Source organism: Melanerpes formicivorus, unplaced genomic scaffold, assembly GCF_026170545.1.
Source record: "Melanerpes formicivorus ecotype bairdi unplaced genomic scaffold, bMelFor1.0.p_v2 SCAF_228, whole genome shotgun sequence".
NCBI classification, from domain to species: Eukaryota; Metazoa; Chordata; class Aves; order Piciformes; family Picidae; genus Melanerpes; species Melanerpes formicivorus.
In genome coordinates, this window is record NW_027142580.1 from 1 (window position 1) to 130,447 (window position 130,447).

Here is a 130,447-nt window from a genome sequence, read left to right on the forward strand (position 1 = left end):
CCCAAACCTTCCCTTCCCAAACCTTCCCCTCTATTCTACTTCTATTCTGATCTTATTCTATTCTATTCTATTCTATTCTATTCTATTCTATTCTATTCTATTCTATCCTATCCTATCCTATCCTATTCTATTCCTATTCTATTCTAAAACAGTCTTCGCTCTTCTTATCTCTTCTCTGTTCACTTCCTTGCTCTGAAGGGCAACAAAGCTGGGGAGGGGTCTGGAGCACAGCCCTGTGAGGAGAGGCTGAGGGAGCTGGGGTTGCTTAGCCTGGAGAAGAGGAGGCTCAGGGGAGACCTCATTGCTCTCTACAACTCCCTGAGGGAAGTTGTAGCCAGGAAGGGGTTGGTCTCTTCTCCCAGGCAGCCAGCACCAGAACAAGAGGACACAGTCTCAGGCGGTGCCAGGGGAGGTTTAGGCTGGAGGTTAGGAGGAAGTTCTACACACAGAGAGTGATTGCCCATTGGAATGTGCTGCCCAAGGAGTTGGTGGAGTCACCATCACTGGAGGTGTTCAGGAGGAGACTTGATAGGGTGCTTGGTGCCATGGGTTAGTTGATTAGGTGGTGTTGGATGATAGGTTGGACTCGATGATCTTGAAGGTCTGGTCCATTCCATTCCTTTGAAGTTTCTTGAGGCTGGATTTGGCCAGTGGTCATTCTCATAAACAACTGGCAGGAAGCAACAACTCTTGTAAGCAACAGGAAGCATGAAGCTAGAGTTGTGCCCATACTTCTTATTAGCACAAGCATCTCATGAGATGGGTGTGTGCAATTGTTTGTGCCACCTGGCTAATGCTTTGGCCTTTGTTCCCCTCAGGAAAGGAGGGGGATGTGTCCACACATGCTGAGACAAGGGGAAAGAGAAGGAAGTAAAGCTACCAAAAACTAATCTGGAGTTGGTTTGGAAGTAGGAGAAGTAAATTCTTTTTAACAATATATGTATGGATAGTATTAACAGGGAGGGTTTACAAGGGTGAGGAATAAGGATGAGTAGGAAAATATATAGAACCGAATTTGGATGGCTTTGTATCTCCCTCAGTGTATGTGGATTTCAGTCCCTTAGAGAAGTGTGGATGCGGCAGGGAGAAGGCCAGGGCCTGGCCCTGTGGCGGCACCAGGAGGCCAGGCAGTGGCTGTTGGTCCTTCAGAACAAGCGAGGCAGGAGCAAAGAGGGAAAATGGCAGCAGTGTCCTCCTGTTTGTAGGCTTCCTGGACAGGAAGGGGGAGGGGAATAGACCACCTTTGGTCTAAGCTCATCACCCTGATAGTCTCCTTTATTGGGAGGACAAGAACTCCTACACAACCCTGCCTGAACCAGTGAGCAGGTGCTGGGTAGGGTGCTTTGCACCCCAGGGGAGTGCCCATGCAGTGGCTGTAGTGGCTTTTGTCCTTTGGAAGTGACCTGTAACCTACAGATGGGGAAAATTGAGGCAGGGGGGTGGTGTGGGGGATCTGTCTCCAAGTGGGACTGGTCCACCCTCCACTTTCCCCTTGCCCTAGGCTTCCCCAGGAAGTAAATGTGCAGACCATCAGTGCTGAGGTAATGTGGAACCTTCTTTGTTCAGGATATGCAATGGAGGGTGAGTGCTCCTGTGACACCCCAAGCCAGGCTGGAGAACCAGGCAGGAGCCATACTCTACTCTGCCCTGCCCTCACCTCACCTGTTCCCTGGCCAAACCCATTTCACCCCCTCACTAACACAACACCTGGCATAAATCCCCACCCAAGAAGCTTTTCAATCTTCACCCCATTTCCCTGGCATCCCAGGAGCTGCCCTTGAAGCAGCTTCCCTGCAGGGCTGGGGCTCAAGGCAAAGCCTGGGCACACTCCCCTCGTGCAGAGGCAGGACAAGCACTGCCTGTGCAAGAACACAGACTCCATGCAGCTGCACTCCAAGGTGCAGTGACTCTACAACGAGTACGGCACCGAGCTGCCTGCCTGCAAGAGACGAGGGCCCGAGCACCTGCGGGAGTGCAGCCCTCAGGGGGTGGGGGGCAGTGCTTGTGCCCCAGGGGCTGGCTGGGCTGGGCCCTCTCTTCCAGATGGTTCAAGCCCTTTGTCTTCCAGTGGCTGGATGAGAATGAAGAGGTGTCCTGGGATATCCTGCATGGAGCACTGGAGCAGGACAAGGAGAATGGGGTATGCACAGGACTGCTGGTACAGGACCTGCTGCTGGGGGCTGGGCAGGGGGCTTGTCCCCAACAGGGCTAAAATCCTCCAGTTCCAGCTCGGTGGTGGATGTCTTCTCCCAGCTTTAACCAGAGCTAGAGCTCGAGATCATCAAGAAGCTTGAGTGCTCTGCCCCCCTGATTGTTGGGTATCACATAAGAAAGTTTGCCAAGGTGAGCAGCTACCAGGGTGGGGCCATTGGGCCAGCATCACTCTTGGCACTCTTGACTCAGCTCTGGCCCAGGGCTCCTGCACTCTCTGTCACTTCCTGTCCAGCTGCAGGCAATGACATAGGGCACAGACTGCACCACCTCTAGCATGTTCAAGCAAGCATGCCACAGCACCTGTGGCTCTCCCAGCTTTGATAGCAGAGGAGATTAGCTCAATAATGAGATAATTGGTCAATGAATCTAGATAAGTTACATGCTGGTGGCTCGTTGCATTGTGGGAGATTTGTGCAGCCTTGCTGGCTGATGCTCAGAGCTGTGAGGGTGATGGAGCTGCTTACTGAGACCAAGCGTGCTGGGTCTGGCTTCCAGAGGCTGTGCTTCTGGCACATCTATAGGGCCAGAGGGTCTAGGAGCCCCAGCTCTTACCCAGGTTGTTTCCCTGCTGTGGGACTCAAGGTCTTCTCTCTCTGCTTTGCTGCTGTCTGGGTGTCTTTGCTGCTGCCATCCTGTGGCTGCAGACCAGCAATGTGCTGCTCCAGTACGCTGAGATCATCTCCAAGGATTTTGCCTCGTACTGTGTCTGCATCCTGCCTACTCTCCTTCTCCAAGGAGAAAGTGGTGATGGTGTCTTCCTTCTGCTTGCCACCTGTCTGGTTCTGCCAGGCAGAATTGTTCCCACATGGTGGCCCAGCCCCTCACCTCAGCTCCAAGGCTGGCTCCTGTGATGAAGGTTCTGCCCTCATCTCTGCCCCGTGGCAGTTTCTGAAATGCTGCAGGCAGGGCTCTCTGCCATGACTGTTCTCACGTCCAGGAGTACATGCTGGGAGGGAGCTGGGGCAGCAGAGAGCTGTTCCAGCTACTTTTGTTGGTGCTGACTCCACTTTCCATCCTTTCCCCTCAGCCCTGCATTCTGATGAACAACATCCAGCAGCTCCCTGTCCAGCTCGAGAAGATGTTTGAAGCCATGAGTGGGAAGGAGGTGCATATTAGGTGTCCAGGAGGGAGCCATGTGGGGGAGCTGAACCAGTGTCCTCTACCCAGAGGAAGTCCCTTCCCTGGCTCCACAGCACTGGCTGCAGACCCCAGTTCCTCACCCCTGTATGGGACCATGCTCTCCCATTCCATAGCACCCTGCTCTTCCACCATGTCAGATGATGGACGGGCTTCACCCTGCCCAGGGATGCATTTGGCATGCAGAAAGTCCCCCGGGGCTGGACCAGGAACCCTGATGGCTTCTCCAATCTGTCCCTCCTCCAGCTGGAGCCAGAAGCCAGAGATAGCCTCTAGGAACTGCAGGTGAAACTCAACAATGATCTGGATGAGCTGAGCTGAATCCTTGCCAGCAGGTACACCTGGCTGAGAGGAGGTGGGTTTGGGGGTCAAGGAACTGCAGCTGGGGCCTGGCTGGGGCCTCTGCTTGGCCAAGCAGGTCCTGGGCATGGCTGTGGGAGATGCTGAGCTGACTGAGCACTGTGCTCCCCGGTTTCCAGCCACGCCTGGAGGAGTGCTGAAGCAGCTGGGTGACATCCTGGGCCAGCTGAAGGAAGGGCACTGGCAGTGTCCCTGCCAGCACCTGCAGCAGTGCTGCACAGCATGCTGACAGTGTCCTGCAGCCCACCATGGGCCTCCTGGGCAGCAAGGGAGTGTGGGGCCAAGAGGAACACAGACATCTCTCAGCGCCCCTGACCCCCCCGGGAGTGTGGGGGACCTGCAGGCTCTGTAGTTCCTTTGAGCAGTTTGACAGAGTCAGGTTGCTGCTGAAACAAAGCAGACCTTTAGCTGCCAGGGGCAATGCTGCCTGAGCAGGGGCTCTGGGAGCCACTCTGGGCTATGCATCCTGCAGTGCTCTTCCCTCTCTGAGGTGAGTGAAAAGCAAGACTGCTTTGTAGGGTGAGTTGTGTTTGAAACAGCATAGAAGGGCTGAGGTTGGAAGGGGCCTCAGAGATCAACCTTCCCAGCCTGGGCAGGGACAGCTCTCAACTGGACTCAGCTGCTGGAGGCCTCATCCGACCTGGCCTTGGACACCCCCAGGGAAGAGGCAGCCACAGCCTCCCTGGGAAGCCTGGGAGCAGCCTGCAGCCTCAGGGTGCCGGTGGGTGAGGAACTGGACCTGAGCCAGCAAGGGGCACTTGCAGCACAGGAGGCCAGTGGCAGCCTGGGCTCAGCCAGGGCAGCATGGCCAGAGGGGCAGGCAGCTGGTTTGAGTCTCCTGGGGCAGCAGGAGCTGTGTGGGGGCTCCCCGCAGGAGCAGCTTGGCAGCCCTGGCTCCTGGGGGGCTTTCTGGGCCTGCCCTGGGGGAGCTGGAGCAGGGGGGCACAGGCAGCTCCCCTGTAGGCTCTGGGCAGCCCTGTGCCCGCTGGCTGCCATCTGGTGCCAGCGCTGGGCACTCCCCTCTTTGTCCCCGCGGTTGCCAGGGTGCCGCTGGGTGGCCTCAGGCTCTGTCGCTGTGGCAACCAGGCACAGCCCAGCCGCGACTGTGTGGCAGTGGGATCGCTGGTGGATGCTGGTGGATGCTGGTGGATCCTGGTGGATCCCATTGGAGACTGGTGCCGGCCCCGGGCCGAGGTGACGATGGCTGTGTCCCCTCCCCAGCCAAGCCCCGGGAGGGGCTTTGGCTGCCTCAGGAGGGAGGGCTGGGAGCAGGGCTGAGCAGGGAGGGTGGAAGCCTGAGCGCCGCTGTCCCACCCAGCAGTGCTGAGGCCATTGCCGGCACCCAGCTGCTGCTCGGGGCAGGATTTGAGGGAGGAGGCTGCCCCTTAGCCAAGGGGAGGTTCTTGTGCTGGGGGACAGGCCCCTGGAGCTGCAGCACTTGCCATGCTGGGCACCCCCGGAGGAGCTGGAGCCCCTTCTCCCTGCCCCCACAGCTGGACAAACTGCTCCCTGAAACACAAAATCCCTCTGGGTCTTCTTTGTTGCCATGGGATGCTGCTGTGTCTGCCTCCAGGCTGGGACTAAACGTGGAGGGGAGAGAGGCTGCCTGTCTCCCTGCTGCCAGTCTGATCCTCCTTCCCTTGCACTTGGGCTTTGGGATGTTTTTGCCTTCAGTTTTCACCTCTGCTGCCCCATCTGCAAGTGAGGGGGGAGAGGATTTCTCCTCTGCCTAGCAAACGCTGTGCAGGCTGAGGATGAAAGATGCAGCAGCTGCCTAGGTAGCAGAGACTGCAAAGCTCCCCCAGCCCAACTCTCCTTTCCTTGCATTTTAAAACCCTAGGGGATTTCCTGAGAAGCAGCAATTCCTGCATCTCTCTCTTGAAAATCCAGAGGCTGGACTGCTTCAGGAGGCTGCAGGTAACTCAGGACAGGTTGTCCAGCCTTGCCTCTGAACTGAGGGATGGGAAACAGCTCCGTGAAGTCCAAGCTTCACCAGCACGGGGTCCCAGGCAGTGCTGCAGCAGGGCAGCCGCTGGTAATGTTCCCTGTCCTGGCAGCCAGCAGTGCCTGTGTGTGCTGGGGAGCCGGCACCAGGCTGAGCCTGCCAAGGTCAGGCTGGAGGCTGCATTCCTGCTGCTGCTTTTGGTCACTTCCCCTTCTGCAGCTGGATGTCTCTGAGCTGAGTGTTTCTGTTCTTCCAGAGGCTGGGCCCCAGTGTGGGGGTGGGGCAGGCACACTGAGAATTAGTTGCCCAAGAAGGTTTGGAGGATTGAGATGAAAGCAGCTTGGTTGGGACTGAGGGTTACCGAGCATTTCAGAGCTCTCAGGGAGGCTCCAGGAAGGCAGCTGCTCAGGATGTGACCATCAACAGCCTCTGCTGGACACTGGGAAGTGCTGCTGCAGGATCTGCAGATGGTTCAGCAAGGGGGAGAGGCTGTTTTCCAGGGCTGCTGGCAGTGCCTCTTGTGCCAGCTTGGCTGTGGATCGCTGGTGCCCCTCAGCAGAGTGGAGCTCACTGTTGATAGCTTTGTGTCGATGAGGAGAGGTGGTGGCCATGCTGCTGAGTGGAAGAAGTTAACCTGGACCTGGTTCACTCAGGGGGACCTGTTAAGCCATGCTACTTGTAGGCTAAGGAGGCTGGAGAGCCTCTGCTGCTGTTAGGATGAAGCCTTAAGTGGCCCTGCTCTCACCCCTGCAGCATTTCTTGCTGAGCTTCTCCCTTGAGTGGTTTCCTGCTTTTCTTTCTGCTGCTGCAGCCTCTGGAGTGCCTGTGGGGAGCCTTGAGTTTGGGTGTCAGGGAGTGAAGAGCAGGGCCCTCATTCTCCATGGAGAAATGCTGGTGGGCACTGTGGTAATTGTGTGTCTGGAAGGAGTCATCTTTGCTGGCTCATTTCTGTCCCTGAAGCCAAGCAGAGCAGCCCTGAGCAACTCTGCTGAGCAGCTCTGCTTCTTGCCCAGGGAATGGAGCCCTGTGCTCCCCGAGGCAGAAACAGCAGCAGGGCAGCCCAGGTGCTCTCCCCTGGGGAAGGATGCCCCAGCCTGGAGACACTGTGGAGCCTTTGGCTTTGCTGGGAGTGGGCTTCTGGCTTTTCAAAGGTCTGCTGCTGCTCCTTGCAGGTGAGCTGAGCCATGGCCACTGAGCAGAACCAGCGCTCCAGGAGGCCCTCCAAAATGCCTGAGGGGCTCCAGGGCACAGTGGCAGCACCTGGTCACCTGAAGCCAGCCAGAGAGGCAAAGCAGCCTGGAACTGTAAGTAGCTGCTGTGGTCAAGGAGGAGCCTTGGAGCAGGCTGCCCAGAGAGGTTGTGGAGTCTCCTTCTCTGGAGAGATTCCAAACCCACCTAGATGTGATCCTGGGCAAGCTGCTCTGGGTTTCTGCAAGAGGGTTGGACTGGCTGATCCCCAGAGGTGCCTTCCAACCCCCACCCTGCTGGGATAGCCTCCATGGAGCACAGAGCCACCCCTCTGGAGCCAGGGCAATTCTTCCTTCCTCTCCATAACTGTCCCCTTTGCTGACTGCAGCTCACCTGACTGGAGATGCCCTGGTGCTGATGGTCTCTCAAGGAGATGTCTCTGTAGGCTTCTGAGGAGGGCTCTGTGAGGCCAGGACAGAGAGAAAAGTGCTAATGAAGGAGAACTCAGACTTGGAGACACTCCTCTGCACCTCAGTCCTGGCACAGGGCTGCTTTTCTGCTCTCCTCTGCCTCCCCCAGCAGTGCCATCTCCCCAGGGCAGGCTGGGGAGCCTGGGGCAAGGGCAGAGCTGGGGCAGTTCTGAGCACTCTTGCCCTGCTCTCTTCAGAGCTCCCTGGCTCTATCCAGCAGCACTACAGAGGGAACAAATGCCCAGAGAGCAGCAATCCCCAGGAGTGCCCCAGCAAAGCAGGCAGCAGCTCATGGGACAGAGCCCCTTGGTTAGAGCTTGTCCCTTCTGCTCTGGCTCAGGAATGCTCTGATCTGAAACACTGCAGCAGGTCCCTCAGGAGGCTTCCAGGACTGGCCTGGTAGCTCTGACCACAAATTACTCCTCAGTGGCACTCGGACAAGAGGAGCAGAGGGGTTGCTGTGGCTTGTGCTGGTGGTGTGTGTTTCAGCTGACTCCCTCCTCCTTCCTGCAGGAGATGCCTGAGCTCATGGAGCAGAGCCTGGGTGGCACTCAGGAGGGGAGCCTGCCCCAGATCATCCAGAGGGGTGGCAAGGCTGAGGAGAGGAGGCTGCCCCGGCTCAAGCAGAGGCTGGGCAGCATTCAGGAGATGTGGCTGCCCCCAGTCTCCACCCAGAGGGGCAGCAGCCTGGAGGGGAAGCTGCCCCCAATCTGCACCCAGAGGGGCAGCAGCCTGGAGGGGAAGCTGCCCCCAATCCCCACCCAGAGGGGCAGCAGCCTGGAGGGGAAGCTGCCCCCAATCCCCACCCAGAGGGGCAGCAGCCTGGAGGGGAAGCTGCCCCCAATCTCCACCCAGAGGGGCAGCAGCCTGGAGGGGAAGCTGCCCCCTGTTACCAGGAGGGGCAAGCCTGAGGCCAGGACCCTGCCCCTGATTGCCCAGCTTGCAGACTCCAGTGAGGCCTCCTGCCCAAAGGTAAGCTTTTCCTGCCCTTTCCTTGCTGTTTGGGGAGGCATTTGGAGAGGAGCCTGCTCGTGGCAGGCCTGCCTCCAGCTTAGCTCTAACTGGCTGGCCAGGTCCTGTTGTGCTGTGCAGCTGCTGGCAGTGCTGAGTTCCTCCTGCCAGGAGAAAGCTCAGACCTTGCTCCCTGCTGAGCTGTTCAAGTCCTGAGCTGTGCTGCAGAAGCTCTGCTGCAGCTGGGGGGGGTTCCTGGAGCTGAGCCCCTGGCACTCAAGCCCCATGCAGGGGGCAGGCTGGGGCAGGACACAAGGGCAGGAGCTTGCCATTTGCCATCCTCCTGCTGCCACAGGCAGCTGCTGCTTGGGGTGGTCGCTGCCAAGTGCCTGGGGCTGGGACTCCTTCGCTGCTGGCAGCCTTGGCCTTGGGGGGCTGAAGGCCTGCAGGAGTTGCTCAGCACTGAGCACACTCAGCTGCAGTGGTGCTTTGGGGTGGAGCAGCAGGTTGGGGCCCTCCCAGGGGGCTGGGTTTGCAGGCTGCAGGCTCCTGCCAGCTGCAGAGGGGCCTCAGCCCCTGGCTGTGCCTTGTCTGGCTCAGTGTTTGCTGCAGCTGTGCCTCAAGCTGCTTTGCTGCAGAGCTGCTGGCCAGAGCACACAGCCCCGAGGGCAGAGCAGGGAGGGAGGCTGCTGAGCAGCAATTGCCAGCAGCAGACCTGTGACATACTGGTTGTGGGTTGCCCTGGCCAGCCCAGGAGGTTGGGAAGCCCTCAGCTGGGCACACAGAGAACTGGCAGCATGCTGCAGCTGCTGGCTTCAGCCTGGCCATGGCTTGTGTGGAGCAGCAGGAGAGCTGCCTGGGTCTGGTGAGTGGGAGCAGCACAGCTGGGAGAGGGGAGGCAAAGCAGGGAGGAACTTTCTCCTAGCAGTGCCTCTGCTCTGCCAGCATTTGCTGCTTGTGTGCATTGCCAGGCTGCTGCTGCAGTGGAGTGGAACAAAAGCAGCAGCACCAGAGCAGGACCAAAGAGCCACTGAAAGCTCCTGGCAGAAGGAGCTGCCAAGTCCAGTCCTCCTCCAGCTGCCCAGTGCTGCAGAGAAAGGAGCTGAACCTCGCCAGCACTCAGCTCTCCTTGTCCTGCCTTCCCTCCCCTGCTGCTGTTCTCTCCGTAGCAGCTCCCAGGCTTTACACTGGCAAAGCTCTTTGGGGCTGTGTGGGCCTCGGCCTCCCTGCCTCAGAGCAAAGATCATCCCCAGAGTGTTTCCCCTGGAGCCTCCTGTCCATTGCTGGCCCTCAGCTGCTCCATGAGTGCTGCCAGCACTGTCAGGGAGTGCTCTGGTGCTGTGTGACCACAGCAGCACAGGGCTTTGCCCTGTGTTTGGGAGAGGGAACCTGGAGAGACAGCCCAAGAGCTGCTTAGCCTGAGCCTGCTCAGCACAGCCCAGCTCCTCTTGAGCCACCCAGGAGCCAGGTGGGAGAGCTTCTGCTTGCCCAGGCTGAGCTGGGCAGAGGGACTCGCCAGGAGACTGGGCTGGACTGGAGAGCAGTGTAGGGTTGTCACTCATGAGTCCTGCTGCCAGCAGCTGAACCTCTCCCTGCTCTCTGTGCACCCCCAGCTGCCAGCTGCCCTGCAGCAGAGCTGCTTTGAGCCTCTCCCAGCAGAGGTGGTCTTCCAGAACTACCTCCCCCACCAGGTCTACGAAGCGACGCTGGTTCTGCGCAACAAGGGCAGGGTAAGTGCTGGGGGGTGGGAGGAACCTGCCCTCTCTGGGCATGCTGTCTCTGACACTGCCATGTGCTGCTGGGAGCTAGCCCAGAGGAGCTTGCCTAGAGAGCAGCCTTGCCTCTGAAAGCCCTGGCTTGCTGAGAATGTTGAGGGCTCTGCAGCTGTTCTCTCGTCTCACGCTCTGCCTCAGGTGTGCAGCGCATCCTGATGGCTCCTTGGTTACTCTTGCCTTTGGGGAGGGCCTCTCTGCCTCTCACAGCCTGCTTAGCTGCTTCAATCCCCTGACAAAGCTCAGGGGTCGTCTTCTCTGCTTGAGGCTGGAATAAGTCCTAGGGAGTGGCACTGAAACTCCAGGAGAGGTGTTTGGAAAGAGCAGTGGAACAGACTGATGGAGCAGCAGCAAGGGGAGGCCTTTAGGCACGACCTGGGGGTCCTGCTACGCTTCATTCAGCCCTGCTGGGGCTTTCCTGGAGCTCTGCTTTCCCTTTGGAACACCACAGCACATCCAGAGCCATCTCCTCCTGAAGGTCTCCACCTGTGCTTGGAAAGAATTGGTGGTGCTGAGGAGATGCCCCAAAGAAGTGGAGCAGGGAAATGCTGCCAAATGCCAGCAGTTTTGTTCCTGTGGAAAGAGGAAGATTTGAGACCCTTTGAATTTGAGCTGGGGAAACATTTGCTGGAGTGAGGCAGGTGCCCAGAGCAAGCTGGTGAGAAGAGACAGGAGGGAGGAGTGGGGCTGGGTTCAAAGGTGCTCCAGGAGAGAAGCCTGTGCACACAGGGGCTTCTCTTGCCAGGCAGCAGGCAGTGTGCTGGAGGCAGAGAAGGGTCAGCAAAGGAAGTGTCCTGGAAGCTGCTGCTCTGCAGTGGGGAGCAAGATGTGAAGGGGAGAGGAGAGCAGCTGGGAAGGCAGAAGCAGCCTGCATGAGAGCAGGGGAAGGAGCTCCCCCCCACACACCTCCCTCCTGGGGGAAACAAGGGGACAACAAAAGCTGTGGGGGAAGAGCAAGAGCAGTCCAAGTGTGTCCTGAGAGAAGAGGCTTTGCCAGGGCTGTGGCTGGAAAGAGAAGGCCCTTTGGCAAGGAAGGCTGCAAAGTGTGGTCCCTCTCAGTTCCTGCTGGGGAGAACAGAGCCATTCCTGCTCTGGTGCCTGGCTTGGGAGTGTTGGCAAGAGGCCCCTGGGACATTGGTGTGCTCCACACTGACCCCAGACACTGTGCTGCTCTTTCCCCTTTCCTCATTAAAATGGGCCTCAGTTTCTCCTTTCCTCTGGCTCTGCTTCACAGCAGGGCTTGGGCCTGCAGCCCATGTCCCAGAGCTCCTTTGCCCAGGCAGCAGGAACTTGGCTCCAGCCTTGTCCTCTGTGCTGGAAGTGCCTTGGGAAGGAAGGATGGCAGCTGGCCATGGCCAGGTTTCTTCTCACAGTGCCACAGGTGGCAAAATCCCAGTTGTGTCTTCCCTGCAGGTTCCTCAGTGGGTGAAGGTCATCCTGGAGACCTCTCCTTACTTCAAGTTGGTTGGCCCCAAGGATGTGTGCCAGAAGGTAGCACCTGGCATGGCTTCTACTTACTGCATCCTCTTCACCCCTGAGGAGAACAAGGTGAGGCTGCAGGTCTCAAGAGGTTGCTGCCTGCAGTGGTAGGAGGAGCCAGGGAATTCCAGGCCTGTCAGCCTGACCTGAGTGCCAGGCAAGGTTATGGAACAGGTCATCTTGAGTGCAATCACACAGCCCTTACAGGATGGCCAAGGGCTCAGGCCCAGCCAGCATGGATTTAGGAAGGGCAGGTCCTGCCTGACCAGCCTGATCTCCTTCCATGCCCAGGTGACTGCCTGGTGGCTGTGGGGAGCTGGGAGCCACTGCTGATGGTGATGTGGCAAAGGCCTTTGGGCAATGTGCCTGAGCATCCCTGCCAAGCTTCCAGGAGGTGCCTGCATTGCTGGGACTGCACTTGGCACCGTGGCACAGCTGGGTGCCTTTCCCAGGCTTCAGTGGCTCTGGGGGGCTGGCACCCCTGAGGTGGAGTCACTCTGGGCTGCCTCAGCATCCAAGCATCAGAGAATCTGCTTTGGTGCTGCTGGCCTGCTGAGAGAGCAGGTGGGGCAGAGGGGCTGGCTCAGCTCTGATCCTTCCCAGCCCTGTGCCAGTTGTGCTGCAGGAGAGAAGGGTGCCCAGGGGCTGCTGCATCTCTGCCTGCAGCTGGCAGTGAGACAAAGCCCAGCAGCTTCCCTTCTGCCCTGGGGCTGGCACTGCCTGCAGCCTGCTGAGGCTGTTCCTTTCCCTGCAGGATTACTGTCACCAGCTGCTCTGTGTCACCCAGAGGGAGGAGTTCACTGTGCCCATCCGGGCTGTAGGTGCCCAGGCTGTGCTGGACTTCCCCCAGCAGCTAAACTTCTCCATCTGCCCAGTCAAGTACAGCACCCAGAGGACTCTGCTGCTCCGCAACGTGGGCGAGCGGGAGGCTCACTACAGCCTCAGCACTCAGAGGTGAGGAGCTCAGCATCCTGCTCTGCTCTTCAGGCCAGGCTTTGCTTGTCCCTGGCTCTGCTTTCTAGGCTGGGATCTCCTGGGCCAGGAGTTGCCTTGCCATTTGCAGCTCTTGAGGTGAGGTTTCTGGGTGGCAGGGAGCCAGGGGGAAGCTCTGAGTGCCAGCAGCCCTTCCAGCCCTGTGCTCTCCAGCAGCCCTTCCAGCCCTGTGCTCTCCAGCAGCCCTTCCAGCCCTGTGCTCTCCAGCAGCCCTTCCAGCCCTGTGCTCTCCAGCAGCCCTTCCAGCCCTGTGCTCTCCAGCAGCCCTTCCAGCCCTGTGCTCTCCAGCAGCCCTTCCAGCCCTGTGCTCTGCAGCAGCCCTTCCAGCCCTGTGCTCTCCAGCAGCCCTTCCAGCCCTGTGCTCTCCAGCAGCCCTTCCAGCCCTGTGCTCTCCAGCAGCCCTTCCAGCCCTGTGCTCTCCAGCAGCCCTTCCAGCCCTGTGCTCTCCAGCAGCCCTTCCAGCCCTGTGCTCTCCAGCAGCCCTTCCAGCCCTGTGCTCTCCAGCAGCCCTTCCAGCCCTGTGCTCTCCAGCAGCCCTGCTCTGGTGGCATTGCCAGCAGCTGGGCTCTGCAGCCTCACTGCAGGGAGCTGGATGCAGTGTATGGGGCACCTGCTGTCCTTCTCTACTCTAGGCCCTTCTGAGGGCTGAATCTCCTCAGCACTGAGCCAGGAGCTCTCTTTCTGATCCCCTGGGGGGTTGGTTTTCCTTCTGCTGTCTGCAGTGAGTGGAGCTAACTCCACTTGGTGTCTGGTCCCCAGTGGTGGTCCCCAGGGCTCAGTGCTGGGGCCAGCTCTCCTGAACACTTGCTCAATGCCCTGGGTGAGGACATTGAGGCTGCCTCAGTCAGTTTGCAGACAGGCCCAACTGGGCAGCAGTGCTGAGCTGCCTGTTAACCTACAGAGGCACCTGGCCAGGCTGGATCAAAGGCCAAGCCAATGGCATGAGGTTGATCAAGGCCAAGTGGCAGGGCCAGTACCTGGGTCACAGCAACCCCCTGCAGCACTGCAGGCTGGGGGAAGAGTGGCTGGAAAGATGCCCAGCAAAGACCTGGGGTGCTGCTCAACAGAGGCTGCAGATGAGCCAGCCGGTGGCCAGGTGGCTGAGCAGGCCAACAGCATCCTGGCCTGGGTCAGCCATGGTGTGGCCAACAGGAGCAGGGCAGTGTAGCCTGCACTGGGCACTGGATGCACAGCCTGAGTACTGCATTGACTTTTGGCCCCCTCACTGCAGGGAGCACACTGAGGTGCTGGGGTGGCTCCAGGAGGGACTACAAAGCTGGTGAAGGGTCTAGAGCAAAAGTCTTGTGAGGAGAGGCTGAGGGCACTGGGGATGTTTAGCCTGGAGGAGGCTGAGGGCAGATCTTCTGTCTCTCTTCAGCTCCCTGACAGGAGGCTGGAGCCAGGCAGGGCTTGGTCTCTGCTCCCAAGGAACAAGTGCTAGGCCACGAGGAAATGCCCTCAGTTGTGTGTGGCTTGGGACATGAGGAACAATTTCTTGCCCTTGAGGGTTGTCAAGGCCTGGTCCAGGTGGCCTGGGGCAGTGGTGGAGTCCCCATCCCTGGGGGGTTGGTGTGGTGCTGAGGGCCATGGTTTGGGGGTGCCCTAGCAATGGGAGCATGGTTGGACTGGAGCTGAAAGATCTCTTCCAGCCAAAAAGGTTCTCTGCTTCTGCTGCTTGGGGCTGCTTTGCTCCTTGCTTGCAGAAGGCAGCTGCAGAGCAGTGGCCTGCAGCAGGGCTGTGGTGCCCAGGTCTCTGCAGCAGCCCTGCTGTGTCTCTCTCTTGCAGCCCATTCTCTGCTGAGCCCTGTGTGGGAGCTCTGGGGGTCGGTGCTGCTGTGCAGGTGGCTGTGGAGTTCCTGCCGCTGCGGACCGGGGAGCACCGCGGGGTCCTGAGCCTGCACTGGGACTCAGGTCAGTGCTGGGCACTGCCTGCCTGCACTCTGTGTCCCTGGCTGCCCACTGCAGAGCCTGAGCTTTGGTTCCCAGCCAGTGCTGGGCCTGAGGGCTGACAGGAGGAGGGCAGGGCTCTGTCAGACGCTGTGGTGCCCAGGGCCTCTGGCACTCCTCTGTCCCCTGCTCTGCTTCTCCCTTGCCTTGCCTCAGAGCCTTTTGCTGCACTCTCCTCCATCCATCTCCATCCCACACCTCCCAGCTTCAGGACTAAAAGGCTCTTGGGCTCGGGCAGGAAGTGCTCACTGCCTCCTTGGAGAGGTGTCAAACTCCTCCTGGGGTGGGAGAAGCCAAGAGCAGGCCCCAGGAGAAGTGTCAGCCTCAGCAGGCCCTTGAGGAGTAAGTGGGGAGCGGAGCTGGGACCTCCAAATGCTGCCCACAGGCTTGGCTCAGCAGAGCTGATGCTGAAGCAGAGCCTTGCTCACAGGTGCCCTCGGGGTGTGTTTCCTCTGCCTGCAGCAGAGCTTTGCTTTGTCCCTGTTGCTGCCCCTGGCTCCTGGGCAGCCTGATGTGCTCCCTGGGTGCTGCTGTGGTGCTGCAGCCCTGCAGTGAGCACTGGAGCTCTCTGGGGCTGGCAGAAAGGATCCAAATGCTGCTGTAGCTTGCAAGTGAGATGAGCAAGACTCCCCTCTGCTTTCCTGCAGGAGAAGATATTCACAGCAGCCTCAGTGGCACAGCTGTGGATGTGAACATCAGGCTGGACAGGAGCTCCTTGAGCATGGAGCAGACCTACCTGTCGCTGAGCAGCCGCAGCACCCTGCTCATCCACAACAGCAGCAGTGTGAGAGCTCACTTCCAGTGGAAGGCTGCTGCTAGTCAGGAGGAGGAGGAGCAGCAGCAGAGGTGGGTTGGAAAGCTGCACTGCAGGCAGATCCCTCTCCAAGGGTGACACTCAAGTGTGGCCTCCAGGGCTCTGGGTGCTTTGCAGTGGTGGAGGCCAGGAAAGCCCCCACAGCACCAAGGCCTGGATCCCTGGGCTTTGGGCTACTGGAGCTCAGCACTTCCCTTCCCAGCTGCATCCACACTCCAGCTGAGGATGGTGTCTTGGGGAGGAACTGCAGGGCCTGGATTTCCTCAGAGAGCAAACTGACTTGTGGGGGCCACAAAGCACTGAGGCCCAGAGATCTCTGGGCTCCAGAGGGACCATGAGGCTGAGGCAAGTCTCAGTGCTGGGCTGCACTGAGTAGCAGCACTGAGCACAGCTGCATGCAGCACAACTCTGCTGCTACTCGCTGCAGCTTCTCCTGCTGCAGCTGGCACAAGCTGGCAGGCTCCTTTCCCAGCCCTGTGCAGGGCAGAATGCTTCAGGGGCCCAGAAGGTTGAGGCTATCCTGCTGCAGGCTGTTAACTGCCTGCTGGTGTCCCAGTTTCCAGCACCAGGAGCTATTTCCACCCTGCCTTGGAGGCTGAGCAGAGCTGGGAGGTGGAGGGTTCTGCAGGGAGGGTGGAGCAAGGCAGGACTTAGAAGTCCAGTTGAGTTTCAGCACCTGTGTCTTTGTGGTGGTGGGAGATGGGGCAGGCTCTCCAAAGGCTGCCTGTGGTGAAGCTTGGAAATTGCCACCTCAGGCAGCAGAGGAAGAGCTGGAGCCCAGGGGCTGAGCTGGAAAGCACACTGCAAAGCCTGGGGGATCCCGGGAAGCCTTGGGTGACTTTCCAGCCCCAGGTGCATGGAGGGATCTGGAGTTAGTCTGAAGCCACAGCTGGGGAGGAAAGTGCCTTCAGCTGGAGTGCTCTTCAGGGGCTTCTGAGCAAGTCAAGTTCAGTGTGGTTGGGCCAGGCAGGCCCTAGAGGCCAGCCCCAGGTTCCCCTCGCTCAGTGCTTTTCCTTGCCCAGTGTGTGGCTGCTGTGCAAGCTCAGGCTGTGCAAAGAGCAGCCCTGAGCAGCTCCAGGGGAGGAAGAGCCACTCGAGGCTGTTGTTGGAGCCTCCATCAGCTGTGGCAGTGGCTGTGAAGCAGGAAGGCTCCCGGGGGGCTGCTGCCTTTCACAAAGCTCTTCCGAGCTTGCAAGCAGGGAGTGCGAGTGGCCAGGGAAGAGGCAGGGATCGTGGGCTGGGAGCCGGGGGCTCGGGGGCAGCCCCTTGCTGTGCCGCTGCTGTGCCTCCCCGAGCGCTTCTGCCAGAGCCTCTGCAGAGCTGCTGGTGATGCCCTTGTCTGCTGGGCTTTGTCTCTGGGCTGCAGGCTGTGGGGGCAGTTCAAGCCGCGTCCCCCCCTGGAGCCCAGGAAGCAGCCTGCGCCCCAGGGACGCCGTTCCCGGCTCCCCCGCATCTTCCAGCAGCAGAGGGCGAAGGCGCAAGGAGAGTCCCTGCTGTGCCGCTCTGAGGAGATCTTCACCATCGAGCCGCTGGTGAGCCGCAGCTGAGAGCCCTCCTTCCTCCTCCTCCTCCTCCTCCTCCTCCTCCCTGGGGAGGTCCCTTGGCAGATCCTGCCCCCAGCTCCCGCAGAGGGAGTGGAGCTGGCAGGGCTTGGTGCACAAAGCCTTGGTGAGCTGCAGGGCCCTGGCAGGCAGCGAGAGCCTGCTGGCAGCTGAGCAAAAGAAGGGCACTGCCTCGGTGTCCTTCCAGCCCTCAGAGGGCTCTGCGGTGTTAGCTGCAAGGACATCCCCTCCGTGTGGCTCGGGGGCTGCCCAGAGGCTGTTAGAGCACTGCAGGTCCCAAACCACCTGAAGAAGGGAAGGAGAGGAGGCAAAGGGCAGCTGAGTTATGGCAATAGCAATCCCCTCCTGGAAGCCGGGCTTCCACCAGCTCTGAGTCTCCCTGCCAGTGTCACCTGTGAGCCTGGGCCCCAGGCTGGCAGGTTGAAAGGGGCTCTGGGAGTTGTGGTGCCCCTAGGTACAGAGAAGGGCTTGCTGCTGGTTCTGGGAGCCCAAGGCCACATCCTGCCACCAACCAGAGCCCTGACTCGGAGGGAGAGCATGGTCTGAGCTGGAGAATGCTGCTGTCTGAGCAGCATCTCATCTGGGAGTAAAGCCTGCAGGAATCCCAACCTCTTCTTTCTATGCAGAGAGGTGAAATGAGTGTGAAGGAAGGGCTCAGCTGCTCTTGCTGCTTCCTCCTGGAGCCCATGGAAGGCTGAGAGCCAGCAGCAGCAGCACCACTGCGCTGTCCCAGCACAGCAGCTGGCAGCAGCAGGATGGGAGCAGGAGGTTGTTGCAGAGCAGTAGGGATGTTGGAGGCAGTGGGAGGTGAGCAGCATCCTGTGGTGTGTCAGGGCTGCTTTGGGAGTGTGTTGGGGGCTCCTGCTTGGTGACAGCTGCACTGTGTCTCCACAAGCAGCTGAACCTGCTCTCCAGCTTGTGAGGGGCAGCAGTCTGGCTGCCCACAGCACTGAGTCCTGGTGCTCCTGGTAATGATGGAGGGACACCAAGTGCAGCCTGGCCTCAAGCCTTGGGAGTGGAAACCTTTCCTCACTGGCTCTGGGGATGTGCCACACTGTGCTCTAGGAGTGACTTAGAAGTGGGCTGCTCCATGGCTCTCTGCCCTTCTGCCCTGTCCAGCCTTCTCAGTCTCTTGGTTTCCCAGGCTTCCCTCCCCTCTGGAGCAGGTTCCCTTGCAGAGCTCTGCCTGTGCCTGTCTCTCCTCCCCCAGCCCAGCACATGTGGTGCTTGCTCCTCGCTCTCCCTTGGTGCTCTGAAGAAGGGCTGCAGGGCTGTGGCTGCAAACATGAGCTGGAAGCTTTGGTGATCAATGGTTTGCTGCCATCCTCTCTTCTAGGAGGGAGAGGTGTGGCCAAACTCCTCAGCTGAGATCCAGGTGACCTTTAAGCCCCAGGCAGCCAGAGTCTATGAAGCCAAGTTCTACTGTGACATCTCAGGTACAGCTCCATTCTGCTGCTCTCTGCCCCAGGCTGCAGGCCAGGCACAAGCAACCTTCCAGCCCCCTGGCTCCTGCTCGAGTTGCTAGGAAGGGTCAGTGGCCAACAGGACCCGTGCCTGCTGTCCCTGTGGCTCCCAGCTGCTCTGCTGTCCAAGGCCAGGGCTCAGGACACTGCCTCTGGACCACTGAGTCCAGAACATGTGAGGCAGGGAAGGGCTGAGGTTTCCTGCCATGGGTTTGCCAGCCTTTGCTCTGCTGGGAGGTGTCTGTGAAGGCCAAGGAGCTACAGAACACAGCAGCCCCTAAGCCCCTCTAGCCTGTTTCCCTCCAAGAGGAGTCCTCATAGCCTGGAGGCATCCTGGGGCTCCTGAGGTGGTAGGAGCTGAGTTCCAGAGTGCTGCCAGCCCCTGGATCTCCTCCCACTGGTCAGCTACTGCCAGCGCTTAGGTGGGGAACCCTGCTGAATGCAGGGTGCCCTCCAAAGGAGCATCTCTGGCCAGCAGGTGCTTCTCCCTGCCTGGGAAGTGTCTCCTGGCAGCTCTGAGGCTGTGCTTCCCCTGGGTGGCGTTGCTCAGGGCTTGCTCTGCTCAGCAGGAGGTCTCTCCCTGGCAAGCTGAGCCCCAGCAGCCTGCTGGATGAGCTCTGTGCCGCTGCTGTCTCCCTGCAGGGTGCTCAGGCTGTTGGTGGCAGCAGCCAGCACTGCCCCCTGAGTGACACCAGCTCTGCCCTTCCAGAGGTGGTGGCTGTGCTGTGCTAGCCCAGGGCAGGGAGTGCTTGTAGCCAGGTTCAGGCTTCCTTGTCCTTCCTCTCCATCTCTGCAGGGTGCTGCTCAGGCTGTGTCTCAAGGGTGGGAGCTCGCTGCCAGGCTTTCTCCACGGAATCTGATGGGTGTCCTCACCTCCAGAGCTCATGGAGGTCCAGCAGCCCAGCTCCCACTCTTGGAGGGTGCTGAAAGCACCAACCCTGCTCTGCTGCTCTGTTGATTTCCTTCCTGCCCCAAGCCAAGGGACACAGATGGCAGGGAACAGCTTTTGACTTGCCCAGGAATTGGGCCTGGTTCCCTTGGCCAGTGCCACCTCCAGTGTGAGCCCAGGCCTTGTGTTCCCAAAATGTCTTCCTGCCCCAGCTGCACTTGTCAGAGCTGGGCAAGGCAATTCTTGCTTCACAAAGTTGCCAGTGCTGAGCTGCTGGCTCTGGGCTTTCTGCTCTGCTGAGGGAGATGTCCATCCCTCTACAGCAGGGGTGGATCTCCAGGGCTTGTGCCAGGAGAGGTTTTGCATTGCAGAGCAATAAGAGAGCTACTTGCACACAGCCCTTGAGCTGCTCTGGGGCTCCAGGAGGCAGAGCTGAGCAAATGCTCTGTCTTGGGAGAGAGAAGCCTGCTCTTGACAGACCCTGCTGGGCCTTCAGGAGAGCTTCACTTCTTGCAGCCATTCTGTGGCAGATGAGCATTCCAAAGCAGCGGGTCCCCTGTGCTGCCAGGGTGGAAACTGTCCCAGAATCAAGGTCCCTGTGAGTTGAAAGAAACCAAGGAGTCAATTAATTTTGCTCCTTGATTCCTCCAAGCCCCTTGGCTGACCTCCTCAGACCTTGAGCATGTTTGACACTGAGGGTGGTGAGAGCCTGGCCCCAGTTGCCCAGGGAGGGGTAGGTGCCCCACTGCTGGAACCCCTTCAGGTCAGGTTGCTTGGGGCTCAGAGCCAGCTGCTGTGCCTGCAGCTGTTCTGCTGAGTGCTGCTGCTTGGGCTGGCTGCCCTTGGAAGGTCCCTTCCCACCTCAGGGCCTCAAGGAGTCATCCAATGGAACTCTCTCCCCAGGCCGTGAGGCCAGGCTGCCTCTGCACATCCAAGGGGAAGGCCGAGGGCCCTGGCTCTGCTTCAGCCTTGAGCAGCTGGACCTTGGGCAGGTGTTGGTTGGATCCAGCAGCAAGTCTGAGGTGAGCAGCAGGGGCTGGCAGGGCTTGGGGGGAAGTCCTACTATGGAGACAGGCTGTGGGAGCTGGGGCTGTTCAGGCTGGGGAAGAGAAGGCTCCAGGGAGAGCTCAGAGCAGCCTTCCAGGAGCTGAAGTAGCTCCAGGAGAGCTGGGGAGGGACTTTGGCCAAGGGCTGGGGGAGAGGAGGAGAGGGAATGGGGTGAAGCTTGGGGAGGGCAGCTTGAGACTGGAAACTAGGAAGATTCTTTAGAGTGAGAGGAGGGAGAGCCTGGCACAGGCTGCCCAGGGAGGCTGTGGCTGCCCCCTCCCTGGAAGTGTTCAGGAGCAGGCTGGATGAGGCCTGGAGCAGCCTGGGCTGGTGGGAGGGGTCTCTGCCTATGGGGGGGGTTGGAACTGGATGAGCTGGAAGGTCCCTTCCAACCAAGCCATTCCAGGATCCATTCTATGAAGTCCTGGCTGCTTGGCATCAAAGCCCCAAAGGCTGAACTTCCCTTTGGCTTCTGCCAAGCAGCAGCAGGCAGCATCCTCTGCCTTTGCCAGCTGTCAGCTTGTGCTGCTCTGGGCTGGACCTGCAGGCCAAAAGCCCAAATGGAAACCGATTGAGATTCCCTCCCCCTTTCCCTTTCCCTTTCCTGGTAAGGTAAAGCAAATCAGGCAGGAGAAAGGAGAGGTAAGATCAGGGAAAAAATGGTCTGGAATCTGTTTGGGAGTGAAAAAAGGTAATTTTATCTATCTCTATGTATCAGTAACAGGGCAGGTTCCAAAGGGATAGGGTGAAGGGCAGGGGCAAAGCATCCAAAGGCAGCCCCAGCTGGCACTGGATTCCCTTGGTGCCAGTGGCTGCAGCTCTTCAGGAGGTGTGGATGCAGCAGGGAGCAGCAGGGGGGGGGATGCAGCAGCCCTGGGGAGCCTTCTGTGCAGCAGTGGCTGTGCAGGGGAAAGAGAGAGCAGGAGCAGAGCTCTGCCCTGCCTAGCAAGGCTTGCTGGGCAGGGAGGGGCAGTGGCATAGAGCCCCTTGGAGCCAGGGGACCCCTCCTCCTGGGAGGGGGAAAGCCAAGTCTCTCTCTGCCCAGCCAGAGCAGCTGGGGCTGGGCTCTTTTCAGCCCCCATCAAGGGGGGTGTAACCCTGCAGGGAGGTGCTTGGGCAGGACACAAATCAGCCTCCTGGAAGGAAAGAAAGTTCCTTAGGGGTTTCCATTGGCTGTCTTGCAGGTGATCCTGCACAACAAAGGAGCCATCCATGCCTCCTTCAGCTTGGTCCCTCCAACTACAGCTCTGGGCCCCTGCTTCAGCTTCTCCCCCTGTCAGGGCCTTCTCTTGCCAGATGAGTTCCAAGTCATCCAGGTCTGCTTCTGTCCCCCTGTCCTGGGGCACTTCACAGAGGAATTCAGGTTCAGTGTGGAAGGATCCCCTGAGCCTGTGACCTTGACTGTCAGGTGAGAGGCTGAGTGCAGCCCCCTGTGCTGTGAGAGCAGCTTTGCAGCCTGCCAGCAGCAGTGCAAGCTGCAGGCTCTGCAGTGCTCTGCAGCCAAGCCAAGGCCTCCTCTGCTGTGTCCCCCCAGGGGCTGTGTCTCTGCACCCCCTCTGCGCTTCGATGTCCCTTGCCTGCGCTTCGGGGACGTCTCCTATGGTGAGTGTGGCCTGGCCTTGGAGCACAGCCCGAGGGCTCTGCAGCCCCAGAGTGCAGCCTCAGAGCCTCCAGCACTGGTGGCCCTCCAGAGCAGCCTGCAGGAGGTTCAAGCAGGGCTGCAGGCTGCCTGGGCAGGGCTTTGCCGTCCTGAGGGCACAGAGGCCCAAAGGACTGGCAGAGCAGGGTCTTGTGGGGTCCCTGATGGTCTGATCAGCCCCAGGCTGCCAGTCCTTGGCAGCAGGATGGCTGTGAGAGCCCCAGCAGGGCCCAGGGGCTGGGACTGCAGGAGCAGGGAGTTGAAGCTCTGGCCCAGCCCATAGCTGCTGTGGGTCAATGTTGCCAGGCTTGGAGACCATTTCCCCCCTGAGCTGCAGGGTGAGATGTTGCTTGGTGCTGGGAGGGCCACTGGTTGTCAGTGCCAGGGAATGTGGCCAAGAAAGAGCTCTGCCTCAGGCCCTGGTGTGCTCAGAGCCCTGGGCTCCTTCTCCTTGCCCAGCAGAGGCCCAGCTCTGCTGCCTGAGCACTGAGCTGCAGGTTCTGCTGCTTCAGCTCAGGCTCCCAGAAGGCTTTTCCCTGAGGGGCTCTCAGCTCTGCCTGGGAAGCCAGTTCTGGGCTGACTGAAGAGCTGTGCTCAGCCTGGCCAGGATGCCTCTCTGTTTTCCTCCTGCTGAGGGACTTGGCTAAGAGAAGTGCTGGCCCTTGCTGAGCTGCAGCCTCCCCTCCCTCCATCCCTGCCCTGTCTCTTGGCTTCCTTGTGAGCAGACAAAGCCAGAGGGCTGCCAGCAGGCAGCAGCCTGGGATCCAAGAGGAGAAGAGTCCTCTCCAGCTGCTGGCCTGGAGAAGGCCTTTGCAGCTGCAGGCTCCTGGTGCTTGCTGTGCCCTGCTGGCCACCCTCTGCTGAGAGCAGCCTTGGCCTTCTTGGCCAGGAGGGCCCCTGGCTGCCCGATGGGGAACTTGTTGTCCCCCAGCAGTGCCAGCACAGAGCTGCTTGGCTTCCGCGGCAGCTGCAGCTCAGAGGGAAGAGAGCCAGAGGCCAAGGGCAGCCTGAGCATGTCAGGAGATTGCCTGCAGGAGGCAGAGGAGCTGTGTGCAGAGGTGCAGAGCTGTGTCCTTTCTCCTAGGCTTCCCTCACAGCCTGTTCTGTCGCCTGACCAACACCTCCCTGGTGCCTGTGGCCTTCACCCTCCGTGTGCCCGGGGACGGTGTGGCAGAGCCCAGCGTGCCCAGCACTGCCCAGGTGCTGGACAACTCTCTGCCCTCCTGGAAGAAGAGAGCCAGGAGGTGCCTCAGGCCCTGTGAGTTCACCATCAGCCCTGGCAGAGGCACCATCCCTGCCCTGAGCTTCCAGGACATCCAGGTAGGGAGCAGTGGGGCCAGAGGGGCTTCAGCAGCTGGGGCTGAGGCTGCCCTGCTCTGGGAGAGGGCTTCAGTGCTGCTGGCTGGGAGGGGGAGGCCAGGCAGAGCCCTGCAGCAGGGCTGGGCTGTTGGGAGCTGTGCTGCTCTGGGACTTGCCTTTGGAGCAGCCTTTGGAGCCTGCAGGCAGAAGCTGCAGCTCCTGCCCCCCAGGCTCCAGGCCAGAAGCCACTGCTGAGGCTTTCAGAGCTGCTTAGGCTGATTCCTTGGCCTGCAGCTGGGCAGAGGAAGGCTGAGGGCAGCAGGAGGCTGTTGCAGGGAGAGATGTGGCTGGAGGAAGCAGTTAGCTTCTCTGCCTGCTCTTCTTCCTCCTGTGCTGTGGGCAGGATGAGTTGGATTCCCTGCAGTGCTCTGCAGGGGGACTGCAGAAGCTGTGGTGGCTGTGAGCTGAGCAGGTTCTGCTGGGCCAAGCTTCTGCAGCAGCTTCCCCCTGCACAGCTGCAGTGGTTCTGCTGGAGGCAGCAGCTCTGCCCTGCACTGCTGCTGTTCCCTGGCCATGCAGTGCTGAGTGGCAGCCTGCTGGGGCCTGCATTCCTCTCACCCATGGCCTGGGAGCTGCCACAGGCACTTCTGCAAGCAGCTCTTGCCAGCAGCCTTGTGGTGCTGCCAGGGCCTGTGCTCTGCAGATGGAGCAGCACCAGGGCCAAGGCCTCCCTTGCTTCCCATGGCCTGGGAATGGAAAGGCAGCAGCTGTGGGGGTGCTGAAGTGTTTGGGGCTTTGCTCTCCCCCCAGGTCACCCTGTGCTCCAACACCCAGGGCTTGTATGAGCTGGCTCTGGTGGTGGATGTGGATGGTGTGGGCCAGGAGCTGCTGTCCCTGCCCCTCACAGCCAGGTACCAGCACTTTCCTTGCAGGGTCTCTTGGTGCATCCAGCCCCTTGCATGTGGTTTGCTGGCTCCAGCTCCACAGGAGGAGCCTTGCATCATGAGCTGGTTCTGCCCAGGCAGAGCTGGGAGCAGCAGGGCTTGCAGGCAGCCCCCTGGAGGAGCATCATCCCAGAATGGCCAGGCCTGGCCCTGAGCCTTTTCCTAAAGGACACAGCAATTCTGTGGCTGCTTGGCACTGCCCCTCCCCTGGCACAGCCTGGGGCCATTTCTCTTGTGCTGTCACTCGTTCCTGGGGAGCAGAGCCCAAGCCCCAGCTGGCTCCAGCCTCCTTTCAGGGACATGTGGAGAGCCAGGAGGGCTCTGCTCTGCCTCCTTTGCTGCAGGCTAAACGCCGCCAGTTGCTCCCAGCAGCTCTGCTCCTGTCCAGCCCTGTTCTCCAGACCCTTCCCCAGCTGTGTTGCCCTTCTCTGGACCCGCTCCAGCCCCTCAAGGCCCTTCTTGGAGGGGCCCTAAACTGCTGCCAGGATGTGAGGGGTGGCCTCAGCAGTGCTGAGCCCAGGGGGCCGATCCCTGCCCTGCTCCTGCTGGCCACGGGGTTGCTGATCCAGGCCAGGCTGCTGGTGGCAATTTGCAGCCACTCTGCTCTAGGCAGCTGTGTCCTGCTCCCTTCCATGCCACATGAGGGGTCAAGCAGCCTCTCCTCTGCCAGTGTCTCCATTGCCTCTGGCCCTCTCTCTGCCCAGGTGTGTGGTTCCTGCTCTGCGAGTGCCCAAGCCCGTGGTGACCTTCGGCCGCTGCTACCTGCAGCTCCCTGCCCAGCAGCTGCTGCCCCTGGTGAACGACAGCGACCTGCCAGGCTGCTATGCACTGCTGCCTCAGGTTGGCATCACCCCCACCCACCTCCTGCCCCCAGGGCTCAGCCAGGCTGTGCTGGGGAGAAAAGGCCTTTGGGAGAGAGAGACCTTGATGCTTTCCAGTCCATCCTACAGGTTTGCTGGGAACAGGAACCCACTGTCTTGGTCTGGAGAGGGAAAGAGCCTCAGTTCTTGTGAATATTCCTGTGTTAGGAAATTAGAGGCACAGAGGAGGCCAAAATAGCAACAGCTAGGCTATGTAGTACACAAATAAAGTGGATGGATCAGAAGGGGAGAGAGAGAGAAAATAGGGAGAGAGAGAAGAGGAATTCTATTGGCACCCCCCTCACCCCCCAAGACAGTTTGGGTCTGTGGAGGAAGGGTGCTGCAGCTTTGGCTGTAGAGGAGAGGTCATTGCTGTCCTCTGAGCAGCCTCTTCAGCTCCATGAGTTGTAGCAGGCACAACTTAGGACATGGAGAGAGGGTTCCTTTTGGTCTGCTTCTTCCAGGGTCTCTGTCATTTTCCCTCTCCTGGTATGCTCTCCGTTTTCCTTCAGAGCAGCATTGTCCTGCCTGCTGCCTTGGCCTCCTCCTGCCTTGGCCTCCTCCTGCCTTGGCCTCCTCCTGCCTTGGCCTCCTCCTGCCTTGGCCTTCTCCTGTCTTTCCCTCCTCCTGCCTTGGCCTTCTCCTGAGCCAGTAGTTGCTCAGATCTGTTGCACAGCTTTTCAGAGGTGTGTGTTCCAGAGAGCAGGGATAGCAGTGGCCTCTGCCCGTTTCCAGGACAGCTGCAGTCTGCTTATCTCTGCACCTTCCTGAGAGGCATCCCAGTGGCTGCTCCCAATACACATCAGCTATTGCCTGGGCAAGCAGCAAAGGTGATTTTACCTTTGTTGAGTCCCATCAAGAGAGCCAAGATTCAGTCTCTCTCAGCTGCCCAAATGTAAGCTCAGGAAGCAGGGAAATGGGAACCTTCCTGAGGATCAACTTTAGGCAGCAATTGAGACAAGTGTAGGCAGCTCTTTGGGAAGCAGTTTGCGCTCTGGCTCTGGGGTGCTGTCCTGCAGGAGAACTCAGAGGGTGGTGAGAAGCTGCTCTGCCAGCCCAAGCAGGGAGAGTTGTGAGTGCAGCAGCTTTGGGACCCCCTGAGGATGCTGAGGCCATCCAAGTCTTGCCTTTCATTCTGTGCCTTCCTGCCAGGGATTTCAAACTCTTTGTGAGTTGCTGCTGTGGACACCTTAAGGGTTGACATTTTTCTACAAGTTCCCTCTGCAGTAACCTTTGATTGCCAGGATCAACCCAGGCTGGAGAGCAGCCCTATGGAGAAGCCCCTGAGGATACTGAGGGCTGCCAAGCTGCTCCTGGGCTGGCATTGTGCAGTACCAGCCCAGAGCCAGCTGTGCCCTGGGCTGGTCCCCAGCAGTGGGCAGCAGGGGCAGGGAGGAGGTTCTGCCCCTCTGCTGAGACCCCCCCCTGCAGTGCTGGGGCAGCTCTGGAGTCCTCAGCACATTCAGGGACTGGCTGGAGGAGGCCACAGCAATGCTGGGAGGCCTGGAAGCCCTCTGCTGTGAGGCCAGGCTGGGAGAGTTGGGGCTGTTGAGCCTGGAGAGGAGAAGGCTCCAGGGAGAGCTTCTGGTGGCTTTTCAGAGCCTGTTGGGAGAGGGGATGGCTTGAACTAAGAGAGGGAGATGTAGACTGGATAAGAGGAAGACATTTTTTCACTCTGAAGGGGGTGAGAGCCTGCCCAGGGTGCCCAGGGAGGTGAGAGATGCCCCTCCCTGGAACCTTTCCAGGCCAGGCTGTCAGGGGTGCTGAGCAGTCTGCTCCAGTTGCAGCTGTCCCTGCTCAGTGCAGGGGGCTTGGACTGGAGGAGCTTGAAAGATCCCTTTCAGCCCAGCCCCTTCTGTGCCCCTGCCCCTTCCAGAAGCACCAGGAGGATGCTGCTGTGCTGTACTCCAGCCCCGTGCCCTGTGGGATCATTCAGCCTCACAGCTCCGTGGAGGTGCCACTGAGCCTGGAGGCCCAGGTGCCAGGAGAGCAGCACACTCCTGCCCGTGTGGCCGTCTTTGGGCGTGCAGGACACCCCCTGGTGAGTGCTGGAGGGGCCTGCTCCGTGCCACAGGGCTTGCTGGAGCCTGAGGTGTACAGGGCTTCTTGCAGGGCAAAGGGGGCTTGTACCACAGGGATCCCTGGCACTGGGTGAGGGGGAGAGGAGAGGCAGCGTGGTGCCCTCTGGGAGGGTGATCAGAGTGTGTGCCACAGCAGTGCCCTGGGGACAGGGCAGATGGGGGAAGGAGCCAGCACTGTCCCTGCCTCTCCTCCTCTGCTCTTAGGAGAGGAGCAGCAACTGCTGCTGCCTTGGGGGTCTTGGGGAGGAGCAGCCAGGGACAGCCCAGAGTGCTGCTGAAGCAAAGGCTGGCTCTGGAATGAGTGAGAAGGTGCTGCAGCAAAGGCATCCAGGTGCCACCTCCAGTGCTCTTTGCTGCTTCTGCAAGAACACTGCTTTGGCTCAAGAGACCAAAAGGCTGCTGGAGTGCTGCCATCAGCTCTGTTCCTCAGGTGGTGCCAGGATTACCCCAGAGCACAAAGCAGAGCAGCAGCTTCCATGATCTCTCCTCTGCAGAGCCAGCTTGGTGCCAGCTAGGGCTGCTGGTCAAGGGGTAGCTTTGGGAGTGTTCCAAAAGCTGCTGCCCAAGCCTGGCTGTGCAGCAGCAGAAGCCAGGGAGAGTGGTTTGGGGCAAGGCTGAGCAGCAGCAGGGCTGGGAGCAGGCACAGGGCAGAGGAAGGAGAGCTGCTGGAGAGACTGCAGCCTGGGCAGGCTGCTTTCTTTCCCCCTGACAACAGCAGCTTGTGGCTTTCAGCTGGGGTCCCTCCAGAGCCCACCCTTGCTGCAGGCCTCCTGCTTCAGGCTTCCAACACTGCCAACTTCCAGCAGGCAGAGCTCTCCCCCATCCAGGAGCAGCCTCAGAGCTGTCTGACCCTTGCCAGCTTTCCCCATGGTGTTTTTCCTCTCTCCTCCCTGGAGCAGAAGGTCTCTTTGGTGAGCACTGGAGAGGGCCCAGTTGTCTCTGTGCAGCCCAGCCAGCTCGATTTTGGCAGCATCCAAGTTCTGCAGGAGGCCTCCCGGTGTCTGCAGCTCTGCAATCAGAGCCCCATCCCTGCAGCCTTCCAGGCAGAGGTGGTGAGTATCTGGAGAGGCTTCCAGTGGCAATGGCTGCTCTGTGGCCACCCGGGGCTCAGTTCTCCTCTGGAGCCTTTCCAGCTGGCTGCCTGAGAGAGCAAGCAAGATCTTCCACCCCCAGGTGGCCAGAGGAGCCTGGCTGTGGGGGCAGGTTCAGCTGGGGCAGCCCTCAGGAGCCCAGAGCTTGAGGAGATGTTTGAGCAGCAGTGAGCCTGGAGCCTGTTGCCAAGCTCTCCCTTTCCTTTGTGGAAGGTCTCTGGCTGTGAGAGTCATGGGTTTGGAGCTCTGGGATCACAGAATGCCTTGGGTTGGAAAAGACCTTTCAGATCCTCCAGGCCAAGCCTCAGCCCAGCACTGCCAGCTCAGCACTGAACCGTGGCCCTCAGCACCACAGCTCCAAGGCTTTGAAACCCCTCCAGGGATGGGGACTCTACCCCTGCCTAGGGCAGCCTGGGCCAGGCCTTGGCAGCCCTCAAGGGAAGGAATTGTTGCTCATGGCCACCCTCAACCTGCCCTGGTGCAACTGGAGGCCATTGCCTCTTGTCCTGTCGCTTGTACCTGGGAGGAGAGACTGAACCCCACCTGGCTCCAGCCTCCTTTCAGGGAGGTGTAGAGAGCCAGAAGGTCTCCCCTCAGCCTCCTTTTCTCCAGGCTGAGCAATGCCAGGTCCTTCAGCTTTGAACTGAGGACAGGGCTTTGAGCAAGCTGCTTTAGTTGAAGCTGTCCCTGCCCAGGTCAGGGGCTTGGAACTAGTTGAAGGTCCCTTCCATGCCAAAGCATTCTGTGACTCTCTGATCTTCTCCCTGGGATTTGCTGGAGGAAAGTCAACTTCTTGCAGCTTGTCAGTACTTCAAGAGGCCTCTAAGAAAGCTGGGGACAGACTTTTGACTAGGACTTGTAGTGAGAGGCCAAGAGGGCTAGTTGGAAACTCCAAGAGGGAGATTTCTAGCAGCTGTCCTGTGAGAGCTCAGTGCTGCCAGGCTGGAAACTCCAGCTGCCTTCCCCTGGCTCCTGCCCAATGCAATGTGCTTGGCTCGTGCCCAGCCTGCCAGCACATTGCTGCCTCCTGTTCCAAAGGGCAAAACCTCTCCAGGGATGCTGCAGGGTTTGGGCTGAGCAGGGCCTGTTGTCCCAAGCACAGCCCTGAAATGTGGAGCATGTCCCACTGCCCCCACGCTGGAGCCTTGGGAGCTGCAGATCTGCATGCCAGTGCATGTCCTGCTGGCCAGGGAGCACTCCCTGCAAGGAGGCTGGAGGAGGAAACAACCTTCTCTTGAGGCCGAGTGTCTCTGGGGCTGGTGAGGTGGTGGCTAATGAGGGGAGTCTGTGAGAGGAGGGTGGCACAGGGGGGGTGTCAGCTCCTGCAGAGGTGCTGCTTGCAGCCCCCCTAGCTCAGCTGCAGGCAAAGGAAGCCCTTCTGGTTTGTTGCCCTCACATCCTTGCTCCTCCAGCCCACAAGGGACCGAGGGCTGTGGCTCCTGGCCTCAGCTGGGCTCTGCCTTGTCTTGCAGTCTGGCAGAGGCTGGTGCTGGAGGGTTGAGCCCAGCCGAGGAGTGATCCCCGCCGAGGGCCAGGTGTCTGTGTCTGTCACAGCCCAGCTGGACGACACGGGGCAGTTCCAGGCCGAGGTGCAGCTGCTGGTGGAGCACAGCCGTGGCTACGGCATCCCCGTGCGGGCGCTCGGCGTCGGCAGCACCATCGTCCTCGACAGGCCCTTGGCTCCGCAGCTCAGCCTGGGCACTCGCTTCAGGTAGGTGTCCCTCAGCTCCTGCTGCTGCCGGGGGCTCAGCCAGGAGAAGCTCCTGGCTCTTCCAGGGCAGCCCCAGGGCTTCTTCAGGCTGAAGCCCAGCAGGAGCAGGGCAGGGCTTGTGCCCTGTGCTGGGCACCGCTGAGGATACAGTCGGAGCCCTGGGCTCAGGTTTGGGCTCCTCGCTCCAGGAAGGGCAGTGAGGGGCTGGAGCGTGTCCAGGGCAGGGCAAGAAAGCTGGGGAAGGCTCTGGAGAACAGGGCTGGGGAGGAGCAGCTGAGGGAACTGGGGGTGAAGAGGAGGCTGAGGGGAGACCTCAGTGCTGTCTACAAGAGCCTGGAAGGAGGCTGGAGCCAGGTGGGGGTTGGGCTCTTCTCCCAAGGAACAAGGGATAGGAGGAGAGAAGATGGCCTCAGGGTGCTCCAGGGGAGGTTTAGGTTGGACATGAGGAACAAATTCTTCCCCTAAGGGACAAGGCCTGGCCCAGGCTGCCCAGGGCAGTGCTGGAGTCCCCATCCCTGGAGGGGTTTCCTGGAGCAAAGGGTGGCCATGTCTGCCCAGCTGCACTTGGGCTTTCTTTCCAGGAAGGAACTTCCATTCCCATGGGACATTCCCTTGGGTTTCTGTCTGGCTCTGGTTGTTCATCTCTGGCTGTGGCTCTGTTTCCTCAGCAGCCAGAGCTGGGCTGGCTGCCCTGCTCCTCTCAGCCACACTCCTGCTGATCCATGTTCTTAGGCTCAGTGCTCTGTCTCAAACACAAGCCCAGCTGCTCTGGTCAGCAGAGGCTGATGAGGGTTGGATGCTTCCTAAAGGATGGAGGCATGAAAGGGATGCCAGGGCCCCCCACCAGCGAAGCCAGTGGTGCCCTGACCACCAGATAGGATCCTAGAATGGTTTGGTTTGGAAGGGATCATCTGGTTCCAACCCTCCTGCCACGGGCGGGCCCTGAGGAGTCCACACCCTGCAGCTCCCCGCTGGCATCTGCAGAGGAAGCCAACTGAGGCAGCAGCTGCCCAGGGGAAGCTGCAGTGGCCTGGAGCTGTTCCTCCATCTGCTTAGTATCACAGGATCAGTCAGGGTTGGAAAGGACCACAAGGATCAGCCAGTTCCAACCCCCTGCCATGGGCAGGGACACCCCACACTAGATCAGCCTGGCCAGAGCCTCAGCCAGCCTGGCCTTAAACACCTCCAGGGACAGGGCCCCAACCACCTCCCTGCACAACCCATTCCAGGGCTTCACCACTCTCATGGGGAAGAACTTCCTCCTCCCCTCCAGCCTGAATCTCCCCACCTCCAGCTTCATTCCATTCCCCCTAGTCCTAGCACTGCCTGAGATCCTGAGCAGTCCCTCCCCAGCCTTCCTGTAGCCCCTTTCAGATCCTGGAAGGCCACAATGAGGTCACCTGGGAGCCTTCTCTTCTGCAGACTGAACAGCCCCAACTCCTTCAGTCTGTCCCCATAGGAGAGGTGCTCCAGCCCTCTGCTCATCCTCGTGGCCCTTCCCTGGACACCTTCCAGCACCTCCAGATCCCTCTTGTCATAGGGGCTTGCAGCCAGGTCAGGCCAGCTCAGGGTCTGATCCAGCCTGACCCTCAGGCAGCCCTTTGCTAAAACTCTGCTGAGTGTGAAGCAGCAGGGGCTGGTGCTGCTCTGCCCACAGCAGCTGAGAGGATGTGCTTCAGGAAGCTTTCCCTGGCTGGGCACAACCAGAGCTGCTGCTGGGTGGGGAGAAGCTCAGGGGTAGGCAAGGGCTGGCTCCCGCTGAAGGTTTGAGCTAGGTCAGCAGTTCAGAGGTGGTTCCATTGCCAGCTGTGTGGTCAGACAGCAGCAGCAGCAGCTGGGTGAGTGCTGGGCAGTAGCAGCTCTCCTGATCTTTTCCATCTCTGCTCCTCTTGCAGCCTGGCTCCCTGCTGTTACAGCTTCAGGGTCACCAACCGAGGCCGCCGCACCCAGCGGCTCCGCTGGACCGTGGGAGGTTGCTCCCCGCCTGGCCAGCGCCGTTGGCTGCCTTCCCTCAGCAGCACCAAGGGCAAAGCTTCCTCCCAGGGCCCCCCTGCTGCCTGCCCTGTGTTTCAGCTTCGGCCCAAGAGGATGGAGCTGAGGCCAGGCCAAACGATGGAGGTGATGCTGGAAGGCTTCTCCAGCACTCCCCAGGTGAGGTCCCTCACAAGGGCTGAGCCTTCCCCATCAGATCACCTCCCCTGGGACTTGTCCTGCAGCCCCCTGGCACTGGCCTGAGAATGTGAGCAAGAGAGTGTTTGAAGGCCACAGGTTCCCCCTGGCAGAGTCCTCTGCTTTCCTTGCTGGCCACCATCAGTGGCTGGGGCTGCTCTGTGTTCCATCCTGCAGCACTTGCTGCTACCAAAGCAGGGGCTGAAGGCAGCTGCTGCTGTGGCAGGTGCCAAGGTGCCAGGTGCTGAGGCAGGAGGGAAGGGCAGAGAGAAGAAGTGACTCACAGCCTGGGAGCAGAGGCAGAAAGGAAGGCAGGAGGGCAGGTTTCCTGTGTCTGGGGGAAGCCAGCAGGGCAGGCAGTGGCTGGAGCTGCAGCATTTCTCCTCTGCAGACAAAGATGGGCAGAGGCCTTGTCTGGCACCAAGTGCTGGAGGAGAGGAAGGAGCCCAGTGCCAGCTCTGCTGATCAGGGATGTTCATCCCCATGGCACCACTGCAACTGGCAGCTTAACTTGCTTTCCTGGGAACAGTGACACTTGCCCCAGGCTCCCAGCCAGCCCTGCTGTGCCAAGGGCAGCCAGGTCTTGCCAGCACCCTTGGATGGGTCGCTGGGCCTCCTCCTGCCTGGAGCCTTCTGCCAGGGGAATGCAGCTCTGCAGAGGAGCTGCAGCCTGATGTGCACTGCTGAGCTCCAGCAGCACAGAGGTTGAAGTGGAGAGGGCTTGGACTGGATGACCTTGAATGGTCCCTGCCAAGCCAAGGCAAGCCATGAGATGATTCTCTGTGGAACAGCTCTAGAGGAAGCTCCTGCTGATGTTCATGTTTTGAAGGGTGTTCTAAAGGCTTGCCTCAAGAGTGGCTTGAAGAAGACTTCGTTGCTCACCTGGGTGGCTGTATTGGGGCTGTCCCCATGCAGTTCTGAGCCCAAAGGTTTTGCTGAGGAGGAGCAAAAGGCACCAAGCTGTTGAGTGCAGTGGTGAGAATGTCTCCCTGGAAAGCTGGCAGGGGCTCTGTGCAGCCAGCTGTGCCTGCCTGGCCCTGCAGTCAGAGCCAAGAGCTCTGGGAGGAGTTGGGTTGTGGTGCTGTAGCAGAGGAAAGAGCGAGCAGTGGAGAAGTGATCCCAGGAGCTGTCCAGAGCAAGGCTTGGCTGTGAGCCCATCCAGCTTGAGAGAGGACTTTGCTGGGACATGCAAGGCAGCTCTGTCCTGGGGAGGTCTCTTTTCAAAGCAGCTCTGGGAAGGAGGGCAGGAGGCATCCTAGTGGGGAGTGATCCCTCCTTGACCTGAAGGCATCTGCCTGTGGGGGGGTTCCTGTGGGTCACAGAATCCCAGCATGGGGGAGGTTGGAAGGGACCTCTGGGGATCAGCCAGCCCAATCCCCCTGCTACAGCAGGGGCACCCACAGCAGGTTGGCCAGGTTGCCAGTGTCCAGGGGGTGTTTGGAGTCTCTGCAGAGAAGGAGACTCCACAACCTCTCTGGGCAGGCTGCTCCAGGCCTCAGAACCCTCGCTGAGAAGACTTTTCTCTTCCTGCTCAGATGGAGCTTCCTGGCTTCCAGTTTGTGCCCCTTGTCCTGTCACAGGCTCCATCCTCTTGCCCCTCACCCTTTAGCTCTTGCTGAGCATGAAGAAGATCTGCTCTGGGGCTGCTCTTCTTTTTGAGGGGGTTGGACTAGAAGACCTTTGGAGGTCCCTTCCAGCTCAGAGCCTTCTGTGCTTCTGTGTGATTCTGTGATGCTCCAGGCTCAGCAGCTCCAGCTCTCAGCCTTTCCTCCTCAGAGAGGTGCTCCAGGCTCCTCAGCATCTTTGTAGTCTTCACTGGGCTCTCTTCAGTAGTTCCCTGACTACTTTGAACTGGGCAGCCCCAAACTGGACCCAGCTGTGGCCTCAGCAGGGCAGGATGGAGGGGGAGGAGAGCCTGCTGGCCACAGTCTCCTTCAGGAATCCTCTTGGCCTTCTTGGACACAAGGGCAGCTTGCTGGCTCGTGGGCAACTTGCTCTCCAGCAGCACTCCCAGGTCCCTGTCTGCAGAGCTGCAAGCTCCCAGCAGGCCAAGGCCTCAGCTGTGCTGGGGCAGGGGTTGTTCCTCCTCAGGAATCATTTCCACTGAGCTTCCAAGGCAGAGCTGACTGCCCTTGGCCTTTCTGTCTCCTGTTTTTCTGCCCAGTTCCATCTCCATCTTCATTCCATCAGCTCCTCCAGCTTTCTGTAGCACTGTGCTCAGCACTGGGGCACATCAAAGGAAGAACCCTTTGGGGCAGGGATTGTCCCTGGCAGCACAAGCCTCCCCAGAGCTGTTTGTGGCTGTTGGCTGCAGCCTGATGGCCACTGGAGTGCAGGAGAAAGGGGATGCAGCACAAGCTGTGGAGGGCAAGGGGAAACCAGCAGTGAGGGGGGCAGTGGCAGGGCCGTGGCTGGTGGCTGGCAGAGGCAGGCTGTCCTCTGGCCACCCTGCTGGCAGCCCCCATGTGCCCTGTGGCTTCTCCTGCAGGCGGTGAGGGAGCAGCTGCTGTGCCAGGCCGCGGTGGGCAGCGAGCCCAGGAGCACCCAGATCCTGCAGGTGGAGCTCAGCTGCCAATTCATTGCTCCTGCCCTGCAGATGTCCTCCACAGCAATCACTTTCCAGGTGGAGAAGGTGAGTGTCTGGCTGGCATCCTGGCCCTGGACCTGCTGGCTGGAAGCTGTGGCTGTGCTTGGCTTCAAAGGAGGAGGGAAGAGAGCTGCTCTGAGTCCCCAGGGCTTTGGCTGTTGACTGCAGCAGGACCAAGCTTTTGCTGTTAGCACTGAGCTCATTCTTTGCTGCCCTGGGGCTGGCAACAGCCTCAGCAGCACTGCTTTGCTCTTGTTGGTGTGGCACCACTGAGGAGAGTGGCCCCAAGCTCTTGTCCCCCACCCTTTAGCTCTTGCTGAGCACTGAGCAGATCCCCTCTGGGGCTGCTCTTCTCCAGGATCAAGAGCCCCAGGGCTCTCAGCTCCTCCCAGAGCTGCTCCAGGCCCCTGAGCATCTTGGCACTGTAGCAGGGGCAGCAGGAGCCTGGAGGTTGCTGGCTGGCTGTGCATACTCAAAGCCAGCCTTAGGCTCCTGCAGGCTCTCTGCTGCATCCTGCTTGCTTGTCTCCTCTGCCCAGCACCCCTGGCCTTAGGAGGCTCCTAGAGGCATGAGTGTAGGTGACTGGAACTCCTCTTGTGCTGCTGTCCCCAGGAGAGGACAGGCCACTGCAATCAGATGGGCTGGATCTCTTAGCAGCAGCTGCCTCCTCTCAGGGGCCTGTTCCCTGCACATTCCTGAGGCTGTTCCCCCTGGGCAATGCTGTGGTTTGCAGCCAGCAGCAGCATCTGCTGTGCTTGGAGAAAGCCCTTCCAGAAGGGGAGAAACCTATCCAAAGAGTCCAGAGGAGCTGTTGGGAGCTCTGGGGGCTGAAGGCTTTGGAAAGGCAGCGGGTGGGGAAGGAGGGCCCTGGGCACTTGGGGGTGAGTGATGCTTCTCTCCTGTGCTTGCAGCAAGCAGGGGATGTCCTAACTCCTCTGGCCCAGCCTCTGTCTCTGAAGAACATCTGCCCCCTGCCCCTCAGCATGGTCCTGGCCTTAGGGCAGCCCTTCTCTCTCTGTGATGTGGAGCAGCAGCCCCTGCCTGCAGATGCTCAGGTGAGCAGCCCTGGGCCTTGCTGCTGCTGGAGTGTGAAGAGGGAGCAGTGTGGTGGTGTGCTCCTGCTGGGAGGGCCTCCAGGAGAGAAGCTTCTGCAGAGCCAGCAGTGAGCCTGAGCTGAACCAGGGTGGAAATGAGTTTGCTGGAGGAAACAAGGCATCATCTGGCTGGGGAAGAGAGCCATGGGATGGTTTGGGCTGGAAGAGACCTTTCAGATCATCAAGGCCAACTGTGAGCTTCTCACTGCCAGCTCACTGCTAGATCATGGCCCTCAGCAGCAGATCTCCATGCCTTTGCACTCCCTCCAGGGATGGGGACTCCCCACTGCCCTGGGCAGGCCTGGGCTAGGCCTTGACAGCCCTTGTGAGGAAGAAATTGTTCCTCGTGTCCAACCTAAACCTCCCCAGGGGCAGCTTGAGGCCCTTTCCTCTTGCCCTGTGGCTTGTTCCTTGCTTGCTCCTTGCTCCAACCTCCTTCAGAGTCCTGGCTCTAGGAGATGAAGAGAAGGGATCAAACAACTTGTGGGCAAGCCATCTAGTGAAGCTGTCTGCTGGAAGCCATCCCAGCAGCCCTCCTCAGCTGTCTGTCTGCTCCTCAGGAGCAGCTTGCTGCCTTCAAGGGCAGCCCTGCCTTTGAGAAGGCTGAGGGTGCTCCTCCAGCCACTGCCTGCCCCCTGTGCCAGCGGCAGGTGCTGGGCACAGGCTCTGCCAGGCACGTGGTGATGTGGGCATGGGCACCACTCCTGTGCAGCCCTGGCAGGGGGGTTGGACTGATGACCTTTTGAGGCCCCTTCCAAGTCCTAACCTTCTGTGCTTCTGTGCCGGTGCTCAGCCCTGCCAGGCCCAGGCTGCAGTGCTGGGAGGAGCAGAGAGTGCAAACGGCCTTGGCCTGCCAGGGTGCTGCTCTGGGGGGGGCTTTGGTGCCTCTGCAGAAGCCTGAGCTGGGCTGGGCCAGCAGTGGGGTGGGGCTGGCACAGGCAGGCCCTGCTGGAGCCACACTTGGGGCACTGCCATGGTTGTGAGCCCTGGGGATGGCCTCCCACGGGTGCTGGATGCTCTTCCTCTCCTTGCAGCCCATGAAGCTGGAGGCAGGGCAGGAACTTCCCCTCTGCATCAGCTTTAACCCTGCTCATGAAGAGGGTTTGCACTCCTGGCAAGTGGAGCAGGCTCTGAGGATCCAGTTCCTGGAGCACCCTCATGAGGAGCAGGTCCTGCTGCGGGGAGAAGTCTGCTGCCCCAGCCTGCACTTCCAGAGCATGGCTGTGGACTTTGGCTGCATCCTGAATGACACTGGAGCTGTGCAGAGCCTGGAGATGACCAACTGCAGCCAGCTGCCTGTCTCCTACTGCTGGCAGCTGCTGCCAGCCAGCCAGGGCAGCCAGCTGAGGTATGGCCACCTCTGCCCTCTCCTTGCAGCTCTTCTGCTTCCTGCTGTCCTGCTTGTGCTTTGCAGAGACCAAGGTGGTTTCCCTGGGCTCTGGCCAACTGCTTTCCCCTTGGCCTGGCAGGAACAAGCCCTCCAGCTGTGGCCAGGCTGGGTGCTCAGGTGTCCTCCAGCACTCTGGGGATGGGCAGGGGACTGTTCTGCAGCCCAGCCAAGACTAGAAGACATTGCCAACACTTTTCCTGCAGCCCATGACCTCGGAGTCCTGCTTTGTCCCTGGAGCTCCAAAGCCCTGCTTGGGCCCTGGGACAAGCAGATACAAGTTGGGAGCTCTCTGCCTTCCCTGCCAGCCCCAGTTGTTGTCAGTTCAGTACTAAGAACCTCCACTGCCCCCACAACAGTGTGTCCAGTGCTGGCTCCCCAGCTCAGGAGAGCCAGGGACCTACTGCAGAGAGTCCCAGGGAGGCTCCAAAGATGCTGGAGGGGGCCTGGAGCAGCTCTCTGAGGAGGAAAGGCTGAGAGCCCTGGGGCTGAGAGCCTGGAGAAGAGCAGCCCCAGAGGATCTGATCAATGCTCAGCAAGAGATACAAGGTTGGGGGCAAGAGGATGGGGCAAGAGGATGGTGCTGGGCTCTGAGTAGTGGTGTCCAGTGACAGGACAAGGGCCTGCTGAAGCCTGGAGCTTCCATCTGAGCTGGAGGAGAAACTTCCTTGATGGGAAGGTGCTGGATTGGCACCTCAGAGGTGAAGCCTGCCTGGCAGCCAGCCCCTGCTCCAAGAGCCTCCCCCTTCAGGCAAGCAGAGGCCACTCCTCTGTCCCCCCAAGCACAGCTGCTCTGCTGCTGCCAAAGCACAGGTGTCCTCTTGCCCCCCAGCCTTTAGCTCTGGCTGAGTGTTGAGCAGATCCCCTCTGGGGCTGCCCTGCCCCAGGCTCCACAGCCCCAGGGCTCTCAGCCCCTGCTCTCACCTTGCCTCTTTAGAGACAAAGCCCCAGCTCCCAGGGCTGCTGCAGGGACAGGTTGAGGGCTCAGGCAGTTCCTGATTGCAAGCTGCCTGGTAGCTTCTTTTTGTTCCACCTTCACCTGCCCTGGAGTGGTGCCAGGGATGGGGCATCTGCCCCCTCCTCAGGCAGCCTGGGCCAGTGGCTCACTGTTCTCAGCACCACAAATGTCTTCCTTCCATCTGCTCTGACTCTCTCTCTTTGAGTTCTGCTGCTGGGGCAGAGCCCTTGCTGAGCTCAGAGCAGCAGAGCCCAGGGGGGAGCTGCTGGGGCAGTCTCCCCTGCCTGCCCCTGCAGTCCCTGCTCACAGGGCTGTTCTGTTCCAGGTGCAGCCTCCCAGCCCAGGCAGTGCAGGAGGAGGGAGCCTGCTGGCAGCCTCGGGCCTCTGCAGGGAGCAGCTCCAGGGCTGGGGGTGTGGAGGAGCCAGCCCAGGCCCTGGGAGCAGCTGGGGATCCTGCCCAGGAGCCAGCAGATGCCAAGGACTCCCTGGAGGCAGAGGTAGATTTTCTGGGACACCTGCTGCTCCTCCTGCCTCCCAGTTTGCCAGCAGAGCCCTGCTGCTGCCACCCTCCCTTCTCACAGCCCTGCAGCCACTGCCCTGAGAGCAGGAGGGGCAGCAGCTGGCAGCTGGACACAGGGCTCCTGCCTTTGGGCTGCTCTGCAGGGTGGAATGAGGCTTGCTGCTGGGAAGGCTTTGAGCTTCCTTCTGTGCCAAGCCAAGCCCTCAGCCCCATGGGCCAGCTGCTCAGCCCCACTCCTTTGCCCCTCCCAGCCTCAGCCAAGGGCTGGGATTGCAGAGCCAGCCAGGGAGCTGGCAGGGGGCAGGAGGGGCACTGACACAGAAGACTCAGCCCTGCCTGGTGCTTCATCTCTCAGGGAGATGGAGCTCTGCTTAGGCCCAAGGATGTCCCAGCACCATTCCTGCAGAGCCTGCTGGTGGCCAGGCCCCAGCACCAAGCACTGCAGCTGCCTGAAGCAGCAGAGCCTCTGGAGCTGGAGGAGCAATCCCAGAAGCCTCTCTCAGAAACAGGCCTCAGAAGGCCAGAGCCAAGGCTCCTCTGGCAAGGTGGCACCTCTGAGGTTACAGATGAGCTCCCAACTGCTGCCAGGCAGGAAAGCATCTCAGCTGCCTTCTTCAGGAAGGTGTCCTGGGAATAATGGCCTGGGGGAGATCCTCAGCTCTCCAGCAGCCATGAGTGCACAGGATGAAACCAAAGCACCACTGGAGAGCTGGGCCAAGCACTCCCTCAGTTGTCCTTTGCCTGTTTGGGAGTCTGACTGGCAGCTCTGTTCCTGGTTTGCTCCTGGAGACCCTAAGCTGTCCAGGCAGGAGGCTCTCAACATGTTCTTTGGGCAGGAGGGAGCAGAGCTGGACTGGCAGAAGGGTGCAAAATGCCCCCTCAAAGTTTCTGCCAGGCCTCTCAGCTTGCTCCTGCAGGCTTGGGTGTAGGAAGTGAAGCTGGAGCCCAGGCCTCATCTGTGGCTGGGCTTGGAGCCACACTCAGCAGATGCCATGGGCACAGCCAGACTTGATTTGCTCCCAGCTCCCATCTCAGCTGCCCCTGGCTTGATGAGGTGCTGGAGCCTGCAGCAGAGTGCTCTCCCCCAGAGCAGCCACTTGCTCACTGCAGCCCTTGGGGCTTGCTTTGCAGCTGCTGCTGCTGTCCAGTGCTGTGGAGCTGGGAGGTGCTGTGGAAGCTCTCCCTTTGCCCCAGGCCAGGGCTGCTCTCCTGCCTCCCTCTCCCTGCTCAGCCTCTCCACCTCTCCTCCCTCCCCAGGTGTTCGATGTGCTGCCGCTGCATGGGCTGCTGCAGCCGGGCCAGAGCCAGCAGGTCACCTTCAGCTTCTTTGGCCACCCTAACACTGTGGCCTGTGCCAGGGCTCTCTGCAGGGTGCAGGGAGGCCCCAGCTACGAGCTCAGGCTGCGTGGGGAGGCCTCACTCATCAGCTACCTCCTGGACACCACGGAGCTGGACGTGGGGCTGCAGGTAGCGCAGGCTTCTCCTTGCCTGCAGCCCTGGCTGCTGGGGGCTGCCTGCCTGGGGCTAGGGCCAGCTGCTGTGCTGGCTCCAGGGCTTGGCAGCACCACCTTGGAGTGCTGCCTCCTGCTGCCAAGCTCCACCCCCACCTCAGCTGGGAAGTCCTCCTCTCCAAGGCACCTGGAGGTGCCTCCTGGGGTGGGCAGGAGGCCAGCGCTGCCCTCCAGAGGGCTGTGTTCTCCAGACAGCAGCTGCTGAGCTGCTGCTCAAGCCTGAGCTGCAGGAAGAGGCTGCTGTAATGCTCTTGGCTCATCAGCAACAGAAAGCCAAGAGGAAGCCCTCTTGGGCTTGCCAGTCCCCATCCTGGGGGGAATGTCCCAGAGTCAGCCCCACTGCCCTTTTCAGTTCCCCCCCAGCTGTTTCCAGCTGTTGGCCCTGTGCTTGGTGCTCTGTCTGCCCTGTGTCCCTGCCAGCTCTGCAGGTGCCTTTGCCTCTGCCATGTGTTGATGCCAGCTGCTTTGCTGCAGCCAAGGCTTTGAGGCCCCCTCCAGGTGCAGAGAGCTCAGCTCCTCTCTGCTTCCATGCCTGATCTCTGGGTGCTTGGTGCTGTGCCTCTGCAGGGTGCCCCAAAGCTCAGCTGCTGTGCAGGGCCAAGAGGTCCCTTGGGGCTGGGGGTGCCCAGGTGAAGCTGGGAGCCAAGTGTCCAGCTCTGCTCTGCTGCTCTGCTGCACTGCCTCCCTTGGCTCCTTCCCCAGTGCCAGCTGCAGGAGATGCCCAGTGCCAGGCCTGTCTCTAACTGCCCACTCCTCTCTCCTCTCTGCAGCTGTGGGACGTGGTCACAGAGGTGGAGCTGACCCTGCAGAACTGTGGGAAGCTGCCCTTCCCCTTCGTGGTGCTGAGCCCTGGCACGGGCACTGCCCGCAGCCCCCTGCCCGCTGTGCCCCTGGTGGTGCCCAGCACGGTGAGGATGGGGGCAGCACAAGGGCCTGACCCTGGCCCTGTGCCAGCCTGCCCTGGCTGGGCTTGGAGGGGAAAACCGGGGAGAAAGAGAAGAGCAGGAGGGAACTGTCCCAGCAGCAGGCAGGGCTGGGAGCTGTCTCTGCTGAGGGGATGCAATCACAGGATCCTTGGGCTTGGAAGAGCCCTTTCAGATCCTCAAGGCCAGCTGGGAGCTCAGCACTGCCAGGCCAGCCCCAAACCCTGGCCCTTGGCACCACATCTCCACAGCTTTTCAGTGTCTCCGGGGCTGGGGACTGCCTGCTGCCCTGGGCAGCCTGGGCCAGGCCTTCACAGCCCTTGTGGGGAAGAAATTGTGCCTGATGCCCAACCTCCCCCTCCCCTGGCACAGCCTGAGAGCATTTGCTCTTGTCCTGGGTCACCTCCTGTGGGAGCAGACAGGAACTGCCCTGCCTGCCCCTGCCAGGGCTGCCCAGGAGACTGCCTGGCTCTTGCCTGGCCATGAAGCTCCTGTGCCAGGAGCTGGAGCAGCCCTTCCCTGCTCCTTCACCCCTCCAGCTCTGCTCCTCTGCAGCAGCTGGGGGGGGCAGTGAGGGGGCCAGGGCTGAGCAGGGCTGGAGCAGTGCAGAGAGGAGTTTGCAGCATCCCAGCAGCCTGCCCTAGCTGCAGCTGTCCCTGCTCACTGCAGGCCTGAAGGAGCTGCTGGCACAGAGGCTGGCTGGAGCTTCTGTAGTGAGTGGTGGTCCCCAGGGGGCAGGAGCTGGTCAGGACCTGAGGGAGCTGCTTGAGAGGGTCCAGCCAAGGGCTCTGAGGGGACTGGAACATCTGTCTGGTGAAGAAAGGCTGAGGGGCTTGGGGCTTTGTAGCCTGGAGAAGACAAGACAGAGGGCAGATCCCCTCAGTGCTTCTGAAGCCTTCAAGGGGACCCAGGGGGCTCTGGCCAAGGCTTTGTCAGTGGTGCCCAGGGAGAGGACAAGGGGCAATGGGCACACACTGCAACAGCCAAGTTCCATCTGACAGCAGGAGGAGCTTCTGTGTGTTGAGGGCAGTGGGGCACTGGGGCAGGCTGCCCAGAGAGGCTGTGGAGTCTCCTCTGGAGCCATTCCAAAGCCTCCTGGCTGCACTCCTGTGCAAGCTGCTCTAGGTGACCCTGCTCTGACAGGGGGGTTGGACTGGATGATCTCCAGAGGTCCCTTCCAAGCCCTGTGATTCTGTGACCTTGAAAGGTCCCTTCCCAGCCAAAGCCTTCCAGGATTCTGTGACCTCAGCTCCTGAGCCTTGGGTGGATGTCTCTGGGCTGGAGCAGCATTCCTCTCTCAGGCCCTTGGTGCCATGGGCAAAGGAAGCCAAATGGCTTCCATCTTTCCTCCTGCCTGCCTCCTGCAAGAGGTGCCAGGCTCATGCCCTCTTCCTGCCAGCTTCTGAAGGCACAGCTCTGCTTGGTGCTGCTGTGGCAGCGTGGATGGTGCTGGCAGTGGGGCTGGGCTGGCTCTGGCTGTGTCCTGTGCTGGAGTGGGGGCTCAGGGGGCAGGTCCTGGCCCGCTCCTCAGCTCCTCCCTGCAGCCTGAAGGGGAGCAGGGACCTGCAAGTGCAGCCCTGTGTGCAGTGGGCAGCTGAGGAAGGCTGCAGATGTGTCCTGTCACCCAGAGCCAGGTGCCTCTGGATCTGCTTCCTTTTGCTCTGGCCTGGGACAGCTCTTCTGGAAGCCAGAGACACTTCTGGAAGCCCCAGTGACACTTTCTGTTCTAGATCTTGTCCTAGGCTCTGCTGCTGTGTGGCCAGAGATGTGTTTGCAGCTCACAGAATCACAGGATTGTCAGGCTTGGGAGGGAGCTCAAGGCTCAGCCAGTTCCAACCCCCCTGCCATGGGCAGGGACACCTCACACCACAGCAGGTTGCTCACAGCCACCTCCAGCCTGGCTGCAAACACCTCCAGGCAGGAGGCTGCCACCACCTCCCTGGGCAGCCTGTGCCAGGCTCTCACCACCCTCCTGGGGAAGAACTTCTTCCTAACACCCAACCTGAATCTCCCCCTGTCTAGTTTTGCTCCACCCCCCCAGTCCTGTCCCTCCCTGACACCCTCCAAAGTCCCTCCCCAGCTTTCTTGGAGCTGCCTGCAGAGACCTGAAGGCCACCAGAAGGTCTCCTGGGAGCCTTCTCCTCTCCAGCCTGCACAAGCCCAACTCTCTCAGTCTGTCCTCAGAGCAGAGCAGCTCCAGCCCTCTGCTCCTCCTTGTGGCCTTTCTCTGGAGCTCAGCATGAGCCAGGGCAGGCTCCTGCACCCTGAGTTGAACTGCACAGGCAGGAGGTTTGGTGGGAGTCCCAGGTGGGGCTCAGAGCCCTGGACACCCACCTGCACTCCCAGGATCCCAGGAGGGGGGGTGGTTTGCAAGGGGCCTCTGGGGGTCATCCAGCCCAACCTCCTCCTTCCAGCAGGGCACCCCCAGCAGCGTGCCCAGGGGGGTTGGAATCTCTCCATAGGAGACTCCACAACTTCTCTGGGCAGCCTGCTCCAGGCCTCCAGCACCCTCACAGCAGAGAATTTTCTCCTCCTGGTCAGCTGGAACTCCCTGGGTTCCAGCTGATGCCCCTTGCCTCTTGTCCTGTCAGTGGGCACCACTGACAAGAGTCCAGCCCCATCCTCTTGTCCCCCACAAGCCCTTTAGCTCTTGCTGAGCTTTGAGCAGAGGCCCTCTCTGGGGCTGCTCTTCTCCAGGCTCAACAGCCCCAGGAGTCTCAGCCTCTGAGCCTCACAAAGATGCTGCAGGCCCTCAGCATGTGTGTAGTCTCCCTTGGACTCTTTCCAGTAGGTCCCTGTCCCTTTTGAGCTGAGGAGCCTAGTGGCCACCACTGAGGTGCTGTGACAGGAGCTGCTGGCCCTGCAGAGGGCAGGGGCACTTCCCTTGCCTTGCCCAGCACTGCTGCTGGAGCTTTGCTTGGTCAGGCCTGGCTCCTGCTGGCTGAAGGCAAAGCCTGGGAGCAGCAGAGCTGTGCTGGTGCTGAGCAAAGGCCAGGCTGTGCTGAGGGAAGGCCTCCTCCTGCTCTGGAGGGATTCCAGCTCCCCCTGGCCATGCTGCTCTTGGGCAAGCTGCTGGGGGTGCCCTGCTTTAGCAGGGCAGTTGGAGTGATGACCTCCAGAGGTCCTTTCCAGCTCTCCCCACGCTGGCACTCTGGAGGGGACCTGGCAGCCTGGGGCAGGAGACAAGCTCTTGGAAAGCAGACAGCTAGAAGGTGCTGCTGTCTGCTGTCTTCTAGAGGAGAACCTGGCTGAGCATCACCCCCTCCATCAAAGCCTCTTTGGTGCATTCCCTCCCTGCAGGGTAGCCTTGGAGCCGGCCAGCAGCAGGTGCTGAAAGTCTCTTACCTGCCAGAAGCGCCTGGGGCCTTCTGCAAGGCTTTCCAGCTCCAAGTGGGTCACCTGGAGCCGCAAGAAGTCTGCCTGAAAGGAGAGGGAAGCTTTCCCAGGCTCTGCCTGCACCTGCCCAGGAACATCCAAGGTGAGCACTGCCTGGCTGCTCCTCAGGATGCTCCCCTGGGCTTTCCCCCAGGGCCTACCCCCAAGGCTGTCAGAGCAGCACTGGTGGCTTCCCCAGGCTCTGCAAGTCCCTGTGGGCTCTGTCCCAGGAGCCACCCTGCAGAGCTGGGTTTGCACCAGCTGGCTGGGGCTGAGCTGCTCCTCTGGGGGAGGAAGCTGGGCAGGGCTGAAGCTCAGCATGCAGGCAGGAGGAGCAGCTCCCACTGCCCAGAGCTGCTGGAAGAGTGTTTCTGGGAGAGGTGGTGTGGGGAGGGGGCTGCCCAGCTCAGATGCCCACACTGCACTCTGGGGGGTTTCTGCCTTCAGGAAATGAGAAATATGAGAAGGCCTTCAGGAAGGTGAAAGAAAAGATGGCCAAGGACAGTGAGAGAGATGGAGAAGTTGTCCTGGGGGAGGCTGCAGCCACAGAACCAACCCCAGATGACTTGGCTGCCACGGTGAGAACAGCTGCTGCCCTGTGTGGCAGGAGCCAGCCTCTCCCCCTTGTGTCACTGCATCCCCTTGTACCCCACAACAGGCTTCTTGGGGCCCTGCTAGCAGGTGGGACCTCCCTGCCCACACTCAGCCATGACTCTCATCAGCTGAGTGCTGCCCCAGGGGCTGTCCAGCCCTGGAGGTTGTCCCTGCTGGAGCTGGAGGAGCTTCCTGGCAGCTGGCTGAGATCCTGCAGGCCATGCTCATGGGGGTGAATTGATGGGGCCCCATCCCTGGGCTGTTTGTTCCTCCCAGGCCAAGCCCTGCCAGGTTTGCAGAGCTTGAGAGCAGCAGCCTGGGCTGGCCCTGGGACTGTGCTCAGCTCTCATCTGCAAGAGGCAGCAGCTCTCTCCTGGTCTCCTGCTCCAGAGGGCTTTTGTCCAGCTTGCTTCGGCACTCCCTGTGGGCAGGCAAATCCCTGGAGCTCTGAGAAGTTCCTGGCTTGTCCATCTGTGGCTGGCATAGCTTTGAAGGCAGTGTCTGGGCAGGTGAGGGTGCTGGAGCTGGTAGCTCTGGAGAGAAGGTGCTGCCCAAGAGAGCTGGAGGTGTCCCAGGCACTGAGCAGTGAGACAAGAGGACTCCATCACCCCCTCGAGAAGAGCAGGATGGGATCCTCTTTCAGAGCCAAGCCCATGCCCTGGGAAGGACCTTGGCTAAGCAGCCCCTGTCTTTCCCTGCCTCAGCTGGACACTGGGCTGCAGATGCAGCTGGAGGACATCCTGCTCAAGGAGCACATCCTGGAGCAGCAGGAAGCTGTGGCCTGCAGTGCCCCAGAGGAAGCTGCCTTTAGGCTGCAGGCTCGCCGCAGGCTTCTCAAGTGAGTAGAGACCTCCACAGCCACCTGCAGGTGCTCTGGGGGTGACAGCCAGCAGTGCAGCCCTGCTGCTGAGAGCTGCTGGGCTCTGCAGAGCTGGGCACAGCTGTGGGCAGCACAAAGGCTTTGCTCCTGAGAGCTGTGCCGTGCTGCCTGGGAGCAGCTGAGTGTCCTCACTTCCCTGAGCTTTGGGGGTGCTCAGCTGCCCACAGATGCTGGGCTCTCTTCATGGAGCCAGTGCAGAGCATCAGGCCCTTCCAGACAGCACAGACAGCATTCCTGCTGAGCAGCTCTGAAAGAAGCAGCTCAGAACTGGCCTCCTTTTTTTCCCACCAGACCACACTTGGCCCCAGAGCAGCTTGGCAAAGTCTCAGCTGGGGGCTTGGCTGCTGGGGGGACTGCAGGGCTCTCCTAGGTCGCTTGGTCCTTCCTTCTGCTGCTTCATGCTGAGGAGCAGCTGCAGCAGGCTCCAGCCCAGGCAGAAGATGCTCTGCAGAACAGTGGGATGGCTCTGGACAGGACCTGCCCATGGGTCTTGCAGGTGTTGGTGGCTGTGGTCCCTGGGGCTCTGGGGACAGAGCTGGGTGAAGGTTTCCTGGGGCTCAAATCTGACAAGGCCCTGAAGCAGTTCCAGGCTTGGGCTGCAGGCCAGGCTCAGCAGTTGCACTGAGAGCAGTGGAGCTGCAGGGGGCTTCTCTGCAGTGGCACAGGAGCTGTGGGCAGTGTCCCTTGGGAACCAGCTGTGTTTGAAGGTGCCCCTGGGAGCTGCTGGAACCTGGGCCCTGCCTCCCCTGGCACCGGCCAGAGTCTTGTCCCCGGCTGCTCAGGTGTTGGGTGTCAGCAGCTTGAGCTGAGTTTTCCCAGTGGATTTGCACCTCCCATCCTGTGGCAACGTGGCCAGGCTGTGGGTTCAGGAGTGCCCTCCCTCCTCCCTGCAGAGCTGAGCTGCCTGAGCACATCCTGGACTTTGGCTGCGTGGCTCTGGGTGGCATCCACAGGCGCAGCGTGAAGGTCACCAACCCGGGGCACTTCCCTGTGTCCTTCCAAGTCTGTGGGCAGCTCCTGCGTGGCACAGGTAGGCAGTGCTGGGGACCCTTCCTGTGGCCTGCCTGGGACAGCTCAGCCTGAGCCCCTGGCCATGGGGAGTTCTCTTGGAGCACTTGTTTGTAAAGCTTTGTCCTCCTTGGGACCTGCTGCTTTAGAGCCTGAGCTCTCCTGGCCAGCAGTGCCCAGAGGCCTGGCCTGCCTGTGGCTGCCCTAAGTCTGCCCTGCAGGGGCTGGGTGGGTGAGCACCTTGGGCACCTCTCAGCACCTTCTGCACTTGGCTGCCAGCAGCAGCAGCTGAGCTTCTCTGTGCACTCTCTGGCCTTGTGTTGCAAGGAGCTGGAGCCTTGGTGGTGCTGAGCTGCTTGGTGTGAGGCTCACGAGGTCCTGGGGCTTGTGTTCAGCCTCCCCTGGGGGTATCCCAACAGCTTCTGGCATCAGCCCTGAGGCAAGGCTGCAGCACCACCAATCGCTGCCTTGCTGTGCAGAAAGGGTGCTCAGAGGTCTCCTCCCAGCTGCTTGTAGGGAGCACCATGGCATGGGAGTTCTTTGAAGAGCTCTGAGTGTCCTTCCCTGCACTTGCTGGAGCTCCTCAGCTGCAATGTTTTCCTTTCCCCTGTGGCTCCTGGGCTCTGGCTGTGCAAAGCTTTTGCCAAGGGAGAAGGAGCAGCAGCTTTTCTGGAGGTGCAAAAGATCCTTCCCAGAGCTGCTAGCCAGGACACTTAAGGTGCTTGTGAGCCATCTCATGTCCCCTGTGCCTCAGCTGCTTCCTTTCCATCTGTTGAAGGCTTCAGCGTGGACCTGGGGCTCGTGAAGCAGCTGCCCTGCTCCCAGAGCAGAACCTTCACTGTGTGCTTGGAGCCCCAAAGTGCCACCCTGCCGCAGGGCGAGGTGGAGGCACTGCTGCCCATCAAGGTGCCCTCTGCTTCCCCCCCTCCCTGTGCCCACACTGCCTTTTGGGGCAGCTGGCAGGCTGGGATCTCACCTGGATGCTCTGTCCCTCACTAGGTTGCAGGAGGACCCACATGTCGTGTCCTCCTCCGTGCCAAGGTGGCTGTGCCCTCCCTCAGCCTCTCCAGGGCCAGGCTGGAGTTCTCTGCTGTCCAGTGTGGGCAGTGCCAGGAAGAGACCATCCGGCTCTACAATCAGCTCCCACTGCCCTGTCAGTGGTTCCTCAGCAGGGAGGAGCCTGCTCAGAAGGTAAAGCACAGACAGGGTGTGACTTGGAGCCTCTTGGCTGCCTTTCTTTCTCCTCTCTTGTCCTCTCTGCTCCTCTGGCTGCTCGAACGCTTGGGCTCCAGCTGGGCTGAGGAGGCTTTGGAGGGTGCAGAGCAAAGCTGCAGCCCCTGGGCCTGTTCACCAGCTGGTGCTTCACTTTCTGCCATCTTCACCCCTTGCTCCTCTTCTGAGGAGCACCCTCCCCAGCTGCCTCTCCTGCCTCCACATTTTGCCACCAGTTCTAGGCCAGTGCTGGCCACATCTGGTTTGGATGTGTGCTCCTACCCCACGAGTGCCAGCACTGCAGGCAGCCAGCTGTGTCCTGCCAGAGCAAGGAGACCTCACCCCCCTGGTTTTGTGCTCAGGTGGACAAAGCTTTGCCAGCCAGCAGGCGTCAGAAGCTGCTGCAGGAGCTGAAGGCCAAGGCCTCTGTCTTTGAGGTGCTTCCCTCAGCTGGAGTCCTGGACCCTGGGCAGTGGTGCAACCTGCAAGTTAGATTTTCCCCCGTGGAAGAGGTGAGCTGGGTGGATGTCAGCCCCAGGAGGTCTGGCAGGGCAGTGTGGGAAGGAGAGCCCAGGCAGGGAGCAGGAACTGAGCTCTTCCTCGACATGCAGCTTTCTGCAAGCTCAGCTTCCCCTGCTGGAGCCTCTGCAGAGGGGGCTTGGAGAGCCAAACACTGAGCAGAGGACACTCCCCTCCCTCCTGTCTGCCTCCTCTGCCCCTCTTCTTTGGCTGCTCTTTGCCCAACACAGCAGTGCCAGGGCACTGGGCAGGATAACCCTGTGGATCTTTCTGCTAAGCACTGCACTGTCCCAGGGAGGGCTCCAGGGATGGGCATCTCCCACCTCTTTGGGCAGCCTGGGCCAGAGGCTCAGCATTCAGCTTCCAAAACATCTCCTTTCCTTGGGGTCTGCATCTCCCTTTTTCAGTTCCAAACCATCCCTCCTTGTCCTCTTTTCTGTTCTCCATTCCCCTCAGAGGTGCTGCTACCATCCCTGGCCTTGGGGCATGGGGTGAATTTGAGGCCCTGCCACCTGGCACTTCATGGAGGAGCTTCTGCACTTTTCTCTTTTCAGAAGCCCTACCTGAGCCACCTGAAGATCAACATTTGCCAGAGCAGCCAGCACCTCCAGCTGCTGGTCTCGGGCAGTGGGCTGGAGCCACGCCTGGAGTTCCAGCCTGAAGTGCTGGAGCTGGGGCCAGTGCTGCCATCCAGCCCCGGGGAACAGGGCACAGTGGTGGTGAAGAACCCTTGTGAGTTCCCCATCGAGTTTTACTCCTTGGAGTTTGACCAGCAGTACCTTGCTGAGGAGCAGGTAAGAGACAAAGTCTGGTCCCCAAGGCCACGTTCCTGGAGCTTCAGGGCACTGCAGCATTCCCAGCCTCGTGCCAGGGAGCTGGAGACAGAAGCCAGGGCAAAGCCTGGTGGTGTTGCAGGGTTAGCTCCTCTGCTGGCAGGCTGTGGAGGGGCTTGGCTAGTCCCTGGTGTTGGGAGGGAGGCCCGAGGGAGAAGATGGCTTGGCTGGGGAGCTGCTCCTGTGCTGGAGCTCCTGTGCTGGAGCTCCAGCAGTGCCTCCCACGAGTGGTTTCCCTTTCCCATGCACAGATCCTGCGGCAGCTGCAAGACTACGACTGCCGCAGGACCTTGCTGCTGCCTCCACGTGCCCCAGGGGAGCAGCTGCCTCCAGAGCTGCTAGAGGGCTGTCAGGGCCAGAAGAGGCTGCAGGATGAGCAGGCCAGGTCCAGTCCTCAAGACCCAACAGCCCAGGACAAGGCTGAAGGTTTGACGTTGGTTGTCTCGAGTGGAGGCTCAGCAGGGAGCCCAGCCCCCTTCCCCTGAGCTCTCCTCACTCCCTAGCTTGGTGGAGCAGGTCCAGGGTGACACTTGTGACAGCCATGAGAGCAAGCAAAGCAAGCTTCTGTCTGCCCTGTCTGGGGAAGAACTCAAAATGTCCCCTTGCAGGAGGGCCAGGGCCAAGGCAGAGGTCTGGGAGTTTTCCTCAGCTTCCCCAAAGGAACATCTTTGCCCCGGGAGCTGCTGGGGTCAGGCTGATGGTGAAGCTGTCCTGGGCAGCTCAGCGCCTTTGCTCTCCTCCCTGGCACTGCAAGCTGAGGTGCTCTGGGTGACCTCCTAAGGGCTGTTCTGGTGAATTCAGAGCCAAGCCACATCTACTGCAGTGACATTTCTAAAGCACCCAGGTGGAGCCTCTCCCTTGGGGCTCTGTCAGATGCCCCTTTCTGCCTGTGCCCTCCTTACTCAGCAGGACCTGGGACCAAGCTCCCATGAGGACCATGTAGACAGTTGATGGAAGGAGATTTCTCTCAGTCCTTTTAGGTGTTGCTGCATGCTCTGCTTTCCTCTTGCTGCCACCCCATTTACTTATGGGCATGTTCAGCGGCATCAAGGGCAGAGCCTGATCTGCACAAGCTGAAAGGAAGTCCATGGATGTGACATTGGTTTGAGCAGAGTCTCCTCTGCCAGGATCTGAGGGGCTGGAGGGGATGGTGAGGATCACAGGTAGGCAGGAGGCTGACTCCTCTACCCATTTCTGCACAGCTGAGCATCAGCCAAGCTCCACCAGCATCAAGGAGGCCACAGAAGAACTGGAGGCCAGCCCAGTCCGTAGGGCCCTCGCCCGGTACCTCAGCGTCGCTGAAGGAGCCCCACAGCGCAAAGGGATCGTGCTCATCATCCATGGGGCACCCTTGGCAGGTACCTGAGCTGGAGCTCTTGGCTGTGAGGAGGGGGGAAGCAGGAGAGGCATGTCCTGGTGGAGCACGGTGCTGGGTTGAGCAGTTGAAGCGCTGCAGGGGGAGGCACAGCTCTGCTGGGGTGGTCCCAGGCCCTCAGCAGCTGGTGCCAGTGGTGTGGCTCATCTGGTGTCCATGCAGCTGGGCTCTGGTTCCCCCCAGGAGGGTGACCATGTGCCCCTTGCTGCATGGCAGCACGGTGCCTGGTGTCCCTGTTGCCTGTGGAGCAGTGCCGAGCCCGGCCCGAGCCCTAAACTGTGCCCAGCTGCTGCCTGAGGCAACGCCAAGCGGCACAGGCCAGGGGATGGTCTGAGTGGTGGTGGCACAGGGCTCAGAGCAGCGCCCCAGGCCCAGGCTTGAAGTGGCTCCCTAAGGGAGGGATGAAGTCCTCCTCTGTTTGGGGAGCTCGCAGAGCCTGTCCCCGGCAAGCCCTGCGGCCGCAGGGGTCCCCAAGCAGCCTCCCTCTCTCTGCAGGCAAGACGTCGGCAGCGGCCGCCCTGGCCAAGCACTACGGCGCCGCCTGCCTGTCCCTGGACGCTGTGGTGAGCGAGGCCGTGGCGGCCGGGAGCAGCGCGGCAGGGCGGCGAGCCCGGGAGCTGTGCAGCGCCGCCGGCAGCCAGCAGAGCCTCCAGCAGGCACAGGATGGCCGTAAGGAGACAGGCTGGGCCCGGAGCAGCGCTGCTGCAGCCCCCGGGGCTTCCTGCTTCTGCTGGCTCCAGAGCAGTGGCACAGCCCCGGGGGCTCTTGAGGAGCAGGGGTGCAGCACAGAGCAGGGCAGAGCCCTTGCAGAGAGCAGTCCTGGGGACTCAGACGCCAGCCGAAGGGCTCATGCAAGGGCACTCTGCCTGCCCTGCCCTGCCCTTCTCTGCACAGCTTCCTTTGCTAGGGGTGGGGAAGCCCCCAGCATCTTTCTCAGAGCTTTTCCCTTGCCTGCGTGCAATCTCCACCCTGTCCCTCATGGCCATCAGGCAGAACTTCTGCCTGCTTTCAGCAGGCACAGCCCTCTGAAGTGGCTCCTTAGGCATGAGGTGACTGACTTTGTGGCTTCACAAGGCCAAGAGGAAGGGCAGGAGCTCCCAGAGGAGTCTGAGATGAGAGCCATGCTGTAGCTGAGCTCTTTTCTCCCGCGGTTTCCCTGGGGGTGCTGTCAGCTCCTGCAGCTCCTGCACACTGAGTTGTTTTCCACCTGAGTCCAAGCTCTTGGCGGAGCCTTTATGGGGCAGTGGGTAGCCCAGGCTCTGCTGGCTGAGGCCACAGCTTGGCTCTGCTTGGGCTACCTTGGCATTGCTCAGCTTTGAACCTGCCTGGGTTGAAAGCTGGTGGAAGGAAGAAGGGTCTGGGTCCCTGGCAGGGTTGTCTCCCGTGGAGATGGACAGTGGAGGTGGGGCAAGGCATCCAAACCTCTCTGGCTTGTAACTGCAGTGCCAGGTTGGTCTGTCCTGCCACAGGAAGAGGAGAGCAGGGAAGGAGCTGCTCCTGGAGAACAGCGAGTGCAGTGTCCCTGCCAGGGTGCCCACTGGGGTGGAAGGTGCTGGTGTGCTCCTCCCAGCAGCCCCCTGAGCCTTCTGGGCCCTCCGCAGGTGTGAGGGCAGCTGCTGCCCTCTGGCGGCGGCGCAGCACCAAGGCCAGGCCCCAGAGCTCTGTGGACAACGGCAGGCAGCAGCCCCTCAGCTCCCGAGGCCAGCCCAGAGCTGCGGCCGGCAAGGGGCAGGCTTCTGCTGAGAGACAGCTTCCGACGGAGTCCTCAGGCTCCCAGGTGAGGCATGGCCTGCCCTGGCTGATGCCAGGGAACTTTCTGTGACCTTTGAGCTGTTTTGGTCGGGATAGGACTCCAAGATGATCAAATCCAGCTGCTGACCCAGCACTGCCAGGTCACCACTACACCGTGTCCCTCAGCACCACATCTTTCTGGCTTTTCAGTCCCTCGGGGATGGGGACACCCCCCTGGCCCTGGGCAGCTGAAGATCAGGCTAGTCCAGGAGGCCTGGTCAGCTGCTTGTCCTTCCTGTGCTGTGTGCTGGTGCCAGCGCTGGGGGCTGCTGCTCCAGGGCTGTGCTCTGCAGGGTTGTCCCCCGGAGCCGCTGGCCTGCGCTTTCCTTTCAGTCCCTTGCTAGGGAGAGAGCTCAGCTCCAAGGCCAGCAGCTGGGATTGCCCAGGGGGTGCCAAGGGGGTTTATGTTGTGGTGATGTTCAGTGTGGTGCTGTTCAACACTGCAGGGCTCCTCCGGCTCTCCTCTCATCTCTGCCCCTCCTGCGCAGCCCTGGCTGAGCCCCAGCGGCAGCACGGTGGCAGAGCTGGGCCCGGTGAGCTGCGTGCTGCCCGAAGAGCTGCTGGTGGCCATCCTCTCTGAAAGGCTGCAGGTGCGTGGCCAGGGGGCAAAGGACACCTTCCTGCTGGAGAGGCACAACTGGGAGAGCAGGAGGAGTCCTGCTGTTGGAGGGGTCCTGGGCTCCTTGGGGGAAGCTGCAGATGCCAGCAGCTGGCAGGGCCGTGGGGACAGCTCAGAGCTTGGCACAGCTGCTTGGTGACCTTTGTCACTGAGTGGCCCAGAGCTGCAGCATGGCACAGCTGATTTTCTCTTGGCCTTTCTTCACAGCTGAGGGACTGCTCCCAGGGAGTGGTGTTTGATGGCCTGCAGAGCCTCTTTGCAGGCAGCACAGTGTCTGCTCTCCTCTGCCTGCTCAAAGCTGTTGGAAACCAACCTCGCATCTATTTTGTCAACCTGCTGCAGGATTTTGCCTCTTGGCAAGCCAGGCAGGCAGCTGCAGAGGAGCAGGAAGGTGAGAATCCTCATCTCCCTGCCTCCCAAGGCTTCTCTCCAGAGCCCTCAGCCCTGTCCACATGTGTCTGGTTCACCAGCAGAGCTGGTGAGAGATAGTTTCAGGAAGCCTTCGACTTCCTGCCTTGGTGCAGCTCACTGTTGCTTAGAACACAGCAGAGCTGAGGCTGGGAGACTTCTCTCAGTCTCCAGCACTGAAGCTTGGGCCCAGGTGCAAGCTGCTGGGGCTCAATGTCTGAGCAGCAGCCGGCTATGCACCATGCCTTTGTGCCAGACTGGTGCTGGTTTGGGGGTTCTTTGGAGCTGGGAGCAGGGCTGTGAGCTCCCTGCTGGCTCCTGGCAGGGCTGGGCCAGAGCTGTGGCTCCTCGCAGCTCCCCCAGCACAGCTCTGCTCTGTCTCTCCTCTGGTGCCTGCTGAAGGCCGGCAGCGGGAAGAAGCGGCCAGGAGGGAGGAAGCAGAGCTCTGGGAGCTGGGGGAGGAGGAGTTTGATGCCCTCACGGAAGAGCAGAAAGCTCAGCTGGAGAGCAGGATCCGACAGCTCCAGAGGGAGAGGAGGCAGAGGTCTGTAAGCCTTCTGTGGGGAGCTGCCCAGCACAGTGTCCCTGCAAGGTGTCCCTGCTCTGGGGCCCTTGGTTGGGCTTGGGGAGGTTCCAGAGAAGAGGCCAAAAGTGTCCCTGCCGAGCGGCACAGGGATGCTGCCTTCCCCCTGCCTGGCTGCCAGCAGAGGAGAGACCTTCCTGCAGGGAGCTGAGAACATCTCCTCCTGCTGCTAGTGCTGAGGCCTCGGGCTCAGAGCCTGCTGCAGGCAGCTGGGCTCTGTGCTGGCCTTGCCCTTATGCTTCTGAGGGTCTCTAATTTCATGATGTTAATTCCCATCCCCTTCAGCCCTTCCTCACCTCAGCAGAGGGGCTGTGGTGTGGGTCTGTGTGAGGCACATCTCCCAGGGCAGACAGCACAGGTTTCCCACAGTCCCAGCTGGCTTCCAGCAGGAATCCTGTTTGTTCAGAGCCTGTTTTGCAGGAGGGGAGCTGCTGCAGCCTTTGTTTTCTGACTGCTGTGGCTGTCCTCCATAAGGAGCAGGCCATGCCCATGGAGAAGGGCTGGACAAGCTGAGCAGAGTTGGCATCAGTGAGCATCTTGGGTGGGATCAGCAATAGTGTGGTCAGCAGGAGCAGGGAAGGGATTGTCCCCCTGTCCTGGGCACTGGGGAGGCCATAGCTCCAAGCCTAGATTCAGTTTTGGAAAGACACTGAAGGGCTGGAGTGTGTCCAGAGAAGGGCAATGAAGGTGGGGAAGGCTCTGGAGAACAGGGCTGGTGAGGAGCAGCTTAGGGAGCTGGCATTGCTTAGCCTGGAGAAGAGGAGGCTGAGGGGAGACCTGCTGGCTCTCTACAGCTCCCTGAAAAGAGGTTGGAGCCAGGGGCAGGGTTTGGTCTCTTCTCCCAAGGACCAAGCGATAGGACAAGAGGAAATGGCCTCAAGCTGCATTGGGGAGGTTTAGGTTGGACATGAGGAAGAGTTTCTTCACCACAAAAGGGTTATCAAGGCCTGGCCAGGCTGCTCAGGGCAGTAGTGGAGTCCCCTGGAGAGACTGCCAAACCCCTGTGGGGGTGGTGCTGAGGAGCATGGGTTAGTGGGCAGCTGGCAGTGCTGGGCTCCTGGTTGGACTTGATGATCTGAAAGATTTCTTCCATCCAAAGGGATTCTGTGAGTCTCTGATTCTGAGCACTGGTGCAGGGAGAACTAGGGGTAAGTGCTTGGTCAGCTGCTTTACTCGGGGAAATCAAGAGAGAGCTTCAGGCATCAGTGTGGAGTGATGGTGGAGCAGCCTTTGGCCGGTGCCTGGGGGGACCTTACTGGAGCAGCAGCAGGATTTAGCCCTTCCAACAGCAAAGCCTCACTGGGGCTGGCCTTGCAGACCCCCTCCCCCCTTTCCTCCCTTGGAATGTTCCCAGCCTCCCCAGCTTGAGGGAGATCCCTGGAGAGGTTGTAAGGGCTCTGCATGGGCTCAGGGTCAGTGGCTGAAGTGCAGGAGCCCAGGGCTCTGGTGGGGACTCTCAGAGCTGTTTTCCTTTTGCCTTGCTGCAGGGCGCTGCAGCGGCTGGCTGAAGAGCTTGGGGAGCAGCAGCAGGAGCTGCAGCACTGGAAGGAGGCAGAGGAGCTGAGGAAGTTGAAGCAGAGCAAGAAAGAGCAGAAAAGGCAGCCTCTGGTCAGGGAGGTGGGTGGCTGTGTGAGCAAGAGCCCTGGGGATCTTCCCGCTGAGCTGCAGCCCTGTTGAGAATGCAGCAGCCCCAGGCCGTGCTGGGCAGCCTGCTCCTGGCTGGGGCTGTGCTGGGAAACAACAGCTGGTGCCTGATGGTGCTGCTGCTTCACCAGGGGCTTTGCCACAGCTCTGGGGGTGAGCTGCTCTTTTGGGATCAGGCTGCCTTGGAGTCCTGGCTCCACACAACGCCAGACATGCCCTGGGAAGTCCTGGGTGGCTTTGGTCCAGCATTCCTCCCCACCCTGCTTGTGCCCTGCAGCTCTGAGCCAGGGCCTGCCTGGGAAGTGGGGTCTGCTCCTGCCTGCCTGGCAGGAGAGAGCAGCAGGACCCAGGTGTTTGTGAGCAGCCAGGCTTCCTAAAGAGTCAGGGGTACTCAGCATCCCCAGAAACGAGCCCCAAGGAGTGCTCAGGAGGAAGGAGGGCTCTGGAGTTTCCTGCTGGGCTTGGGGCAGCTCCTATGTTGCTGACTGCTTGTGGGTCTGGCCCTGAGGGCTTTGGTTTCAGTTGAGCTCCCCTGGGTACCAGCTGTGTTCTGGCCTGGGACTTGTAGAGCACCTGGCACAGATGATGCCTGGGCTGCTGTTGTAAAGATCATCAGTGTCCTGCAGCATTTGAGTCCTGCTTTGAAATGCTGATGGCTTTCTCCTGCTCCTCCTGCCCAGAGCATCAACACATCCAGCAGCAGCACCAAGCAGCTGAGTGTCAGTGAGCAGGCAGGCAAGAAGGGCTCTGCCAAGGAGGGCCCAGACTCTGCTGCAGCTGGCAAGGAAGATGAGAAGAAGCAGAGCAAGCTTGCCCCGGCAGACACCTGCTCAGAGCTAGAAGCCCAAGAGCAAGGCCAGGCTGACAGCAAGAACTTGGCCCTGAGCTTTAAGGCCTATGAGGCATCACAGAAAGATGTGGCACGTGTTTTGTCATGCTGGGACAGGGTGCAGGGTGTCCTGCTGTCCCCTTCAAAGCAGGAAGCTCAGCAGCAAGCAGAAGATCAGCAGCAGCATTTATCCAGGCCCAGAAGGCAGAAGGCTAAAAAGAAGGAGCGTCAGGAGAGGCAGGAGAAAGAGCTCCTGGAGAAACTGAAGCCTCCTGAGGCCCCCAAGTTGTCTCAGCTGGAAGGGGGAGGTGCAGCAGGGTCAGCCAGTGGCCAAGAAGTCGGCGTGCCCTGCTTGGACATCGAGGTGCTGAGCTCTGCAGATGTGCTGAGCACCATCCTGGAGAGCAGGAAGCTGCCAGGGGCAGAGCAGGTAGGGCCCCACAATGCTCAGGTGCTGAGCCTGCCCCGTGGGGGCCCTGGGGCCTTGTGTCCCAGCGGGTGCCAAGGGCACAGAGCCTTCTCCAGGCTGCTGCTGCTGTCCCTCAGCAGCCTTGTGCTTTGGCTGGGGGCAGAGGGAGTGCTCTCTGTGCAGGCCTCCTGCCTGTCAGCTGCTCTGCCAGTCTGGGGAGAAAGGGGGTGCCAGGGCAGCCCCTGGGCTTTGCTCCCTTCAGCTGAGTCACTTGGGGCAGAGATTCCTCTGCAGGTGCCACCTGTAGTCCTGGCCCTGCTCTGGAGCCTGCTCCCCACCCTGGGCAGAGCAAGGGCTGTGCTCCACCTCAGTCAATCAGAGCTCCCTAACAGCTCAGTGTCTTTCAGGAGGTGTGAGGATAGAGGCCACAGGAGCATGACCAAGGTTTGCTCTTCTGCTTTAGGTGCTGGATGAGCTGGGCCTGGGTCCCTCAGGGCCCCCCATTCCTCCCCCTGCTGTCTACTCTGTGGTTCACTGCCCAGCCAAGCGGGAGGTGCCTGCAGAAGTCCTCCAGCACTTTGTGCTCCTGCCAGCAGCTGCCACAGGGCCAGAAGAGGAGGAGGCTCCTGAAAGTGTTGTGGATGTCCCCACTGTGCCCATGGTGAAGGTGCCAGGACAGGGACCAGGCTGGATGGGGGCAAAGGGGCAGGTGGGATGGAAAAGGGTGAGAGTGGCAGGGCAGTGAAGATGTGACAGGGCCCAAGCCTGCAGAGATCCCTTCTGGCTGTCCAGAAGAAAGAGCTCTGCTTGAAACACAGGGCCAGTCTGAGAGGAGAGGCAAAGCCTCAGCAGCAAAGCCTGCTCTGCCCCTCAAACCTTCAGCTGGGAGGTGCAAAGATGGAGAGGAGCTGGCACTGAGTGCTGAAAGCCCTATCCTGGGCTGATCCCCAGCAATGTGGGCAGCAGGTCAAAGGAGAGGCTTTTGCCCCTGTGCTGTGCTCTGCTCTGCTGAGAGCTCCCCTGCAGTGCTGGCTCTCAGGGCAGGTCTCAGCTGTCTTTCCCTTTGCTCTCTCCCTTTGGGGTGAAGACCTCAGAGGAGCAGGGCACCCCAGCCAGAGGCCATTGGAGAAGGGAGAAAGGCAGCAGCAGCCAGGAGGCTGTGAGGGGAAAGCAGAGCTCTGGCTGTGGCAGGAGAGATCTCCAGGGACCAGCCACAGGACCCCCCAGCCGTTCCTCTGAGGGGGACCAAAGGCACGTGGACACCCTGCCCCCCCCAGAGAGCTGTGCCAGGTGAGCTGTGAGGGAGGAGGGATCCCTCTGCTTCAGGGCCAGCTTGCCAAGGAGGTTTCCCACCCCAGCTCCACCATGGCTCCTCCTGCTCTCCTTTGCTCCTCAGCAGTGCCTGAAGGTTCCTCTTTCCCTGCCAGGCTCAGCAGCTACCGCTGGGTAGTGCCTGCCCAGGGCCAGGTGGTGCTGCAGGTCCACTTCAGCTCCGCGCTGCTGGGCAGCTTTGAGCAGAGGCTGCACTTCGAGCTGCTGGGCACCAAGCGCCCCTACCAGCTGCACTGCAGGGGCACCTGCCTGTACCCCAGCATCAGCCAGGAGCCACGGTAAGGCTGGCCCCTGGGGCCGTCCCGCTCTGCTGCCCCTGAGCTCAGAGCTGAGACTCTGCCCCTTGTGCCCCTGGGACCTGCCTGAGCCCCCCAGCATCTCTTGCCGTGCTTGGAGCTGGGCAGCGGTGCTGTGCCTCAGCCAGCACTAAGAGTTCAGCCTTTGGGAGCAGGTTTTGTGCTCAGAGAATCTCCCAACTCTTCCTTCTCTCTGTGCCAGGGAGGTGTTTCCTCGCTGCAGGCAGAGCAAGGCAGCTGATGCCATCATCTCCAAGCAGTATGTCCTGAGCACGGGGATGTTCCACTTCGGGCCGCTGCTGTGTGCCAAGGCAAGAGACAGGTAGGTGCTGCCCAGCCCCCAGCTGTGCTGCTTGCAGGACCTTGTGCTTCCAGGAACATGCACCCAGGGGCACGATTCAGGGCAGGCCCGGGCAGAGAGCTGGGAGTTTGGTGGCTTGGAAGGAGCACAGCTGTGGCAACTTGAGCACCTAGCAGGCACAGGAGTGCTGGGGGGGATGGAGCTGATCTTCCTGCCCCCTGGGGGCTTTGGTGGCCAGAGCCAGGTGCTGCTTGCGGCCTGAAAGCAGCTTGGGGTCACTTGTCAGCCCCCATCTCAGCTTCAGCAGCTTTGTGCTGTTTGTTTCAAGTGCTGGGAGCTCTGTGGGTCAGCCTGAAGGAGCAAAGGAAGTTTTTCTGCTGAGGGACTGGAAACCCTCCGTGAAATCTGCAGTGTCAGCAAGACTTGATGGTTGGAGCTGCTGTTGGGGGACAAGCACCTGCAGGGCAGGGCAAATGGGATTTCCATTTTCCTGATCCTCACTGCTGGATAGAGTCTGGCCTTAAAATAATGTCCCTGTAGCTGCTGGCATCTTTCTGTTTTTCACTTCCCTCTTCTTTCAGCATTAGAAATGGAGGTTTGTCTGCAGGGGAGCTCTGGAGAGCTGGTGGCATTCTGACACCCCAGGGAGGTTAAATCAAAAGAGTTTAAAAACCAAAAGAGGATTTGGCCAGGCTGAGGCATTGCCTTTTTTTGACCTTTTCCCACCAACCTCTGTCCCACACCTGAACCAGGAGGTGTTTGTTAACTCTGGGATTCCTCTTGGGAAGGAATCCTTTTGCTTTCCCGCCCTCAGCCTCAGGCTCACCCAGGAGCTGGGCCCAGGCAGTCTCCTGGCTGCTTTGGAAGAGAGAAGCTGAGCTCTTGCCACACTTTCCTGGGAAGCCTGCAGGGAGGGAAAGCCAGCAGAGGAGGGGAGGAATCCAGGTGCCTGCTGTGCTTCTGTTTTGCCAGGCACCTTTGAGGTCCTGGTTTGTAGAAGGCCTCTTGAAGTGGCCTGTGCACACCTCTGGGATGGAGACACCAAGTGTGGGCTGGGCATCCAAGGAAGCAGGGAATGAACACAGGCAGCATGCAAGGTGTCCCACATGAGCCTTTCTCTCAGGCTGCTTGACAGAGCTCCCCTGCAGCCTTTGCCCTTTCTGTGGCCAGGTCCAAGGCTGTGCTGCAGGATGACAACTGCGAGCAGCTCTCCATCTGCAATGTCAGCCCCTGGGAGGCAGAGGTGCACTTCTCCTTTGAGCGGGGTGGCAGTGGGGGCACCTTCCTCTTGGAGCCTGCCAGCATGCAGCTGGGACCTAAGGAGAAGCAGGTAGGAGACAGGCAGGTGGGCCAGGGAGCAGCAGCAGAGCCCAGGAGCTGCCCCTCCTGCTCACTGAATGTTCTTCTGTGCTTCTCTTTGTGGGGCTGGGGCCAGGAGCTGAGCATCTGGGCATACCCCACTTCACCTGGCCTGGTGGAAGACAGCCTCATCTGCTGCATCAAGGGCAACCCAGAGCCAGTGGTCTTCCACCTGTGCTGCCAAGGGGTGCAGGTGAAGCTGGGGGTCAGCCCCAAGCAGCTGCATTTCAACAGGGTGCTTCTGCACAGGTCAGTCAGGCCAGGGGCACTCTGCTGGGGGTGGCTCTGCTGCAGCTTCCCTTTCCTCAGCTTGGAGGCTGGGCCAGCAGCCCTCTTGCTCCCAGCACTTGCCAGCCTCTTGCTCACCGTTCCTTGCTGGCTGGGATGTCCCATGACAGTCCCCAGCTCTAGCCCCCCAGCAGTGGGTGCCCTGATGCATTTGCTTCTCCTCTGCTGGTGCAGAGAGAGTGGCTCTGGCTCTGGCTCTGCCTGCTGTTGGATCCCCTTCTGCCACCAAGCTCTCCCTAGGGGCCTCCCCTCTCAGGCTTGTGGCAAAGAGCAAAACCTGCAGGGTGGTTTCAGCCCCATGGGGAGGGCTGCTGCCAGCGGCAGGGCTGCCGCTGTGCCCCTCAGCAGCTGGCACTGAGCCTTGGTGTCTCCGCAGCGAGCACAGCAGGAGCCTGCTGCTGCGGAACAGCTGCCCCCTGCCGGTGGCCTGGAGGCTCAGCGGGCTGGAGAGCCTCGGCGAGGGCTTCTCGGTGTCGCAGAGGCAGGGCACGGTCGGGCCCCGCTCGGAGCTGGCCGTGCAGCTGTGCTTCAGGAGCACCAAGGCTCTCGGCGTGGAGAAGAAGATCCGCTTGGAGGTGAGGGCACAGGGCCCTGCCTGGCAGAGCTGGGCAGAGTGCTGTGGGCCCTGGGGGATGGAGGCTGTGTCTGAAGGCAAAGAGGGCCAAAGGATGAGCCCTGAGGAGATTCCTTTGAGCCCACATTGTCTGGGCCCTTAGCACCAAGGGACCCTCACTGAAGGATGCTGCTTAGGAATACCTCAGTGCTGAGCAAGAGCTGAGGGTGGGGGGCAAGAAGCTGGAGCCAGGCAGTGGTGCCAGCACAGAACAAGGGGGAAGAGGCAGGAACTGGAAGCCAGGAGGCTCCAACATCTTTGGTGTGAGGGTGCTGGAGCCCTGGAGCAGGTTGCCCAGAGAGGTTGTGGAGTCTCCTCCTCTGGCTATTAAGGCTTTGTTCCCTGGGCTTTAGAGGCTGCATTGCAGTGAGGCTGCTGCCTGCTAAGAGAGAGTTGGCTGTCATTGCCACCTGCTCTGGGACACCTCAGGACTCTTGTGGGTGTTTGTACATCACACTGCCTCCCAGGCTGGGTAAAGACAGCTGCTAGAGACAAGGACTCCTCTTGTTTAGCAGGAACACTGAGGAGAATGACTTTAGGGTTTGCTTCTTGCTGCCTCAGGTTTCAGATGCAGAGAATGTCCAGGGTGTTGTTCAGGTGGAGAACATTGAAGTTGTGGCTGAGGCCTACGAAGTTGCTCTGAACATCACCCTGCCTGAAGGTCAGTGGCTGGCCCCAGAGCAAAGGAGTTCAGCTGCATTGCACTGCTGGGGCAAGTGGGGGATGGGATGGGATGGGATGGGGTGGGATGGGATGGGATGGGATGGGATGGGATGGGATGGGATGGGATGGGATGGGATGGGGTGGGACAGCAATGCAGGCCTGGCATGGATCCATGGCACAGGTCTCTTGCCAGCTGTGTGGAGTAAAGCACTGTCAGGTCACACAGTGCCTTGCCTCTCTCACACCTTGAAGTGTGCCCCTTTGAAACACCAGGGGTGGGAACAAGCAGCTGGCAGTTCCTGAAGTCTCAGTACAGCACATCAAGTGGTTGATCTGTGCTTGGAAGCAAGGAGGTAGAGGCTGAGCTCCTTGGCTGCTAAGCCCTACAGATCCTCTCTGAGTAAGAAGAGCAAAGGGCAGCAAAGCAGGCAGAGAAACCTTGCAAGGCTGGAGACTTGCTGAGCAGAGCTTTGTCCCACCTGAGCTCTCCCAGTCTCTGTCTCCTGACTGGGTGCAGCCTGCAGCAGCTCCAGCATCCTCCCCATCCCTTCCCTCGCTCTGGGGGTGTCCTGCAGGTGCAGATGGCTGTGTGAACTTTGGAGTCCTGGAGGTCCTGGGGAGTGCCAAGCAAGTGCTGACCCTGAGGAACCAAGGGCAGTGCAAGCTTGCATACAGGTTGGTCCAGCTGCCTGCTCTGGGAGTGCCTGGGGCCAGCACCTGCCCAGGCCTGCAGTCTGCTCCTGTGGCTAGAAGCTGTTCCCATGCTGGCTGCCTCATGGTGTGTGTGACCACTGGGACTGTCCTGAGCTCCAGGCTCCATTTGCATGGAGAATCCAGCCCCAGCCCAGCAGTTCTGCACAGCTCAGCAGGCACCACAAGGAGAGCCCCTGGGCTCTGGGGTGCAGTAAGAAGAGTGTGGCCAGCAGGTCAGGGGACATTCTCCTCTGCCTGTCCTCTGCCCTAGGGAGACCACCTCTGGAGTCCTGGCTCCAGCTCTGGGCTCCTCAGTGCAAGAGGGAACCACTGGAGAGAGTCCAGCAGAAACTAGAAAGGTGCTGAGGGGCCTGGAGCAGCTCTGTGAGGAGCAAAGGCTGAGAGCCCTGGGGCTGCTGAGCCTAGAGAAGAGCAGCCCCAGAGGGGAGCTGAGCAATGCTCAGCAGCAGATAAAGGACCTGTGGCAGGCAAGAGGTTGGAGCCAGACTCCTGACAGTGGTGTCCAGGGACAGGCCAAGGGGCAGTGGGCACAAACTGGAACCCAGGAAGTTCCATCTGAGCAGGAGGAGAAACTTTGCTGTGAGGGTGCTGGAGGCCTGGAGCAGGCTGCCCAGAGAGGTTGTGGAGTCTCCTTCTCTGCAGAGATTCCAACCCCCCCTGGCCCTTGTGCTCCTGGGCAAGCTGCTGGGGGTGCCCTACTTTAGCAGGGGGGTTGCACCAGAAGATCCCCAGAGGTCCTTTCCAAACCCTCCCATGCTGGGGGTCTGGGATTTTGTGCCCCTGAAGTTGAGGCCAGTCCCTGCTGAGCTCTGTTGCTGTCCTGCCAGGGCTAAGTCCTTTCTCTTCAGGAGACTCTTTAGAGGAGGAATGAAAACGCTGGGGGTGGAGGGGAGCTGCCAGCACTCAGCACTGCCTGGCTCTGCCAGGGCCTGGGGCTCCTAAGCACAGCAGAATTCTTTGGTTGGTTTTTACTGGTCCCATGCCAGGTCCTGGCTGTGCTGCTGGCCCCTGGGCTGTTCACTGCAGAGATCTTCTTCTCCTTCCCTCCCCAGGTTCAGGCTGCGCCCCACAGACCCCGGAAGCCGTGACCTGGCCTCCCACCTCACTGTGCAGCCCCAGCAGGGCCTGCTGCCTGCCTCTGAGCGTCCTGTCCGTGTCCAGCTGCTCTTCCACCCCCAGAGGGAGATCAGCATTGAGGACAAAGCCATCCTGCTGTGCCAGGTGAGCTGCCTGGGGCAGGCAGGGTGAGCACAGCTGGGCTGAGGGGGTCAGGAGGACATGGCTGTGCTGGAAAGCAAGCTTTAGCTGGGGAACCTTCTGTTATTTGCACACAGCAAAGGCTTTCAGAAGCCAGCTCTGGCCCTTCCAGTGCTGGAGGGGGCCAATCCAAAAGCTGGGGAGAGACTTTGGATCAGGGCCTGCTGGGACAGGACAAGGGGTGATGGTTTGAAACTAAAAGAGGAAGATTCAGCCTGGATAGGAGGAAGAAATGTCTGACACTGAGGGTGGTGCCAGCCTGGCCCAGCTTGGCCAGGGAGGTGGTCATTGCCCCATCACTGGAAGCACTGCAGGTCAGGTTGTTTGGAGCTCTGAAGCACCTGCTCTGCCCTCAGGTGTTCCTGCTGACTGCAGGAAAATGGAAGCAATGACTCCTCCAAGCCAACCCATTCCATGATTCTAAGAGGGGCTGAAAATGCAGTTCTGGAGAAGGACTTCAGAGCAGGGGGATGAGCTGATGGGCACCTGGGCTGTGGCCACAGGCCAGAGCCAGAGGTTGGGCTCTGCTGGATTTACCAAGGCCTGCCCTGGTTGCAGGTGCTGGAGCCCAAGCTGAGGGCAGGAGGGGAGCCCATTGCCAGCATCCCAGTGAGGCTCTCAGCCAGAGCTGTCTTCAGCCAGTACAGCATCAGCCCTGCGGCGCTGCTCGACTGCGGGGCCATGGCCAGCGGCACCAGGAGGGCCTGCAGCTTCCTGCTGCAGAACAGAGGCCTCCTGCCCTTCCAGTTCCTCATCTGCAGAGCAGAGCAGGCTGCAGCTGAGCCCACAAAGAAAAGGTGAGAAGGCCTGCAGCAACCTTCCTGCTGGAGGAGGCCCCACAGCAGGGCTGGCGTGTGGCAGGCAGCCAGGACACACAAGCAGGCTGCACTGTGAGTCCTGGGGCCAGGTTTGGGCCCCTTACTCCAAGAGCATTGAGGTGCAGGAAGGTGGCCAGGGAAGGACAACAAAGCTGGGGAAGGGTCTGGAGCACATGGGCTGTGAGGAGCAGCTGAGGCACCTAGCATTGTTTAGCCTGGAGAAGAGGAGGCTGAGGGAAGCCCTTCTGGCTCTCTACAACTCCCTGAAGGGAGGCTGGAGCCAGGTGAGGTTAGTCTTTTCTCCCAAGGAACAACTGCTAGGACAAGAGGACACAGCCTCAAGTTGTGCCAGGGGAGGGTTAGGCTGCACATGAAGAACAATTTCTTCCCCTTGAGGCTTGTCACGGCCTGGCCCAGACTGCCCAGGGCAGTGGTGGAGTGCCTGCTCCTGGAGGGGTTTCAGAGCTGTGGAGAGGTTGGTGCTGGTCTCCTCTCACAGGTAATTAGTGACAGGGAAAGAGGGAATAGCCTCAAGCTGTGACTGGGTAGGTTCAGACTGGGCATTAGGAAAAACTGTGTCCCAGCAAGAGTGGTCAGGAGAGGAATGTGCTGCCCAGGGAGGTGGTGGAGTCACCAAGCCTGGGTGTGTTTGAAGGTCGTTTAGATGTGGTGCTTGGTCTGTTCCAGCCCCAACACCTCTGTGACTCTGTGAGGTGTGGTGCTGAGGGCCATGGCTTAGTGGTGACCTGTAGTGCTGGGGTCAGTCTTGGCCTTGCTGACCTTAAAGGTCTCTCCCAACTAAACAAGTCCATGTTCTGTGAGCCCTGGGTTATTGTCTGCCTGTGCAGTTGGCTTGTGAGCAGGGAGGAGAGAGATGCCAGAGAATCCTCCTGCTCATCCTCATGCAGCTGCTGCTGGAGCCCATCTGCCCATCAGCTACAGCCACAGGTGGTGCAGGGGGCTGTGAAGAGCAGGAGGACTTTCTTCCCTGGGGAGGAAGGTTTGGCTGTGGAGAAGGGCAGGAGGAGCTCAGCCTGAGGGATGTTCTCTGCTCTCTCCTCTGGGTGCACATCAAAGGAAGTTCTCCGACTCCCACAAGCAGGGGAGCTCCAGTGGAAGGTCTGCTGCAGCCAAGCAGAGCAAGCCCTTGCTGCCAAAGGAAACCAAGCCCTCCGTGAAGGTGGGTGGCTCCTGCTCCCCAGGACAGGCTCCTCCCCTGCTGTGCCCAGGCTGGGGGCTTGTGCCCACGGCATGGGACAGGGGCTGCATGGGGGAGACCCATCCTCTGCCAGCCATGAGCAGAGGAAGGAGCTGCTCAGTGCTGTGCTCTTGCTCAGCCCTGGAGCTGTGGGGCCAAGGGGAAGGGATCTGTACCTGGGAGCTGCTGGCCAAAATAAGGCTGTGAGTGCCACAGCTGTGGAGTGTCCCTGCTGAACTCCCAGTCCAGGGACAGGAGATGACCTTGCCTTGCCTTCTGCCCAGTCTGCTCTCCTCTCTGATGGTTTCTCACAGTTCTCTCTGCTCTCCTGTTTCACACTGGAGGCTGAAGGACCCCAGCTCCCACCTTCACCCTTTACAGCCCAACTCCTTTCTCTAAGCCACTCAGGCTAGGCCTGCACATCTCCTTAGCTTGTTCCTCTCATCCTGGGTTGTGCTCTGGGCCCTGGTGTCATCCCTGCCTGCCCTGGGCCCAGCTGGAGGCCAAGGCCCAGGGTCCTCCTTGCTGGGATGCTCAGAGTGAGGCTGTTTGCCATCAGCCTCTGCTGGGACTCTTTCTGCAGGCTCGCCTCACCCTGGGCATGTTCACAGTGTCCCCTGCCTTTGGCTCCATCCTTCCTGGGGAGCAGCAGCTGGTGACAGTAGATTGTGCTGCGGAGCTGCCAGGGCCGTGCCAGGAGCAGCTGCTCATCGACATCAGCAACAGAGACCCCAGGGACAACCCTCTTGGCATCCCCTACACCCTGCTGGCCGAGTCCTGCCTTCCAGGTGAGTGCTGCCCACGGGTTCCTGTGGCCAGGCTGCTGCTGCTCGGCACCCAGCCTCAGTCCTGGGACAGAGCAGACAGCCTGAGCCTGACGTTGCATCTCTCTGCCAATCCTCAGAGGTTCTTGCCAAGCCCACCAGTGGGAGAGGCTGGGAGGGATGCATGGAAGGATCAAAAGAAACCCTTTCAGACTGAGGGTGCCTGAGCTCCATCCTCACAGGCAGCTCCCCCACCCAAGGCTGGGGTTTGCAGCTCCCTGGGCAGAAAGAGCTTCTCAGAGGCCAGCAGGGGCAGGGCAGGTCAGCAGGAAGGATTCTCCATCCTCAGCCCTCCCTCTGCTCTGCTCACAGCATTCGTGGCTGATGACCTTGAGGCCATCTTTGAGGGGCATCAGATCTGCAGCAGCAGCAACCTCTGCCAGGTCCTCCAGACAGTGCAGGAGCAGCAGGGGGTGTTCCTCACAGATGAGAACAAGTTCATCTTCACCAACGTCCTGGTTGGGCAGCAGGCCACGGCACGCTTCAAGATCTGCAATGTGAACAGAATCCCCTGCCATGTGCTCCTCTCCATCAAACCCAGCCCCAGCAAGGTAAGAACAGGAGGCCTTGGGGAGTCTCTGAAGGCTGTGTGGCATCTGCCTTGTTCTCCAGCTTCCTTGCTTCCTTTTGCCCAGCCTAGTGCAGCTCAGGGCAGGTGAGAGCTGGGCTGCATTCAGTGTGTCTCAGGCAAGGTTTTAGCTCCAGGCCCCTGGGGCTTTGGAGTGAGACCTGAGCCCTTCTGAACATCTCTTGGAAGCACAGGCAGAGGAGGAGCTTTTCCTCAGCTTTGAGCCAGGGCTCCAAGCAGACCCTTTTGGGGTGGGCTTGGTCTCCTCTCAAAAGGAATAAGTGCTAGGACAAGAGGACATGGCCTCAGGTTGTGCCAGGGGAGGGTTAGGTTGGACATGAGGAGCAATTTCTTTCCCTTGAGGGTTGTCAAGGCCTGGCCCAGGCTGCCCAGGGCAGAGGTGGAGCCCCATCTCTAGAGGGATTTCAGAGCTGTGGAGCTGTGGTGCTGAGGGCCATGGTTTGGTGGTGACCTGGCAGTGCTGGGCTTAGAGTTGGACTTGATGATCCTAAAGGTCTCTTCCAACCAAAGCCATTCTCTGCTTTCCTTAGGCTCCCTGCTCTTTGCCCCTTCTCTTTAAAGGCCAGGGGCAGGTTCTTTGCAGGGTTCTCCATGCAGTCCCCACTTCCCATGTGTGCTGGAGGTCTGAGCAGCGCTGAAAGCAAGCTTTGCACTCCTGGGCTTGATGGCAGCCCCCTGGGGCAGCACTGCTTTGGATTCCCCCCCGAGACAGATGGAGCCTGTCTAGGGAAGCCAGAAGGGGGCCACACTGTCTGGGGCTGTTCCTCATGATCCTTGTATGGGTGAGACAGCAGCACATGGAGAAAAGTTTCCTCCTAACAGCCTTCTCTGGGCTTCCCCAAGCTGAAGAGCCACTCTGGCCAGGTGTTTGAGGTGGATCCTGTCCGGCTGTCCGTGCCCAGCTGCTCCCAGGCCTTTGCCACGGTCACCTTCACTCCACGGAAGGTGAAGAGCTACCATTGCACTTTTGAGGCCTCCCTCGATGTCCACACAAGGTAACTCACCTCAGGAGAGCTTGGGAGGGGACCTTCCTGAGAGCTTCTAGCTCTTTGAGTAGCCTGGGGTAGAGTACTCAGCGTTACAGCATCCCAGCAGGGAGGGGCTTGGAAGGGAGCTCTAGGGATCATCCAGCCCCACCCCCTGCCTGAGCAGGGCACCCACAGCAGCTTGCCCAGGATCCCCATGGCCAGGGGACTGTGGAATCTCTGCAGAGAAGACTCCCCAAGCTCTCTGGGCAGCCTGCTCCAGGGCTCCAGCACCCTCACCTCCAGGATCCCCTCTGGGGCTGCTCTTCTCCAGGCTCAGCAGCCCCAGGGCTCTCAGCCTCTCCTGCTGACAGAGATGCTGCAGAGAACTCAGAAGCTGTAGCTGCGAGATCCAGCAGAGCCGGGGAGTCAGTGCCCTGCTGTAGCCTGCAGCAGTGCCTGTGAGGGCAGTGGGACACTGACACTGGCCCAGGGTGCCCAGAGAGGTGGGGAATGCCCCATGCTTGGAACCATGCCAGGTCAAGTTGGCTGGGGCTCTGAGCAAACTGCTGGAGTTGCCAAGGGCCCTGCTGCCTGCAGGGGGCTTGGACTGGATGAGCTTTCAAGGTCCCTTCCAAGCCAAAGCATTCCAGGATTCTCTGATGCCAAGGAGCCAACAGGGAGTGGATGAATCAGGAAGCAATGGAGCTGTGTGCAGCTTCAGCTGAGCTGGAGAATGCCAAGGACAGAGGATTGTTTCCATGCCCTGAGCCAGCTGCCCTTGTTGCCTCCTTGTTCCTGTGCTCAGGAGGTGATCTGGTGGATCTCCTGGGGTGCATGAAGATCTTTGATGCTAAAGGAGCCATTGGATCCCCTCTAAAAGACCCCAGCTCTTCTGCCCTAGGCCCTGTGTGTGTCCTGGGCCTGCCTTGCCCTTGCCCAGCCCTTTAGTAGCTGAGCTGGGACTGGATCCATCAGTCTGCTGCCCTAAGGAGCAATTCCTGCTCTGAGCCTCTGTGGAGATCACCTTCCCTGCTGGGGTCACTGATTTGCCCCTTCTGCCTTGGAGACTTTTCCATGCTCTGCTCATGCTCCTTGCTTCTGTCTCACCTCAGCACAGCCAGGGAACCTGCCCCATGGCCTCTGTCACCTCCTCATGTCTCTGCTGCCCTGCAGGGCTCCTCTGAGTGAAATGGTTTGAACTGGTGCTCTGGGAGGCTCTGGCTCTGCAGAGCAGATTCCTCTTGGATGGGACTGGGAGGAGAGGGGCAAGGGGGAGCTGTGTCCTGGGGGCCAGGAGCCCCAGGCAGGGGAAATGCAGCAGGTGGCCCTGGCTTCACTGCTTGCCAAGTGAGCAGTGGCTCTGCTGCCCCTCCCCTGCAGCCCTGCAGCAGTGAGAGCACAGAGCCTGAGCTTTGAGATCAGCGGCGAGGGGAAGCTGCCGGAGGTGAGGGTCCTGCGCCCGGCGCTGAAGGACAGGAGAGGGAACCCCCTGCTGCTCTTCAGGAGGCTCCTGCTGGGGGCCTGGGAGAAGCTGCCCCTGGTCCTGCAGAACTCTGGCCCTGTCCCTGCCCAGGTGAGCAGCTGCTGAGGGAGCTCTGCTCTGGGAACAAGGCTGCTGCTGGGCAGGAGAGGGCCCAGCGCAGCCGGTGAGGGTGGGCAGGGGCCCCACTGCTCTGCAGGTGCCCTTGGAGCCCAAAGGAAAGCCTTGGCTTGTGCTCAGAGCCCCTCTGTGGCAGGAGGACGACCTTCTGAGCTTCTGCTGTGGCAAAGCAGTGGGCAGAGGCTCGTGCCTCAGCAGCCCTTCACTTTTGCCTCCACCTCCTTTGCAAGCTCTGCTGCTGTCCTTGCCAGCCTTGAGCCAGCCCTGGGCTTTGTGTTTTCCCTGCCTCAGGGAACAGCCTGGGAAGGGGCCTCAGAAAGTCTGCTGGAAGCCCCTGGCTGACTTCTGCTTGCCAGGAAGGGAGTTCCTCTGGGAAAGGGGATTTTGGGACCTTCTCAGGGAAACACAACTCAGAGAGTCAGGCTGGAGCCTTCCTGTCCTGCCTGCTTCTGTTTCCATCCCCTCCCAGTGTCTCTGGATGCCTGGCTTTGGGCTGGTTTCGCTCCAGCCTTGTGCTCAGAGCTGTGTTGGAAGGGGGGCAGCGTGCTGGGCTGCCCGTGGTGGAACAGCAGCAGTGTGGGCTCAGGCCCTGGGCCATGCTGTGCCCACCCCAGTCTGGTCCTGCTCTTTTCCCAGGTGCTGCTGGACCTGCTGGATGAAGAGGGAGTTTTCTTCTTGAAAGCCAGGCCCAGCACCAAATGCCTCTACCAAGCTGTGGGCATGAAGGACTCTGCTGGGGAAGGTGAATTCATCCCCCATGAAATGTGGTCACTCCCAGAGGGAAAACTTGTGTCCTGCTGCTGGCTTGGCCAAGCAGCAAGCAGCTGTTGGCCAGAGCTTGTGTCCTGGGGCTCTCTGGGGCTTTTGCACATGGACTCTTTGCAGGGTTGATTTCTACCTGGCAAGCTCTAGGAAGCTTTTCCATTCTTATGGAGGTGGTGGGTTGAGTCCTGGGGGGGTAACACCACTTCAGTGGAGCATCTGAGGTCTGTGCTGCATATGGGGAGTCCCCAGCCTGAAGGGAGGCTGCCCCTGAGCTCACAGCCAGGCAGCAAAAGCCCAAAGCACTCTGACTCAGCTCTGCTTAAGGCAGGAGCTATCTGGCTGCAGTTTGAGCCAGGGCTGAGCACTGAGCTGAGCTTAAGACAACTAACAGGGATGGCCCTGGTAGTGTCACAGCTTTGTGACCATGGGAGGAGGGTCTGGAAGCACTGGTGAGCCAGGCTGTGCTTAGAGACAGCTGTTTTTCAAGCTCCTGTTCCTTTTCTGGAGCATGGAAATGTTTGCAGTGCCTCACCTGTCCCTGGTGTCCATCTCTGTGCAGAGAGGAAGCCCCACACTGCTTCCCTGCTCCTGCAGCGTGGGCAGACAGCAGAGTTTGAGGTGGTTTTCAAGCCCACCCTGGCCCAACGCCTGGAAGGGAAGCTCCACCTGTCCGTGCTGGACAACCCCTCTGAGACCACCATCAGGCTGCTGGGGGAAGGCTATGAAGATGACTTCACCCTGGACAACATGCAGGGACTAGTGGCAGACAGGGAGGAGCAGAAGCTCCCTGAGAGCAGCCTGGAGGAGGACAGCCTGGAGGGTAAGAGGAGAGGCTGCCAGGGTGTAGCAAGGAACCTCCAGGGCTGGGCACACCTTGTGGCAGCACAGGGCTGGCCCAGATTTAGCAGCCAGCTGCTGTCACCTTTTGTAGCCTGCAGAGCAGCCTTGCTTGGGAGCCCCAGGGCAGGTGCCCTGTCAAGGGAGAAGTTTGCAGGCCAGCAGGGAGGGCTCAAAGGAAGCAGCTTTTGATTGAGGAGCTCTAAAAGGAGGTCTGCCAGCCCATGGGGTGCTGTGAAGAGCACATCTGATCATTTGTGTCCTCTCTGGGTGGACTGCTTGGTGGCTAAGGAATTGGTTGGATAGTCACAGCCAGAGGATAGTGATCAACAGCTCAATGTCCAGATGGAGACTGGTGTCCCTCAGGGGTCCATGCTGGGCCCAGAGCAGCCCTGCAGAGAAGGACTTGGGGGTGCTGGAGGGTGCAGATCTGGAGGTGAGCTGGCGCTGTGATCTCAGCCCAGGCCCAGACATGTCCTGGGCTGCATGTCCCAGGGGAAGGAAGGCTTGGAGAAGGTAGAGCTGGAGTCCTGTGTGTCTGTGGGGGGCAGAGGGCTCTCCCCTCATGCTGAGAGCTCTCTCTCTCATTGCCAACAGCTGACCCAGGGGATCACATCCAGTTTGGGTTCTGTCCCGTTGGCACCCCCTGCACCGTGACCTTCACCATCGCCAACCGCAGCAGGGGGCAGGCCCTGCGCTTCCAGTGGCTGCCTGAGCCTCCCTTCCACTTCTGCCCCCAGGTGAGCTTGGTTGTCTCTGCTTTTCCCTGCTGCTCAGACCCTGCCTGGCAGCTTTCTGGGAGCCACCATGGAGCAGTGAGAACCCCTTTCAGTGCCACCTAGGAGATGCCATCCCTGGCTTTGCTGGGGCCAGAAGAGCTCCGTGTTGTGGGACATGGCATCTTTTGGTGGTGTTCTTCTCCATCAAAACCCAGATAAATCCTCAGTCAGATGCAGTTTGACACAATCCCAGCATGGTGGGAGTTGGAAGGGACCTCTGGGAGTCATCTAGTGCAACCCCCCTGCCAAAGCAGGGCACCCACAGCAGCTTGCCCAGGATCACAATGGCCGGGGGGGTGTGTTTGAATCTCTGCAGAGGAGGAGACTCCACAACCTCTTTGGGCAGCCTGCTCCAGGGCTCCAGCACCCTCACAGCAAGGAATTTTCTCCTCTGGCTCAGATGGAACCTCCTTGGTTCCAGTTTGTGCCCCTTGCCCTGTCCCTGGGCACCACTGAGAGGAGTCTGGCCCCATCCTCTTGTGCCCCACCTTCTAGCTCTTGATAAGCTTTGAGAGATTGTCTCTCAGGCTGCTCTTCCCCAGGCTCTCAGCCTCTCCTCACAGAGGTGTTGCTGGCACAGCTGCTCCCCACACCCACAGCCTGTGATCCCTTGCCAGTGATCCCAGGTTGGTCTTGGCTCTCTGCTTCTCCCTAGGTGGGACACCTCCATGCTGGCTGTGTGAAGGACATCACAGTGACTTTGCAATCAGAAGTTGAGGTCACCTTTAAAAAGCACCCAGTGAAGTGTCAGGTGTCCAGGATCTCCTTCCAGCTGCCACCAGAGGAGGTCCCTGACTGGGATGACAGCCTGCAGGCCATCAAGTGGGTGGATACCACAAGGGCCCCAGGTGCCACCTGGCCTGTCAAGAAGAAGGTGAGAAGCACAGCAGCAAAAGCTCCCTGAGCTGCCACAGGAAGGTCTGCTGATGGCAGCAGATCTCCATCTCTGCTGGCTGAGCTGCTCCTCCTGACAGTGAATCCATCCCTGAATGGGAACCAGCAGGATGTGTTAGAGGAAAGGATGCTGCTGAGGGATCTGAGGGCTCAGACAAGATGGGGAAGTCTCTTGGACAAGAGAGGCCAACCCTAAACCAAGAGCTGAAGTGTTGCAGTCTGTGTTGGATGGGAGCTCACAGTTTTGAGCCCACTTGCACAGCATGGTGGGGGTTGGAAGGGACCTCTGGAGGTCATCCAGTCTCAACGCCCTGCTAAAGCAGGGACACCCACAGCAGCTTGCCCAGGATCACAATAACCAGGGGGGGTTGAGATCTCTGCAGAGAAGGAGACTCCACAGCCTCTCTGGGCAGCCTGCTCCAGGCCTCCAGCACCCTCACAGCAAAGAATCTTCTCCTCCTGGTCAGATGGAACCTCCTGGGCTCCAGTTTGTGCCCCTTGCTTCTTGTCCTGTCACTGGGCATGACTGAGAAAAGAGTCTGGCCTCATCCTCTTGCCCCCCAACCTCCTGCCCCCCACTTGAGCTGTTGGTCAGCACTGAGCAGATCTCCATTCCCTGGAGTTCAGATCTGGTTTAGATTCAGTGCCTTTGAACTCCCAAGGAGTTGAATCCCCTGCTTCTTGTTTTGGGTGCAGAGCAGCAGTAGCAGCACTCTGCTGTGTGTGCTGCAGAGCCCCCCAGCACCCTGGGGCTGAGCTTTGAGCGTTGTCTGCACTGAGCAAGGCAGCAAAGCTGGCCAAGGGTCTGGAGAGCAGGGCTGATGGTTGGACTCGACAATCATCCAGGTCTTTTCCAACTCCAACACCCTCTGCTGTTGGCTGTGGGGATCTCAGCAGCAGCTTCTGCTTTGACTTTCCTTGCCCAACACACTTCTCTTGGGTGATGGCTCTGCCCCAGCTGCTGAGCCACTGCAAGACCTGGAACCCAAATCGTTTTGCCTAGCAGAGGCAGAGCAGTCAGAGACTTTCCAAATGAGTTCACTCCCAGCCCCGAATGCCCCTTCCCAGCCCCCAGCAGTGTGGTGGCTGCCCCACACCAGACATCTCTCCAGAAAGTCCTTTGTCCTAAAAAGAGTTTCCGGAGCTGTTCATTCTTGGGGTTCTCCACCCACAGCCTCCAGGAGGGAAACTGCAGGCCGCTAGGTTTATAGGGGCCAGGAAAAGCAAGGTCAGGCACTGGTACCCAGTGGCAGTTCCCACGTGTGTGCTGGCAGTGCTGGCGCTGCTGGCTTTGGTCAGCAGGTGACACACAGCCTACAGCAGAGGGTCTCCTGCTGCCGTCTTCATGGGATGAGCCATGGGAATGTCCTTCCTAGCCCCTCTGTGTGGCTGCTGTTGGAGGCTCCCTGATCAGCCTGGCACTCAGGGCCCTGCTCAGTGACTCTTCTCTTCTCTTTGCAGGTGCTGGAGCCAGAGGCAGAACCAGCTCACACTGTCTTGGAGAGCAGCAGCCGTGAGGTGCACATTTTCCTCAGCGCTGTTGTCACTGGCTCAGAGTGTGATGAAGAGGTTATTAATTAATATGAAACACAGAAATATTAATTGTATTAATTATTAAAATAATTAATAACCACTATTTGATGTACATATTCTAGTGCACAGCTGTGCAATACATCCCAGAAGTGGTTTAGTATTTATCATTTGGACTCCATTGGAATATTTACAGAGTTAATTTCTATGAATCTAAAGAAGGGTGCAATTCCACTGCTTGTCCACCAGATGGCGGGTTGATGGGACATTGGCAGCTGCTTAACTATATAGAGAGACACTACAATGCATCAGAGGTGACTTTGCTAGACGCGGGTGCTTTGAACCAAATGTTAATGAGTAAGTGGAAAGCACGGGGGAAGATTCACTGTGTCCTTTGTTGTAGCAGTCTGCTGTCACCGGGCTGGCTCCTGACTGGTCCAGATGGTGACAGTGGGGGGCAGCCTTCTCCCTCCCACGGCAGCAGAGAAGAGATGGAATGGAGGCTAGCTGGCAGGCAGGTTCCCTTGGCAGGACTGTGGCGGCTCCCTTCAGATGGCAGGGAGCGGTCCTGTGGGATCGGCCTGGCAGGGCTGGTCCCAGGATGGGGTCGGCCCTGCGGCAACGACCTTCGGGGCTGGCGTGGACAGCCCTGGGGAGGAAGTGCGGCTGCATGAAGCGGCGACTTCCCCTTTGCTTGGCTCGAAGGTGTGGACGGGACCCTATCGGAGTGGTCCCAGCTTTGGAGCACAGGGCATGGACTCCTCTTCTCTCCCACAACAGTGGCATCATGCAGGCATGCGATGAAGCACTGGTCCTGCTTGCTGAGCTGACACCCAGGGTTGTGCAGCTTGTTAGTCTGCTGCTTAAGGCTGAGGCAGATGTTTGGACTGCTGGACTCGGCTAGTCTCTTCCCTGGCAACTGGGCAGATCTTACCCTCAGGGGTCCAGTCCTCTTGAAGACATGGCAGGGTCTTCCGGCCTGTGAGACTGGTAATACAAGGCTGTAGCTTCTCAGGCGCTCAGCGTATGTCACTCCTCTGGAGATACTCTCAGGGCCAAGGCTCAACAGGCCTGCCTGGATGCAGGCTTAAGAGCAAGGCTATGGCATGAGGTTAGGCTGGAGCAAGGAGAGAGAGCAAAGTGAAAGAGGGCAACGTATTTACAAGTTGGGGTAATACTTACAGGTTTCTTGCGGCTAGACTTGGCCAATGGGCATGCCGTAAACAATCGGCTGCAGCCTACAGGAAGCATGAAGCTAGAATGATGCCATACTTGGTATTAGCACCAGCATCCCCTGCCATGGGTGTGTGCGGTGGGCTGTGCTGCCTCGGCCTTTGTTCCCCTCATGAAAGGAGAGGGAACTTGTCCGCATGCTGGGACAGGTTTCAGTATCTGGGCATAATTCTGGGCATAATGTGCCTTCACCACACTGAGCTCCACCCCTTCTAAACAATTCCAGTGGCTGCTAATACTATCCATCTCATCTAAAACAACAGCTACAATGAGTAAATAAAGTTCACAGTCCATTCTGGATACTTTCCGATGGAGATGATTCAGGAGTCCAGAAACCAGGCACCAAGAAAACAGAAAACAGTTTGTCTCTCTGCATTGCAGCAAAGAAAAGGAGCAGGGACTCTCAGGTGACTCAGGGCTCTCAGGGCTCTTAGGGTTCGTGCTCCGTAGATGCCTCATGGATTACTCCTTTGGGCACAAGGTTGTATCTGTACAACACTCTGAACTGAAACTCTCTCAGCTAAAGTTGGATTTCTTTGGGGAATGCACTGAATTTCTCCATTCTCTTGCATTACCCAATAAGTGTGACCAGGACCTTCAGCAGAAACCAGCCCTTAGACAGGTTTGGCCTCTCCTGAAGGAGAAAATATCCAAACAGTTTTGCCTAACAGATCCTTTTCTCTAACAACAGGAACTCTATCACCTTCTACCTTTCGGGACAAACCTGAGTGTGCAGGTCCAGCTCCATTCACTGAGCCTCTGCTATTTACCAGCCAGGTTGCTGCTGCTAGATGTTTCTCCCAGAGTGGTCTTCAGCAAACTATTGTAGTGCTCAATCTTCCCTGCAGCTGGTGCAGAGTAGGGGATGTGGAATATCCACTCCATGCCTGCTCTGTGGCCCAGTTCTTCACAAGATTGTTTTTGAAGTGAGTTCTGTTGTCTGACTCAATCCTCTCTGGAGTTCCATGTCTGCACAGGATTTGTCTCTCCAGACCAAGAATGGTGTTAGGTGCAGTAGCAGGAGGTACGGGATGAGTTTCCAACCATGCAGTGTTTGGCTCTACCATAGTAAGAGGGGATTGGATGTGGCACTTGGTGCCATGGTCTAGTCATGGGGTCTGTGGTGACAGGCTGGACTGGATGATCCTTGAGGTCTCTTCCAACCTTGGTGATCCTGTGACACTGTGAAGCAATATTCAGGCCGGAGATTGTGAGCCTGGGAGGAAGGTCTGGAAGCATTGCTGAGGCAGGCTGTGCCTAGAGGCAGCTGGGTTTGAAGCTGGGCTTCCTCTTGTGCAGCATGGAAATGTTTGCAGTGCCTCACCTGTCCCTGCTGTCCATCTCTGTGCAGAGAGGAAGCTCCACACTGCTTCCCTGCTCCTGCAGTGTGGGCAGGCAGCAGAATTGGAGGTGCTCTTCAAAGCCAGCCTGCCCCAACGCCTGGAAGGGAAGCTCCAGCTGGCAGTGCTGGACAACCCTGCTGGGGCCAGCACCATCAGGCTGCTGGGGGCAGGCTGCCAGGAGGACTTCAGCCTGGACAACATCCAAGGGCTGGTGGCAGACAGGGAGGAGGAGAACCTCCCTGAGAGCAGCCTGGAGGAGGACAGCCTGGAGGGTAAGAGGAGAGGCTGCCAGGCCAGAGCCACACTGTGCTGGAGGGCAGCAGCCGCGAGGTGCAGCTTCTCCTCAGCGCTGTTGTCACCAGCTCTGAGCTCCAGCTGCCCGCAGATGACCTGGAGAAGTCTCCCTCTGAATTGGATCAAGTCAGAAGATAAGGCTCCTAAGGCTTGATAAGCAGGATGATCAATTAATAGAAGAAATCAATTTCTTTTATTCATCATAACTTTCCTGCCCCAAAGATCAATAAACTTCTTTCCCCTTTGTTTGGGCTCGGGGATCCGGTGGGGAATCCCTTCCCCAACACCTCGGTAACGCTAACGATGTGAACACTTTAGAGAGAGGAAGGATTCCCTCTAGAGTGACTGCCCTCCTGACAGCAAACTCAAACTGCTGGAGCAAAGGCAGAGGGGGAGAAGGAAATTCATGTCCAGTCTGCTTCATGGAGTCAATAATCAGAATCACTGACGAATGGCAACAGAAGGCAAGCAAACAGCGCTGGGTGCGCGGGGAGTCTGTGCTCTACCAACAGGCACACCATACAGAACTTTGCTTCCCTTTATGGACTCCATCCTCTGATACATGTTCATAACAGTCCAACAGGATGGCATTCAACAAGTCCAAGTGCCAGGGGCTGCACTTTGGCCACGGCAGCCCCAGGCAGAGCTCCAGGCTGGGCTCAGAGTGGCTGAGAGCAGCCAGGCAGAGAGGGACCTGGGGGTGCTGATTGACAGCTGCCTGAACATGAGCCAGCAGTGTGCCCAGGTGGCCAAGAAGGCCAAGGGCATCCTGGCCTGCATTAGGAATAGTGTGGCCAGCAGGAGCAGGGAGGTCATTGTGCCCCTGTACTCTGCATTGGTTAGGCCACACCTTGAGTCCTGTGTCCAGTTCTGGGCCCCTCAGTTTCAGAAGGACATTGAGAGACTTGAAGGTGTCCAGAGAAGGGCAACAAGGCTGGGGAGAGGCCTTGAGCACAGCCCTGTGAGGAGAGGCTGAGGGAGCTGGGGTTGTTTAGCCTGGAGAAGAGGAGGCTCAGGGGTGACCTCATTGCCCTCTACAACTACCTGAAAGGAGGTTGTAGCCAGGTGGGGGTTGGTCTCTTCTCCCAGGCACCCAGCCCCAGAACAAGAGGACACAGTCTCAAGCTGTGCCAGGGGAGGTTTAGGCTGGAGGTGAGGAGAAAGTTCTTCACTGAGAGAGTCATTGGTCATTGGGATGTGCTGCCTGGGGAGGTGGTGGAGTCCCCACCCCTGGAGGTGTCCAGGCACTTGGTGCCATGGTCTAGTCATGGGGTCTGTGGTGACAGGCTGGACTGGATGATCCTTGAGGTCTCTTCCAACCTTGGTGATCCTGTGACACTGTGAAGCAATATTCAGGCCGGAGATTGTGAGTCAGGCCCAGACCTGGGGTTGGGAGCAGCGGGCAGGAAAGTTTATCACCCAGAACTCTGTGCTGGGTATAATTCTGTAAAGCCAAGGAACAGTACAAATAGGACCCAAGCACGGTGCCTGACACTGACAGTGAAACTGGAGTACAGGTGGGGGATGCTGGTGCAGGGGGATGGGCGAGTGGCACACACCTGGCTGGCTGAAGAGGAGCCAGAGGCAAAGGCAAACAGGGGCTGGGTGACTGAAGAAGCTCTCTGTTGAACTGCTGCTGTGAAACACAACTGAGCCCTGGCAGAGAAGCGATTGGAAACTTAGCCCATCCCCTGCTGGGCATCAGCACAGCGCTGAGTGGTCAGGATCCCTGCCAAACAGCTTTGGCTAGCTTTGTGCTGGGACATCTTTCCTTTGGTCTGTCTCCCCCAGCTTCTTGGGGCTCTGACTGAAACCTGTTTTGGGCCTAGTCCTGTCCACCCAGGACATCCTGCCAAGAGGTATTCAGCTGGCACTGCCTGGGCTGTGTTCTCTCAGCTCTGCCTTCAGCTGCCTTCCAGCTTTCTCCTGCTCTCTTTCCACAGGGGTTTCTCTTTGGCTCTCTGGCTTTGTTTCCCAAGTGCCCACAGCAGGCAGGGTTCCTTTGGCTTCTTCCTGCCCCTCCTGGGCTTAAGGGGGAGCAGCCATGGGCTTAGTTTTCCCTTGGACACAAGCTAGGTAAGCCTGGCCTGCTAAAGGCTGCTGCTGGGCCAGCTCTCAGCTGCCAAGGGAGCGCTGATCACTGCCATGCCCTGGTGCCTGGAGCAGGAGAGCTGACTCCAGGGCAGACTTTCCCAGCAGTTTCTGCCTGGCTGCTTTTCCCCCTCTGGTGTTTTTACAACTGGGTTGCACTTCAACTGCTCTGAGCCAAGGCTGACTTCCTCTGGAGGCAGCTGTGCAGCCCCCCCAGACATCCTCTTAGCAACCTCCTCCTGTGTGGCTCAGGAGTGCCCTTGTTCCTGTGCTGCCAGGCCTCGGGGCCTGAGCCAAGCCAGCAGCATTGCTCAGGGAGTTTTGTTCCCAGGTGTGGGTTTGCCTCTGCCCAGGTCAGGAGGGACAGGGATCTGCTGGAGAGAGCCTGGGGTGCTTTCAGGAGCAGGCAGCTTGCTCTGTTGCTGCACAAGGGGCAAGAGAAGGGCTTGGGCTCCCAGAGAGGAGGGGATAGGATGGGGAAGTTGCACTGGAGAGGCTGCTCACAAACTCCACTGCTCCAGGGCTGTAGTGCAGAGCAAATAGACAGAAATCCCTGCTCTGGGCTCCACACAGAAGCTCCTGAAGCCAAAGCTTCACACAGACCTCTCTCTCTACCAGGCCACCCACCCCCAGGCTTCCACGGCCCCCTCCCTGCCACTGCCTCTCTCCCCTCCCTTCCCCCACCGCTTGTGCCGCAGCACAAGATTCAGCCTGGCAGCTCCAGGCCCCAGTTCAGCTGCTCCAGGCCTGCTTGGCAGAAGCACCAATGCTGAGCAGGCCTCAGCTAAGAACCTGCACATCTTCCCAGGAGGAGAGAGGAAGGGAAAAGGGAAGAAAGGAGCTTTGCAGGCAGTGTTCCAGGGGGGCAGGACTCCTGGGCATGGAATCCAGAGGTGACACTTTGTGGGACACCTCCTGGACCTTTCTAGCTGCTGGAGCTTTGCAGTTCTTCAAGGCAAGCAGCCTCAAACTGCCACAGAGCCCAGCAGAGAGCTAGGAGGATGAGGAGGGGACTGGACCATCTCTGTGCTGAAGAAAGACTGAGAGCTCTTTAGTCTGGCAAGGAGAAGGCTGAGAGGGGACCTGCTCACTGTCTATCCATATCTGAGGGCTGGGAGTCAGCTGGAGGTGCCAGGCTCTTCTCAGTGGTGCCCAGGGCTAGGCCAGGGAAGAGGAGGCACCAATTGGAGCACAGGAGCTGCCACCTCCACAGGAGGAGACACTTGTTTGGGGTGAGGGTGCTGGAGGCCTGGAGCAGGCTGCCCAGAGAGGTGGTGGAGTCTCTTTCTCTGGAGCCTTTCCAAAGCCAGCTGGCTGCATTCCTGTGGGACCTGCTCTGGCTGCTGCTGCTCTGGCTGCTGCTGCACTGGCTGCTCTCCAGAGGTCCCTGCCAGCCCCTAGCAGTCTGTGATTCTCTGAGCTCCTGGCCAGCTTTTCCCCTAGCTGCTTGTCTGTCAAGCAGGACATTCTTTGCAGCTGCCATTTTCTTAGGAGCTCTCTTTCCCTCCTGGCCTGCTCTGGCAGTTCAGCAGGGGCAGTGCCAGCAGCTGCAGGCAGTGCTCAGGTACCCCTGGCACAAAGGCACAGGTGGTTGGCTCTGCAGCTCAGCCATCCTGCTTGGTGCCAGCTGGGCCTCACAAGGTGTTCTGCTCTGGGCTGCTCTTTGCTTCTTGACTCAAAGCTGTCCTTATGTTCTGGCAAGGGCAGAAGCTCTTCAGGAGCAGGAGTGAGAGTCACTCAACTGAACTCTGGCACACAAAGCCTCCAGGCAATTCTTAGACCTTCTTGAGCCTGGAGCCTGAGGGCAGGCTGTGAACAGAGTCCTTGGAGCATCTGCTGAGGATTGCTGCTGCAGCACTGAGCAGGAACCAGGCTGTGGGCTTGTGTGACAAGCAAGGCTTGAGAGGTGGTCCCCAGCTTCTCAAGGCAGATCCTAGACCCCAAGCTTTTCAGTCTTCCATTTTTCATCTTCCTTTCTTTACCTTCCCAGCTTGATGCAGGGCAAGCTCCAAGCAGTGCCTGCTCGGGGGCAGGAGTGCCCAGCTGGGCCCCGCTCCAGGCTCCAACCTTCTCCTGAACAGCTCTTTCCTAGGGCTCTAGAGAGGCTCCCACGGGCTCTAGAGACGCTCCCATGGGCTCAATGTGGGCTCCTTAGGCCACAAGAGAGGCTCCCAAGGTCTAGAGAGAGGCTCCCAGGGGGATAGAGTGTCTGCATGAGAGTCTAGAGAGGCTCCATAGGCTTCTAGAGAGGCTCCCAGGGGCTCTACAGAGGCTCCCTTTGGCTCCATATGGGCTCCTCAGGCCACAGGAGAGGCTCCCAGGGGCTCTACAGAGGCACCATAGGCTTCTGTAGAGGCTGCATAGGCCTGTAGAGAGGCTCCAATGGTCAATAGAGAGGTTCCCTGGGCCTCCACAGAGACTACCAAGGGCTCAACAAAGGGTCCATAGGCCTCTAAAGAGGCAGCCACTGTCAATAGAGAGGCTCCATCAGCCTCAATAAAGACTGCATAGGCCTCTAGAGAGGCTCAGAGCAGGACCACCTGAGAGAAAACCACAAACAAAAATAACCCAGCCCAAAGGAAGGAATCACAGAAGTGTCAGGGCTGGAAGGGACCTCAAGGCTCAGCCAGTGCCAACCCCCCTGCCATGGCCAGGGACACCTCACACTACAGCAGGTTGCTCACAGCCACCTCCAGCCTGGCTGCAAACACCCCCAGGCAGGAGGCTGCCACCACCTCCCTGGGCAACCTGGGCCAGGCTCTCACCACCCTCATGGCCAACAACTTCTTCCTAACAGCCAGTCTCAATCTCCCCACTTCCAGTTCTGCTCCATCCCCCCCAGTCCTATCCCTCCCTGACACCCTCAAAAGTCCCTCCCCAGCTTTCTTGGAGCCCCCTGCAGATCCTGCAAGGCCACAATGAGGTCTCCTCAGAGCCTTCTCTCCAGCCTGCACAACCCCAACTCCCTCAGTCTGTCCTCACAGCAGAGCAGCTCCAGCCCTCTGCTCCTCCTCGTGGCCCTTCTCTGGACACCTTCCAGCACCTCCAGAGCCTTCCTGGCACAGAGGCTCCAGCACTGGCCCCAGAGCTGCAGCTGTGGTCTCAGCAGAGTGGAGCAGAGGGGCAGAATCCCCTGCCTGGCCCTGCTGGCCACACTTCTCTTGCTGCAGCCCAGGCTCTGCTTGGCTCTCTGGGCTGCAAGTGCTCCCTGCTGGCTCCTCTTGAGCTTCTCCTCCCCCAGCACCCCCAAGGCCTTTTCTTCAGGGCTGCTCTCCAGCCAGTCCCTGCCCAGCCTCTAGCAGTGCCTGGGATTGCCCTGAGCCAGCTGCAGGACCTTGCCCTTGGTTCTGTAAACCCCCAGTCGAAAGGAAGGAAACCCCAAGCCCCAAAGAAGCAAGCCTCAAGCCACAGGAAGCAAACCCCCAGCATACAGTCACCAACCAAAGTGGGACCCAGGAGGACAGCAGGTGGCTGCTCTATAGTTTGGTAAATTCATGTGAAAGTCTGAAACCCTCTGGCAAGTGCTGACAAGTGAAAAGGAAATGCAGCAAGAATTAAGAAGAGGCTTTGTGCATTTGGGGGTTCATAGGAAGGAGGGAAGGGAGCATTTTCCTGGGGTTTACCTTCATCTGTGGTCCTTGAAGGCATACATCATCTAGCCTACACCATGGATGGGCAATGGGGATCTTACTACAAGAATGTAGTGTAGCCTGGAGAAGAGGAGGCTCAGGGGAGACCTCCTTGCTCTCTCCAACTCCCTGCAGGGAGGTTGTAGCCAGGTGGGGGTTGGTCTCTTTTCCCAGGCACCCAGCAGCAGAACAAGAGGACACAGTCTCAAGCTGTGCCAGGGGAGGTTTAGGCTGGAGGTGAGGAGAAAGTTCTTCACTGAGAGAGTCATTGGTCATTGGGATGTGCTGCCTGGGGAGGTGGTGGAGTCCCCACCCCTGGAGGTGTTCAAGAGGGGATTGGATGTGGCACTTGGTGCCATGGTCTAGTCATGAGGCCTGTGGTGACAGCTTGGACTTGATGATCTCTGAAGTCTTTTCCAGCCTGGCTGATTCTGTGTTTCTATGAACACCAGAAGAAGCCCGTCCAATCCAACACACTGTCTCTAAGCCATGACTATGGAGGGCTCAGAGGAGATGCAAACATCCTGATGCCATCAGCAGGTGTTGACCCCAAGTGCTAACGTGCCACTGGTGTCTGGAATGCATGCTTAATGACCCAAGCTAGCCTAAAACATTCTGCCTGCTTCAAAGTCTTCATGTTGCCCTGGATGGAGGCACTGTCAGACCACAGAACAGAGAAGCTGAGGTGGAAACAAAACTTTTTCCCCAGATTAGGACCTGAGTGCTTGATGCTCTTCTAGTGCACCCCCATGCCTCCTCAAAAGCCTTCAGTGTCTGCAGTGATGGAAACCAGCCATACAGGAGCACTCAGGTCCAATTTATGGCACTTAGCTGAACAAAAGTCAATCTACTAACCTTGTCCTCCAGTTTCCCCAAATGAAAGCAGAGCTATGTGAGCAAAGAAAGAATCCCTGGGCAGTTTTGGTAATAAGAGCTTTTACTGCTTTGTCAGGGACCAGAAATGTTCTCTAATGAGCTACAGGCTGGGGACAGAGTGGCTGGAGTGCAGACAGGCAGAGAGGGACCTGGGGGTACTGGTGGACAGGAGCTGAACCTGAGTCTGCTGTGTGCCCAAGTGGCCAAGAGGGCCAATGGCATCCTGGCCTGCATCAGGAAGAGTGTGGCCAGCAGGAGCAGGGAGGTCATTGTGCCCTGTGCTCAGCACTGCTTAGGCCACACCTTGAGTCCTGTGTCCAGTTCTGGGCCCCTCAGTTTAAGAAGGACATTGAGAAACTTCACAGTATCACAGCATCAGAGTATCACAGGCTCACAGTATCACCAAGGTTGGAAGAGACCTCAAGGATCATCAAGTCCAACCTGGCACCACAGACCTCATGACTAGACCATGGCACCAAGTGCCACATCCAATCCCCTCCTGAACACCTCCAGGGATGGGGACTCCACCACCTCCCTGGGCAGCACATCCCAATGGCCAATCTCTCTCTCTATGAAGAACTTCTTCCTCACCTCCAGCCTAAACCTCCCCTGGCACAGCTTGAGACTGTGTCCTCTTGTTCTGGTGCTGCTTGCCTGGGAGAAGAGACCAACCCCCACCTGGCTACAACCTCCCTTCAGGGAGTTGCAGAGAGCAAGAAGGTCTCCCCTGAGCCTCCTCTTCTCCAGGCTAAGCAACCCCAGCTCCCTCAGCCTCTCCTCACAGGGCTGTGCTCCAGACCCCTCCCTGGCTTCATTGCCCTTCTCTGGACACCTTCAAGTCTCTCAATGTCCTTCTGAAACTGAGGGGCCCAGAACTGGACACAGGACTCAAGGTGTGGCCTAAGCAGTGCTGAGCACAGGGCACAATGACCTCCCTGCTCCTCCTGGCCACACTACTCCTGATGCAGGCCAGGATGCCCTTGGCCCTCTTGGCCCTGTGGGCACACTGCAGGCTCATGTTCAGCTGCTGTGCACCAGCACCCCCAGGTCCCTCTCTGCCTGGCTGCTCTCAGCCACTCTGACCCCAGCCTGTGGCACTGCCTGGGGTTGCTGTGGCCAAGGTGCAGCACCTGGCACTTGGATGTGGTCAATCTCCTGCAGGAATCCTCTAGCTACTAAATTCTTCAGGACATAGCTTCCTCCTCCTTGCTGCTGCAAGACTTATTGTTGGAAACCACCAGTAACTAATTACAGACCAGGTCCTTGTGTCAGGAGCTCCAAAAGAAAGGAAATATTCATTAGAGATGTCTGCTTCCCCTCCAAATGAAATAGCACCCACAAGCAACTCCTTATGGGCCATAACTGAGGGAGTGGAGCCTGCAATGAGCAAGGGCAGGTGTCATGCCAGGGCTGTGGTCACTGAAAGTCCTCCTAAGATGTAATCTGGCAGAGAGAGTGCACAGCAAGCCCTTGAATCATAGAATCATAGGGAAGGCTGCCTGGGGAGGTGGTAGAGTCACATCCCTGGAAGTATCTCAGAGAGCTGTGGATGTGAGTCATGGTCCAGACAGGGGACTGGTGGTGCTTTGTGAGAGTGATCTCAAATGCAACAACTCAGGAGACTACACCAGGGGTTCACTGCCATCAACAGTGAACCTTCACTGTGTCATCACAGAATGCCAGGGGGGGAAGGGACCCCCAGAGCTCATCCAGGCCAACCCCCCTGCCAGAGCAGGAGCACCCAGAGCAGCTCACACAGCAACACAGCCAGGCAGGTCTTGAATAGCTCCACAGAGGGAGACTCCACAACCCCCCTGGGCAGCCTGCTCCAGGCTTCTCTCACCCTCACAGGGGAAAAATTCTTCCTCCTCTTTCCATGGCACTTCCTCTGCCTCAGCTTCCACCACTGCCCCTTGTGCTGCCATTGGGCATCCCCCAGCAGAGCCTGGCTCCAGCCTCTGGGCACTCCCCCTGCACAGCTTTAGCCACAGCAAGGAGCTCACCCTCAGGTTCCTCCTCTGCAAGCTCCAGAGCCCTCAGCTGCCTCAGGCTCTCCTCCTAAGGAAGATCTTCCACTGCCTGCAGCATCTTTGTGGCTCTGTGCTGGACTCTCTCAAGCAGCTCCCTGTCCCTCTTGACCTGAGGGGCCCAGAACTGGACACAAGATTCCAGATGTGGCCTCAGCAGGGCAGAGCAGAGGGGGAGGAGAACCTCTCTTGACCTACTCACCACAGCCCTCCTAACCCACCCCAGGATGCCCTTGGCCTTCTTGGCCACCAGAGCACATTGCTGGCTGATGCTCAACCTCCCATCCAGCAGCACCCCCAGGTCCCTTTCCCCTTCCCTGCTCTCCAGCAGCTCAGTCCCCAGCCTGTACTGCTGCATGGAGTTGTTCCTTCCCAGGTGCAAGACTCTCCCCTGGCCCTTGTTGAACTTCATCAAATTTCTCCCTGCCCAGCTCTCAGCCTGTCCAGGTCTTGCTGCATGGCAGCACAACCTTCTGGTGTGTCAGCCACTCCTCCCAGCTTGGTGCCAGCAGCAGACTTGCTGGCAGTGCCCTCTGGCACTGTTTGCCCATAAGCTGGTGTGCAATAGGTAGGGAAAAGTGAGAGGAGAAAGGTGGAAAGGTCAAGTGAAGAGAGGAAGAAGTTTATGGCTACCACCACTGTGAGGGTCCAAAGCTGTCTCTCTGGTGCAGTCCTGCTGCTCCTTCTGATCTTCTCTGGATCCTGGTGGGGAAAGCTTTCCTCCTGGGTATTCTTTGCCTTCTTGTGGCAGCCTCTTCTTCTTCTTCTTCTTCTTCTTCTTCTTGTAACCTGTCCCATTGAAAAGGAGACCTCTGTTATAACCAGCTTCACACCTGCCTGTGTCCAAACTCCTCCTCTTTCTCCCCCTCCTGCCCCCAAGAGTAAGGCTTCCACTCATGCCCAAGGAGGAGTGCCTGAGGTGGGGTCTGGGCCCAAGGCATGGTCTGCCTTGGAGCTGGGCAGCTGTGGGCCAGGAGCTGTGTTTGTGTATTCTAATGACATCAGAAGGAGCAGAGCTGCTTCCACCCTCAACAGACCTGGGATGCTGTGGTTCCACACTGCCAGTCACAGAGTCACAGAAACACTCAGGTTGCAAAAGAGCCTCAGGGTCACCAAGGCCAACCCAGAACCCTGCTCTGCAAGGGTCACCCCTCAAGCATAGCCCCAAGCACCACAGCCAAACCACAGGAACACATCCAGACAGGGATGGAAAGGCTTCAGAGAAGGAGACTCCACACTTTCTGTGCTTGGATCCTGGCTGGGGAGGAGCTGGGCAAAGAGGGATCCCTGGGGAGCTGCTTGGCAGCTCAGGGGCAGCCCGAAGCCCCCACACTGTCCCCTACCCTGTGAGGGCTGTGCCCCCTGGGGGCCTTCAGGGAGTCTGTGGGGCTGGAGGTGCCCTGAGCCCAGGGGCTGGCACAGCCACTGTCCCTGGGGCTGTCCCTGGGGGGCAGGGTGGGGATGCCAAGTGCCACTTGTGGGGTACCTCGGTGCCCCAGAGCAGCTGTCTGTGTGGGCAGAAGCCCTGCCTGGCACTGCTGCCAGCGGCCCAGGACAGCCCCAAGGGCACAGAGCTGGCTGGGCACGAAAGGCAATCCAGCAGCCTCAGTGCCACCAGCCCTCTGCTCCCCAGAGCCTCTGGGTCCCCAGAGCTGGCACCCAGGGGACATGGGGCTGCAGGGAGGCCTCTGCCCCGGGCCTGGCTGGGTGCCAATGGCCTCTTTGCCTTCCTCAGAGCCCTTTGCCCCCCGGGGGTGGGCAGCAGGCACAGAGCTGATGCAGGCAGCAGGGCAGGCAGAGCAATCTATGCCTCAGGCTGGGAGTGAGGATGGGGACCAGGTGCCTGCAGCAGAGCCAGGGCAGCAGGTCAGGACCTGCAGGGCAGGATTCAAGAGCAGAACCTCTCAGCACTGCCCTGCAGCTCTCTGGTTCCCTACTGCAACTCCTGCCCCACGAGCAGCAGCTGGGCAAGGAGCTCGGGGCCAGCGTGGGGCTGGGTTAAGCAGCTGATTGCCAGCTGCCCTCTGAAGCAAAGCCTCTGCTCGGGACAGGGACTGTGGCAGCCGGCAGGAGCGGAGCTGCGTTTGCTGCTTGTGCCCAGCGCTGCCTCCTGCCCTTCTCTGCTCTCTCGGCAGCCCCGCAGCAGCCTTCAGGCCCTCTGAGCGGCAGCGCAGCGAGAGGAGCCCCAGAGTGCTCCGTGCCCCGGCTCGGAGAGCAGAGCCCTTGGCGATGTGTGGGCAGCGCTGGGGCTGGGGCCGGGGCCGGGGCCGGGGCGGGGGAGCCCTTGCAGGCCCTGAGGGGTGCCCGGGGCTGGCTCCTCAGGGCAAAGATGGCGGCCAGGCCCCGGCGGCCTACAGCTCCCATGGTGCACTGCGCGGAGCGGCCGCGGCTCGCGGGCGGAGCGGCCGGCAGCGGGCGGGGCTCGTGGGCGGGAGCGGGCGGGGCTCGCGTTGCTGAAGAGCCAATGGGAGGCTCTGCTCGACGATTGACCAATGAGCGCAGGGGGCGTGGTCGGCGGGACTGTTTGAGCCCTCATCGGTGGAAGCAGCGGTAAGAGGCGCTCCGGTGGCCCAAGGGCTACGGGAGAGGGATGGGGACGGCTGCGGGGGCCGGGGGCAGCCTGGAAGGGCAGGGGAGGACTGCGGGGCTGAGGCAGGATTGCGGGTTCCGCGGGGCTGAGGCGGGCTGCGGGGCTGAGGCAGCATTGCGGGATCCGGGACAGCCTGCAAGGTCAGGGGCAGCCTGTGGGGGCTGCGGGGCTGCGGCGGGCTGCGGGAGGCGGCGGTGGAAGCGCCCTGGGCAGTGCTGGGTGCGGGGCCGGGGGAGCGTTGCGGGGCCGGGGCTGTGGAGCGTTGCGGAGCCGGAGCCGGGCCCGGGGGAGCGTTGCATTGCGCGGCCGGGGCCGGGGGAGCGTTGCGGGGCCGGGGGAGCGTTGCGGGGCCGGGACCAAGGCTGTGGAGCGTTGCGGGGCCGGGGCCCGGGGGAGCGTTGCGGGGCCGGGGCCCGGGGGAGCGTTGCGGGGCCGGGGCCGGGGGGTGCTTTGCGGGGCCGGGGCTGTGGAGCGTTGCGGAGCCGGAGCCGGGCCCGGGGGAGCGTTGCGGGGCTGGGGGTGCGTCGCGGGGCCGGGCCCGGGGGTGCGTCGCGGGGCCGGGCCCGGGGGAGCGTCGCGGGGCCGGGCCCGGGGGAGCGTCGCGGGGCCGGGCCCGGGGGAGCGTCGCGGGGCCGGGCCCGGGGGAGCGTCGCGGGGCCGGGCCCGGGGGAGCGTCGCGGGGCCGGGCCCGGGGGAGCGTCGCGGGGCCGGGCCCGGGGGAGCGTCGCGGGGCCGGGCCCGGGGGAGCGTCGCGGGGCCGGGCCCGGGGGAGCGTGGCGGGGCCGGGGCCGGGAGTGCGTTGCGGGACCGAGGCTGGGGAGCGTTGCGGGCCCGGGGGTGCGTGGCGGGGCCGGGGCCCGGGGAGCGTTGCGGGGCCGGGGCCGGTGGATCGCGGCCGAGGCTGTGGAGGGGCTCTGGGGACCCGCGGTGGGGTCGGAGCGTTGGGGCGGTTGTGAGGACCCGCAGGGGATGCAGGCTCCTTCCGGACGGGGAGAAGGCGCAGGGCTGGGGGGGTGTAACGGCAGCCCCGGCGGCAGCGGCGGCGGTTAGGGCAGGCAGGGCTCGGGAGCAGGCTCCGGGCTCGAGAGGTAAAGGCTTTCTCCAGCCTCAGGCTCCCCCTCCGCCGCTTCCCCTCCCCGCCTGACCCTTGTTGTCTCTTCTCAGAGTGCACTCTCAGGACTTTCGAGCCCAGAGCTGTGTTCTTCGGTGTTCTTCAGCCGGCGCTTTCCTTCGAGCGGTGCTTTTCTTGTGGCGGTGCTGTGCGAACCCTAAGGGGAGTGCCCTGAGCCTTGTGTCACCTTCGTCGCCGCCGCCGCCATGGCGGCGGCCCCTGCCCCCCAGGAGGGCACCGTGACCGTCATGGTGCGAGTGCGACCCCCGGCCCCCGGCGAGGGAGCCGCGCAGCACCCGCTGCTGAGGGTGGTCGACCATCACACCCTCCTGTTCGACCCTGGTGCCTCCGGCGGTGTGCTGCCTGCTGGCCGCGGCAAGAACCCAGGCAAACATCAGAAGTTCCTCTTCGACCGGGTTTTTGCTGAGCAGGCCACCCAGGAGGAGGTGTTCCAGCACACCACCCGCCAGATGGTCGATACTCTCCTCGACGGCTACAACTGCTCTGGTGAGCCCTAGCAGCCTGCTCTGGCCCTTGCAGGAGCTCCTGCCCATCTGCCCCTGCTCTGGGTGGGCTCAGCAGAGCTGGGGGTTGGTTCCAGAAGCCCTGAGCGGCTGTGGCAGCAGTGGGGACGCAGCGGCTCTGCAGAAAGAGAAAGCCTTGACCTTGTTGTTGGCACCAAGCTGGGGCCGTGACAAGTGTGGCCGGGACAGGGCCAGTGCTGGCCTGGAGATGTCATCCGAGGGCTCTGGGGGCAGGCAGGGCCCAGGCCAGCAAGAGGAGAGCAGAGACAAGCCCAGATGAGTGTGGAGTCCTGCCTGTGGGGTGGCATCAGCTGGGAGCCCTGTGCAGGCTGGGCAGCAGGCTGGTGCAGAGGGCCCCGGGGGCCCTGCTGGACAGGATGTGAGTGGGAGGCAGCAGTGCCCCACAGCAGGAGCTGGGTTTGGGGCTGTGTCCCCAGCTGAGGCAGAGCTGGCAGCATCCCCCCAGTGCTGCTGTCGATGGAGGCTGCTCTCAGGGCTCCTCCCTTTCTCCTCCCAGTGTTTGCCTACGGAGCAACCGGAGCAGGGAAAACCTACACCATGCTGGGCTCGGAGAACAGCCCTGGCATCATCTACCTCACCATGGAGGAGCTGTTCAGGAGGCTGGAGGCCAGGCAGGAGCAGAAGAGCTGCGAGGTCCTGGTCTCCTACCTGGAGGTAGGCTGTGCCCAGCTGTGCCCCTCCTGCTGCCAGGCCACCACCTCCAAGGTCTGGGCTTGTAGTGCCAGGGCTACCCCTGTGCTGCCAGCTGTGCCCAGGGCAGCCCCAGACTGGAAGCAGGCTGCCCCTGGCCAGGCTGCTGGGCTGGTGCTGCTGGCCTGCCCCCTCTGGAGCTGGGGGCCACAGGGCAATGAGGGCTTCCTGGCTGCAAGGCCTTTGGAGGAGCAGCGGCTCAGTGCCTGGCTGCTGAAGCCTCCTGAGCTGTCCCCTGCCTTAGGGCACCTTCAGCTGCTCCTGCTGGCGGCAGGTGCCAGAGGTGCTGTTGGGTGGGCAGCAGGCCCTGGGGTCCCAAGCTCCTCTGCCTGCTGCCCTCTGGGGCCCCAAGCCTCATCCTGAGCTGGAGCTGCCTGCTGCAGGTCTACAACGAGCAGATCCGTGACCTGCTGGAGCCCAAGGGCCCTCTGCCCATCCGGGAGGATCCTGAGAGAGGAGCTGTGGTTCAGGGCCTCTCCATCCAGCAGGTGGGGGTGGAAGCAGGCACAAGGTGTGGGCAGCGCTGTGCCCGCCCCAGGGGCGCCAGCTGGGACCGGGGGAGCTGGAGGGGGAGGGGAGGGCTGCGGGGCCCCGGGGCAGGGGCTGCGGGGCCCCGGGGGTGCCGGCTGGGTGGGTGCCGGCTGGCAGCAGCGCTGAGCCCGAGGCCAGAGGAGCCCTGCAGGGGCGCAGGAGGCCTCAGCCTGTGGGCGCTCGGTGCCCGTGCCGGGGCTGCGCTGATCCCTGCCCTCTGCCTGCTCCCCGCCAGCCCAGCTCGGCAGAGCAGCTCCTGCAGATGCTGCTCGGGGGCAGCAGGAACCGCACGCAGCATGCCACCGATGCCAACGCCTCCTCCTCCCGCTCCCACGCCGTGCTGCAGGTGAGGGGTGGTGCTTGGGGCAGCCCTTGGCACCGCTGCCCGGAGGGGGGCAGGCGGCGATGCTGTGCCAGGGCCGGCGTGCCAGGGCTGCTGCCGCGGCTGCGAGCGGCGAGCCCGAGCGCCCTGCGGAGCTGCAGCCTGCCCTCTGTGTGCCCTGCCAGGTCTACGTGAAGCAGCAGGACCGCGCCGAGGGCCTCGCTGGGGCCGTGCGGGTGGCCAAGATGAGCTTGGTCGACCTGGCCGGCTCGGAGCGAGCCGCGGTGGCCAAGACCAGCGGCGAGCGGCTGCGGGAGGGAGCCAGCATCAACCGCTCGCTGCTGGCCCTGCTCAGCGTCATCCAGGCGCTGGCTGGGGCCAAGGTGAGGCTGCCGCTGAGGGGCCCTGAGCGCCGTCCCCACGGCAGAGCTGCCGTGGGCTGGGCCTGGCCGGGGCTGGGAGCCGAGGGCCAGCCCCTGAGCGGAGCCTCGCTGTGCCGGGCAGGGCAAGCAGAGCCACGTCCCGTACCGGGACAGCAAGCTGACGCGGCTGCTGAAGGACTCCATCGGCGGCAACTGCCGCACCCTGATGCTGGCTGCCCTCAGCCCCTCGCCGCTCTGCTGCCAGGACACCCTCAACACCCTCAAGTATGCCAGCAGGGCCAAGGAGATCCAGGTCTCGGTGAGCACCTCGCCCCGCGGCCGGCAGCTGCTGGGGCTGCCCGGGAAGGAGCCTGGGGCAGGCTGCCGCCTCCCTGCCGCCTCCCTGCCGCAGCCGGGCTGCCTCTGGAGCCCCTCTCAGAGTCAGCTGCAGCCCCTCGGGCCCCACCAGCCCAGGGCAGGCTGAGGAGCTGCCCCGCTGCCGCCTCAGCGGAGGGGAAGGAGCTGTCCCGGTGCTGCTCTCAGCTCCGCTCCTCCCTCTCCCCGCAGCTCAAGAGCAACCTGCCGAGCCCGGACTCCCACGTCTGTCCGTACGTTGTGCTGTGTGCGCAGCTGAGAGCGGAGGTGAGCTGCCGGGGGCAGGGCTGGGCTCTGTCTGCGGCTCTGCTTTGCCTGGCACCCAGCCTGCTGAGCTGCTGGGGCTCAGGGCATGCTCTGAGCCAGGGCTGCCCCTTGCTCACAGGTGGCAGAGCTGCAGGCCAAGCTCCGTGCCTATGAGGATGCTGCCCGCGGGGCACAGAGCCAGGCGCCAGAGCCGCTGCCTGCCCTCGGCTCCAGCCCCTTGGAGCTGCCCAGGTGAGGCTGCTGGGCAGGAGGGAGGGAGCCTGGGCTGGCACCTTGGGGTCCCCCAGGGCCAGGAGCTTGCAGAGTTTGGCTGCTGGCTGCAGCCCAAGTGGCTGCCAGGACGCAGCTGAGCTGCTCTGCTGCTGTGCCACAGCCTCTCCGCTGCCCAGCTGGAGTGAGGAGCCTGGCAGCCCCCAGAGCTGGGGGACAAAGGCCAAAGCTGCCCTTGGCTCCATCCCAAACCTTGGTAGGCCAAGGGATGGCTTCCCCAGAGGCTCTTCCCTGGCTCAGGGGCTGCTGCTGTGACTTGTGTAGGGTGGAGGAGGCTGTGCCCGAGGCGTGCCTGGAGCTCCCTGGTGGGGAGAGTGCTGGAGAGCAGCAGGAGCTGGCAGCTGGGTGTCCTGCTGCCTTGCAGCTGGCCTTGGAGGAGGTGAGAGGAGGGCTTGGCCCGGTGATGGGACCCAGCTCAGGTACCTTGCTGGGCTGCACTGGGCAGGCTGGGAGAGGGCAGGAGCTGAGCTGCTCTGGGAGGTCTGGGCTCAGCAGGTGCTGGGCTGTGGAGTGCTGGAGAAAGCTCTGAGCCTGGCAGGGAAGGGGCAGCTGGGGGCCCAGGCTCAGCTCAGCTCTGGCCTGATGCTGCTCTGGGGGCTTGCTGCAGGCTGCAGAGGAAAGGTCTGCCCCAGCCATCCAGCAGGCAGATGTGCAGCAGGAAGCAAAGGAAGCAGCCCCCCTCCTGCAGGGCTTGACTGCCAGCCAGCCAGAGGGGTGAGTGTCCTTGTGCCCCCTCCCTGTGCCACTTGCTCCTGGCTGCTCAGAGAGTTTCAACCTTCCTGTGGTGTGCAGCCCCCTGAGGGTGCTGGAGGTGGGGGAGGGCCCAGGCCTTGGCTTACAGAGCAGTGCCTGCCCTCTGAGGTGGGATTTGGCTCCTAGAGAGCCAGTCCCAGGAGAGAAGCTCCCCTGGAAGGGTCAGCAGGGAAGGTTTCCAGGCACAGCAGCTGAGAGCCTTCAGTGCCTCTTGCCAGGCCTGGAGCTGCCTCCCCCAGGGCTCTGCTGCTGCCTCTGCTCCCCGAGGTGCTGCCCTGGCACCACCTGCTGCTGTCTGTGCCCCAATGTCCTGGCAGGGGGAAGGTCTCCCGAGGGAGGCTGCCTGTGCTGTGTGCCTGAGGCCCAGCACAGCTCTGGGGCTGCTGTTGGGTGCCCTGCAGCCCACAGGTGATCTCCCAGCTCAGGTCCTGCAGTGCCAGCCTGGGCACCCCTCAGTCTCAAAGCTTGCCTGGCCCAGAGCTCCCCCCAGGCTGTGCCCCAGCTGAGGAGGGGGCTCAGAGGTGCTGCTGGTGGTGCTGAGCCTGTCTTGGGTGCCAGGGGCTGAGGTTCAGCCCCTGACTGCTCCTTGGCTCTGTCTCTCTCTGCCCCAGGGCTGCAGCTGCTGCCAGGAGCTCCTCCCCAGAGCAGCAGTCCCTGCCCCAGGCTGGCAGCTTCCTTGCTGCTGCTGTGGCCTCTGAGGCACTGCAGCCCCTGGCCCCTCAGGAGGCTGCTGCCAGCCAGGAGCAGGCCTCCTCCCCAGGGAGGGCTGCAGAGGCCAGCAGGGCCAGCCCAGCCCAGAGGAGCCAGCAGGGCAGTGCTGCTGAGGATCCAGGTTGGTGCCCTCTCTCTCCTCTGTCCCAGGCTCTGCTGCAGGGCTGGGGGGTGGTGGGGGGCAGCTGCCAGCTGTGGGCACAGGGCAGGGGCAGAAGTTTCTCCTGCCCTGGCACCCAGTGGGGGCTGAGCCTGCCTTTATCTCCTGTGGGTGACTGCTCTGGGCTGCATCTGCCCCGCTCAGCCCAGCTGTGGCCTGGCTGCTGGCAGCCTGTGTCTGGGCAGGGCTGAGCTCTTCCTCCTCATCCTCGGTGCCCATGCATGAGGCCAGCAGCAGAGCCTGGCTCTGCAGAGGCTGCTGCTGGGCACAGGCCAGGCCCTGCCACGGGGCACTTGCTCTGGGCCCAGGATGGTTGGTGCTGGCTCTTGGGCTTGGTGTGGTTTGGGGCAGTCCCAGCAAAGAGCTGAGGGGGGTGGGGGGCAGGGGGGGAGGGCCTGGGAGCTGCAGCCAGGGAGCTGACTCGGTCTCTGCTCTGCTCCTCCAGCCGAGAGCTGCGTGGCTGTGCCTGGCGCCCCCGTGACCAGCTCTCCCCTGCCAGGCTGGCAGCACCTGGCTGCGCTCAGCAGTGCCAGGCTGCTGGCCCTCAGCCCCATCGGGAAGAGGAGGAGGTCCCCTGAGATGCCAACTCCTGCCCAGCCGGCCTCTGCCTGCAGCCTCTCCCCGCGGCCCAAACGCCGGCGGCCGAGTGGGCAGCCGGCAGAGGCTGCCAGGGCGGCACAGAGCCCCCCCAGCCCCTGCCCCCCGGCTGCAGCCCCCCCCAGCCCCTGTGGCGCTGCCAGCCTGGCCCTGCGGCTCCAGCCTGTGCCCGGAGAGGCTCTCCCGGAGCCGCCTGCCCCTGGCGCCGCTGGCAGCTCCCCAGGGCTGTGCCCTGCCCCCAGGCCCTGACCTGGATGGCACCTACCAGGTGTGCAGGCTGCCAGCCTCAGCCAGCCCTGGGCCCCCGGGCTGCAGGGGCCTGGAGCCCCCCAGCCAGGACCTCCTCCGGCAGCAGGATGCCCTCTCGGTGCCCAAGTGAGTGCCGCCCTGGGGCCCTCCCTGCGGGGTTGGGGACCCCCTGGGTGCCTCCTGGGGGGGTGGCTGCGGCTCTGTGGGGAGGGAGGGTGGGCAGGGGGCACAGGGCTGGGGGGGTGGGCAGCAGTGGGCTGAGCTCACCTGGGCAGGGGTTGCTGAAGAGAAAAAGCCAAGCAGAAGGCCCCCCTGTGTGCCACTTGCCCTGGCACAGTGTGTGCCCCCTCCTCCTGCACGTAGCTGCCCCAGGGATGAGCTCTGCCTCAAAGCTTGCCTGGCCCAGAGCTCCCCCCAGGCTGTGCCCCAGCTGAGGAGGGGGCTCAGAGGTGCTGCTGGTGGTGCTGAGCCTGTCTTGGGTGCCAGGGGCTGAGGTTCAGCCCCTGACTGCTCCTTGGCTCTGTCTCTCTCTGCCCCAGGGCTGCAGCTGCTGCCAGGAGCCATGAGCTCAATGTCACCTACCAGGTCTGCAGGCTGCCAGCCTCAGGCAGCAGCCCTGAGCCCTTGGGCTGCAGGGGCCTGGAGCCCCCAGGCTGGCAGCACAAGCAGGATGCCCTCTCGGTGCCCAAGTGAGTGCTGCCCTGGGGCCTTCCCTGTGGCTTTGGGGATCCTGCCCTCCATGGCTGGGTGCCTCCTGTGGGGATGGCTGCAGCTCTGGGGAGGGCAGAGGGTGGGCAGGAGGCACTTGGCCAGCAGGCACAGGCTGAGCTCCCCTGGGCACGGCTGCACAGGGCAGAGAGCATTCCAAGGGAAGCTTTTCCTGCTCCTGCTCCTCCCTTTGGCCCTGGAGCATCCTCCAGATTGCTTCAGGAGTGCTGGCTGGGAGCAGGTTGGGCATCTGCTCTGCTGGCACTGGGGGTCAGGGCTGTGCCCTTGGGGGCCTGGGCATCTTTGGGGTGGCTTTTGGCTGGTGCAGCAAAGAGGCTCTGGCTCTTCTGGAGCCCTGTGGCTGTGCAGAGGCTGAGCCCCACCTGGCCCTGGTGGTGCAGGACACCCCCAGGGAGACCTCCTTGCTTCTGGGGCTCTGCAAATAGCTCAGAGTGAGGAGAGCTGGAAATGGGGACAGGGCAGGGCCCAGCCCCGTGCCAGGGGCAGTCAGGATCCCCCCTGGCACTAACCATCTCTGCCCTGCCTGCAGGCCCTGCAAGCTGGCCTGTGCCCCACGGACACCCTCTGTGCCCAGGCTGCCTGTGGGCTGCAGAGCCTCTGCCCTGAAGCAGAAGGCAGCTGAGAGGTGAGAGAGCTGCCAGCAGCTGCCTGTGCTCCCCAGTGTGGGCCCTGCCCCATGGCTGCAGCTGCACCTTGCCAGTGCCCTCTGCCCCGAGCCTGCCTGGGTGCCAATGGCCTCTTTGCCTCCCTCAGAGCCCTTTGCCCCCCCGGGGGTGGACAGCGGAGCCGCATCCCCCAGCTGCGCAGCAGGCAGCGAGCTGCCAAGGCCTCTGCAGCCCAGGTGAGGCTGCCCTGGGAGTGAGCCCTGCTGCTGTGCCAGCCCCGTGCCAGCTGGAGGCACAGCCCTGCCATGGGGATGGTTGGTGCTGGGGGGTGGCTGCAGCCTGCTGCTGTGCCAGCCCCGTGCCAGCTGGAGGCACAGCCCTGCCATGGGGATGGTTGGTGCTGGGGGGTGGCTGCAGCCTGCTGCTGTGCCAGCCCCGTGCCAGCTGGAGGCACAGCCCTGCCATGGGGATGGTTGGTGCTGGGGGAGGGCAATAGAGCAGGTATCTGCCAGGGCCTGGGTGTGCCCGGCGCTGCCTGCTGCCCTTCTCTCCTCTCTCTGCAGCCCCAGAGCATCCTTCAGGCCCTCTGAGCAGCAGCGCAGCAGGAGCAGCCCCAGAGTGCCTCCAGCCCCGGGTGAGAGAGCAGAGCCCCTGGGGAGGTGTGGACAGCCCTGGGCGTGCCCCGTGCGGGCCCTGGTGGGTGCCCGGTGCTGGCTTCTCAGCGCTGCTGAGGGGCAGGCGGCGCTGGGCTGGCCGCGGGGGCTGGTCGGGGCCGGAGCTGCCGGCAGGGAGCTGGGAGGAGAAGCTGCCAGGGCAGGGCTGGGGCTGAGGGCAAAGATGGCGGCCGGGCCCCGGCGGCCTACGGCTCCCATGGTGCTCTGCGCGGGCGGGAGGGGGCGGGGCTGTCGGCGTTCGAGAGCCAATGGGGGGCTGCGTTCGGGCACCGGCCGGTGAGCGCAGGGGGCGTGTCCGGCGGCAGCGTTTGAAGCCCTGCGGCGCAGGCGGCGGTGAGTAGCGCTGGGGCCCCGGGAGCGGCGAGGCAGAGGGATGGGGACGGCTGCGGGGAGCGGGGGCTGGGGGAGGCAGGGAGTGCTGGAGGCGGCGGTGGCAGCGCCGGGGGGAAGCTGGGGAGGGCGCCGGGGAGGGCTAGAGGCCGGGGATGTGGGCGTGGGGAGGGGCTTGGGGATCAGGGATCAGGGCTCTGTATGTGGGGGCGTCCCGGGGCGGTTGTAGGAGCGTTAGGGTGGCTGTGGGGACCCCAGGGTGATGTAGGATCCTTGCAGACGCTGGGAACCTGTAGGGCTGGAGGGTATTGGAAGGGCAGCTCTCGGGGTACCGGTGGGAGTTACCACAGGGGGGGTGTGGGAGCAGGGTCCCGGGTGGGGGGCTGGGGGTGTCCAGGCTTTCTCCAGCCTGCGGCTCCCCCTCCGCCGCTTCCCCTCCCTGCCTGACCTTTTTTTCTCCCGAGAGTGCGCCCTCAGGACGTTGGAGCCCGGAGCTGTGTTCTTCAGCCAGTGCTGTCCTTGGAGCGGTGCTGTGCGGACCCCAGGGGCAGTGCCCTCAGCCCTGCGTCGTCGTCGCCGCCATGGTGCTGGTCCCTCCCCCCAGGAGGGCGCCGTGGCCGTCACGGTGCGAGTGCGACCCCTGGCCCCCAGGGAGGGAGCCACGCAGCACCCAGGTGCCTCCCAGCCCCGTGCCAGGGGCAGTCAGGATCCCCCCTGGCACTAACCATCTCTGCCGTGCCTGCAGGCCCTGCAAGCTGGCCTGTGCCCCACGGACACCCTCTGTGCCCAGGCTCCCTGTGGACTGCAGAGCCTCTGCCCTGAAGCAGGAGGCAGCTGAGAGGTGAGAGAGCTGCCAGCAGCTGCTTGTGCTCCCCAGTGTGGGCCCTGCCCCATGGCTGCAGCTGCACCTTGCCTGTGGCCTCTGCCCTGAGCCTGGCTGGGTGCCAATGGCCTCTTTGCCTTTCCCAGAGCCCTTTGCCCCCCGGAGAGTGGGCAGTGGAACTCCAGAGCAGGAACAGAGCTGCCCTGTCCTCTGCAGCCCAGGTGAGGCTGCCCTGGGAACCACTCAGCCAGGAGTGAGCCCTGCCCCGCGGCAGCCTGCAGCCTGCTGCTGTGCCAGCCCTGTGCCAGCTGCGAGGCAAAGCCCTGGCAGGGGCATGGTTGGTGCTGGGGGGAGGGCGGGAGAGCAGGGAGGTGCCAGTGCCTGGGTGTGCCTCAGGAGGGGAGCTGCGTTTGCTGCTTGTGCCCCAGAGCTGCCTGATGCCCTTCTCTCCTCTCTCTGCAGCCCCGGAGCATCCTTCAGGCCCTGTGAACGGCAGTGCAGCAAGAGGAGCCCCAGAGTGCTCCCAGGCTTCGGCAGCAACCTCTCTCCTTCCAGCCCCCATCCAGTGAAAACTTCAGCAGCCAGGACCCCAGCCCAAGCTGGAGGTCCCGTCGGCGGCGTCCCTGCCCCCGGTCCCGGTCCCCATCCCGTCCCTGCCCCTGTTCCGTCGCGTCCGCCGTGTCCCTGCCCCGGTCCCTGGTCCCGTCCCGTCCGCGCCGTCCCTGCCCCGGGCCCTGGTCCCGTCGCGTCCGCCGTGTCCCCGCCCCGGTCCCTGGTCCCGTCGCGTCCGCCGTGTCCCTGCCCCGGTCCCTGGTCCCGTCGTGTCCGCCGTGTCCCTGCCCCGGTCCCTGGTCCCGTCGTGTCCGCCGTGTCCCTGCCCCGGTCCCTGGTCCCGTCGTGTCCGCCGTGTCCCTGCCCCGGTCCCTGGTCCCGTCGTGTCCGCCGTGTCCCTGCCCCGGTCCCTGGTCCCGTCGTGTCCGCCGTGTCCCTGCCCCGGTCCCTGGTCCCGTCGTGTCCGCCGTGTCCCTGCCCCCGTCCCTGGTCCCGTCCCGTCCGCGCCGTCCCTGCCCCGGTCCCTGGTCCCGTCCCGTCCGCCGTGTCCCTGCCCCGGTCCCTGGGCCCGTCCCGTCCGCCGTGTCCCTGCCCCGGTCCCTGGGCCCGTCCCGTCCGCCGTGTCCCTGCCCCGGTCCCTGGTCCCGTCCCGTCCGCCGTGTCCCTGCCCCGGTCCCTGGTCCCGTCCCGTCCGCGCCGTCCCTGCCCCGGTCCCTGGGCCCGTCCCGTCCGCGCCGTCCCTGCCCCCGTCCCTGGTCCCGTCCCGTCCGCGCCGTCCCTGCCCCCTGTTCCTGCCCCCGTCCCGTCCGCGCCGTCCCTGCCCCCTGTTCCTGCCCCCGTCCCGTCCGCCGCGCCCCTGCCTCCGGCCCCGTCCCGTCCGCCGCGTCCCTGCCCCCCGGTCCCCGTCCGCGCCGTCCCTGCCCCGGTCCCCACCCCGGTCCCCGTCCGCGCCGTCCCTGCCCCGGTCCCCACCCCGGTCCCCGTCCGCGGCTTCCCTGGCCCCGGCCCCGTCCCATCCGTAGCGTCCCGGCCCCGTCCCTTTTTGCAGCTCGGTTCCCCCTACCCCACTTCGCGGTTCCCGGCCCTGTCCCCTCCCCTCTGCGGCGCGGTTCCCCCCTCTGTTTGTGTTGTTCACTAAAGGTTTGGTTTTTGGTTCTTCAGACCTTTTCTGGCTGCTTTTTCCCTCCCCTTGGGGGACCCTGGGGCTGGGGCTCCCTCGGGGGTTGCCTGGGCCAGGCCATTCCTCCTGGCCTGGGCTCTAGTCTGCCTTCCCCCTCTCTACCATCATCGCAGGGGCTCTGGGGATATTCTTCTTAGCCTCTGTGGATCAGGCAGCCCCACTCATCTTCACAGGGGGAAGTTGAAACCAAAGGGCTCTCTTCTTTCATCCCCAACCTCCTGTGCTGCAGTTTCCATCCATTGCCCCTTGGCCTATCCCAGGGCACAGTGAGCAGAGGCTGTCCCTGTCCCTTCCTTCCTGACCCCCAGCCCTCAGCTCTTGATAGCCATTGATCAGATCCCTCTCAGCCTTCTCCTCTCCAGACTCAACAGCCCCAGGGCTCTCAGCCTCTCCTCCCCAGGCACTGCTGCAGTCCCTTCAGCAGCCTTGCAGCCCTCCCTTGGACTCTCTCTAGCAGTCCCTGTCCCTCCTGACCTGGGGAGCCCAGAGCTGGATGCAATATTCCAGATGGGGTCTCAGCAGGGCAGAGTAGAGGGGGAGGAGAACCTCCCTGGCTCTGCTGGACACACTCCCCTGAATGCCCCCCAGGACCCCGTTGGCCTTCTTGGCCCCCAGGGCACATTGCTGTCCCATGCAGAGCTTGCTGCCCACCAGCACTCCCAGGTCCTGTTTCAACCTCTTCAAGGATGTGCTGCCTGTGGGAGCCTGGATGCTGCTCAGGGCTCCTGTGAGGAGCTCCAGACAACGAAATACTCTCTTCACTTCTTTTGATCCCCTGTTCCAAACCATTTTCCCTTGTGCCTCACAGCCAGCAATTTGATAACCTCTCCCACTGCCAGCCACACAAGGTGAGTTTCTCACATCAATCTTCATGCTACCTGTGCTTGCAGACAGGGCAAGATCAGCTAGGAGTCCTCAGGGAAAGGGCAAAACAAACCAAGGTTCTTTTGAGACCTTCAGAATGCCAAATCATTTGTTGCTCAGGTGTCAACCACCTGAGTTTCACCAATCATCTTTAATTCTTGTGAGGTGCTGAAGTCAGAACTGGGGGGTGGGGGTGGCTGACACCCCTCAGGCTGTGCTGTCATCCAGGGAACTCTGGAAGAGCTGAGAGCTGGCTGCAGGCAAACCTCATGGAGGTCAGCCAGGACAAGAGCAGGGTCTTGCATCTGGGGAGGAGTAACAGCAGGCACCAGGACAGGTTAGGAGCTGTCCTGCTGGAGAGCAGCTCCATGGAGTCCTTGTGGACAAGTTCTGCATGGGACAGCAATGTGCCCTGGGGGCCAAGAGAGCCAATGGGGTCCTGGGGTGCAGCAAGGAAAGTGTGGCCAGCAGGGCTGGGGAGGTTCTGCTCCCCCTCTGCTCTGCCCTGCTCAGACCACAGCTGCAATCCTGTGTCCAGCTCTGGGCTCCCCAGGTCAAGAGAGACAGAGACCTGCTGGAGAGAGTCCAAGGGAGAGCCAGGAGGATGCTTAGGGGACTTGAGGATCTCCCATGTGAAGAGAGACTGAGAGCCCTGGGGCTGTTTAGTCTGGAGAAGAGGAGGCTCAGGGGAGACCTTCTTGCTCTCTCCAACTCCCTGCAGGGTGGTTGTAGCCAGGTGGGGGTTGGTTTCTTCTCCCAGGCACCCAGCAGCAGAACAAGAGGCCACAGTCTCAAGCTGTGCCAGGGGAGATTCAGGCTGGAGCTGAGGAGAAATTGGCCCTTGGGATGTGCTGCCCAGGGAGGTGGTGGAGTCACCATCCCTGGAGGTGTTCAACCTTGGCATTTGGAGCCATGGTTTAGTTGTCAGGAGCTGTTGGGTGGCAGGTTGGACTTGATGATCTCTGAGGTCTTTTCCACCCTTAGTGATTCAATGATTCTATACCAAGAGGCCCCAAGGAAGGCCACAAAGCTGAGAGCAGCAGCGTGGAGCATCTCTCCTATAAAGACAGTCTGGGAGAGTTGAAGGAGTTCAGCTTGGGGAGCAAAGGCTCCAAGGAGACCTTACAGTAGCCTTCCAGTGGCTGAAGGGGGCTGAGGAGGAGCTGTTTCCAAAGGTATGCAGCCAGAGGACCAGGGGCAGTGGCTTGAAACTGGAGCAGGGTAGGTTTGGATTGGATGAGGAAGAAGTTCTTTACTATGAGCACAACAGTGGCTTTCATGAGAGGTTTTGCTGTCTCACAGTCTGGGTGGTCTGCAGCATTTATTCTCTCTGTGTTGCTGACTAACTAGGAACTGATTAATCAAATCATTGATTTGTTGCTGAGGACATTCTGCTTACTGAACTCCCTAAAGCACAGCAAGTCCTTCCTGCTGTTAACTGAGGAGGCTGTGGGGCAGTGTTTGGCATCACTTGCTTGTGTTCAGCTTGTTCTGGTGCTAAGGAGACAAAAGGCCTGGAATAAAAATGACACTGAAACCAAATGAGAGCCTGGGGAAGCACTTCCCAGCATTATCCTGAACTTGTGACCTCTGAGGAGGTAGAAACTGTCACAGGTGGGTTTGGAAGTGATTGGAGTCATAGAATCACAGAATCTTAGAATCAATCAGGTTGGAAAAGACCTCAGAGATCATCAAGTCCAACCTCTCACCCAATACCTAACTCCTCCTGTCCAGTTCTGGGCCCCTCAGGTTAGGAAAGATGTTGAGATGCTGGAAGGTGTCCAGAGAAGGGCAACAAAGCTGGGGAGGGGTCTGGGGCACAGCCCTGTGAGGAGAGGCTGAGGGAGCTGGGGTTGCTTAGCCTGGAGAAGAGGAGGCTCAGGGGAGACCTCATTGCTCTCTACAACTCCCTGAAGGGAGGTGGGGGTTGGTCTCTTCTCCCAGGCAAGCAGCACCAGAACAAGAGGACACAGTCTTAAGGTGTGCCAGGGGAAGTTTAGGCTGGAGGTGAGGAGAAAGTTCTTCACTGGTAGAGTAATTTGCCATTGGAATGTGCTGCCCAGGGAGGTGGTGGAGCCACCATCCCTGGAGGTGTTCAAAAGGGGATTGGATGAGGCACTTGGAGCCATGGTTTGGTTGTCTGGGGGTGTTGGGTGCTAGGTTGGACTTGATGATCTCTGAGGTCTTTCCCAACCTTGTTGATTCTATGCTTGTGCCCCTGTGCTGGGCACTGGTGAGGCCACACCTTGAGGAATTTTGGGCTCCTCACTCCAAGGAGGCCATTGGAGTCCTGCAGCTGGTACAGGGAAGGGCAATACAGCTGAGGAAGGGTCTGGAGGACAGGGCTGCAGAGGAGCAGCTGAGCAAAGTAGGGCTGTTCAGCCTGGAGAAGAGAGACTCATGGGGAAGAGACTCATGGGAGTCTCCATGAAAGGAGATTGGAGTGGAGTGGGGTTGGGCTCTTCTCCCTAGATGCAAGTCACAGGAGAAGAGAAAACAACCTCAAGTTGCACCAAGGGAGGTTTAGTCTGGAGATCAGGAAAAGTCTTTCCTGCCAGAGTGGTCAGGGATTGGCACAGGCTGCCCAGGGAGGCGGTGGAGTCCCCATGCCTGTAGGTGTTCCAGGAATGAGTGAATATGGCACTTTGGGATGTGGCTTCCTGGGCAGGGTGCAGTAAGGTTCATGATTGAACTTGATGATCTTAGAGAACTTTTCCAGCTGGAGTGACTCTATGATTCTATTTGATGTTAAACCTCAGTCATGGACATGATCCCTAACAAACTGCTTTGAGATAATAAAACAGAATTCTTGTTGCTGCCTGTACCAAAATTGACTTCCAGTATAAAATTAACTGGGTGATTAATTAGGGGATCTGCTGGAGAGCAGTCCTGGGGAGAAGGACCTGGGAGTGCTGGTGGGCAGCAAGCTCTGCATGGGACAGCAATGTGCCCTGGGGGCCAAGAAGGCCAAGGGGGTCCTGGGGGGCATTCAGAGGAGGTGTCCAGCAGAGCCAGGGAGGTTCTCCTCCCCCTCTGCTCTGCCCTGCTGAGACCTCACCTGGAATATTGCATCCAGCTCTGGGCTCCCCAGGTCAGGAGGGACAGGGACTGCTAGAGAGAGTCCAAGGGAGGGCTGCAAGGCTGCTGAAGGGACTGCAGCAGTGCCTGGGGAGGAGAGGCTGAGAGCCCTGGGGCTGTTGAGTCTGGAGAGGAGAAGGCTGAGAGAGGATTTAATAAATGTTTATCCATATCTGGATATCCATATCCTGGATATCAGTGGATGGAAACTGCAGCACAGGAGGTTCCAGCTCAACATGAGGAGGAACTTCTTGACTGTGAGGGTCCCAGAGCCCTGGAGCAGGCTGCCCAGAGAGGTTGTGGAGTCTCCTTCTGTGGAGCCTTTCCATCCCTGTCTGGATGTGTTCCTGTGTGACCTGTGCTGGGTTCTATGCTCCTGCTCTGGCAGGGGGTTTGGACTGGAAGATCCCTGGAGGTCCCTTCCAACCCCTGACATCCTGTGAGCCTGTGAACTGTCTCAGACAAGAGAAAAAGCTCTTGGAGGAGACAGAAAAGATTCCTGTCAGTTAACTTCTGCATCCAAGCTTTTACCTTTAACAACACCACTCTTAAAAACCAAAGGTTATCATTTTGTTGTGTCAGTGTGCAGAGCTCTTAGAGAGTCTGCCTCCCCTGGGACACTCCTGCAGGTGAAACCTTCATTTAGGTAGTGAAAGGCTTCAAGCCTCTCAAGTTGCTGTGCATTCCTGATTGCACTCACACCTCCTCACTCAGCCAGAGCCTGGGGGCTTTGTTGTTTTGTTGGTTTTCTTTACCTCATCCACTCACCACCTGTGAGATTCAATGCCACCCAGCAAGCAGGGGCAAAGGATTTCTAGAAACACTGCTAATTTGCTGCCTCACTTTGCCTGCTGCAAAATTGAGTGCCCCCTCCCAGGAGCAACCTGGCTGCTTCTCCCTAAACACAGCAGTTGAGAGCCAGGGATCAAAAGGAGCTGTCGACACCTGGACTCCTGCCTTCTCCTAGGCATCAGGCATTTAGCTCACTTGGGCAGAGAATCAGAGAATCAATCAGGTTGGAAAAGACCTCAGAGATCATCAAGGCCAACCTGTCACCCAACACCTCCTGACTGCTAAACCATGGCTCCAAGTGCCACATCCAATCCCCTCCTGAACACCTCCAGGGATGGGGACTCCACCACCTCCCTGGGCAGCACATCCCAAGGGCCAATCTCTCTCTCTAGGAAGAACTTCTTCCTCACCTCCAGCATAAACTTCCCCTGGCACAGCTTGAGACTGTGTCCTCTTGTTCTGGTGCTGCTTGCCTGGGAGAAGAGACCAACCCCCACCTGGCTACAACCTCCCTTCAGGGAGTTGGAGAGGGCAAGGAGGTCTCCCCTGAGCCTCCTCTTCTCCAGGCTAAACAACCCCAGCTCCCTCAGCCTCTCCTCACAGGGCTGTGCTCCAGACCCCTCCCCAGCATCGTTGCCCTTCTCTGGACACCTTTCAAGTCTCTCAATGTCCTTCTGAAACTGAGGGGCCCAGAACTGGACACAGGACTCAAGGTGTGGCCTAAGCAGTGCTGAGCACAGGGCACAATGACTTCCCTGCTCCTGCTGGCCACACTCTTCCTGATTCAGGCCAGGATGCCCTTGGCCTTCTTGGCCCCCTGGGCACACTGCTGGCTCATGTTCAGCTGCTGTCCACCAGCACCCCCAGGTCCCTCTCAGCCACTCTGTCCCCAGCCTGCAGCACTGCCTGGGGTTGCTGTAGCCAATGTGTAGAACCTGGCACTCAGACCTGTTAAATGCCATCCTGTTGGACTCCACCCTTCTGTCCAGAATCCAAACAAGAGCACTTCAAGATTATTAAACCCAACCAATCACCCAACCCTAACTAACCAACCAGACCATGGCACCAAGTCCCTCATCCACTCCCTTCTTATGCACCCCCAGGCATTATGACCCCAGCACCTCCCCTTGGGCAGCCACTCTGCCTGGGAAGAGCTGGGAACCCCTCTGGGCAGCCTGAGCCTTCAAGTGATGTGGTCCAGCAGCTGCAAACAGGCCACTTGGTTTGAGTAATCAACTCATTGAAGTTAATTGGCCTGTAGCCCTGGAATGTCTGTGCAAGAGGAGCTCCCATTTCACTTGTATGCCTTCTGTGAAGCAGTAGTGGAGGAAGTAAATTCACTTCCTCTGTTCCCCTTCTCTTCCTCTCCCAATGAATTGCCAGCAGAGAGATGTTTGATTCTCTTAGAGCCATGTGGAGAAAGGCCTCACCCATGCAGCCCCTACACTGCTACCTGCTGCTATGCTAGCAAGTCATGTAACTGCTCTGAACTGGAACAGCATGGATCCCAGCCCACCATAACACAACAGTCTCACTAAGTTGAGGACAAATTACATCCCCAAAGAGCACACCATGGATATTAATGCTCAGTGTTGCTAGGCAGCACCTCCTTTCAGTGGTGCACAGGGGTAGACTGAAGAGGAGGTCTGTCCCTCTTGAGGAAGGCTTTCAGCTCCTGTGATTAATGCTGCTGAAGATTCATGCCTGCCTTTTGCTCTATGATCACTGCAAACCATACAGAAGGAGGTGGTGTGGACCTCTCTGAGAGGAGGGAGGCTCTACAGAAGGAGCTGGAAAGACTGAGCTGAGACCAACAGGATCACAGCATCATAGAATTGTCAGGGCTGGAAGGGAGCTCAAGGCTCAGCCAGTGCCAACCCCCCTGCCATGGCCAGGGACACCTCACACTACAGCAGGTTGCTCACAGCCACCTCCAGCCTGGCTGCAAACACCTCCAGGCAGGAGGCTTCCACCACCTCCCTGGGCAGCCTGTGCCAGGCTCTCACCACTCTCATGGGCAACAACTTCTTCCTCACAGCCAATCTCAATCTCCCCATTTCTAGTTCTGCTCCATCCCCCCCAGTCCTATCCCTCCCTGACACCCTCAAAAGTCCCTCCCCAGCTTTCTTGGAGCCCCCTGCAGATCCTGCAAGGCCACAATGAGGTCTCCTCAGAGCCTTCTCCTCTCCAGCCTGCACAACCCCAACTCTCTCAGTCTGTCCTCACAGCAGAGCAGCTCCAGCCCTCTGCTCCTCCTCCTGGCCCTGCTCTGGACACCTTCCAGCACCTCCAGATCCTTCCTGGCACAGAGGCTCCAGCACTGGCCCCAGAGCTGCAGCTGTGGTCTCAGCAGAGTGGAGCAGAGGGGCAGAATCCCCTCCCTGGCCCTGCTGCCCACACTTCTCTTGCTGCAGCTCAGGTTGAGGTTCAACAAGGCCAAGTGCCAGGTCCTGCACTTGAGTCACAACAACCCCCTGCAAAACTCCAGGCTTGAGGCAGAGTGGCTGCAGATAAGGCCTCAGGAACAGAAACAGGACCTGGTGTGTTGATTGACAGCTGCCTGAACATGAGCCAGCAGTGTGCCCGGGGGCTCAAGAAGGCCAAGTGCATCCTGGCCTGGGTCAGCACTAGTGTGGCCAGCAGGAGCAGGGAAGTCATTCTGCCCTGTGCCCAGCACTGGTGAGGCCACCTCCTAAATACTGGGGTTGCTTTTGGAGTCCTCACTCCCAGAAGGACACTGAGGGCTGGAGCATGCCAAGAGGAGGGCAACGAAGCTGGGGAAGAGTCTGGAGAAGAGGGCTGGGGAGGAGCAGCTGAGGGAGCTGGGGGAATTCAGTCTGGAAAGGAGGTGGCATAGGGGAGGCCTTCTTGCTCTCTACAAGTCCCTGAAGGGAGGCTGGAGTGAGGTGGGTGCTGGGGGGCACTGCTGAGTGCCTCTTAGCTGTAGGCAAGAACATGAACAATGTAATTGTTCTGGATTTTGTTTGTCACTAGGAAGCTTTTGTGTCAAGATGTAAAAATAGTACTGAGCTCTCCTCCTCTGCAGCACAACATTTGTATGTTTGCAAAGTCTAATTAGTGCTAATTAGGTAACAACCCATGGTTAAAAAACCCCACATCCCACTAGGAGCAACCAATGGTCTTGGGCACTGCTAAGGCAAAGTAAAGGAATAATGTCTATCCAGAGCTGAGGGCAGGGGGTCAGGAAGGAAGGGACAGGGACAGCCTCTGCTCACTGTGCCCTGGGATAGGCCAAGGGGCAATGGATGGAAACTGCAGCACAGGAGGTTCCAGCTCAACATGAGGAGGAACTTCCATACTCTAAGCATCTCAGAGGCCTGGAGCAGGCTGCCCAGAGAGGTTGTGGAGTCTCCTTCTGTGGAGCCTTTCCATCCCTGTCTGGATGTGTTCCTGGGTGACCTGTGCTGGATTCTGTGCTCCTGCTCTGGCTTGGACTGGAAGATGTCCAGAGGTCCCTTCCAACCCCTGACATCCTGTGAGCCTGTAAAGGAAGGAAGAGTATTTGGCAGCCTGCAGATTTTTATTGAGGTGTTTCATGTCACAAACCACAGAATGGTTTGGCTTGAAAGGGACCTTTCAGAGCAGGGACACCTGTTGCTAGCCCAGGTTGCTCACAGCCTCATCCAACTGACCTTGAGCCCCTCCAGGCTGCAGACATCCACAGCCCCCCTGGGCAACCTGTTCCAGTGTCTTGCCTCTGACTGTGTATGTGTCTTGCCAGTGTTCAGTGGCTGTTCCATCACCCAGCTCAAAGCTATTGTCTCTCATCCTGGCACTCCCAGCCCTTGTCAGAGGTCCCTCCCCGGCTCTTCTGTAGCCTCCTTCAGGTACTGGAAGGCTGCTCTAAGGTCTCCTTGGAGCCTTCCCTTCTCCAGGCTGAACAGCCCCAACTCTTCAGCCTGTCCCCAGGGGAAGGTGCCCCAGCCTTTGCATTAGGATCATAAACATCAGAGAATCTCTTCAGTTAGGAAAGACCTCTGAGGCCATCAGCTCAAGCTGTCAAGCCAACACCACTGTGGCCATTCAACCATGCCACAGAGTGCCACAGCTACACATTTCAATCAATCCTTAAAGCAGGAACCAGAAGCTCTTAAGGAAGAGCTGCAGCTACACTGTGTGGAAGGGCCTGGAGCCCCTGGGCTAGAGGAGGGGCTGAGGGAGCTGGGGGTGTTCAGGCTGGAGAAGAGGAAGGTGAGGGAGACCTCTTTGCTCTCTGCAGCTCCATGAAGGGAGTTTGGAGCCAGGAGGGGACAGCCTCTGCTCCTTGGTGGCAAGGGAAAGGAGCAGAGGCAATGGTCCCAAGGTGCAGCAGGGGAGGCTCAGGCTGGATGCTAGGAACTATTTGTTGCCAGAGAGGGCTCTCAGCCATTGGAATGGTCTGCCCAGGGCAGTGCTGGAGTCCCCATCCCTGGGGGTGTTCCAGCAGCTGTGGAGCTGGAGCTTAGGGACAGGGTTTGGTGTTGACCCTGCAGTGCTGGGTGGAGGAGCTTGGAGGTCTCTTCCAACCAGATGCTTTCTGTGATTCTGTGAATGCTTTTGTTTCTAATACCAATGCCAACAACAGAGAAGCTGAAACTCTTGGCAGCATCAGGCACAACTGACAAAGATTTTCTGGGAGGAGGGAGTTTGTGCACATTGCTCCTGCCCTTTGGTAATATGAACACACCAGAGATCAACTGGACAGAGACAAGGGAGAATCATCTCAGGTGGAAAAGACCTCTGAGATGATGGAGTCTAACTCTACCAAGGCTGGTGTTAAAGCCTGACCCTCAGCACCACAACTCTGCCTCTTCAAAACCCTTCCAGGGATGGGGCTTCAAGCACCTCCATGAGCAGCCTGTACCAGGAGCTGAGAACCATTTTGGTGGAGCAATTTCTTCTAGAGTCCAACCTAATCCTCCCCTTGTGAAGGGGAATAGAATAGAATAGAATAGATTAGAATAGACCAGGTTGGAAGAGACCTTCATGATCATCACGTCCAACCCATCATCCAACACCACCTAATCAAGTAACCCATGGCACCAAGCACCCTATCAAGTCTCCTCCTGAACACCTCCAGTGATGGTGACTCCACCACCTCCCTGGGCAGCACATCCCAATGGGCAATCACTCTAGTTGGGAAGAATTTCTTCCTAACCTCCAAACTAAACCTCCCCTGGCACAGCCTGAGACTGTGTCCTCTTGTTCTGGTGCTGGCTGCCTAGGAGAAGAGACCAACCTCTGCCTGTCTACAACCTCCCTTCAGGGAGTTGGAGACAGCAATGAGGTCTCTCCTGAGCCTCCTCCTCTCCAGGCTAAGCAACCCCAGCTCCCTCAGCCTCTCCTCACAGGGCTGTGTTCCAAACCCCTCCCCAACTTTGTTGCCCTTCTCTGGACACCTTCCAGCAACTCAACCTCCTTCCTAAACTGAGGAGCCCAGAACTGGACACAGGACTCAAGGTGTGGCCTAACCAGTGCAGTGTCCAGGGGCACAATGACCTCCCTGCTCCTGCTGGCCACACTCTTCCTGATGCAGGCCAGGATGCCATTGGCCCTCCTGGCTGCCTGGGCACACTGCAGGCTCATGTTCAGCCTGCCATCAACCAGCACCCCCAGGTCCCTCTCTGCCTGGCTGCTCTCAGCCACTCTGACCCCAGCCTGTAGCACTGCCTGGGGTTGCTGTGGCCAATGTGCAGCACCTGGCACTTGGATGTGTTCAATCTCCTGCCCTTGGACTCTGCCCATCTGTCCAGCCTGTTAAGGTCCCTCTGCAGAGCCTCTCTAGCCTCCAGCAGATCAACTCCTGCCCCCAGCTTGGTGTCACCTGCAAATTTACTGATGATGGACTCAATGCCCTCATCCAGATCATCAGTGAAGACATTGAACAGGATGGGGCCCAGCACTGATCCCTGGGGCACAGCGCTGGTGCCTGGCTGCCAGCTGGCTGTGGCACCATTCACCACCACTCTCTGGGCTCAGCCTCCAGCCACTTCCTAACCCAGCTGTGATAGCATCCATGGAGATGTCTATGGATCTGTCACGAGCCCACTGGTATGTTGCATCTCTGCCTTCATGTCCTGACGAATCATGAGCCCACCGAGCTAAGAACATCTCACCTCGGTGTCTCCAGTCGAGATCAAGATTAGAGTCCATGGCTGCTTGAGACACTCTTGCAGCCAGATCTGCCTGATGGTTGTGTTGCTGTTCCTCAGCAGCTTTGCTCTGAGGAATGTGAGCATCGATGTGTCTCACCTTCACTGGAATTCTCTCAATTCGATCAGCAATGTCCTGCCACAGGTCGGCTGCCCAAATGGGTTTTCCTTTCCTCTGCCAACCACTCTTCTTCCAGTTCTTTAGCCAACCCCACAGAGCATTGGCTACCATCCATGAGTCGGTGTAGAGATAAAGCTTTGGCCATCTCTCACGTTCAGCCACGTCGAGAGCTAGCTGGACAGCTTTTACCTCTGCGAACTGACTGCATTCTCCTTCTCCATCCTTTGCCTCTGCAACTCGGCGTGTTGGACTCCACACTGCAGACTTCCACCTCCGCTTGTTCCCGACAAGACGACAGGAACCGTCTGTGAACAAAGCATCTTTCTTTCCATCATCAGAAAGGTCATTGTAAGGAGGAGCTTCCTCAGCACGAGTTACTTTCTCCTCTGGAGGTTTGGCATAGTTGGTACCTTCAGGCCAACTTGTCAGGGACTATTCTTCTGAGCCAGTAGTGCCTCCAGGAGGATCTGCTCCATGATCTTTCCAGGCACAGAGGTGAGACTGACTGGCCTGGAGTTCCCTGGTTCCTCCTTCTTACCCTTTTTGCAGATGGGGGCAATGTTTCCCCTTTTCCAGTCTGTGGGGACTGCCCCAGACTGCCATGACTTTTGAAATAGAATAGAGAGGGGCTTAGCAACCTCCTCTGCCAGTTCTCTCGGCACCCATGGGTGTATCCCGTGGGGTCCCATGGACTTGAACACTTCCAGGTTCTTCAGGTGATCACCAACCTGATCTTCACTTCCCATGGGCAGTTCTTCCTCCCCGTCCCTGGCATTGTCTTCCATAACATCAGGAGTGTGGCTGGAGGCCCTTGCAGTGAAGACTGAGGTAAAGAAGTTATTGAGTACCTCAGCCTTTTCCTCATCACTTGTGGCCATGTCACCAGTTTCCTTTCTGAGGGGGCCCACACCTTCCCTAGGCTTCTTCTTCCCATTCATATGCCTGTAGAAGTTCTTAGTGTTCCCTTTAACCTCCCTGGCTAGATTCAATTCAAACTCTGCTTTGGCTTTCCTAACCAGGACTCTTGCTGCTCGGGCAGCTTCCTTATCTCCCCCCTGTTCTAGCTGTCCTTCTCTTTCGGAAAGCATGGACGGACTCCCATGTTGGTGAGGCAGGAATCGTTTATTGGCACAGAACAAGCAGCTTGTATAGGAAAAATCGGGCAGGGTAAGCAATTCCCTGACATTCTTGCACCACTGCTGCTAATTGGGCTTTCTCATTTGATATGCAGCTGTCCATTGTTATCTTCATCCCATATCAGGTTGGTCTTCTCCAGTATGGAGGCAAGCATCCTCTTGTCTGGCACGTCAGGTTGTTTACCACGGTCAGCTCTTCTTTATCATCAAGCCATCCTTCCAGTATCAGTGGCCTGTTGTTCTTTCTCGTCCTGAAACCTTCCATAGATACTTTCTGCTTTCCTACACCAATGGGCAATCACTCTCTGTGTGTAGAACTTCCTCCTAACCTCCAGCCTAAACCTCCCCTGGCACGGCCTGAGACTGTGTCCTCTTGTTCTGGGGCTGGTTGCTAGAGAGAAGAGACCAGCCTCTGCCTGTCCACAACCTCCCTTCAGGTATTTGTGGAGAGCAATAAGGTCACCCCTGAGCCTCCTCCTCTCCAGGCTAAGCAACCCCAGCTCCCTCAGCCTCTCCTCACAGGGCTGTGTTCCAAGCCCCTCACCAACTTTGTTGACCTTCTCTGGACACCTTCCAGCAAGTCAACCTCCTTCCTAAACTGAGGGGCCCAGAACTGGACACAGGACTCAAGGTGTGGCCTAACCAAAGCAGAGTCCAGGGGCACAATGACCTCCCTGCTCCTGCTGGCCACACTATTCCTGATGCAGGCCAGGATGCCCTTGGCCTTCTTGGCCACCTGGGCACACTGCTGGCTCATGTTCAGGCAGCTGTCGATCAGCATCCCCAGGTCCCTCTCTGTTTGGCAGCTCTCAGCCACTCTGACCCCAGCCTGTAGCTCTGCCTGGGGTTGCTGTGGCCAAAGTGCAGCCCCTGGCACTTGGACTTGTTGAATGCCATCCTGTTGGCCTCTGCCCATCTGTCCAGTCGGTCGAGGTCCCTCTGCAGAGCCCTTCTGTCCTCTAACTGACCAACATCTGCCCCCAGCTTGGTGTCATCTGCAAATGTGCTGATGCCTGACTTAATCCCCTCATCCAGATCATCAATGAAGATGTCAAAGGGGATGGGGCCCAGCACTGACCCCTGGGGGGCACCACTGGTGCCTGGCTGCCAGCTGGCTGTGGCACCATTCACCACTGTTGGGGATCGTTTTGAGCAAGAGGGGACATGGGTCCCAGCAACACCTGTGCAATTCAGGCCTTGAAGAATTCTCTGTTGATAATAGAGCAGTGGAGTAGGAGCTGTGGGAAAGAGTCGATTGCCTGGTATGCTGAAGTCCAGCTGCCCCTGAGAAGGGAGGCAAACAAGGTGAGATCTGGGAAAAAGAGCAATTAGACTGAGTAGGAAAGAACTCCACAGAGTTGTGAAAACAATGATGTAACCTTTTAGAGAGAAACCAACAGTGTGTGCTAAATTAGAATTAACTATGCATGAGATAAGACTATAAATAATGAAGTGTGGGACAATAAAGTTGGATGATTACTATCACTCATACTGAGTGCTGTCGTCCCTCCGTTCTCGTCAAGTGGCACTCGAGCAGGGACCCGATTCTGCGGGTACTCTGAGCCGTTTCGACGGGCACGACAGTGGAGACCGCACCCGGGGATTACGGGCGAGCCGACCGCGGAGGAAGGCTGGGGCGGGCCAGTCTTGGCGGGCCGAAATCGGCATGCCAGTGGAAAACGTCGGCGGGCTGGAGGTGGCGGGCTGGAGGTGAGCTCGGGCGGGCCGGGAGCGGCGGGCCTGAGGAAAGGAGCAGCGGACACCGGCGGGTACCGGAACGCGGCAGTGAAGTTCGCGGACCTCGGTGAATATGGGCAAAGAGGGAGCGCTCTCCTTATTTCAGTGCTTTCTAGGAAAGCGTAAGGCGGAGAGAGCGCCCAAAGTAATGCCTGGGCTTTGGGCCCATGGATCCGCTTCGGGGCATTTCCCTAGCGGAGAGAGTTATTGTGGTGAAGCTTGTTGGAGAGAGTACGGGAACAAGCTGTGGGACTGGGTCATTGATGGTGATAAAACTGCTATAAAGCTGCAAAAGCCGTGGCGAGAATGCAGAAACTGCATCAAAAACTGTTAGTTAGAACAGCGAATGGCTGCTGCGGTTACAGCGAATTTGTCAGGGCGGGATGCAGCGCCAGTTGTATCTGAATTGCGACCGAAGGATGTGCTTGAGAAGTATCGACCGATCGACCGGGGCCGCCCCCGAGACACCTTGCGGCGACCACACCGCGTTTGCCAGCCGCCACCACTGCTGTTTCGCCTCAAGCAGAGAAACAGCCGGAAAAGGGCAGCGAAACCTGTGCCTCGGCGTGTTCGATCCCGTTCATCTACATCTTCCTCGGACATCGCCAGCGAGGGCTCGCATTCGGAAGATTCAAACTCAGGGGCTCAGGGGCTGGGGCCATCGACAGGGCTTTGGGTTCCACAAGCATGGAGTGGTTTTCAAGGCACCTGAGCTGAAAACAACTCATGGGACACACTTGTCCCAGAGGGGGATAAGAATCCTGGGGCAGGAATTGGCAGGGCTCATTGATAGGGCTTTAAACTAGATTTGAAGGGGGAAGGGGTTCATAGTCTCCTGCTGGCCGGTGACAAACAGAGGGGCAGCTCACCAGCAGCAGAGAGAAGGAGAGCTGGTAAGGGCTCTCAACTTGCTGCCCTGAGGCAAGCCACGAATGATCCACCAGGACATTCTGTGGAAACCGAGGGGAATTGGCACAAGAGGAGGACAGGGCCAGCCCAGCTGAAGTGCTTCTGTGCGAATGCGCGCAGCTTGGGCAACAAACAGGATGAGTTAAGGGCACTGTGCTGCTGGGGTGCCACGACACAGTGGCTGTTACTGACACTTGGTGGGATGAATCCCATGACTGGGATGTAGGGATAGATGGGTATAAACTCTTTAGGAAGGATAGGCAGGGAAGGAGAGGAGGAGGTGTTGCCCTCTATGTCAATAGCCAGTTGGAATCAGTGGAGCTCCACCTGGGGAGGGATGATGAGCTGGTTGAGAGCGTATGGGTTACAATTAAAGGCAGGACAGGGGAAGGAGATATTACTGTGGGGGTCTTCTACAGGCCACCTGACCAGCAGATCCAAGCAGATGAGGCCCTCCACAGGCAAATAGAAGCGGCTTCCAGGTCACAAGCCCTGGTCCTCATGGGTGATTTCAACCACCCTGACATCTGCTGGAGGGACAACACAGCAAGGCACCAGCAATCCAGGATGTTCCTGGACTGCATAGAAGACAACTTCCTCCTCCGAATGGTAGAGGAACCAACAAGAAATGGTGCTATGCTGGACCTTGTTCTCACCAACAGGGAAGGGCTGGTAAGCAATGTGAGGCTCATAGACGGCCTTGGCTGCAGTGACCATGAAGCAGTTGCATTTAATCTCCTCAGGGCAATCAGGAGGAAGTATTCCAAGCTCACGACCCTAGACTTTAGGCGTGCAGATTTTGATCACTTCAGGGATCTGATAGCCAAAGTGTCGTGGGACAAAGCCCTGGAGGGAAGAGGGACCCAGGACAGCTGGTCAGTATTCAGGGACCACCTCCTCTGTGTCCAGGAGCTCTGTATACCAACAAAGAGAAAAGCTGGTAAGAATGCTAGGAGGCCTGCCTGGATGGGCAAGGAGCTACTGGGCACACTGTTACTTAAAAGGAAACTCTACAGGCAGTGGAGAGAAGGACAGCTAGAACAGGGGGGAGATAAGGAAGCTGCCTGAGCAGCAAGAGTCCTGGTTAGGAAAGCCAAAGCAGAGTTTGAATTGAATCTAGCCAGGGAGGTTAAAGGGAACACTAAGAACTTCTACAGGCATATGAATGGGAAGAAGAAGCCTAGGGAAGGTGTGGGCCCCCTCAGAAAGGAAACTGGTGACATGGCCACAAGTGATGAGGAAAAGGCTGAGGTACTTAATAACTTCTTTCCCTCAGTCTTCACTGCAAGGGCCTCCAGCCACACTCCTGATGTTATGGAAGTCAAAGCCAGGGACGGGGAGGAAGAACTGCCCCTGGGAAGTGAGGATCAGGTTGGTGATCACCTGAAGAACCTGAAAGTGTTCAAGTCCATGGGACCCCACGGGATACACCCATGGGTGCCGAGAGAACTGGCAGAGGAGGTTGCTAAACCCCTCTCTATTATATTTCAAAAGTCCTGGCAGTCTGGGGCAGTCCCCACAGACTGGAGAAGGGGAAACATTGCCCCCATCTGCAAAAAGGGTAAGAAGGAGGAACCAGGGAACTCCAGGCCAGTCAGTCTCACCTCTGTGCCTGGAAAGATCATGGAGCAGATCCTCCTGGAGGCACTACTGGCTCAGAATAATAGTGAAGAGGTGATTGGGAACAGTCAGCATGGCTTTGCCAAGGGCAAATCCTGCCTGACCAACCTGGTGGCCTTCTCTGAGCAGGTGACAACATCAATAGCTGAGGGGAGAGCAGCTGATGTCATTTACCTGGAGCTGAGCAAAGCCTTCGACACTGTCCCGCACCACAGCCTGGTCTCCAGGCTGGTGACACATGGGTTTGATGGGTGGACCACTGGATGGATAAGGAACTGGCTTGATGGCTGCACCCAAAGAGTGGCTGTCAGTGGCTCCATGTCCCAGTGGAGGCCAGGGACAAGCAGAGTCCCTCAGGGATCAGTCCTGGGACCTGTCTTGTTCAACATCTTTGTGGGTGCCATGGACAGTGGCACTGAGTGCACCCTCAGCAAGTTTGCTGATGACACCAAGCTGTGTGGTGCAGCAGACAGCTGGAGGGAAGGGAGGCCATCCAGAGGGAGCTGGACAGGCTGGAGAGGTGGGCACAAGCCAACCTCAGGAGGTTCAACAAGAGCAAGTGCAGGGTCCTGCATCTGGGTCGAGGCAATCCCAGGCACAAATGCAGGCTGGGCAGTGACTGGCTGGAAAGCAGCCCTGAGGAGAGAGACTTGGGGGTGCTGGGGGACAAAAAGCTCACCAGGAGCTCTCAGAGTGCACTTGCAGCCCGCAAAGCCAATCAGGTCCTGGGCTGTATCAGGAGAAGTGTGGCTAGCAGGGCAAGGGAGAAGGCTCTGCAGATCTCCCCTGCTGAGGGAAGGGTCCCTGGAAGCAGAGAGGGATGGATACAGGTCCCTGCCAGGGGTGGCAAGGGAAATCCACCCCGGCCCTCTCCTCCTCCTCCGCTGCCCTTGCATAATAAGTATGAGGCCCTGCAGGCTGAGGGCAGTAAGGATGAGAGGGCTGAGGCTGAGGAGCAGCCATCCAGAGGGGAGCCTAAGCCCAAGCGGTCCTCACCAGCTATAACGACCAGCTCCACAAAGAAAAGGAGAAGGGTTATAGTTGTTGGGGACTCTCTCCTGGGGGGTACTGAGGGACTCATATGTCGTCCCGACCCATCCCACAGGGAGGTCTGCTCCCTACCAGGGGCAGGGGTTAGGGACATTGCAAAGAGACTCCCTAAATGAATCCAGCCCTCTGACTATTCCCCTCTGCTGGTAATACAGGCTGGGAGCGATGAGATTGACAGGAAGGGCACCAGGGCGATTAAGAAGGAGTTCAGGGCCCTTGGACAATTGATTGATGGGGCAGGAGCTCAAGTGGTGTTCTGCTCAGTTCCCTCAGTGGCAGGGGTGTACACTGAGAGGAATGGGAGAACCCACACCATCAACAACTGGCTCAGGGGATGGTGCCAGAGGCAGAACTTTGGGTTCTTTGACCATGGGACAACTTTCACCGCACCTGACCTGCTGGGTCTCGATGGGGTGCATCTATCTAGAAGGGGTAAGAGAGTCCTGGCACTGGAGTTGGCAGGGCTCATTAGGAGGGCTTTAAACTAGGTCTGAAGGGGGTGGGTGAGGCAATCGGTCCCTCTGCAGAGGTAAGAGTAGGGCACAAGGTAGGGTCAGTTGAGAAGTCAGGAACCCAGCTGCAGTGCATGTACACCAATGCAGGCAGCCTGGGCAACAAGCAAGAGGAGCTGGAGGTCCTGATCCATCAGGGCGACTATGATGTAGTCACCATCTCAGAAACTAGGTGGGACAGCACCCACGATTGGAGTGCTGCACTGGGGGGTTACAGGCTCTGTAGGAGAGACAGGTGAGGGAGAAGAGGAGGAGGGGTGGCTCTGTGTATTACAGAGTCACTCTCTGCCACACAACTTGAGGTGGAAGATGAGGGAGTTGAGAGCCTGTGGGTCAAAATCAGAGGACAGCCTAACAAGTCTGACATCCTGATTGGAATCTGTTACAGACCACCCAACCAGGATGAGGAGGCTGATGAAGTACTCTACAAGCAGCTGGAGGCCGTCTCAAGATCATCAGATCTTGTCCTTGTTGGTGACTTCAACCTGCCAGATATCTGCTGGGAACTTCATTCAGCAGGGAGGAGGCAGTCCAGAAGGTTCCTGGAGCGAATGGAGGACAGCTTCCTGACACAGCTGTTAAGCGAGCCTCCCAGGGGCCAGGCTCTGCTTGACCTGCTGTGCTCCAATAGGGAAGGGCTGGTGGGAGAGGTGATGGTGGGAGGCTGCCTAGGGTGCAGTGACCACGAGATAGTGAAGGTTTCAATATGCAGGGAGCTAGGGAGGAGCACCAACAGAACCTTCACCTTGGACTGCAGGAGGGCAAACTTCAGCCTATTTAAGAAACTTGTTTGTAAAGTCCCCTGCGTACCAGCCCTCATGAACCAAGGGGTCCAGGAGGGTTGGACCTACTTCAAACAGGAGCTCTTGAAGGCACAGGAACTGGCGGTTCCCACGTGCCGGAAGGCGAGCCGGCGGGGAAGGCGACCAGCCTGGATGAGCAAGCAGCTCCTGGAGGAGTTAAGGGGGAAGAGGAGGCTGTATCACCTTTGGAAGGAGGGGAAGGCTTCTCCAGGTATGCTCAAGGAAGCTGTTAGATTATGTAGGAATAAAATTAGGGAGGCTAAGGCCCAGCTGGAACTGAAGCTGAACACCTCTGACAAAGACAATAAAAAGCATTGTTATAAATATATCAACACTAAGAAGAAGGGCAGGAAGAACCTGCACTCCCTGTTGGACCTGGAGGGGAACACGGTGACTGAAGAGGAGGCAAAGGCTGAGGTCCTGAACACCTTCTGTGCCTCAATGTTTAACAGCAAGGCAGGAGGAGCTCAGGACGAGTGGCCTCCGGAGCTGGGCGATGGGGTCAGGGAGCAGTGTCATGGAGACTCCAGGCCTGGCAGCCTGAGCTCAGTGCCAGGGAAAGTGATGGAGCAGATTGTCCTGGCGGCAATAACTGCGCACCTGAAGGACGGCCAAGGGCTCAGGTCCAGCCAGCATGGATTCAGGAGGGGCAGGTCCTGCCTCTCCAACCTGATCTCCTTCCATGACCAGGTGACCCAGCTGGTGGGTGTGGGGCAGGCTGTGGATGTGCTCTGCCTGGACTTCAGCAAGGCCTTGACACCGTCCCCCACAGCAAACTGCTGGCTAAGCTGTCAGCCCGTGGATTGGACCATTACACTCTGTGCTGGGCTAGGGACTGGCTGGAGGCTGAGCCCAGAGAGTGGTGGTGAATGGTGCCACAGCCAGCTGGCAGCCAGGCACCAGTGGTGTCCCCCAGGGATCAGTACTGGGCCCTGTCCTCTTCAACATCTTCATTGATGATCTGGATGAGGGGATTGGGTCAGGCATCAGCACATTTGCGGATGACACCAAGCTGGGGGCAGATGTTGGTCAGTTAGAGGACAGAAGGGCTCTGCAGAGGGACCTCGACCGACTGGACAGATGGGCAGAGGCCAACAGGATGGCATTCAACAAGTCCAAGTGCCAGGGGCTGCACTTTGGCTACGGCAATCCCAGGCAGAGCTACAGGCTGAGGTCAGAGTGGCTGAGAGCTCCCAAACAGAGAGGGACCTGGGGGTGCTGATTGACAGCTGCCTGAACATGAGCCAGCAGTGTGCCCAGGTGGCCAGGAGGGCCAATGGCATCCTGGCCTGCATTAGGAATAGTGTGGCCAGCAGGAGCAGGGAGGTCATAGTGCCTCTGTACTCTGCGTTGGTTAGGCCACACCTTGAGTCCTGTGTCCAGTTCTGGGCCCCTCAGTTTAAGAAGGACATTGAGAGACTTGAAGGTGTCCAGAGAAGGGCAACAAGGCTGGGGAGAGGCCTTGAGCACAGCCCTGTGAGGAGAGGCTGAGGGAGCTGGGGTTGTTTAGCCTGGAGGAGAGGAGGCTCAGGGGTGACCTCATTGCCCTCTACAGCTACCTAAAGGGTGGTTGTAGCCAGGAAGGGGTTGGTCTCTTCTCCCAGGCAACCAGCCCCAGAACAAGGGGACACAGTCTCAAGCTGTGCCAGGGGAGGTTTAGACTCGAGGTGAGGAGGAAGTTCTTCACCGAGCGAGTCATTGGAACGGGCTGCCCAGGGAGGCGGTGGAGTCATCGACCCTGGAGGCGTTCAAGAGGAGATTGGATGTGGCACTTGGTGCCATGCTCTAGGCATGGGGTCTGTGTTGATAGGTTGGACTCGATGATCCTCGAGGTCCTTTCCAACCTAAGTGATACTGTGATAGTGTGATACTGTGATCCTCCCCCTCTACTCAGCCCTGGTGAGACCCCACCTGGAGTACTGTGTCCAGTTCTGGAGCCCCTATGACAAGAGGGATCTGGAGGTGCTGGAAGGTGTCCAGGGAAGGGCCAGGAGGATGAGCAGAGGGCTGGAGCTGTTCTGCTGAGAGGACAGACTGAGGGAGTTGGGGCTGTTCAGTCTGGAGAAGAGAAGGCTCCCAGGTGACCTCATTGTGGCCTTCCAGGATCTGAAGGGGGCTACAGGAAGGCTGGGGAGGGACTGCTCAGGATCTCAGGCAGTGATAGGACTAGGGGGAATGGAATGAAGCTGGAGGTGGGGAGATTCAGGCTGGAGGTGAGGAGGAAGTTCTTCCCCATGAGAGTGGTGAAGCCCTGGAATGGGTTGTCCAGGGAGGTGGTTGGGGCCCTGTCCCTGGAGGTGTTTAAGGCCAGGCTGGATGAGGCTCTGGCCAGCCTGACCTAGTGTGGGGTGTCCCTGCCCATGGCAGGGGGGCTGGAACTGGCTGATCCTTGTGGTCCCTTCCAGCCCTGACTGATCCTGTGATACTATGATACTATGATGATACTATGACACAGCGCCGACTTTGCGTTACGGCCCCCCTTAGAGAACAAGGAGCGCTTGGAGGCTCGCGGTTACGGCATTCTTACGAGCACAGCCCTCCCGCGACCCCCGATGGCCCCCGCGGGCGCCGACAGCTCCGGCCGAGGCGGCACCGACAGCTCCGATGACACAGGCAGCACCGACCGTAGCGCTGGCCCCGGTGGCAGGCACCAGCGAACCCCCCCCGGCGGTGGCAGGCACCAGCGGAACCCCTCCCGGCGGTGGCAGGCACCAGCGGAACCCCTCCCGGCGGTGGCAGGCACCAGCGGACCCCCCCCGGCGGTGGCAGGCACCAGCGGACCCCCCCCGGCGGTGGCAGGCACCAGCGGACCCCCCCCCCCAGCGGCTCCAGCTGCACTACACCCCCCCACACCCCCAGCGGTTTCTGGTACGGCTACTGTCGCCCATGGCTCTGTTCTGATTGAAAGCAACAGTGCTAATTGCTTCACTTCTGATTGCGATGTCTCTCAGAGCTTTGTTATTTAGAGCTGTGCTGAGTTTTCCTGGTAAGCATAATGCACGGCAAACGTTTGGTATTTACAGGTACTTAGTACACAGTGATTGCAGTAAGGTGTAAGTACTTAGTCATGAGTTCACATTGTAAGATTCTCTTTCGGTTGGAACCTTCTTAGCTGCGTGCCTTGGCATTTCAAAGGAGCTCCATGTAATGTAGTTAAGGTTTGTAGTAAAGAGGGTTTAATTGTAACAAGTATTCCTTCGCTAATGTGCAGAAGAATCAAGACTAAGAGGAAGCAGCACTTCCCATGCAGTCGAACATGGATCACGATAGCTGCTATGATAATCTGGGATCAAAAGCATCACCCAGAAGCATGTACCACAGCACCAGGTGAATTAGGACTGAATGTTATGGTTGGCTGAGTGATTAGAGGAAATGTTCACAGGGACTTATCTGTTATCTCAGCAGTTTGCTGTAATTTTACACACCTAGAGGGAAAATCAAAGCTCATAACAACACAACATGCATTTGCATTTTGGGCTGAAAACATCAACAAACAAACAAACAAAGAAAAAGGGGGAAGAGAGAATAGCCCATAGCAAAACAAAGAAGGTGTTTTTCCAATGGTCCCAATAAGAGATCGGTGTTACCAGGATGAGCAAAAACACATTATTATGGGTAATTTTATGTTGGGCACAGCAATGGAGCTCTTTTGCTCTTGCTGATTGCCTGCAAGTTTTCTGTCTGTGAAGCTAGAGCCTGGCCAGATCTACCTTTACAGATGAAAGAAATCTTGCTGCCATTAAACAATTCATGATTTTTGACCATCCTAGAGAAAATAAAGATGCAAGATAACCCTAAAGCAGATTGCAAGAGACAGTGCTGAGGATTGCAGTTGTGCCTCAACCTCTGTGTGCAATGTGTTCAGGCAGAAGCAAGTCTTCTCTGTCAGTAAGAGGAGTGAAATGCAAAGATCAGAACTGTTAAGATCTAAGTTCTTCTTTACAATGTCTGTTCTCTCTGACCATGCATTATGCCAGCTCTGTTAGAGCATTCTATCCAGTTCAGCTTAAGCTTTGTGCCTTGTCTAGGGAACATGGCCCAACAAGACAGGCAGCAATGAATTTTGTTTGAGCCTTCAGACTGTGGGTGAACCTTTTCAGACATGTCTGATAGGGATACCCAGATTTGATGTAAATATGTTTGTTAATGATAGCAGTAATAGTTGTAGTAATGAAAGTGAAGTGGCAAATTGTAGTGCATTATTGACTAAGGGACTGCCTCAGCGGTTACCGTATGATCCCCAAGAGCTGCGATCATTGGGCTCTCAGCAGGTTGGCAACGCATCGAGGAACTGGACTCGAACCTGTATTGTGGTTGGAGGTGTGTTTAAAGGACAGCAAGGTTTTGAGCAAGTGTTAGAAGGTTGGGGGAAAGTGCCAGTTGGGATACAAAGCAGCTCTCAGGGATGGACTGACGTCCGTCCCAAAAGACCATATAACGTGTATGGTGACTATTGCCTCCAGGAGAGAAGCTTCTGCAGAGTCAGCAGTGAGCCCTTGCTCCACAGAGCCAGCAGCCTTCTGTGGAGCTGCTGGGAGAGGGAGTGCTGAAAGACCTCCTCTGATGGGGCAGGCTCCAAGGAGCTCTGCTGCAGGGCAGCTGAGGAGAGCTGGAGGTGCCCAGAGAGCAGGGAGAGGTTCAGCTGCTGGCAGCAGGACTCCTGAGCCAGCAGCCTGCTCTGCTCTCCTGGCAGGGCAGCAGCTCTCCCACCTGGCTCCTGGGGGATCAAAGGGCCCTGGGCTATGCTGAGCAGCTCTTTGCTCCAGGTTCCCTCTCCAAAACGCAAGGCAAAGCCCTGTGCTGCTGTGGGGCATCTCCCCCGTGGGGCAACCTGGGCCAGGGGCTCAGCACTCAGCATCCCAAGTGTCTCCCTTCCCTGAGCCTGACTCTGCCTTCTCCGGTTTCAAGCAGCCCTCCTTGTCCTGCTTTCTGGTCTCCATTCAGCTCTGCTGCCTGTCGCAGGCGCGGCGACCTGGTTCAGGACCGGCACGGCGGCCAACCCCAGGCCGCTCGGTCCATGGGCTCGCAGACACCAACGCGCGGAGGGCAAACGGCCTCTGCCCGTGAGCGCCGCAGCACTATATAGCTGCGGTGTGCGTCACTGCCGGCTGCCGGCACCGTCAGCTGAAGGCTATTGGCTGGCAGGGGCGGGGCCCTCGCGTCCCGTACCGCGCCAGATCCTCCGCCCGCTGGGTCCTAGCTCCCTACAAGCTGAGAGGTGCTGCTGCCAGCCCTGGCCTCGGGGCACAGGCTGAGTTTGAGGCCCTGGCACTTCATGGAGGAGCTTCTGCACTTTTCTCTTTTCAGAAGCCCTACCTGAGCCAGCTGAAGATCAACATTTGCCAGAGCAGCCAGCACCTCCAGCTGCTGGTCTCGGGCAGTGGGTTGGAGCCACGCCTGGAGTTCCAGCCTGAAGTGCTGGAGCTGGGGCCAGTGCTGCCATCCAGCCCCGGGGCACAGGGCACAGTGGTGGTGAAGAACCCTTGTGAGTTCCCCATCGAGTTGTACTCCTTGGAGTTTGACCAGCAGTACCTTGCTGAGGAGCAGGTAAAGAGCGGAGCTCTGCTCCCCACATCCACCTTGTGCAGCTTCAGGGCACCGCAGTGTTCCCAGCCTCGTGCTAGGGAGATGGAGACAGGAGGCAGGGCACAGCCTGGGGGTGGTGGTTCAGAGTGAGCTTCTTCTGCTGGCAGGCTGTGGAGGGGCTTGGCTGGTCCTGCAGTCGAGAGGAAGGCAACAGGGGGAAGCTGGCTGGGCCGGGGGGGTGGCTGGGGCTGGGGCCGGGGCTATGGCTGGGGCTGGGGCTATGGCTGGGGCCGGGGCTGTGGCTATGGCCGGGGCTGTGGCCGGGGCCGGGGCTGTGGCTATGGCCGGGGCTGTGGCTGGGGCCGGGGATGTGGCTATGGCTGGGGCTGGGGCTGGGGCTGGGGCCGGGGCTGTGGCTGGGGCTGGGGCTGTGGCAGTGGCCGGGGCTGGGGCTATGGCCGGAGCCGGGGCTGGGGCTGGGGCTGTGGCAGTGGCTGGGGCTGGGGCTGTGGCCGTGGCCGTGGCCGGGCTGGAGCTCCAGCAGTGCCTCCCAGGGGTGGTTTCTCCTCCCCATGCACAGATCCTGAGGGCGCTGGAAGGCTTCGACTGCCGCAGCACCTTGCTGCTGCCTCCTCCTGCCCCGGGGGAGCAGCTGCCTCCAGAGCTGCTGCAGCTGTCTGGGGGCCAGAAAAGGCTGCAGGATCAGCAGGTCGAGGCCAAGCCTGAGCAGCCCACAGCCCAGGACGAGGGTGAGGCTTTGCTCTCGGCTGTCCTGAGTGGGGGCTCAGCAGGGAGCCCAGCCCCCAGCTCTCCAGGGCCTCATTCTCTGGGGCTCCAGCAGTCCTCATGCCCTAGCTGGGTGGAGCAAGGCCCTGGTGAAACTGTGGCTTGGGACAGCCAGCAGTGCAACCAAAGCCAGCTCCTGTCTGCCCTGCCTGGGGAAGCAGTGAGGATGGCTCCTGGCAGGGGGGACCAGGGACAAGGGAAGGGCCTGGGCAATTTGCCTCAGCTGTGCCAAATGAGCCTCAGCTTTGCCCCAGGAGCTGCTGGGGTCAGGCTGATGGTGAAGCTGTGCTAGGCAGGGCAGCACCGCTGCTCTCCTCTCTGGCACTGCAAGCTGAGGAGGCTCTGGGTGACCTCCTGAGGGCTGTTCTGGGGAATTCAGAGCCCAGCCACATCTGCTGCAGTGCCATTCCTCAAGCACCCAGCTCCTGGATGAGCCCCAGATGGAGCCTCTGCCTTGGGACTGTGTCAGATGCTCCTTTCTGGCTTTGCCCTTCTTGCTCAGCAAGCTTGGCACCACGCTCCCACGAGGGCCATGTGGACAGTTCATGGCAGGAGACTGGGCTTCAGTCCTTTTGGGTGTTGCTGCATGCTCTGCTCTCCTCTTTCTGCCACCCCATCCACTTGTGGGCACCTGGAGCAGCATCTAGGGCAGAGCCTGATCTGCACAGGCTTGAGAGGAAGGGCAGGGCGAGCCCATGGGTGTGCCATTGGCTTGAGCAGAGTCTCCTCTGCCAGGAGCCGAGGGGCTGGTGAGGATGAGGAGGATGACAGGAGGGCAGGAGGCTGACTCTTGTACCTGTGTGTGCACAGCAGAGCATCAGCAAAGCACCACTGGCACCAGGGAGGCCTCAGAAGAGCCAGAGGCCAGCCCAGTCCATAGGGTCCTGGCCCGGCCCCTGGGCACCGCTGCGTCTGCTGAAGGAGCTGCAGCCCCACAGGGCAGGGGCATCGTGGTCATCGTCCATGGGGCACCCCTGGCAGGGAGCTGAGCTGCAGCCTGGGCTGTGAGGAGGGGGGAAGCAGGGGAGATGTGTCCTGGTGGACCATGGTGCTCGGTTGAGCTGGGCCCCGCTCCAGGCTCCGAACTTCTCCTGAACCTTCCCTCACAGCTGAGAGCTCCAAGGCTCTGACACCTGCCAGCTCCAAGCCTGTGAGCTGAGCAATGGTTACCATGCAAAGGACACAGAGCAGTACCACAGATGTCCTGGTGGCACTGGCTTGGCTCTGCTCCTGCTTTACCAGGCTCTGCTGAGCCTCACGTGTAGTTTAGTCCCCTTGTGCTCATCACTTTGGGCCCTCCTGTCCTGCCTGCTTCTGTTTCCATCAGCTCCCAGGGGCTGTGGAGGCTTGGCCTTGGTCTGGTTTCACTCCAGCCTTGTGCTCAGAGCTGTGTTGGAAGGGGGGCAGCACACTGGGCTCCCTGTGGTGGAACAGCAGCAGTGTGGACTCAGGCCCTGGGCCATGCTGTGCCCACCCCAGTCTGGTCCTGCTCTTTTCCCAGGTGCTGCTGGACCTGCTGGATGAGGAGGGAGCTTTCTTCTTGAAAGCCAGGCCCAGCACCAAATGCCTCTCCCAAGCTGTGGGCATGGAGGACTCTGCTGGAGAAGGTGAAGTCATGGAGCATGAAATGTGCTGACCCCCCCAGGGAGAACTCTGTGCTGGGTATAATGCTGTAAAGCCAAGGAACAGTACAAATAGGACCCAAGCACGGTGCCTGACACTGAAAGTGAAACTGGAGTACAGGTGGGGGATGCTGGTGCAGGGGGATGGGCGAGTGGCACACACCTGGCTGGCTGAAGAGGAGCCAGAGCCAAAGGCAAACAGGGGCTGGGTGACTGAAGAAGCTCTCTGTTGAACTGCTGCTGTGAAACACAACTGAGCCCTGGCAGAGAAGCGATTGGAAACTTAGCCCATCCCCTGCTGGGCATCAGCACAGCGCTGAGTGGTCAGGATCCCTGCCAAACAGCTTTGGCTAGCTTTGTGCTGGGACATCTTTCCTTTGGTCTGTCTCCCCCAGCTTCTTGGGGCTCTGACTGAAACCTGTTTTGGGCCTAGTCCTGTCCACCCAGGACATCCTGCCAAGAGGTATTCAGCTGGCACTGCCTGGGCTGTGTTCTCTCAGCTCTGCCTTCAGCTGCCTTCCAGCTTTCTCCTGCTCTCTTTCCACAGGGGTTTCTCTTTGGCTCTCTGGCTTTGTTTCCCAAGTGCCCACAGCAGGCAGGGTTCCTTTGGCTTCTTCCTGCCCCTCCTGGGCTTAAGGGGGAGCAGCCATGGGCTTAGTTTTCCCTTGGACACAAGCTAGGTAAGCCTGGCCTGCTAAAGGCTGCTGCTGGGCCAGCTCTCAGCTGCCAAGGGAGCGCTGATCACTGCCATGCCCTGGTGCCTGGAGCAGGAGAGCTGACTCCAGGGCAGACTTTCCCAGCAGTTTCTGCCTGGCTGCTTTTCCCCCTCTGGTGTTTTTACAACTGGGTTGCACTTCAACTGCTCTGAGCCAAGGCTGACTTCCTCTGGAGGCAGCTGTGCAGCCCCCCCAGACATCCTCTTAGCAACCTCCTCCTGTGTGGCTCAGGAGTGCCCTTGTTCCTGTGCTGCCAGGCCTCGGGGCCTGAGCCAAGCCAGCAGCATTGCTCAGGGAGTTTTGTTCCCAGGTGTGGGTTTGCCTCTGCCCAGGTCAGGAGGGACAGGGATCTGCTGGAGAGAGCCTGGGGTGCTTTCAGGAGCAGGCAGCTTGCTCTGTTGCTGCACAAGGGGCAAGAGAAGGGCTTGGGCTCCCAGAGAGGAGGGGATAGGATGGGGAAGTTGCACTGGAGAGGCTGCTCACAAACTCCACTGCTCCAGGGCTGTAGTGCAGAGCAAATAGACAGAAATCCCTGCTCTGGGCTCCACACAGAAGCTCCTGAAGCCAAAGCTTCACACAGACCTCTCTTTCTGCCAGGCCACCCACCCCCAGGCTTCCACGGCCCCCTCCCTGCCACTGCCTCTCTCCCCTCCCTTCCCCCACCGCTTGTGCCGCAGCACAAGATTCAGCCTGGCAGCTCCAGGCCCCAGTTCAGCTGCTCCAGGCCTGCTTGGCAGAAGCACCAATGCTGAGCAGGCCTCAGCTAAGAACCTGCACATCTTCCCAGGAGGAGAGAGGAAGGGAAAAGGGAAGAAAGGAGCTTTGCAGGCAGTGTTCCAGGGGGGCAGGACTCCTGGGCATGGAATCCAGAGGTGACACTTTGTGGGACACCTCCTGGACCTTTCTAGCTGCTGGAGCTTTGCAGTTCTTCAAGGCAAGCAGCCTCAAACTGCCACAGAGCCCAGCAGAGAGCTAGGAGGATGAGGAGGGGACTGGACCATCTCTGTGCTGAAGAAAGACTGAGAGCTCTTTAGTCTGGCAAGGAGAAGGCTGAGAGGGGACCTGCTCACTGTCTATCCATATCTGAGGGCTGGGAGTCAGCTGGAGGTGCCAGGCTCTTCTCAGTGGTGCCCAGGGCTAGGCCAGGGAAGAGGAGGCACCAATTGGAGCACAGGAGCTGCCACCTCCACAGGAGGAGACACTTGTTTGGGGTGAGGGTGCTGGAGGCCTGGAGCAGGCTGCCCAGAGAGGTGGTGGAGTCTCTTTCTCTGGAGCCTTTCCAAAGCCAGCTGGCTGCATTCCTGTGGGACCTGCTCTGGCTGCTGCTGCTCTGGCTGCTGCTGCACTGGCTGCTCTCCAGAGGTCCCTGCCAGCCCCTAGCAGTCTGTGATTCTCTGAGCTCCTGGCCAGCTTTTCCCCTAGCTGCTTGTCTGTCAAGCAGGACATTCTTTGCAGCTGCCATTTTCTTAGGAGCTCTCTTTCCCTCCTGGCCTGCTCTGGCAGTTCAGCAGGGGCAGTGCCAGCAGCTGCAGGCAGTGCTCAGGTACCCCTGGCACAAAGGCACAGGTGGTTGGCTCTGCAGCTCAGCCATCCTGCTTGGTGCCAGCTGGGCCTCACAAGGTGTTCTGCTCTGGGCTGCTCTTTGCTTCTTGACTCAGAGCTGTCCTTATGTTCTGGCAAGGGCAGAAGCTCTTCAGGAGCAGGAGTGAGAGTCACTCAACTGAACTCTGGCACACAAAGCCTCCAGGCAATTCTTAGACCTTCTTGAGCCTGGAGCCTGAGGGCAGGCTGTGAACAGAGTCCTTGGAGCATCTGCTGAGGATTGCTGCTGCAGCACTGAGCAGGAACCAGGCTGTGGGCTTGTGTGACAAGCAAGGCTTGAGAGGTGGTCCCCAGCTTCTCAAGGCAGATCCTAGACCCCAAGCTTTTCAGTCTTCCATTTTTCATCTTCCTTTCTTTACCTTCCCAGCTTGATGCAGGGCAAGCTCCAAGCAGTGCCTGCTCGGGGGCAGGAGTGCCCAGCTGGGCCCCGCTCCAGGCTCCAACCTTCTCCTGAACAGCTCTTTCCTAGGGCTCTAGAGAGGCTCCCACGGGCTCTAGAGACGCTCCCATGGGCTCAATGTGGGCTCCTTAGGCCACAAGAGAGGCTCCCAAGGTCTAGAGAGAGGCTCCCAGGGGGATAGAGTGTCTGCATGAGAGTCTAGAGAGGCTCCCAGGGGCTCTACAGAGGCTCCCTTTGGCTCCATATGGACTCCATAGGCCACTAGAGAGGCTCCCACTATGTATATAGAGGCTGCATAAGCCTCTACAGGAGCTCCAATGGTCAATAGAGAGGTTCCTCAGGCCTCCCTAGAGGCTCCCACAGGCTCTTCAGGGGCTCCCTAGGCCTCTACAG

General features: G+C 59.7%; 3 protein-coding genes and 1 long non-coding RNA gene across 8 annotated transcripts; all 4 read left to right on the forward strand.

Annotated features, from left to right (window-relative positions):
- Nucleotides 1–9,091: 9,091 nt before the first annotated feature.
- Nucleotides 9,092–75,017, forward strand: LOC137458158 (hydrocephalus-inducing protein homolog). The gene is made up of 56 exons (XM_068169844.1): nt 9,092–9,130; nt 9,879–9,995; nt 11,451–11,585; nt 12,271–12,470; nt 14,296–14,420; nt 15,104–15,302; nt 16,637–16,802; nt 18,169–18,268; nt 20,088–20,206; nt 21,416–21,639; nt 21,766–21,833; nt 22,955–23,190; nt 23,980–24,080; nt 24,818–24,953; nt 26,850–27,014; nt 27,954–28,106; nt 29,618–29,856; nt 31,752–32,079; nt 44,306–44,483; nt 44,828–44,958; nt 45,679–45,812; nt 46,748–46,884; nt 47,641–47,768; nt 47,862–48,053; nt 48,437–48,586; nt 49,148–49,387; nt 49,678–49,852; nt 50,629–50,784; nt 51,297–51,470; nt 52,403–52,578; nt 53,039–53,182; nt 53,419–53,602; nt 54,022–54,163; nt 55,690–55,819; nt 56,527–57,105; nt 57,548–57,751; nt 58,172–58,374; nt 58,512–58,694; nt 58,915–59,034; nt 60,184–60,343; nt 60,449–60,621; nt 61,037–61,235; nt 61,835–61,934; nt 62,512–62,611; nt 63,703–63,871; nt 64,466–64,704; nt 65,803–65,905; nt 66,507–66,711; nt 67,060–67,298; nt 68,180–68,331; nt 69,685–69,877; nt 70,541–70,646; nt 71,229–71,489; nt 72,104–72,246; nt 72,941–73,159; nt 74,641–75,017. The coding sequence occupies exons 1-56, from the start codon at nt 9,092–9,094 to the stop codon at nt 74,758–74,760; spliced, it is 9,591 nt and encodes a 3,196-aa protein (XP_068025945.1). The 3' UTR covers nt 74,761–75,017.
- Nucleotides 75,018–77,177: 2,160 nt separating this feature from the next.
- LOC137458155 (uncharacterized) lies at nt 77,178–77,839 on the forward strand. Its single transcript, XR_010991583.1, has 2 exons — nt 77,178–77,557; nt 77,633–77,839. It is a non-coding gene; the product is annotated as an uncharacterized lncRNA (long non-coding RNA).
- An 11,870-nt stretch (nt 77,840–89,709) lies between these two features.
- Nucleotides 89,710–98,166, forward strand: LOC137458160 (kinesin-like protein KIF18B). Of its 3 annotated transcripts, XM_068169846.1 has the most exons (17): nt 89,710–89,880; nt 89,957–90,410; nt 90,945–91,102; nt 91,522–91,626; nt 91,905–92,015; nt 92,177–92,374; nt 92,496–92,672; nt 92,921–92,995; nt 93,114–93,226; nt 93,530–93,644; nt 93,873–93,979; nt 94,630–94,850; nt 95,335–95,861; nt 96,275–96,424; nt 96,994–97,089; nt 97,218–97,305; nt 97,633–98,166. In XM_068169846.1, the coding sequence occupies exons 2-13, from the start codon at nt 90,110–90,112 to the stop codon at nt 95,733–95,735; spliced, it is 2,082 nt and encodes a 693-aa protein (XP_068025947.1). In that variant the 5' UTR covers nt 89,710–89,880; nt 89,957–90,109; the 3' UTR covers nt 95,736–95,861; nt 96,275–96,424; nt 96,994–97,089; nt 97,218–97,305; nt 97,633–98,166. The 3 variants fall into 3 exon arrangements, with proteins under 3 accessions (XP_068025947.1, XP_068025949.1, XP_068025948.1); XM_068169848.1 differs by lacking the exon at nt 91,522–91,626 and having other exon boundaries at nt 89,710–90,410; XM_068169847.1 differs by lacking the exons at nt 96,994–97,089; nt 97,218–97,305 and having other exon boundaries at nt 89,710–90,410.
- Nucleotides 98,167–98,266: 100 nt separating this feature from the next.
- On the forward strand, nt 98,267–100,608 carry LOC137458156 (uncharacterized). Of its 3 annotated transcripts, XM_068169840.1 has the most exons (4): nt 98,267–98,698; nt 98,819–98,914; nt 99,043–99,117; nt 99,359–100,608. In XM_068169840.1, the coding sequence occupies exons 1-4, from the start codon at nt 98,655–98,657 to the stop codon at nt 100,584–100,586; spliced, it is 1,443 nt and encodes a 480-aa protein (XP_068025941.1). In that variant the 5' UTR covers nt 98,267–98,654; the 3' UTR covers nt 100,587–100,608. The 3 variants fall into 3 exon arrangements, with proteins under 3 accessions (XP_068025941.1, XP_068025942.1, XP_068025943.1); XM_068169841.1 differs by lacking the exon at nt 99,043–99,117; XM_068169842.1 differs by lacking the exons at nt 98,819–98,914; nt 99,043–99,117.
- Nucleotides 100,609–130,447: the final 29,839 nt, after the last annotated feature.

Bases quoted from the DNA above. Each gene is read 5' to 3' on its own strand.
- LOC137458158 (XM_068169844.1), top strand. From the start codon at position 9,092: ATGGCTTGTGTGGAGCAGCAGGAGAGCTGCCTGGGTCTG. The intron at 29,857-31,751 runs GTAGGTGTCCCT...CTCCTCTTGCAG, and splicing joins AGCCTGGGCACTCGCTTCAG to CCTGGCTCCCTGCTGTTACA. The intron at 64,705-65,802 runs GTGAGAAGGCCT...TGCACATCAAAG, and splicing joins GCTGAGCCCACAAAGAAAAG to GAAGTTCTCCGACTCCCACA.
- LOC137458160 (XM_068169847.1), top strand. From the start codon at position 90,110: ATGGCGGCGGCCCCTGCCCCCCAGGAGGGCACCGTGACCGTCATGGTG. The intron at 92,375-92,495 runs GTGAGGCTGCCG...TGTGCCGGGCAG, and splicing joins AGGCGCTGGCTGGGGCCAAG to GGCAAGCAGAGCCACGTCCC. The intron at 93,645-93,872 runs GTGAGAGGAGGG...GGCTTGCTGCAG, and splicing joins TGCAGCTGGCCTTGGAGGAG to GCTGCAGAGGAAAGGTCTGC.
- LOC137458156 (XM_068169840.1), top strand. From the start codon at position 98,655: ATGGTGCTGGTCCCTCCCCCCAGGAGGGCGCCGTGGCCGTCACG. The intron at 98,699-98,818 runs GTGCGAGTGCGA...CCGTGCCTGCAG, and splicing joins AGGGCGCCGTGGCCGTCACG to GCCCTGCAAGCTGGCCTGTG. The intron at 98,915-99,042 runs GTGAGAGAGCTG...TGCCTTTCCCAG, and splicing joins AAGCAGGAGGCAGCTGAGAG to AGCCCTTTGCCCCCCGGAGA.